At 42.3% G+C, this 140,127-nt stretch overlaps 11 protein-coding genes across 18 annotated transcripts; 5 read left to right on the top strand and 6 right to left on the bottom strand.

The window, feature by feature from the left end:
- Positions 1–2,101: 2,101 nt before the first annotated feature.
- xkr7a (XK related 7a) lies at positions 2,102–6,622 on the bottom strand. The gene is made up of 3 exons (XM_020107636.2): positions 5,986–6,622; positions 3,645–3,844; positions 2,102–3,411 (listed from the first exon to the last, which is right to left on the bottom strand). The coding sequence occupies exons 1-3, from the start codon at positions 6,516–6,518 to the stop codon at positions 2,456–2,458; spliced, it is 1,689 nt and encodes a 562-aa protein (XP_019963195.2). The 5' UTR covers positions 6,519–6,622; the 3' UTR covers positions 2,102–2,455.
- A 1,892-nt stretch (positions 6,623–8,514) lies between these two features.
- rap1aa (RAP1A, member of RAS oncogene family a) lies at positions 8,515–16,874 on the bottom strand. 2 transcript variants are annotated; one of them, XM_020107637.2, is made up of 9 exons: positions 16,767–16,874; positions 15,307–15,468; positions 13,326–13,413; positions 12,857–12,925; positions 12,722–12,778; positions 12,489–12,629; positions 11,133–11,276; positions 10,281–10,399; positions 8,515–9,260 (listed from the first exon to the last, which is right to left on the bottom strand). In XM_020107637.2, exons 3-8 carry the CDS (start codon positions 13,380–13,382, stop codon positions 10,310–10,312), a joined length of 558 nt encoding a protein of 185 aa, XP_019963196.1. In that variant the 5' UTR covers positions 13,383–13,413; positions 15,307–15,468; positions 16,767–16,874; the 3' UTR covers positions 8,515–9,260; positions 10,281–10,309. The 2 variants fall into 2 exon arrangements, with proteins under 2 accessions (XP_019963196.1, XP_019963197.1); XM_020107638.2 differs by having other exon boundaries at positions 16,531–16,798.
- A 3,900-nt stretch (positions 16,875–20,774) lies between these two features.
- On the bottom strand, positions 20,775–36,010 carry kdm5bb (lysine demethylase 5Bb). 2 transcript variants are annotated; one of them, XM_020107634.2, is made up of 28 exons: positions 34,884–35,985; positions 33,631–33,708; positions 33,141–33,263; positions 32,872–33,042; positions 32,318–32,374; positions 31,374–31,529; positions 31,174–31,267; positions 30,370–30,488; positions 29,822–29,980; positions 29,543–29,662; positions 29,304–29,462; positions 28,991–29,172; positions 28,712–28,874; positions 28,459–28,578; positions 27,884–28,078; positions 27,482–27,663; positions 27,181–27,305; positions 26,546–26,696; positions 26,324–26,438; positions 25,659–26,014; positions 24,727–24,865; positions 24,464–24,643; positions 24,154–24,315; positions 23,570–24,055; positions 23,374–23,458; positions 23,050–23,258; positions 22,729–22,962; positions 20,775–21,742 (listed from the first exon to the last, which is right to left on the bottom strand). In XM_020107634.2, exons 1-28 carry the CDS (start codon positions 35,034–35,036, stop codon positions 21,605–21,607), a joined length of 4,611 nt encoding a protein of 1,536 aa, XP_019963193.2. In that variant the 5' UTR covers positions 35,037–35,985; the 3' UTR covers positions 20,775–21,604. The 2 variants fall into 2 exon arrangements, with proteins under 2 accessions (XP_019963193.2, XP_019963194.2); XM_020107635.2 differs by lacking the exon at positions 32,318–32,374 and having other exon boundaries at positions 34,884–36,010.
- A 327-nt stretch (positions 36,011–36,337) lies between these two features.
- On the bottom strand, positions 36,338–40,893 carry tuba5 (tubulin alpha 5). Its single transcript, XM_069526771.1, has 5 exons — positions 40,687–40,893; positions 39,303–39,528; positions 38,568–38,716; positions 37,698–38,378; positions 36,338–37,537 (listed from the first exon to the last, which is right to left on the bottom strand). Exons 1-5 carry the CDS (start codon positions 40,687–40,689, stop codon positions 37,238–37,240), a joined length of 1,359 nt encoding a protein of 452 aa, XP_069382872.1. The 5' UTR covers positions 40,690–40,893; the 3' UTR covers positions 36,338–37,237.
- A 647-nt stretch (positions 40,894–41,540) lies between these two features.
- On the bottom strand, positions 41,541–49,466 carry LOC109640598 (kelch-like family member 12). Of its 2 annotated transcripts, XM_020104684.2 has the most exons (13): positions 49,031–49,466; positions 48,823–48,915; positions 48,147–48,373; positions 47,788–47,941; positions 47,204–47,421; positions 46,278–46,427; positions 46,039–46,153; positions 45,741–45,847; positions 45,454–45,649; positions 45,189–45,347; positions 44,217–44,315; positions 43,958–44,144; positions 41,541–42,789 (listed from the first exon to the last, which is right to left on the bottom strand). In XM_020104684.2, the coding sequence occupies exons 2-13, from the start codon at positions 48,878–48,880 to the stop codon at positions 42,663–42,665; spliced, it is 1,797 nt and encodes a 598-aa protein (XP_019960243.1). In that variant the 5' UTR covers positions 48,881–48,915; positions 49,031–49,466; the 3' UTR covers positions 41,541–42,662. The 2 variants fall into 2 exon arrangements, with proteins under 2 accessions (XP_019960243.1, XP_019960244.1); XM_020104685.2 differs by lacking the exon at positions 48,823–48,915.
- A 1,864-nt stretch (positions 49,467–51,330) lies between these two features.
- Positions 51,331–60,465, top strand: ptpn1 (protein tyrosine phosphatase non-receptor type 1). Its single transcript, XM_020104728.2, has 9 exons — positions 51,331–52,278; positions 53,401–53,491; positions 54,387–54,487; positions 56,382–56,480; positions 56,559–56,696; positions 57,029–57,238; positions 57,426–57,587; positions 57,729–57,889; positions 58,249–60,465. The coding sequence occupies exons 1-9, from the start codon at positions 52,222–52,224 to the stop codon at positions 58,538–58,540; spliced, it is 1,311 nt and encodes a 436-aa protein (XP_019960287.2). The 5' UTR covers positions 51,331–52,221; the 3' UTR covers positions 58,541–60,465.
- Positions 60,466–70,292: 9,827 nt separating this feature from the next.
- cebpb (CCAAT enhancer binding protein beta) lies at positions 70,293–72,566 on the bottom strand. The gene has a single exon (XM_020104710.2). The coding sequence runs from the start codon at positions 71,674–71,676 to the stop codon at positions 70,777–70,779; it is 900 nt and encodes a 299-aa protein (XP_019960269.1). The 5' UTR covers positions 71,677–72,566; the 3' UTR covers positions 70,293–70,776.
- Positions 72,567–76,075: 3,509 nt separating this feature from the next.
- peds1 (plasmanylethanolamine desaturase 1) lies at positions 76,076–83,319 on the top strand. Its single transcript, XM_020104712.2, has 6 exons — positions 76,076–76,404; positions 78,189–78,308; positions 78,470–78,561; positions 78,684–78,828; positions 78,974–79,186; positions 79,292–83,319. Exons 1-6 carry the CDS (start codon positions 76,269–76,271, stop codon positions 79,411–79,413), a joined length of 828 nt encoding a protein of 275 aa, XP_019960271.1. The 5' UTR covers positions 76,076–76,268; the 3' UTR covers positions 79,414–83,319.
- Positions 83,320–83,967: 648 nt separating this feature from the next.
- On the top strand, positions 83,968–86,662 carry LOC109640618 (ubiquitin-conjugating enzyme E2 variant 1-like). 4 transcript variants are annotated; one of them, XM_020104713.2, is made up of 4 exons: positions 83,968–84,126; positions 84,980–85,128; positions 85,648–85,773; positions 86,092–86,662. In XM_020104713.2, exons 1-4 carry the CDS (start codon positions 84,063–84,065, stop codon positions 86,236–86,238), a joined length of 486 nt encoding a protein of 161 aa, XP_019960272.2. In that variant the 5' UTR covers positions 83,968–84,062; the 3' UTR covers positions 86,239–86,662. The 4 variants fall into 4 exon arrangements, with proteins under 4 accessions (XP_019960272.2, XP_019960274.1, XP_019960273.1 ...); XM_020104715.2 differs by having other exon boundaries at positions 84,089–84,325; XM_020104714.2 differs by lacking the exon at positions 83,968–84,126 and adding an exon at positions 84,129–84,842.
- Positions 86,663–89,070: 2,408 nt separating this feature from the next.
- On the top strand, positions 89,071–93,180 carry slc52a3-1 (solute carrier family 52 member 3-1). Of its 2 annotated transcripts, none has more exons than XM_020104694.2 (4): positions 89,071–89,366; positions 90,350–91,427; positions 91,848–91,971; positions 92,207–93,180. In XM_020104694.2, exons 2-4 carry the CDS (start codon positions 90,427–90,429, stop codon positions 92,417–92,419), a joined length of 1,338 nt encoding a protein of 445 aa, XP_019960253.2. In that variant the 5' UTR covers positions 89,071–89,366; positions 90,350–90,426; the 3' UTR covers positions 92,420–93,180. The 2 variants fall into 2 exon arrangements, with proteins under 2 accessions (XP_019960253.2, XP_019960252.2); XM_020104693.2 differs by having other exon boundaries at positions 89,072–89,270.
- Positions 93,181–122,261: 29,081 nt separating this feature from the next.
- On the top strand, positions 122,262–131,225 carry scrt2 (scratch family zinc finger 2). The gene is made up of 2 exons (XM_020104703.2): positions 122,262–122,986; positions 126,430–131,225. The coding sequence occupies exons 1-2, from the start codon at positions 122,827–122,829 to the stop codon at positions 127,227–127,229; spliced, it is 960 nt and encodes a 319-aa protein (XP_019960262.1). The 5' UTR covers positions 122,262–122,826; the 3' UTR covers positions 127,230–131,225.
- Positions 131,226–140,127: the final 8,902 nt, after the last annotated feature.

Consider the following 140,127-nt stretch of genomic DNA (forward strand, 5'->3'; position numbering starts at 1 on the left):
TATCTTTATATCAATGTATATCTTTATATTTATCTAGTGACATTCAGGTAAACACATCGGTCTTTATTGCAGCAACAACAACATAATGAAACTGTCTTATGTATCTATGCATCTATTATCTATACAGTATATCTATGTATGTATCTGTTCATCCATGTAACACAGCACAGTCAGAGTCAGGTAAACACGTTGGTCTTTATTGTAGCAACAACAACATAATGAAATTGTCTTCACCTTCTTGATCACTTTTTTTTCTTGCTCTGAACAGCAACAGTCTGGTACGACCAGTTTAAGGCTTTTTGATTCTAGCTTTATGTTTGTGTTTGAGGTACAGCCTCAGCTCAGCTCCTGCCACAACAAGCTCATCTGTAATGTGGTTGTTACGTGATGGACTCAGAACAGTTAGCACCATCATAGTGAAGCCTCTGTGGCTTTGGTCCTGACACAGGTGTGGTAAAGGTGCTCTGTGGGCCGTTACTTAATTTCTGTGTCATCTGGGGGGAAGAACGAGCCGACAGTGTTTAGAACAAAACTGTCACGTCTCAGCGACACTACTTCAAATGAAATTCAATGAACATGGCAGGACCCCCCCTCCTCCACATACACTCATACACATGCTGGTATGTGAGCTCACACACACATACACACAAACACACACAGGCACACACAAACGCAGTTCAGAAGCTTCCCTCTTGTGACCATTCTATAAAAGAGCAACCCTGATGAAATTAAGAACTTGTTACGGGTCCATAAATTCCTTGTTATTTTCTAAAAAGCTTCCTGGAAAGAACTTTTTAAAGTAGTTGTAATTATAGATGAGTACAGGCAATGTTAAACAGGCAAAATACCACATAGTCAATTCCATTAAGTCCCCAAATGCTCAAATATTCTGTTAATAAAATAAAAAAGCAGCAAAACCTTTTTTAAGAGTCTGACGTCTGCAGGTATTTGGAAGTTTCACTTTTGAATAATAACTGCAGATTATTTTTCCTTCATTTATTTGACTGATTGTTTAATGTCTAATTTCAATTTAATAAGTGACTGCAACTCTTTTTTTCAGCTGAACATGCAAAGAATTGCTAAAATTCCAAAGGGCAATATTCTAATAATCAAGAAAAACTTATCATGGGTTTACATGGAGCAGTTATTTCAAAGAAATATTGTAAATTGGGAATCAACAACTGCTTTTTACAAGGTCAAATGTTTCCTCCATTTTCTCTAAAGCTCACAGCAGATGTCATATTTCTTTCTTGGAAACCTTTGAGGAAATTATGAGAATATGACAAACCTGTAAAAAGAAGTCTTACCAAAAGAATCACATGCCTGTTCTATCAATAATATCAGAGCTATTCTGTTCGGAGTCTGAAGTCTGTAGCTAATTCTAATTTTACTTTTTTTTTCTGACAACAAAGTACAACCACAGACGGTGCTGTCCCTCGGTAATGTCCACATCATTGTACACTTTAATTTACATGGAAATGACCGTGTGCAGTATGAAAATACAACTGTGGTGAGTCCTCTCTGTAGAATACATCCGGCAAATGTAATGGAAATCTTTTTGTAGCTATTGTATCTGGTGCATACACATTCTGGATGAAGGTGGTCAGAATAATAGTGACGGCATGTCCCAAAAACAACAGATCACTTGTAAACACACACAAATCTCCTTTTTTTTGTTCTAGCTTACCTCAAAAACAAGTGATATATCTATTATAATACCACAGGAATGTTGTAAATCCCACTAACAGCATGAAAATGCTTGAAGCCTTGTCACAAATAATCACATTTTTAACTGTTTTTACATTCAACTCAGATGTTGCATTTAAACTGCCCGTCAGAATTGAAGCAGCATTTTCAGAGACCCCTTCAACATGAGTGAATATCTATGGAAAATAATGATTATGACGATCAGGGCCTGTGTTGTTTATTTTAGGTTTGTGTTTAAAACATCTTAAAATGCCTCCGCTCTACATCGTGTTGAGTGATGTTTCGGTTCTAGCTGCCATAAGTAGTCATGCATGTTGAAGGCTTGCCTCTATTGTTGATGCCCGCCTGGAGAGGAGGTGCAGAAACACCTTCACTGATGAGGACGTTCCGCCTCTGATTGATCGTCACACAGCTCCACTTCTCCGCTCGCACGGGCTCCTCTCTTCGTTCACCAGACGGCGAGCTCTGCCGCCAAGCTCTTCCTGTACCACATCCTGACCGGAGAAATGATACAGAAACTAAAATATGCACCATCAGTAAACAACATCATCACAGGATTCTGCCTTTGTAATAAATAAAGACGCCGCACTCCGTCCCTCTCTTTGTCTCCACTTCCTGACAGTACAGAGGGCGATCAAGTAGGCGTGGAGCTGAAACAGACTGCTCAGTGAGAGTCATTCCCCTGCCATTTTTATTTAAGGCAGGATGTCCACATGGCAGCGAGCTGAGTCACAGCATCTTCAGCACATCACACGGTGGTCTCGAACTCCATCACTTCTTTGGGTGTGCCCAGACAGCGGTACTGAATCCTCGGTGTGACTGGGGCAGCGCTTTCCAGCACCAGGATGGTTTTACGCAACCGGCGGTCGATGAAGTGAGCATCCCAGGCAGGGTACTTCTTCCTGGGAAGGTCTATCCGGATGACAGGCCCCTCTGTCCTGGGTGTGAGGTGTTGCGCCGGCACCTGAGCTCCGCGAGGTGGTCGAACCTGAAAGACGTCTCCATCCACCCCAGGCCCCTGCTCTCTGTCTGAGCCTTTAGTTCTCTGAAGGGTCCTGGGGGGGCTGCTCACCAAGTCAGGGGGGAGGCTGGAAACTGGTGAGGCCAGCGACTCCACAGGCACCTCCTTCTCTAAGACATAGCCCCATCCTGAGACCGGGCCGTCAGGGTGCAGCAGACAGTAATAGACAAACATGAAGAAGGTGCCCAGAGCGTAGCTGCTGGCCACCACACACACCATGGTGACGGCGTAGAAGTCTGAGGTACGAGTGCCGCGGTACAGGTACCAGGCAGTGGTGAGAGCCACGTTCTCCGCGAACACAGTCAGACTGTAGATGAGCATCCGGCAGCGAGTGCGCCCCTCCCTCACACTGAACCAGCAGAAAACATACACGATGCCCACCATCATGTTATAGATGATCTCCTCCCACTTGGACATGCAGAAGTCCGTCTCGCCTTGAATGATCCAAAACGTCATGATGCACCAGTGGGCCACGATGAAGATGCCAAAGTAGAGCTGGAACACGGAGGCGAACAGGGCGAAGGCCAGAGTGCGGGCCCCGATGGTGAACAGGTGCCACAGAATCTGAACGATGACGGCTTTGTAGGTCATGGGTAGCTTATCGTCTCGGGAGTCCCTCAGGACTTTCTGATAGGAGGAGATCATCCAGGCGAGGGACATCAGTGAGGCAGAAGCTGAAAGCCCTGAGGAGACAGTGAAGAGGAGACGGGAGGAGAGAGATGTTAGTTAGAGAGGATGGAAACGGCTCTGAGGAAACTTGTTCTATAAAGTACATCAAGAATTTAATTCTGCTCAGCGGGGGCTCGGCAGAGTGACTCATCATGCACAGTGTGGGCTGCAGCCATTGATTGACTTATGGTTTATTTCTGACATGGCGCTGATGACTGTGGTGATTGGTCATCTTGGGGCCACTCACCCTGAAGCGGCAGCACCTGACTGGCCTGGATCATGATGCTGAGCTGCAGCACCAGCTGAGGGGCGCTCTTCAGGAAGGACTCCAGCAGGCGCAGCATGCTGATATCGGCGCTCTCAAACATCATGCGGCAGTAGTAGTGACGACGCTCCGGGTCCCCGTGCCAGCGGCTCTGCACGCCCAAATACAAGGCGTGGACATACCTGTGTATCAGAGACACGGTTCACACACAGAGTTTTAGGTTTTGTTGAGGATTTCATGTTTTAATACTTCAAAAACTTTTGGACATCAAACACAGACTCTCAGAAGTCATAGCTCATTATTTCAAACTCTGGGAGCTGTCAGTAGTTCTTGCCAAAAAAGCTGGTTGCTTGCTCCTCTGGGATTTAGATTAGAGTGAAACTGAACTAAGCAGCTCTGTGGTTTTAATTTTAGTACAGACACTGGGGGTTGGAGGGTGGGAATGGTGCAGAGCTTGTCTGCCATCTCTTCAAATAAAATAAGTTAGGGAGCTGCAGCAAAGGCAAAATATGACGAGGCTGCTGAGAAGAGAAATACAAACATATGCTCTGAATCTAGTTGTCAGGTTGAAGGTGAGGGGGAGAAGATCTTTCTGAAAATCCCTCGTTGAACTCCTGAGCTACGCTGACATGTCGCGCCAACCTTTTCCATAATGACCTTGTGCAACTCACACACGCGCTTGCACTGTGCAAACACATTTCTGCACAAATGTGTTGACATGCGACATCTATTTGTACTCTGCAAATACACAACGTGCAAACGACTGTCGCGATCATCACACATTACTGTTTGAAAAGGACTGCTGGTTGCAGAGGGCTGACGCTATAAATGTCTCAGTAATTGCCTCAGGGACAAGGGTCAGAGGAACCCTGTGTCAACAAGCCCACTGAACCACGAGGGAGTTTGTGTAACCCTTTTTTATTCTGGTTTGTGCTTCACAACGTGTGCCTTGGGGTGTAACACACTGAGAAAATAGAGCACATGTAGAGCACAGTAATGAGGGTCAAAGGCTGGGCCGTACAGGAAGACACACACACACACACACACACACACACACTGTCTGTAACACAACCCCACATCTCATCTTGTGTGTGCTGACATTTAATTCTGGTGGCCGGCCCAAATTGATCCGGGTTCACCTGACTAACTGTGTATCAGTGACAGATCATTCGTGAGTTAACAGCTGAGGGTAAAAAACACAGCGGTAATCCTCTTAATGTGCAGACACACTGGTCTGAGAGCAGCAGCGATAAATGAAGCTCACACAACAGCTTTAATGGCATTACCGGTAATTCTGTGCCGCCACAATTTTTTTAATGTACTCCTGGACACACACACTCTCTCACACACTCACACACACAGAGAGAAGTCCAAGTCTCCAGGAGGAAATAAGAAATCAATATATATTACCCAGGGGCTGTCTAAAGAGGCTGGAAGAAAGACCACAAAGAAAGACAGAGAGAGCTGCAGATAAATCAATTGATATACATCTGATTTCATTATTACACGTAATTTGTCTTTCCTGCAAAATCCCAATATATCTATAAAACATAAATTACCCTTGAACGTGATCAGATTCCGTGTGACACTCCTCCCACCACAGTTCATGTGAATGCCTCCTCCCGGCTGGCAGCAGTCCAAGGCCTGTCAAACCCTATCAGAGCGCTCCAGGTCTGAGCCTCACCATCACCGACTGAGCAGCTGACCTACAGAACTTCTACCTTCCACGTGAAAGTAACTCGCCTGGTGATTAAACACATTTCAGGGGCTCGGCAGAGAGAAACACTGAGAGCAGATTCTGGATCGTGGATATTATAAGAGCATGGGCGGCTCAAGCTCCTGGAAATAAACTAAAACAAGTGAAGGAGAGGTGAGGCCACACATCACCTCGACCTGTCCTGTCATTCATGAGTGTTCATTCTGCAGACTCGCCCAAACCTCGACAGACAAAGGGATTCTTTTTCCCCGTATAAGGCCATTGGTGAGGAGAGTTGGTGATTTTGCTGGAGATGATTGACCTAAAAGCGCGTCAGGGGGCTGGGGGAGTGGGTGGGTGGAGTCTAATGCTGCTTTTCTAAGCCTCACAGAGAAATGTCAAACAATACAAAAAGACATTGTGGCATTTTGGGCACAGACCTCCCCTGGATGATTACGTTTCATAAGCGTTTAGCCACATGCAGGGAGGGATGCTGGGCTTTGGAGGATGCACACACACACACACACACACACACTTGTGCACACAAAGGCAGAGGCTGAATGTGTAGTCCACCTCCTCCTCCACCTCCTCATCCTCCTCCTCTAGGATTTGAGTGTTCAGACTTACCTCCAGACCTGTGCCAGCTGAAAGGTGTGAATAATGGCCTGGAAGATCCACACGAGGACCCTGCAGCAGCCCCGGGCTCCTCCCGTGGATCCCGGCCCCGGCAGCGCCTCCGCCCCGGTGCAGCCAGCGCCCCGCTCTCCGCTGTCCTTGGTGCTGAAGTCCCGCTCCTCCGCTCCCGACGCCGCCACCACGGCCGCCGCAGCCGTGCCGCTCTCGACGGTTTCCGAGAAATCGTAGGCGAACCATCGGAAGCTCAGAATCTGCACCACCACGGACGGGACTATCACAAAGACCAGAGTCAGAGCAAAGCACCAGTAGTCCCTCCTTAGGTAGTAGTCCGCGGCCAGCCACAGGTCTGAGGCCCCGTCCGAGAAGAAGACCAAAAGGGCGCACAGCGTCCAGCAGCAGTCCGGCAGCGAGTAGCGCTGCTCGGCGAGGCGGCGTCGGGGCGGCCGCGGGTCCGACCTGGAGGGACACTCGGGTGGGATTTCGTTGCGCTCGGAGACGGGTGCACCATCAGATTTCGCGGCCATGTTTGTTGTAGGGAAGAGAGTGAGTAAGAGATGGGAAAATGATGGAAGAGGGGGAGGGGGGTCGTGTAGCCTGTCCGTCTGGATGCATAGTGTGGGAGAGAGAGGGAGGGGAGGGGAGGCAGGGAGGAGCGCCGGGGGTAGGTGAGGGAGCCGGGGAGTCAGCGCTCGTCAATCAGCGGTGATGATGTGGAGAAATGAGATGTTAACAGCGGTGATAAGAAACCTGCAGCTCCGCTCCGTCACCTGCAGAGGGAACTTTTTCATTTCCAATCTGCAGCAAAGCGTCTTTAGCTGAGGGCTTACAGCTGCAGGCCTGATGCTCCTGCATGTTCCTCCACACTTATACCTGTTCTATATGAATTTAAATCAGAAATACTCCTGTAGCCTGTGTTGGAAAATGTGCCCGGGCCCTTTAATTACAGGAAAAACAATATACAAGTGTTGAATTCATGATCAGACTTCAGTAAAACTAAATGTACTCATTCATTCTGCAGAAAAATACCCCCTGTGTATTTCTATATGTGACAGTGTTAGATCATGCATCAGCTTTTCATGTGGTTTTTCGTCGAGTGGTTCCCAACCTTGGGGCCGGCGTCTCCTAAACGGTCACAGGATTAAGCAGAGGGGTCGTTAAAGAGGAAAAGTTCTGATGCATGAAATTAAACTCATTTAATTATCTCACATTCTAACCTCAGTGTGACCTGCTGGCTACGTTTAGCTCATTCATGCTCAGCGTTATGGAGCAAACAGAGACGACGTAGTTCACAAAGAAGAAAATTAAACCATGTTGTGACTTTTTGAGGTGATAAGAAACTATGATGTCACCTCGCCTGTTCACAACATGGCCGCTCGTGCCTCTGTCCATTTTCTTTCCTCTGCTCACAAGGACACGAGAAGGAGCCCGAAGTAGATGATGCTTTTTGTTAAGGAGCCACTATTTATTTATCTATCAACTTTTTGTTATTCAGATGTTTCTGCCAGCTCCCTTTTGCAGCCATGACACATTTGTAAGAAGACCCAGTCTGACTCACTTCACATCCACAGAGGTGTTAGAGATGTAGGCTGGATCACCAGCAACGGCTGAGGCCTCAAAAGCCCCAGATATATGTCACAGCATTTCTGTCTGACTGATAAACACAAATTAGCAAGAAACTCGTAGAACAAAAAGTAAAATAAACTGATGGTTCCTCCGTCTTGTGGTTCTAAAGAGGAACCTTCACAGACTGAGAAACTGGGATGGAGATGTTTCTCAGCAGATCTGAAATTTGTGTCTGAACACTCATATTTTCTGTTGACTGACATGAAAGCAGGATGTTATTTCTGCAGTGTAAATGTTATGAATCAGATGTGAAGGAGCTGAGTTAGCATCCTTCGCTCGCCCCAAACTCACAATCTGATCATTTTCTATTCTGCTTTTTTTCCTTCACTTCACTTCCTTTGCAGCTGAGGGTCTGGAGTCTCAATTCCTCTTTCCCTGCCGCACATCAACTGATCCAATTCCTCCTCTGCTAAAACTCTGGTGACTCGGGCTCAGGCTGTCGATTCTGCCGACAGGAAAACACTCCAGTTACGGTTTTAGCTCGTCGAAGCTCTTTAGGAGATATCGATCCTCTCACGTCGTGTCCTCTGCAACAACAGGAAGTTTAGCAGCACATTATCTGCTTCAGCTACTGTTGTGCAGTGGACTGATTAATACAGTTTTAAACATAGCTTTCAGTTCCGCCCAGAGAAATTCAGAAGTTACAGATATGTAAAATTGCACTTTATAATTAACAACAATAAAGATGTCATCAGGACATAACAACACCTACAAAACTTGAACTTTCAGGTTTTGTGGGTGGCGTTAACTCAGTGACCTGAAGTAATATTTCTGTCATGAAACCTAAATATGTAAAGTCATCACTTCATTCCCCGATAAGATCATTTGGAAACAAACTCAATTTGAGCCGTTCGGCAACATTTTCAATGAGTTGAAAAAGAAAAACAAGACAAAAAATAATGAAAATGTACTAAAATTTAATCATTCATAAAAGCTGGAAAATCATCTGTGACAGGGTAACACAAGAAGCAATATTAGAGTTGGTTTAGTACAATATATTTTCCGCCTCAAGACACAAATCAGAACAAACCATTTCCCCCCATCAGTCTATAAAATACTAATTTCCTTAGCTTTATTATGCAAAAATGGAAGTAGAATATATTATGGGAAATATGGAAGGCTTACAGCTCTCAATATAAAACAAAGTCACTTAGGAAAGATGTTATCTCATCAATACACATCCCTGTAAGCAGGAGCGAGTAACTTATGGACAATGATGCATCTTTGTTGACACTGTTAGTGCAGAAATGTATGAGAAGGCCAACATTTCACATGGTTCCTTCTGCAGACGTATTGTCACAATATGCCAAAGACTGTTGTTACTTTTAATAAAACATTTTAGTTCCCATATATGGATTTTAAACCCACGGTCTCTTCTTTTACACTGATATTTCCAAAAGAAAGACACCTTGGAGAAAAAAAAGACAAAAAAAAAAGACAAAAACAGTTGTCATCAGGCTGACAATACAAAAAAAATAAGAGTCAGATTTCTTTGCTGTTAAAAAGCAGAGAAGAATATCTTGACAGTATGTGCCGTCTCCTGCCGTCTTGCGAGTGTATCTCTGTCAGCCTGTTTCAAATGTTCTGGAGAGGACTTGGAATGCTGGCACCATCCACTGGGAAACACTTAATCATTACAGTTTCTGCAAGTATGGAGAAAAAAAAAAAAAAAGGAAAAAAGTCAATACGTATCATCAAAAATTGTGTCGGACACAAACTGTTAGAGCAGGAGACTCAATCTCAAAGTGGTTCTCTCCTGACTGTGTCACTTAGAAACTGTCAAGAGCTTCAGCCATCAGTGCGTTTACGAGACATGAGGTTATGATACGCCCACTGAGCAGCGCTGCTTATTCAGGGAAGGTTGGAAAGTGATAAGATGGGCCAGACAGGCCACGGAGGAGCATTAAAAACAGGCTGTGCTTGGAGTTATAATTCTTAGTGTTCATACTGATCATTAAAAGATCCCTTTCAATAAAAATGAAATTGATCATGCTCCTATCTGATGTCAAAGTTAGATGCTCGTAGTGTCACAGTGCTCGGCAGCTGAACTGAAAACCTGCATTTCATACTCGACCAAGCTTCAAGTCTCCAGAGGCTGATGTTCATGTCAAAGTGAGATTAATGTAAACAGATGACTCACATTTACACAACACAGGACGCTTTGGTAAACACTGACTGCTAATGTTGAAAGTACAGTTCATCACTAAAGTACATTATTTAAAGTAAATGAGCCAGAACGTGCAGCAACACTGGTTCAAGTTACAAATACTGTTACGATGCTCTGAGTGCAGGAGCATTCACGAAAGGCTCCAACATCAAAAATTCATACGAAACACTTGAAACCAACTTTGATTAGATTAAAAGACGAATCTGTAAAATAGATTTTAACACACGCAGGTTAGAAGAATTTGGGGGACACTGGATCAAAGTCCAAAAATGATTCTCCAACCTTTAGTGCACATCTCAAAATGATGGATTGTACCGTAATTGGCGCAAAAAGACTGAAAGCTTCGATTTATTCAATTTGCCCCCTAAATATGATCTTTGAAGCAAAAGACAAACACAAACCAAATTAATGAAATTCCTGTGTAGATGTCTGAATGTGCTGGGAGCAGCAGCAGCTCTGCACATGTCTGGAATAAACGTTGTTTACACCCACTCACCTGGCCTTGAGCGACAGTGGGAGGGCCTTTTAGAGCAGCGTGCAACCCGACTTCTTTTTTGTCTTCTTCTTTTCCATCGGCGTTTTTCTGTTGATCTGTCGCACCAGATCATAGAAAATCTACGACAGAGAAAGGTCAGCGGTCAAAACATTTTACTGAAGAAATCACAGAGCGGACATCCTCCAGTGAATAGTCACTGATGCCATTTTAGTCACTTCCTCCTGAAATGGAGGTGGAGCGCATGAAGAGAGATAAAGAAAGACTTGCAGCTCTCAATGTAAAAACCAATGTTGCTGACACACTTGGCAAAACATTGCACAAATGTTTGTTTATATTCTGAACTCCTGTTTCAATGACGTGGATTACAATGTATTTGAAACATTATATTTTTTTAAGTGCAGCTCAGATGAACAGGAATGTCTGACAGTTCATCTGCTCCCGCTGTTTGTGGAACTGAACACCAAACCAGTGTCTGCAGAGAGTTAGTGTTTGTCACTGCTCCCGGGTGCGAGAGAGAGACAAAGTAAATCTCTCAGTTGCCTGTGGCGCCTTAGTTACCTTCGTTACCAAACACAAACCTAGGAAACTGCAGATCAGTGTCCAGAGTTGTTTGTTAGTCTGTCGCAGATGCAAGCATTAAACTAACAATGTGACGGCCAGAGGCAGATACACACCTGGAGTCACAACAGAGCCCGTGAATGTAGCACCGTGGTTACTATCGACAACAGCTAGTCATCTACTTACTTCATTAAATGTAAACTAGCTTGTTTAAAATTAATTATAATCCCTGTTCATGCCCTTCTCTATATAATTAAACATGTCACACATTCTTCATGTAAAATAGGAACTTACCTCATTAACGTTGATCTTTGATTTAGCTGAAGTCTCTAAAAAGGCACAGTTGTTCCACTGACGGGCCAAGTTCTGACCCTGCTCCTTGCCGACCACACGCTCATCCTCCAGGTCACACTTGTTTCCCACTAGGATCATGGGAACCTGAGTGAATAAGGAAAACATGAAGTTTCAAGCTTGTACTAAGTACAAATCTTAACTAACAGAACAGATACAAAAACAGAAAAATATATTTTCTTACTACAATACAATGTTTTTATGATAGAGTTACAGAAGCCATCTTAAACCTCCCGAAGTAGTTAGAGAGTTAGGCCCTGATCTGGGTCACCCTGATAACGATCAAGCATCTTATGATTAGTGATGGTAAACACTCAGGCTAACATCAGCTAGGACAGATACGACTGACAAATAAAGTCTCACCTGGAGAATCGTTTATCCTTCTGTTTATTATTAACAAGTTGTCGCTCCACGCCGCTCCCCATTTTGTTTACATCTGCTTCCTCAAGAGGTCACATGAGATGTTAGGCGGAGCGTCGTTGCCTCTGGAGCAATAATCTTAATAGTATCACATAGTGTGTGTGAGGTGCTATTATTTTCTGATCCTGTATTACTGGTATTTTTAAGATTCTAGAGAAGCATGTCTGTTTAAACTCCTGGAGTCGGAGCCCATTCACATTCTGGATTATTTGTAGATGGTTCAGAAACATAATAATGAATTAATAATGATAAACGTCAAGGGAATTTCAGTCGTCCAGCCAGTTTCATGATCCTATATATAGCTTACTTTTAAACAAAGTGAGACCTTAATCAAGACACAAAGACCGATCATCAATTTGCTATGAATAAATAAAGCCCACTCAGCATGTTGTATATCCTCATTCTAAATCAAGACATGACGAGACCATGAGTGAAAGTAGCAGAGAGCATCCAACAGCGGCTCTGACATTTCCACCATGTCACAAAGTTCCTGCCACCCCCCCTCGTTCTGCCCTCTCTCCCACAGAGCCGACTCTAATGAGGGAGTGATGAGTCTGAGGTGACACAGGCAGATTATACAGAGAAACACCAAAGGTTATTACTGAGGAGGAAATTCACACACGGAGGAAGAGTCTTCGAGCACTGCAGGGCTGAGTGATGCTGAAAACTGAAGCCTGATTCATACAGCGTCAAATACTACAACATTATTCATGTCCAATAAAAATGTATCTCAAATTTTAATAATAATCTTTATGTGGCACTTTACAAAACAGAAATAGCTTCACAAGACAAAAATAAAACCAGGGGCAAAAAAATAGAAGACAAATAAAACATTGTTGATGATGAAATGAATTATAAAATTATGCTTGGAACACTCACGTCCTCGGTGTCTTTTACTCGCAGGATCTGTTCCCTGAGGTCCTGTAGGTCATTAAACGTTGATTGCGCTGTAATGGAGTAAACCAAAGCAAAGCCTTGGCCATTCTTCATGTACAGGTCCCTCATCGCTGTGAACTGTTCCTACAGAACAATAAAAAGATGGACCGGACCATCAGAAGTCTGTTTGCACTGTAAGATCACTTTGTGTGTAAACTGCGTCTATCTCGACTTACTGTTCCAGCTGTGTCCAAGATTTCAAGCATACACTGCTGCCCGTCCACCTCAACTTGCTGTTGGAGGAAAAAAAAACAAGTCAAGCAAAATGTTGACAAATTCATTTCAAGTGCTGGAAGAGTTTTTGATTTTACCTTTCTGTAGGAGTCTTCTATTGTGGGGTCATACTTCTCGACAAAAATGCCCTGCACAAACTGGACTGTCTGGAGTGGACAAATGAAGCAGAGGAGAATTATCAGCACATCATTACTCATCACACATGTAAATGACCACGTGCTGTAGCTTAGTGTAACAGCAGTGAGACTATTAATACAACATCAGCCCAGTTTAACAGAATTTCAATATAAGCATCATTGTGTTATCCTATAATGAAGTTAATACAGGAACCATCATGTTTATTTTATTACGTTTTAATACCTGTTTTACAGTCGTACCAAACAAAGTATGAAATATAAAAGTGAAAAACAGTGAAGATGGTGAAGGAGTATTTACCAAGAGCACATATTTATTGACATTTTTATCGCTGTAAAAACAATAACTGCTGATAATAATAAGTAAACACAACCTGGACACAAATGCATTGATGCTGCAGCCGTCACTCACCAGTGCTGATTTTCCCACGCCTCCTGATCCCAGCACCACTAGCTTGTACTCACGCATGGTGGGCAACTTCACTGAACAGCACAAGAGTCTGTGAGAGTACAGAAGAAGAACGATGAAGACAGAGCGCAACAGTTCAAACCTTAAACAAGTTGTTCAGCTCAACCTTTTTTTTTAAAGGACCCTGTGCCAAGGAAAATATCTCACCCATAATTCATTATGACAATTCCTCACTTGAATCGATTTGTTCATAGATGTTTTTGTGTAAATTTTCTGTCACGATCAATAACTCATTGGACTGGTCTGTTTGCAATCCAAGACTTTTTCTGCAGCAGGAAATACAATCCGAAACCAGCTTCAATCTGAAAGTCACTGGACATAGTGAACCTATAAAGTAAGCTGTTGACAGTGTGAACGCCCTGTTTTACAGTTTCTACAACAATGAAAACATCCCTACTGACATCAGCAGATTAAAATGTTAGGTTGCTGCCAAAAAACGTGCTCTCTGTCCCACCCACTACCATGGGACTTCAGCTGTCATGATGATAGGGGCGTTGCCTCTTAAAAAAAATTGAACAAAAAAACAACAACAACAAAAACAATCAAGAAAAGCTGAAACTAGGGCCTGACTCCTGAACTCTATGAACTGTGATCAGTTAAGTAAATGAATCCATAATAAACCCAAAAGATTCACTGTGGAGCCATATAAGTGCAGTAGATCCTGAAAATAGGAGTGCAGCTGGCAGGTAAGAGTTCCAGTGCCACAAATAACTTAATCTCATTATAAAATGGAGGAGAAAGGCCGTGGAGAGTGACCCCGTCATCAACTGCATCAGCCTGACACAGTTTAGACAGCGTACATGGCCTAGAAAATACAGGCAGTGAAAAGAACAGTCACAGGAATGAAAATGTAAGACGACTGACATTTTATCTCTCTCTGACATCTATTAGTTTGTGATCACGTTTTTTTTCTTTTTACTTGCAAATGCTCAAATAATGTGCAACAATAATTGCTGGGAAGCAGAGACCACATGAGTTAATCTTCCTAATTTGCTGAGTAGTTTGAGAGATTTGACTGAATTGTGTGAAATTAGAGATTTTTTTATCATTAAAGTACATGCGGGGCAGCCGATGGCCACTAAACAATATCACATGCGGTAAAAAGTTTTAAAGCGCTGCTTTCGATGATCTATGTTTTCAAATGCAAATGTGATCATCATTTGATGTACAAATGTCAAAGAGGGGTGGATGCATAGCAAAATCTCATTTGAGAACCTCTTTGAATCTATTAATTAGACAACATCTGTGGGACCTTTGTCAAACCTTGACACGAACAATACAAAAACCACTCTGTCACACCAGCATTTGCAATTCTAACTACGACATATGAAGCACCACCAGAAACCCACAGTGTGAGACGGGCACACGAGGCACTCTACAAAGAGCCATTGTAATGACACTCCTCAACTCAAGAACACCATACAAACAGAACAGAGATCAGAGGCTGCATGCATGACCACTGCATTGAAATCATTACCAGTGCAAGGGGGTTCACCTTGAGGGTGGGGGGGCAGGGTGACACCAGCGTGCAGTGCGCCTGATGCATTTGTGAAACTTACAACGTTCGCAAAGGGAAATCATACTGTGGGTAAAGTGCAAATTTATGAGGGTGTGAAAAAACATGCCACGTTCGATCAGATAAACCTCTCGCTGATAAGATATGAGGACTCAAACATTTCAAGTATCAAGCCCTCAACCTGAAACCTTCACTAAACCCAGTCATTACTTTCTGCTGGCCGTGCTGGTGAGCCTGCCTGTTCGTCAGCTGGTGACTGCAGCGCAAACAGCGGATAAACACTTTCATGACACATTTATGATGGAGGAGTAAAATATGAATAAATTCCCATCCAGGTTTACAAAAGCAGAAAGCCTCTTACTTAAGTGCACAAAATCTGCACAGCGAAACAAGAGCAGCTTAACCTACTGTGTACACGGCTGCTGCAGATGACAACTCCCTCTACATCTGGGGAGGGGAAGGGGGCCAGCAGATCCTCGGGTACACCGATGTCAGCGGGCCGGTGCAGAGGGTTTGGTCGGGAGCCAAGAGAGCGAGGCTGCACCAAACTGTTCAGACAGGAAACTGGTCCTAGACCAAACGAAGGAGAAACATCAGTTCAGTGCATATTATAGAGACATGAGAGAAACACCCCCTGCTGAAGTTTTACATCTGTGCACAATCACAGGAGGAGTTAATAAAGACTTTATATAGCAGCCGTGCTGTGGGGATCTGCTTTATGGAGTCAGGAGATGAGTTGTCACATGTTACAAAAACAACACGGTTAACTCCACTAAAGACCTGTTGCTGATCAACACACAAAACCATAAAAAAATCACATAGCTGCAGGTTTTTTCTGCAGGTTGTTGTGAACAGACTCTTCAGTTCAAGTCAACAAACAGAAAATCGGTGTATCGAAAAGAAAATGAGAGAATAGATTATAATCCAACAATTGAAGTTAGGCTAAAAGTTCAGTAAAAGTTCAGAGAAAGTCTCCTGTGTGAGTTTGTCTTCAAACATTAGAAGTTGTGCATAGTTCGCGTCTGACACACGACATGAAGATCAACTTATTTTCGTGGCAACTTGAAGCGCAGTTGGTTTCGAAAGGAAGGGTGTGGTTATTAGTTTCCCAATGCGACAGACGGTGACTGTTAACCCGTTAAAAAGGAGCCAAAGTCCCCGGTGTTATCAAACCAAACCCCAATAAACTTTAATCCGCTTTCGATCTGAGGAGACGGACGCAAAAAAAAAAAAAAGTAGCTTGATGAGCCTTGACAACTCTAACGTTAGCAGCTAGCAGCAACATTTGGTACATGCTAGCTAGCGTCCCTGAGTGTTGGGCGCAGAGAAGGAACGAGTTGTTCACAAACAGTTGTCAAAGTTAACAGATATTAAGTCTTTATATAAACAGATGAACTCGCGGATAAACTTTAATTTCCACTAAACTCGGTTTGAAGTTGTTGTATCTGGTTAGCGAACACCGGGGAGCTAATAAGTTAGCTAGCAAGTTAGCACCAGGCGGAACTCAAACTTAAATTTTTTGTTTTTTTTTAATTCTTCAGCTTTAAAGTACTTTTCGCACGTGGATCAACAAACACACGTGCGAGGAGAAGTGACACACAAACAGGAGATTGAATCATTTCAGACACAAACCGAGTTTTCGTTAGTTGCTCATTAGCCTGCGTTAGCTGCCCATGTAGCCTGGATGCTAAGCTATTTCACCCGAGAGGATATCTCGGCGAACACCGGAGCCGGGGGTCGTTCGAGTGACTCGTCGCGGGCGCAGAAGTGTCCCGGAGCTAAAGGCTGAGGTGCCGGAGTCACGGGCTGGATAAACGTACAACACGGAGCGGGGTTTACTGCAGTGTGAAGCCCGAGGAAACACTCACCGTGCTCCGCTGTGTGTGAGCTCGATCCCTCTGAGAATGTACGGAAGAGACCGGACAACAGCCGCCGGTGATTGGACCGGGATCAGCCAATCACAGCCTCACAGGTGAGAGTACGAACTTTACTTTATTCTCTTATTCAGCAACAAATCTACGTGGTTTTATTAAAACCAGTGTTATATATTATATAGAGAGACGGATAGATAGATAGAGAGATAGAGAGATAGAGAGAAAGATAGAGAGAAAGATAGAGAGATATATAGATAGATAGATAGATAGATAGATAGATAGATAGATAGATAGATAGATAGATAGATAGATAGATAGATAGAGAGAGAGAAAGATAGAGAGATATATAGATAGATAGATAGATAGATAGATAGATAGAGAGAGAGAAAGATAGAGAGATAGATAGATAGATAGATAGATAGATAGATAGATAGATAGATAGATAGATAGATAGATAGAAAGATAGATAGATAGATAGATAGATAGATAGATAGATAGATAGATAGATAGAAAGACAGATAGATAGATAGATAGAGAGAGAGATAGATAGATAGATAGATAGATAGATAGATAGATAGATAGAAAGACAGATAGATAAATAGATAGTTAGATAGAGAGATAGATAGATAGACAGAGAGATAGATAGATAGATAGATAGATAGATAGATAGATAGATAGATAGATAGATAGAAAGACAGATAGATAGATAGATAGATAGATAGATAGATAGATAGATAGATAGATAGATAGAAAGACAGATAGATAGATAGATAGATAGATAGATAGATAGATAGATAGATAGATAGATAGATAGATAGATAGAAAGACAGATAGATAGATAGATAGATAGATAGATAGATAGATAGATAGAAAGACAGATAGATAGAGAGAGAGATAGAGAGATAGATAGACAGACAGATAGATAGAGAGATAGAGAGATAGATAGACAGACAGACAGATAGATAGATGGATAGATAGATAGATAGATAGATAGACAGATCATCTCTTTTTTAACTCTGTCTGTTTGGTGCTGTTGTCTTGCTGCAGAATAATATCAGATCCATCAGATGGTGCAGAGTGATGGTGAAGAATCTAAATATCTTCAGTTGCAGTTTGTTCTGACACAAACAAACAAAAACAACCTGGAGATCAGGTGATAACACTGTTTAGATGTCTGACTGTGTCTCTCGGTTATTCACCGGAAAAACAACAAAATCCCACCTCTGTGTGAGATTAAATGCCAAAGTGAACAAACAAAGAACTAGAGCATCTTTTTAACTCACACGGGGAAGATTCATGTTTCTGGACCCGACTTCAAACATCACAGCAAAAAAAAAAAAAAAAATTCACCTGCCAAACAACTGTTCTCACCGCAGCTGTGCTACTTTTCATAACCACACAACCACCGTCTTACTCTGCTGAGGGAGAAAATATCTTCAGAGTTGGTGGTTTGATTTACTTGTTTTTATCTCGACTGCAACTCCTGTGAAGTTTATTGAAAAATCTAACTTTTGGATTCTTTTTCAAAGCCTCCTCACTTTACTTTTAGTGCCTAAAACTTTTAGAACAGTTATTTATATTCAAAGTCCAAGTCAGCTTTATTGTCAATTTATTTATTCACATATACCAGACATACAAAGGAATCGAAATTACGTTCCTAACTATCCACGGTGAAGACAAGATGAGACATTTTCTAACACTAAAGTAGCAGTGAAGTGCACAGGCACAACAAATAAAGACAGACATATCCTAACAAATATTATTTGCAGCATCAAAACATTCAGGCTCTTTTAATACTTATTTTCAATAAAACCTTCACTTGTATAAACACAGTCTGTGCTGCTTCAGTCTCCATCTGACGTTCTAAAGCACTTCTGTGATGTCTGAGTGCTGAGCTGAAAATACCTGCCATGTGAACCATCTCCATGTGAACTAGTAATCTGCTAAAGTGGTTCATGTTTAACTTTTAGATCACATGGTGCTACACACACACACACAGAGGTAACATGAGAGGTCCGGCTGTGCAGCTGTGGTCACTGTGGTGTGTTGTGTGAGGAGGAGGCAGCTCACCTGACTCACTGAGGGAGTGGTTACCTCACCTGTTAACTCACCTTTCTCCTTCCGTTCACGAGGCTCGTGTGTGCACAACTCTGATGATGTCATTTGATGAACTGTGGAGTGTGTGCGTGTCAGTGTTGCACAAACAAAACCTTCCAGCCTTTATTCCAACAAACGAAAGTGTTGTTACCAGTCTCTGTTGTAGAGAGAAGTAATGAATGACGGGTTGAACACTGGCTTACACATCACATGTCATGATAACAACATGTATGTGTAGTGGTTATTAATCAGTACTGAACTTTGTAAAAACACATTTACTCAAATATTCCTTCAACTGTGACCTTTTCAAGAGATCATTTCTGTTTGGATATTCTCTGTGACCTTGGGATAAGGAGAAAATGCATATTTCCTTAGTTAACTTTGTGTTTTTTAACATATGAGGATAATTAAATGAGGTTTTAGTTGTTGCAGAGTTTCTCTTCTACATCTCTGTTCTTCACTGCCACACAGTGACTGAGCTTGAGGCCAAACATGTAAAACAAAAGAGATGTTAACATAACAACATACAATATATATGTTTTATTATATATGGGTGGATGGATGAATGACGGAGGGATGGATTAATGGAGGATGGATGGATGGATGGATGGATGAATAGATGGATTGATGGATAATGCCGTCACACATCACGTGATGATATCTCTCTTTTAATTTAGTTTGTAGTTGATTCACGTTTATTCATGTTATGATGTGATGCTGCTCCCACTGTTCCGTACGTTACATAACGATCTGATCAAAGCTTCATTATTCTGTTTAAACAGAGTCCAACAGCTGATCCCTGTAGTTTCTCTCCCACTCCGTCTGCCAGTCAACTTTACTGAGGAAACACTTAGTTCTAATGTGAAGAATAGAGCATCTTTCTGTCCCACTCTGAACACCTGAATCAGGATCTGCTAGTTCCAGAGTAATGCTGAACGGTAGATCACGAGGATGTACAGGCCATGAAAAACCACAAAACAGAATGAATCAACACTTGTGGCTGCAGGGGGCGCTGTGGACCTTAAGGGGCCAGTGTTGTGTTTTACGGTGCAGCCCTTTATGTTGTTGTTTTTGTTTTACAGGATTTATTATGGACGATGAATAAAACTAATTGTGAGACTTTTTGAAGAATTGCACCTGAGAGCAGATTTAATTGTTCCCGTTATCTAACGAGTTACTGCAGCTTATGTTACAAACATACACACAAATGTATGAATGGAGTTGCACCACATGTATCGATACTTAGATAACGACCCTTTCTGATTATGGTTGGATGAAATTCAGTTTTACTTCAGGGGCAGACTCGGCTCACAGTTATTCATCAACCACTGGCCTGGAGGACGGAGCTGCTCACATGGTGCATTTGTCCCTTTTCACTCCTGTCATTGATGTTTTATAGTCGCATTATAATGGATCTAATCCTGGCACACTCTGCTGATGCATCCTCTGCTGTCTTCAGGCTTATATTATGCAGCGCTTTAAAACCCTGTTGTCTTTATAACAACAGTCTTAAAACCATGTGGAGCTTTAGCTGTTAAACAATGTTTTTATCCTTATTTTAAATTAGCTTGTGAAGTTTTATGACCCACTGTCGCAAACAGAAACCCAGCAAGTCCATAATTCTTGTTAAGTAGTTCTGCGAAATCCACTTCAGTAGCCTACTAATCCATCATGCAGAATTTTTTTACCTTTAAGGTTTTTCTTTTGCTTTGGCCGACAGGAAGAAATATTATCTCGTCCATTTATAGAGACCAGAGCAACACTGTGTCATCGATAAAACTAGAGTTTAAAGTGATTCAGCTAATGTACTCATGGTAAAGAGAGGAATAAATTGATGTTCCCATTTACAAAAACATCTTGAGGTTTCTTTCTACCACGTTAGAGTCAAGGGACGAGACTTCTCCATAAAACAAAAGGGCTTTATTCCACAATATAAACGTGTAACATCTTCAGCTACAACCCCGAGTCCTTCCCATAGTATCATTACCCAGACTACACTGCTGCAGAGTTACGTGTCAACAGAGACTTTTTTTTTCTTCGGCATGCGACATTTGTCCTCCGCAGCAGTGAACCGTCCACCGGCGAAACTTCCTGTACATCACACCATCGCTAAAGAAAACACAACTCAGCGGATATCAAGCCATTTAAGTCAACTCAGACAAAAATTATTGCTCAGATAAATAAAACTATTCTACAAAAGAAACCGGGAATAATTATATTAAGATGCATGTACTAAACACTGGATCTCAAAGAAAAAAAAAGTTATAGTAATTGTTTCAGTCCCCTCGGCTCTGGTTTAACATGCAGGGAGGTTCCAGAGGAGATCAAATGAACCCTTGATTAACCCTCTTTACAGGTGCTTCATGTTGGAAGACTCCTTTGCGCCAACGCAACGGAATCCCATGCAGCACACTTCACATCAAGTGTTTGGTTTTTTTTGTCATTTTTCTTTTTCATTTAGACAACCACAAACAATTCATAAGAAGAAAGAAATATATATAATATATATATATATGTAAAAATACAAAACAAAAAATAACTAAACATTATAGTTCTGGACAACAAGTCAAAGAGGAGATAGCACCGTTGTTACAAAAGGACAGATGGGACAGGGGTGAGGGGGGTGAGGGGGGGTGAGGGGTCAGTGACACATCCAGACTGGTGGCTCCGATATCAGGCTGATGACAGACAGACCTCTCCGGGCAACATCCTTCACCGAAACCTTAGCTGTCTCTTCATTTTCTCATGTGTCCGTCGCTCAGCGTACACCTGACACAAATGTAGTCCTCCTTCTCCGCCATCTCAGCTGTAACGCCGACGCAGACTTGGTGGAACCACTGGTTACAGCTGCCGTCACACTGGACCCAGTTCACCTGCAGACAGACACAGTTTTACAATGAACTGGTTCTTTACTTAAGGGCAGAAGTAAAACAAACCTAAACACAACACAGACATATTATTGTGTTGGAAGTTGATACCGTCAACTTTTCAGCCGCTTGTTTAAACATCCAACATTATTGTTCAGGTTTCTGGCAGCTTCATGAATCCAAGTCCAATATTTTTATCAACATCAACTCCTGAGGGAGAAATCTGCCTCTGCAGTTGCTAAATGCTGAAGGACTGTGTCTGTGTCTGTCTGTTATTTGGTGATGAGCAGGTAGTTCACAGTTCTGATGCTGAAAACAACACTGTGACGTTGTTGAGAGGAACCATGACGATGACATTGCAAGGCCAGAAAACCAAAACAACAACTGCAGCTACAATAAATCCTGTATTTCTTATAAATCTTCCAAGTCTTATTTGTCTCAGCAACATTTCATAAACAACCAATTTCTTTTACATTTACTGTAATAATAAAAGATTGTGTTTTGGCTGTTTATTAGCTTATTAGCTTATTAGCTGTGTCCTCATAAGCACCTCTGTAGGTAACTGTGGTGACAGGAGGTGACAGTGTTTGTTGTGGGTGTGGTGGTGATGAAACCTGCAGAATGAGGAGACAGTCCTACTCTCAGGTTACAGATACATAACCACTCCTGATGACCTGTATATACTATGGTAGTCCTTCTACCTCCTGTGGCTTTAAAGACTTATAAAGATCTGCAGATTTCCGAAAGTAAAAATATGTCTTGAGGAACCCTCCTCTATCTCCGATATCATTTTCCGGATGCTCAGAGAAATTGAACTGAATTGTTCCTTATCTTTTATATTTCTTCAATTTTTAATAAAACGTTTTTCTCTGATGCTAAACTCAGATCATTTGGATACATGATATTTATTATATAACGTATATTCTATATTGATGTGATGTAACGTAGAAGGTGAACTGTCCCCTGCAGAGAAAAGATCAACAGTATTTCACCTCATCTCCCTCTGGCAGCTGACACCTCTCTGCTGGACAAACGGCCATTTCCTCCTCAGATTCGTCAGACTGGGAGAAATCAGAGCGTGGGGAGGATGAGGTTGATGCTGTTCTGCGCTGCAGATTCTTCTTATTTATCTTCTGTCTTTTGTGAGAATGTTTTTTGTCCTCCAAATGTCGCTTCCCTTTCTTTTCTGAGCCAGTCATAATTTCCCTCATGGCGTCGACATCCTCCTGAAAATGAAACGACAACTAAAACTGAGTTTGATGCTGTTTTGTTGTGGGTTTTTTTGAGTTTTCATTGATTCTGCTGGTCTTCACCTGGTTCAGTGGCAGATTTTTTCCCTGAGAGTTAAACTGCGTGTGTACATCAGTGTCTGTGGCCTCCTCCTGTGGCGGCAACGTGCATCTGTTTGTTTGCTGGCTGGTGACTCGGTCCAGTAATGTGTGGTAGAGGCTCTGGACCTCTGGCAGAGACACCTGCAGCAGGAGCCCCTCCACCATCAAATCCTCCAGCTCCCGACTCAAGCCTGTCAGACATTATTATTATTATGATTATGATTATTATTATTCATATGTAATCAACATACAGACAAATGATTCTTCAGTAGTCGCAGTGACAGTTCAGAGGATGCTGACACTAACCCTGCAGTGGTATACATCTCTGCTCGGTGTAAAAGACAGTCTGAGCATGGCTTGTCCTGTTCCACTCTGGAGTCAAGGAGGGCGCCTGCATCAAACACATCAAATCCCAAACGTTATTGAGGACTTATCTACACATACTCTGATTTACGTTTCTGTAAACTGCTACAACAAGTCAAACGAGCTGTTGATGAGGGACCTGAGAGTTGTTGTGAGTTTCATGGCTGCCTGATACCCAGCTGGTGAGAGTGGGAGGAGTTCCTGGTCTTTCTTCCAGCTCCGGTAGGTTACACATCTTTGAAATCCGTTGTGCTCGGTGCTGCCAGTTAATTGTCCTCTCCACCACATGGTGCAGAGCATCGCCCTCAGGCAGGCGCACCCCAATGTGCCGCAGAGATGATTGCAGGGAGAGGACTTTGTTCAAGGGGGGTTTTTCTGATCGCTGGCACTGCGGACAGAGCCACGGCTGTGTTTTGCAGGGGTCTGACGTGTCTCTGACACACACACTGTGGAAGGCGTCCCTGCAGAGTTCACACTGCAGCATTGCACCCATGGGCGCCTTCTGACAGACACACACCTTGAGGTCCATGCAGTCTGCGGTGGGAAGGAGCTTAGACTCATTTGCTGCCCTGAGATTAGAGAAAGCCTCCATCTCCCTCACCTGCAGCTCCTCAAGAGTTGCCATCTGGATATGAAATAAAGTCAGAGTCAGAACAAATCAGTTAAACCTTTAATTATATCAACTAACATAACAATTTATCTCTGAAGGAAAACCATGCTCACTGCAGAGGTAGAATCCTTGTGCTCTGAAAGCACTTTCTCCACATCAGTGAGAGAGTTGAGTCCTGGCGTTTTCTTTTTGTTACTTTTCGGTGACTCTTTGCCTTTTTTGATCTTTCTCTTTGGAGAACCAATATTTCCAAGGTCAAATCTTGGGGACAGAACCTGTGATGAACAAAAAAAATGTGAGGAAACTGAGCTATAATTGTTTTTTTCCTGTATTCACTGGCAGCTGATTAAAATGAAAACTACAGATCAAATTCTTAATTCAAAATCATCAAAAGCAACCTCATGGTCTTAATGGTCATTTTACCTCCAGTAAAGTAAGAGCAGAGTCTGTCTGAAGAAAAGTTGTTGCTGCAGATTCTTTCCATTCTTGCACTTCTACCATTAAAGACTCCAGTTGGTCCAAAGGTTCCAGGTGGACTTGAATGGCTTGTCCTCGTAGCACCATGTCAGAGAGGCTGTCCACCCGCAGTATGCAGCCGCTGGCCTGAAATATACAGATTTGTTTTAGAGCAACAATCACCCACTTAGTAAATAACTCTGATCATGAAGTGTAATAGGTGCCCTGACCTGAAGCTCCTCAGCTTCTTGAAGCCACTCCCGGGCCTTTCTGATGGTGTCTTTCAGCAGCAGACAGTGTGGGAGGTAAGCGGTGATATCAGATGCCTTCTCAGCAGCAGCACTAAGGGTCTCTATGGAGTGTGGTGGTCTGGTGGACAATAAAACACACTTGATATGCTGAAGATGATGAATGTAGACATAATGCCTGCATCGCCACCAAGTTAAAAACTCTGTAATAAGCTCTGTCATGGCATCGTCAGACATTTTCACTGGAAGCTTCACACTTTCAAAATGGTGAACACGTCCTGTTTATGGAGTTTTTATTGAATCATTTCAAGCTACAGTTTTTAAATGTCTTTACATAGAATGTGACTGAGGCAAATCACCACAAATAAAGTTAATCAACAACATTTGAATTGTGTGAAAACCCAAAATCTTTGAGTTATTTTTTTTTTTTTAAATGTGAAAATTTTAAGATCTGATTTAAAATTAGTTTTTCTGATAATGGAAAAAGAAAGATGCACATTGCTGCAGCCATGCCATTAAAAGCCTTTGAAAAGCACTTGTGACAGTTAATACTGAACAGCACTGAGAAACAATGGAATGAGGGCAGAACTAAACGTGATGCTCACTTTTTGTTGATCTTGGTGAATATTCTAGCGGCAGCATTTTGCACTAGCTGTAATTAAAATGAAGCAAAATCAGGAGCACTGACGTCATATTCATTATTCAGTTACAATCAGTCAGTGCAAATACCTGGACAGAAAGTTAAAGCTTTGACCAGTAAAATAAAATAATATTTAAGATAAAGTTTATCTTAAGATTTTAATTTTTACTAACAGAGAATAAAAACCTATCACAACATCTTTTTTTGTTGATGTTTTGGATGTTTTTTTTGACTCTGTGGTTTAAATGCTGACATCAGTCAGTGCTGCCCTCACCTGGCTTTAAGGAGGCTGCTCGCCTTGTCCTCCCAGTGCTCAGACACGGTGAGCAGCTCCTGAAGACGTGCCATGGCTTTCTCCACGGACGGATGAGGTGACAGGCCGACTCCCTGGTCGATGAGCCTCCTCATGGTCTCCAGAGTCAGGGTGGCGGGCTGGGCGCTGGCCTGCTGCACCGCCTCCAGCCAGCGTGCCTGCTCCAGCCTCACTCTAAGGCGAGGAAGCTCGGGCAGGTCCACATCAAAGTCAAAGCTGACGTCCAGCAGGCTTTGGATCTCAGCGACGCTAGGAACTTGGTCTGCCAGGACTTTCTCGCTGTGCTGCTGAAAGTCTTCGATACGGTTCAAGAGTTCCTGAAGGAGGAAAACATACAGGTCGTTAAAATGAATGCTTTTACATATCTGAATAGAGAATTCACAGAATAGAGAAATGAGGGAATCTTCAAAGCAATCGGCAGCTCTGTGTTTTTACTTTATTAATTCTTCTTACTTTCGTTATCTTTTTTGTAAATATTCTTGTGTGTTCACGGGTCATCGATACCGACATATATCTATGCAGCACGCCCAAAGTCTAATCACTTCATCCCCATATGAGGAACCTGTGTTGGAAGCAGGAAGTTCCTACTTCATGTTGTTCCTGAGTTATTGTGTTCGTCAGCCTACCTTCAACTTAGGAGCCTGAGGGAGACAGCAGGAGAGGTTATACAGCTGCCTCACAAACGAACTCAGCTCCTCCACGGTCAGCTGGCTCCGTGATTTCCCACTACCACATCGATACCTAGAGCAGGGTGTCCAGAGAAGGAGTTAACCCCAGAATAAGTTAACGAAATGTGACAGTGTCTAATTTATACAATTGTCTGATGAAGAACAGTGTATTAATGATACCTGGTCTGCCTCTTCCCGTTCAGCAGCTGCTGAGCCACCGAGGAGCACTTCTCTGCATCTTGTGTGACCAGACGCAGCCGACGCAGCAGGTCGTTCTCGGGGAACAGCTTGGACTCTGATTCAGCGAGAAGGGAGCGAAAGACTGGCAGGCCTGAGGAGAGAACAGCTGCTTTAACACACTCACAGTTTGAAGAACCTGTGGAGAAAACACTGACTTGGTGCGTCTACTTGTTTTTCATAAGTTTTGGTCACAATGTTTACAGTTGTTCTGTTACAAGGACAATACCACTGGTTTGAGACACATCAGTCAATCCTGTGTAATAGAACTTACATTATTGACAATCATGTTTTTAATTCATGAAAGTATACTATCATTTTAAATGAGTTTTCCCCCCTTCCAGGAGCCCTTTGTTTTCATTTCATTTTAAGGGATGCTTTTGAAATGATTTGCTAAACATATCTAAAGCATCCAAAAGAAATCCACATTGGGTTTTAGCTACCTAATTTTGGAATTATCAGTGTGAACACTGGAATGTTCCATAAATAAATATAAGCAGACAGTTATTATGTGTGTTAAACATAGCAGATGGTATTTTTAATGCTGCGTGGCTTTCTTATTTATTCTTGCTGCTTACCTCTCTTCTTCTCCAGTTTGGCCTCTAGAGTCTCTGCCACACGGGAGGCCCATTCGTCATACAGCTCAGATCGCTGCTTCACAGCATTCATCATGGGGAACAGCTTGTCCAGTGTGTATCTGAAACTGCAGGTGCAAACACAACAATAAAGTTACTGAGTGCACTGGGATAATATAACACACTAATATACTTCAGAGTTTTTACTTCCTTGAACATATTCATCACATTAAAACATCTTGTTTGCTGATCTCTGCACACAAAGCGTGTTCACTGCCTCTGAGTCAGCTCCAGAGGGACTTACTTCAGTGTGTAGTTGGCGATAGGGCAGGAGCACAGGTCGTTGATGTGGTGCAGACAGACCAGTACTCCAGGGCTACAGGGACAGGTGACGGCAGACAGGTAGCAGGTGGTCCTGCACTTGGCACACTGTCGCTCATCATCCTGGAGGTGATCATATTTTGCCTCCTTGCAATGAATCAGCCCCTGAAGGAGTGAGACAAACAAAAGATGTTGAAACCCAGTCCCGGTGAAGTACAACACAGTGAATGTGTTTAGTGATTTCTCTTGAACTGTGTTAAACGTGTGATTGCTGGAAAGAAAGCCCTGACAGCCATTAGTCTTTACACTGAAAAAAGCCTGTCATATACTCAAAGTGCAAAATAAGTTAAATCTTATATTAACATGATAGTGAGGGCCGTCTTACCATTTTCTTCACTTTCTCTCTAATGTCCTGCTCCTCTCGGAGCATGACGACCATGTCCTTGTGGACAGCGGAGGCCAGGACCACATCAAGTGTTCCTGCTTTCGAGGCCATATTGCACACCATCTCATCATGGGAGAACACGTTGTACCTGTGCAGCATTCGATAGTGGTCGACACACTGCCTGCCAAGAGGCATCTGGAATCAGAGGCAGGAAAAAAATTTGTTGAAAGGAGAGTTAAGGCCAAGTTGAAGCCACAATAATACAGGCAACAGGTTATTTTATGGTTTACGTTCTCTGAAAGTTTCCAAATAAATCTGCTGGTATTCAGATGTTAATTACTTGGCCAAACACAATTTACGTACCAGTATGTGTGTGTTGCTTGGTAACCACTTGGATTAGCTTCTGTTTTTTTGTGTTATGTGGTGTAAAAACAAGTGATTATGAAAGAATACTTTAAAATTATTTATTTCACAAGTTGTTTGTTTTTGCAGCTATGCCTGAGAAAGTATTTTGATTACTTTTCTTAAAAACTTTGCTGTGTTGTTTGGAAACACATAACAGATGTGATGCGTACCCAGTCCACAGTGCAGAAGTTGACTGCCTCAGCAAAGTTGAAGCCCTGATTGAAGCCACTGTGGTAAGCTCTGGGAAACGTGATGACAAACTCACCAGCACACTGATTTGTTCTGTAAATCTAAAGGAGAGGAGACAAAAATAAGATGATTAATGTTCTGTGGGGAAAGAAAAGATGTTTGTTCATAGCTGAATGTTGTTGTGGATAAACACAGAAAGGCATCATTGCATGTGCAAGTCATATAAAAACATACTGGGACTCCATAGGCCATCAGGGTGTTGGGGTTCATGATGGTGACTAGTTGGTGCAGCAGATCAGGCTGAGAGTCGAAAAGCTCAGGGGCCAGTTTCTTCATCACTTCCTCCAGCTGTTCTGCTGCAAAGCCAGGAGCTCCGTACCAGGTTTTGGGTTCCCCCCTTTAAGTAAATAACATTTTGTTTGTGTGTTAGTTCCACGGAGCAAAATCACAAGCACTCAAAGTCCAGACCACACAAGAGAAGCAGCTGGGCTTCAGTTTCAGATGTTTTAGTACCAGTGCAGGTAGTTAATGGAGTAGCTCCAGTGATCTTCAATGTGCCAGCAGAAGGAGGAGAAGCACATGCCAACATAAAGCCATGGCAGTGTCATCCCACAGATGTCAGCAGTCACATGAGTCAGTATAGAGGGGTTCATCATCGCCAGGTTGTTGAGGTTCCAGCCACACTTGAGGTATTTCTGCAAGAGAGGAGAATAACTCAGATCAATCACACACGAATCATAACCCTTCATTTTAATACAGACTCAAAAAAAAACATGACTGGCTCATTTCAATTCCACACCAAGGGCACTAAGGAGTGCGAGTTTACCTCGTCAGCTGGGGAAAGCTTTAATTTTCCATTCGGAATGGGGAATCCACTCCCAAACTCTTTTGAGGCGATATCTGCTCCATATTCCACCGTGACATCCTCTTCAATGGCTCCGACCAAACGCCAGAACTCTTTCTCCACCAGCTCTGTGGGTACCATCTGTAAAACACAAGAGATATAAGTTAAAATGTTCACCCACAAGAGACTCACCAGTTTATTTTGAAACCTTTTCTACTTACATGAACTGGCATGTTGAAGTAATCTGATTTGAATGCATCAGCCATTTGCCCAAAAGCACGCAGGGAATAGTCTCTGTACGCTTGCTCAAAGCCAAATGCCTCATGTGGTTTGTTGCATTCCTGAATAAGAGAAAAAAATCTTTGAACAAATAGGTTTGGAGCAATTTTATTATTTATAAATATCTCTATATTTATTTGTGATATCTGTCTTGTAGTTAGACACGCTTGTTTTTCCTGATACTTCTCACTGCTCGTTAGTTACGCTCAGTTCCTCCTCACCTGAGCCAGACACTTGGGGCACCTCCAGTCTCCTTTGGGGACGTCGTGCAGAGGAGGGATCAGGCAGAAAGTGTGATAGCTGCCGTCACAGCCGTCACACAGCAACAGACGGTCTTCATCTCCCCCACTGCCACACACCAGACACACAACCAGATCCACCTGGAAAACAAGAGGAGGAGTTTGTAATGTACGTGTTACAGAGTCTTCTACACAGAGCTGTTCTCAACTCACAAATGTATAACACAAATGAATGTGAAAGTGAAACATACACTGGGCTGGCAGTTTATAAGATGAAGCTTGCTTAAAATAACACAGTCCTACAATAAATATATTACTGTATGTAATTACATAATTAATATACCTGGTAATGTCAAGGTTACTTGTATTATATAGTTTTTGCTAATGAAGACTTTAAAATACATTTAGAGAAGTTAGATGGATCCTATAAAAAATAAACTGCAAACAAACAATGGAGGTTAATGTGAATAAAGATTAATCCATTACTCTTTGATCAAGAAATTTGATATGACAAAGTCTTTTCTACTTACTGGACTTGGAGGAACTGGGGGGAGGAATTTCTTGTACCGTGACTTCGATTTGTCTGCTTCAGTTATTGGTTCTTTGATTTCAACTGGTTCCACTTTCACTGGAATGGGAATTTCTTTTTCTGCAAGAAGAAACCACACAATTAACTGGTTTGGTCACTACTGTCATAACAATAACAGTGAGCACTGTTTACCTTTACTTTAACACCCCATTAAGCATTAATGAGCCACGTAAATGACTGGCACATTTGAATAATACTTCACTCCAATTGTAACTGTATTACAGTTGTTTCGAACAGAGATTAAATCCTAATATGTTGGTGATAAAGTTTAATAGCGTGGTTTAAACACAAACTATGTATGTTTCAGCCACTAGGGGTCTCTCAATCAAAACAATAACAAAAGATGTTGGATGATGTCATGAAGTTGTGTGTTTAATGGGGATTGTTGTCTTCACCACCACGGTCATCATAGCAGGTAGATTTTTTTTAAGGTCTCCTTTCAAAATAAATCAGATCCGATGATTAAATACAATAAAAACCAAAATTTGAGAAGTTGTGGGTTCAAAATTTGTGTTTCTCGTTCTAATTCTCCGTTATCATGTTAAAATATAAAGTTAAAAAAGGCAATTATCTAAAAGGTGCGTCACATGATGAAAATTCACTTTCGATTGACACTTGAAAAGGAGACGATGAGTCAAATGAAATGACTGATTTATCCTTAAATTGCAAGAAACCTTTGGGATAACGTGAGTACACAACTCAGCTAAATGTATATGTACACTTCCACTGGGACGTGGAGTCTGACCTGGTTCTGGCTTGGCAACAAAAGAACCCATCCTCCGCCTCAGGTTCGGCCTGCTCTCGCCAGGTTCTCCTGGTTCAGTCTTCACACACACGGCCTGATTAAGAATGAGTGAGACGTTAAACTGAAACTGAAAACTACTAAAGCCACGATAAGAGTGGAACGTCTGTCCTGCTGGATACGGGACAGTTCTAATCACCCACCTCACACTTCATGCGCTTGGCTCTGCGAGCGCTGGGGCACATGTTGGGCGTCTGGGCAGTTGGCCTCTGAGCCTGGTCCTGCAGCTTGAGCTCCTTGGTGTCCAGACTCTCCCGGCTTCCTGTGCTCTCCACTGACGGGACGGGCTTCTGAACACACTGAGGGGAAATGATACAACAGTTAAAACCACTGTCAAATAAAAACCTTTTGTGTGCCTAACTGAAAATACCTGTACGCTGAAAGGCAGCGATAAGTAAGATATGAAAAGAATGTGACATAGAGCCTCAAACATAAATACACCAACACATCCAGAACAGAAGTAACTGTTTAGAACTGTCAGTGAGAGTGTACTACAGCCAACATTTTAAAATGGGTGTAAGTATATATGACATGATTATTACCTCGGTCTGTCAGTGATAATAAAATAAACTGAACAACCCTATGTGACAGTTATGAGGAAGTATCAGCAACTACCAAATGTTCAAAGAATGGAGACAACAGTCGGTATCAATATAGTTTGAGCAGTAAAAGGGGCCATAAGAAGGATGTGGTTAGTTACAGTTTGTAACATGCTGAACTAGAAGAAGGAAGATGTGCAGGTAGTGAATATCACACGTTCAGAAGTTACCTCTGAGTTTGTAGTGTAATTATTTAGAGAAGCAACTGACAAGGGTCAGAGAAAACTTAATATCTCCTACAATATTTTAACTAATACATAACTAATACATAATGCTGCACTGTGTTTTTAACGTTACTCCCAGGTTACATGTTAAATGTTGACTGACTTGTGGAGGGAAACTTCACATGTTTGCTCTGAACTTTAAGTTGTGAGAAGAGCTGTAAATGTAAATATAACACCACTATGCTGAGAAGAACCCAGCCACAGATAAACATGCATTTTTTGTTAGCCGAGTGGCTTCTTAACCATGACACAAACATACTGTACCTCGTCAAGTTCAGGATCAGCCTCCAAACGCATCAGTTTGGAAGCTGCCTCTGGTGCCTGAGGCAAGAGAGAGCTTGAGTAATTAAACAATTTAGAGTGACCTGTGTAAGAGGTCACACAGCTCCAATTCACAGACCTTGGATAAACTCTCTTGCAAGATATCATGAAATATGAGGATGTGGAAGCTACTTAGTGACACAACTAGACTCCAAATGACAAATTCACACTCAGTATATTAGTCAGAAAATAGCCTCGACTTGAAAACATACAGAAAGATCCAAATCTCCAGATAAAACATAGATATAAGCTGTAGTTTAACACAAAACATGCGTTTCCTAATAATGCATTTTTCTACATTTGTCTTCAAATCTTTAATTGTACTATTGGCTTCCAGTTCAAATGGAAACACAAATATCAAACATACTACATTTGGAATTAAACTTAAAATCCATTATTAGGTTTGTTTGTTTACAGGTGAGCACCTATGACAGAATCTTTTTGTGTGCGCTATGAGGAACAGGATATGCTCTTATATTGACTTGTGTCCAACTCACCAGCAGGTTTGCTCCGCTCTGAAAGAGATTGTAGGGATAGAGGATTTTCTCATAATGCCCTCGCAGGTGTGAGCCGACAGCTTTGCCAGGGGCGAAGCCCATTTGTACTGCAATCTTGGTCCATTGCCTGTCCTGACAGACGATGTCAAAACCACCCTCATCTGCCACCAGCTGAAATGACAGCAAGTTACGTTAATGTTATGAGTTGTTTGATTGCATTTAAAAATATATATATATGAAAATAATGGGCAGCGATGTCAATTATCAACCTTGTTTAGCTTATACAGATCCAAAATCTTCCTCTCCACGTGAGGAATCTTCAGGGCACATCCCTGCAAATCCCAGAATTTGGCAATCTGGTCCAAGAAGTTGAGCTTAACTCTGGTTTGAGCCTAGAACAATATAAAAAACATTCACACCAGTCAGGTACAAATTAAGTCAATTAGAGGCAATTTAAGGTATTCAAGGAAAACCTAGATAAATATAACATGAAAAGACAAATATTTATCTAAGAACAAAGGGTTATGTGACCTATTGTTCAAAATAAATGCAGATTAAATTTAATATTCTCAAAAGTCTGAATTAAGTAATTTATCTTTTGTTATATAAAAAAATCTTAAGGCATTAATAACATTACTGGTCTTTGTTCTACAACTGCTATGATCAGTGTGGCCTTCAGAGAAAGACAAATTAAATCTACAAACACACAAACGAAGACAGTCAAATAATTACTGGTAAAACCTGACCAACGTAACTAACCTCAAGTTCATTAAGCCTCTGGATGCGAGGAACAAAGTGAAGTCTGTCCACATCACAGGCAAATGGAGGCTGCCAACCCTAAACAGAAATACACACAATGGCACATGAAGGTCATCACAACATTAAGAAGAGATAGTGCGACTATTGTTTTTATTCTTCACTGCATGTTTCTCAAAGCATGGATTCAAAATGTCATTCATTTTCAGCCTGTGGCTCTTAATCATCAATCAATATTTGTGTCAATACCACACGTGATCTAGCGTGAACAACAACAAAACCCAATTATTCAAGCAGCAGACCCCCAAATTCTTGGTTTAAGTCGGGAGCCCACATCCCCCACTGACACACAAAATGGCCAGATGGAAGACTCACTCACCAGCCCTGCTTACCACAAAGCCAACATGGAGGACAACACCCTGCAACACAGGCTCACACATGAACACACACACACTCATCTTCCGTGATCATGACCTGCAACCTCACTGTGCTGTTGTGTAATAAAGCGAGTTAACGCACAACTTTCAGGGAGTCTCGACTTGTTATTTAGCAGCAGCGGGATCTTGGTGAATGGATAACTGTGTGTTACTGTCATTTATTTGTGACGAGGGTCATTTATTTCCACATTAAAAGGGGGAGGATGGAGATAAAGACACGCTGCTGCAGCTGTGCGTGAGAAAATGCACGTTTCAAGTGATGGATCACACACACACACACACACACACACACACACACTGTGACCCAACTGCACCATGATGCTCCTCCACTAATAATCCATAATTAACCTCCCGGGGACATTTAGGGGCAAAAACATGGAGGAAAGCAGATTAAACATGAACATTAAAAAGCTCGTGTTGTTATCAGTTCATCTTCTACGCAGCTCGATGGCTTCCGCATCGCCTCCCGTGTCAAAGCCGTGTGGCTGAACTGTGACAGGTTGAGCCGCTAGCTGTGAGTTAGCGTCGCGGCTAAAAGTGGCTCGACCACCGGGAGCACCGGGGCTTTGTTGACACGCGGTCGAACGGTCCGGTTCCGACGCGCCGCTGCGTCGCTGCGCCGCTGCCCGCCGAGATTTCGAGCGCACCGGGGGCGGCCCGGCGCGACGTGTATTCATCGCGGAGCAGAGCTAGCTTAGCCGTGGCAGCACAAAGAATGAGCATCCGCCATGTTGGAGAGTCCCTTTAAATCCCCGGGTCCATCTACGGCTAATCCAGCATCCGCGTCGCCGTTTCTCGGCTCTTTTCTCTCGCACTCACCGGAGGCGGCCGGACTTTGCAGATGCCCGTTTTCTCCGCGATGGGACGGATCTTGTTGATGAAGGCGAAGGGGTCAGCGAATTCCTCCCAGCTGGGCTCGAAGACCGGGCACTCCGGAGGAGGCTGGAACTCGTCCGGCCGAGGCTGGCTCATCGTCTCGGGCTGACCCGCCGGAGGAGGCTCGGACGGGACGGATCGCCGCGTCCAGCACCGCGACAAAAACAACAGCAACACGGGGGGGGGAGAGGCGTCGAGGTGTAGCGGGTCACCCGGAGCGTCTCTGGCGGGGCTGGAGCCTCGTTGTTTCGGCGTCAGACTCGGTTGCGGTCGGTCGACATCAACACACACACACACACACTCACTCACACACACATCCACGCACAGTGAGGAGAATGTTCCAAGGCAGTGAGCACGTCCGCCCAAAAAACTAGACACCGCTCAGTCCTGTGTGATTGATCGGTTTGCTGCACGTTCAGCGTCGAATCCTCTTATTGATGAGTAATTACACAGTCACACGTCGGTTCTGCTGGTGAACAAGCTGTGCTGTGTATTTTCCACGACATCACATTATGACATTTAAACATGTATGGCTGTAAATGTAAGACTCAGGCTCGGGGGCCCCTAGAAAGACAACTGCATATCTGTCCCTTATTTATTTCCATCTGTAGCTCATTGGTTTTTATTTGTGTGTGTTTCTGTTTATTTCCTTCTTTGTCTCTGGGTGAGTTCTTGATTCACATACGTCTCTTGCACAAGTTTGCTTTGGTTTCTTGTATTTCTGAGTTTTTTTTTTTTTCTTATATGTAAGAAAGTTTTGAATGTTTAACAATCATGTATATCAATATTTAATTGTATTCTGGGATACTCATTTGTTGCAAATATATATGTATATGTGTGATAATACAGTAATATAACAAACGTCATTCTCAAATGGTTTATTCTGGATGGTGAATGTTTTCATTTAAGTAGCCTGCATTTTGATGATGGTACTTTGGTAGTTTTTCTTTTGTTAAAACAAAACTGTGACAGAAAATGTCTTCATTATGTTTTCAGTAAGTTCCTGTTCTTCTTCTGCATCAGTTTAAATCTTTATATGAGACGATTCATGCAACCGGACACTTCATCCCTCGTCTAAACTAAAGTGCATCTTAAAGTAAATACCATCACAGGTCATGTTATTCATATTTAATAAACTGTGAACTAGTTCTTCTCTTTGTACACAGTCTTGTGTTGTTGCTTGCGGCGGATGGATATGTTCAGGTGACACCTTCACGGCCGCCGGGACTTGTTGTCTAAGTAGTGAGTGTGTGTGCAGGTTTGAAAACAGAAGCTGCAGCTCCGAGACAATGAGGACGAGACACAGGAGGAGACTTCACCTGAGGATGAAAACCAGGAGAGGGCCTGGAGTCATGAGCTCTCTCTATCTCTCATCAACACCATCAGAAGCAGGGAGGTGTCTGATCAGATTCAGATTTATTTAGCTGCAGGGCATTGGACCATGTACACAGAGGGGGGAGCATCACATGGAGAGACTGAAGCAACTGAGGTTGAATAAACCAAAGTCCTCCAAGATGCTCGGAACGATCCACCTTCCAAATGTGTTGCCTGGAAAATGTGTTTGCTGCAGTCTGCATGAGGTGAAGACTGTGGTTCAGGGGGTGGAGCGAGTCGTCCATGGATGAGAGGATGGATGGAAGGTTGGGTGGATGGATAGATGAATGGATGGAAGGTTGGGTGTATGGATAGATGAATGGATGGAAGGTTGGGTGTATGGATGATGGATGGATGAGTGGATAGATGGGTGGATGAAGAGATGTGTTTTAAAGTAAGCTCTATAAGTAATAAGCTCTATAAGCTCTTTATATGCTATACACAACACAACACAACACACCACAACAACCAAATCTGAAATCTGTCCACATAGAGCTCTATTGATCCTAAACATATATATGTCACTTTGTAGATAACCTCAAACATTGAGGATCAAATATTAACAAAACACAAGGTTCCAGTTTGAGTTTTTGAAGATTTTACCTCATTATTTTATCAAAAGTCTAAATTAGCTGGTTTGTGTTTCCGTTCATCTGAAGGTAATTGAACATGTTTGTCTTTATCATACAGCAGAGAGGCAGACAGGAAACGTGAAGAGAGCGAGAGTGCGAGAGAGAGAACACAGCTCTACATTTAATGTAGACATTGTGGTTATGTGGTATCATCGTAGGCCACTAGACCGTCGAGTCTCTAACACGTTTCACATGTTTGTAAAGAGTCTTCCTCTAAAGCTGACATTTTAAAAACAGGGCAGAAGATTCACGATATAAAATATTGACAGTGCAGGATAAAATCAACACGGCTCAGTATTCTTGGTCCATGTCGTCGTTTTCAGAATCAAGGTCCGCTTCACCCAGCTCCTTGTAATCCTTCTCCAGACAGGCCAGGTCCTCTCTGGCCTCTAAAAACTCCCCCTCCTCCATGCCCTCACCCACATACCAGTGGACGAATGCACGCTTGGCGAACATGAGATCGAACTTGTGGTCAAGTCGAGACCAGGCCTCCGCGATGGCAGTGGTGTTGCTCAGCATGCACACGGCTCTCTGGACTTTGGCCAGGTCTCCACCAGGAACTGCAGTCGGAGGTTGGTAGTTAATGCCGACCTGTTGAAATAAAGAGAGTGATCAGAAGGATAAAGAAGCTGTGATTAAAACATTCACTTTCTGTGGCGAAGCATATTGCAGCATTGCTTCCCCATCAAGTTCAACTTTGACTCGCAATACTGGCTTTGCATTCGTGTTGATCTTTCACAGTGATACTCACCTTGAAACCAGTGGGGCACCAATTGACAAACTGAACGGATCTTCTGGTTTTTACACTTGCGATGGCCGTGTTAACATCCTTGGGGACGACATCGCCTCGGTACAGCAGGCAGCAGGCCATGTACTTTCCACGACGAGGATCACACTTGACCATCTGATTGGTCGGCTCGAAGCAGGCGTTCGTGATCTCGGACACGCTCAGCTGCTCGTGGTTCGCCTTCTCAGCAGAGATTATGGGCGAGTAGGTAACCAGGGGGAAGTGGATTCGTGGAAATGGCACCAGGTTGGTCTGGAACTCCATGAGATCGACATTAAGGGCGCCATCGAAACGAAGAGAGGCGGTGATGGAGGAAACAATCTGACCAATCAATCTGTTGAGGTTGATGTAGCCAGGACTGTCGATCTCCATGTTGCGGCGACATATGTCGTAGATGGCCTCGTTGTCCACCATGAAGGCGCAGTCGGAGTGCTCTAAGGTGGTGTGGGTGGTCAGGATGGCATTGTAGGGCTCCACCACAGCTGTAGAAATCTGGGGAGCTGGGTAGACGGCAAACTCCAACTTTGATTTCTTGCCGTAGTCGACAGACAGACGCTCCATCAGCAGCGAGGTGAAGCCGGAGCCGGTGCCGCCTCCGAAGCTGTGGAAGACGAGGAACCCCTGCAGGCCGGAGCACTGGTCCGTCTGATGAGAAGAAACACAGAAAGTCTCCATTGACTTCAAGTGGTTAGAAATGATCCTTTTATGAAAGATGTATTAACCTAATGAGAATTATCATCTTATAATCAAGATCACCCAAAGAGAACCCTTTTAAATTCGGCACAAAAGTTAACTTGGACTCAGTATCAAACTGAACTTGTTATCATCACAAACCATTTTACGAATGCGCTGCATGACGTCATCGATGATTTCTTTCCCGACAGTGTAATGACCACGAGCGTAGTTGTTGGCTGCGTCTTCCTTTCCAGAGATCAGCTGCTCAGGGTGGAACAGATTTCTGTACTTTCCTACTCGCACTTCATCTGAAATCAAAGATGGTGTTCACAAACGTCAGTGAGATGAACGGCCGCTTGGTTTAACTTGACTTCATTTTACAAAAGTAAACATCCAATGATTTTAAAGGTTAAGCCATAAAAATCTATATTTTTGAACACTTAATATTAACGACCTAATTCACAGTATGATGTACTTGATAATCCTGTACTATGTTTTGTCAGGCTCCATACACGGAGGGCTTCACTGAAACAATATTTATAATACAGTCATATTTAACCATATTTATTTTTCGTTGTACAAATCGAAGGTACATATTGTAAAATGGCTTTCACCGAGCCACAATCAATGAATCACTCATTCAGGTATTAACTTGCTATTTATTCAACACACCTCTGTAATTGTTTGCCACATTGAAATAAAATGGAAATGAGCCACCAATGCACTTGTTGCCTGGAAACCAGTGGCTTGGATCACATGAGCAGTTACTGAGCCTGCATGAGCCGTGAGGACGGAGACGCTTTAACAATAGATTCACACAACCACACACGCAGGAGGAAGGGATGGTGATAAAAGGCAGAGATAAGCAGAATAAAAACAAACACGAGCGCTCACCAACCACTGTGGGCTCCAGGTCGACAAAGACGGCTCGTGGAACATGACGCCCGAAACTGCCAGGGTTGAAGAAAGTGTTGAATTGTTCTTCTCCGGAGTTCGGTTCTGCAGGACCCTCCAGGGGGACGCCATCAGGACTGATGCCGTGCTCCAGGCAGAAGAGCTCCCAGCAGGCGTTTCCTGTCTGAACACCTGCCTGGCCCACGTGGATGGAGATGCACTCTCTCTGTGCACAAGTGATGGAGGCAGAAGTTAAGATGAAGGTCACAACAGTCTTAAAGGCACAAAGTACGTCAGTAAAACCAACATAATGGGGTTTTTCATTGTGGACACACAAAAAATAATGATTTATTTGCAAGGACAGACAACAAGGAGGCTTTCTACAATATATTTCTGCATTTGTGATATCACGTGTATGGAAATCCTGTCTTTTCCCACATGGAAGATTTAAACGTTTGGTTTATTTAATTGGTTCATAGGTTGGAAATGTAGGCGTGTGAAACATGAAGTTCAAGATGCTCGAATTGAAAAAGTCACATTTTGTTGGAAAACTTCAAAAATGTAAAAAAATTACACTAAAATTTAAATAGAAACATTTTAAGCAGAATGGAATCAGCCAGAAATTAAGTTTTTGAAGACATGTAGGAAATTAAATGAATAAATTCAGACAGATGGTTTTCAAAGTACAATATTTGATTTCATTATTATAGTGATGTTGTAATTATTGTATATTTGTCAAACATTCTAATTATTATGCTCTTTGTGGGGGGGCTTCCATAAATCTGCTCAATATGCAATGCAAATACAAAGTCTGATGATAAACTGCACTGTGATTGATTTTTCTAATCGCTAAGTGTCAACATAAGTCAATAACAGGACGGGCTCGTTTCATCACTTTACTGTAGCGTTTTCCAAGTTCTCTCAACAATCGTGTTTCAACAAGTTGAGAATTTCAGCTTTTGTTCTCGCTGGAGGGAGAACGTCCCCCAAGATGATTTTTTGCTGTTGAGTGACATTTGTATAATATGGGTGGATTAAAGTTTGGAACATGACAGCTTCCAAAAACTCTGGAAACTCTTGAGAGCCTTTTTAAATGCAGAGCAGTTTAAGATTTAATATGAGGCTAATGATAAAGCTTTGAGCTCCACTTGTTGGTGGTCTGAAATAAACAGCCTGTCAGTGATTGTAAACTCATAAAACTGGAACAGACTAATAGCCTGTAGGGACATTATTTAACTTTAAGATTCAAGATTTGCATGTTTACACAATCAGCAGCTCCTTTAACATCAGATACATCCCGTCGAGTCTTGAGAAAGTTTTGTAGATGGATAAAATCCAAAATTTCAGAAAATGCTAAATGCATAATTTAATAATAACATCTTACCATGATGCTCCAGATGATGAAAGCTGTTTTAGATATGTGAAGTTTAGCGTGTGTCAGCCAGGCTCCGGACAGACATGTAATTCCTGTGCAGTGTCCCGGGACGAGTGAAGTGTGTCTCAGTCAACACAGAGCTGCTCTGTTCCTCCTGCTGCCAGGCGCCCTTTATACCTGCAGACAGTGACGAGGCTGTTTCAAGCTTCAGACGACTGAAGAGGGTGAAGGCAGATGGAGGGAGGGAGGGAGGGAGGGAGGGAAGATGGATTTTCTCTCACATGAAGCAAGTTACATTTAAAATGTTGGTTGACTCCGTTGTTTGCCTGCTGATTGATGCCAGATCTTTTAACACCAAACTTTATTTTCAAGTTTTCAACTTTCAATGTGTGATAATGTTGTTTTTATCTTAAGTTTGTATTTTAGTCAATATTTAAAATCTTTGAGTTTCAGTGAAAAGTGCTATTCAAATAAAAAACACAGGTGTAATCAAATCTGATTCCATTCAGCAGGAAAAGATTTTGTACTTTCAGCTGTTTTTTGTCTCCACCGACGTCTGAGGGAAACATCCGAGTCTTTAGCTGCTAATCGCTTCACAAACGTCATCAGCTAGTTTCCAACTGTGTCGTTCTGTTGTCAGAGACACGTTGAACTGAAAGTCAGTTAAACTGCAGATTCAGATTACAACAATCTGTTAATCACAAGTGTTTGTTTCACATTCTTGTTGATGAATATTGAACAGCCAGTTACGTAAAGTACAGCTGATTGTAAGTGTTGGGACAAATTAAAAGTTGGATGACGGAGCCAGATGAAGAGTTAAGTTCAGCGCTAGAGAGACAGTAATGAAAGAGCCGATACAGATATTTCGCAAAATGATTAACTTTATTTAAAAAAGACTTCATTGGAGAATGAAAGCAGTAATTTGCTGACATGTGGACATTCAGTTTTTACTGATGTTAAAATGAACATATTAAGTTATATAGTGATTAAAAATGCATCCAGCCCGAACATGGCTGGAAGGTTCCTCATGTTTGCTCTGTGGATTTGGAAGCAAAGGAGGATTTTTCTTACCAGTGACACCACTGACTCTGCAGAAGACGTGTGAAGCCAGTTTACAGCGATTTGTCCTGCTGCGTCAGATGAGTTTAGATGTACCACAGATAAAACGCATTTGTTTCTCAGTGTTTATTCACTTCCCAGGTAACAGTGATGTCAAGACTACATGGACCTGTCCGAGTTCATAAGCTGAGTAAAAAAAGAAAACACAAATCACATGCACTTCATACTGTGATTTTTCAGTTGTGCCAAACAGAGGGACAAAATAATCAACTGGTACAATTCAGTCATTTTCTAAAACAATATTCATCTCTAAATATATATTCTGAGAGCGACAATAAGTAATAAACCTTTAGTAATAAAGTGATTTGAATCTAAAAGCACTGTTTACAGGTAGAATTACAAAAAGAGTTGAATTATCGACCCATTCATGACCTTGAGCACGCGTGAGGATGAGCCAATGCACTGTCGCGGAAGTCTAATGTGAGGCAACATGAATGTTCACGGTTTGATGGAGGCCAAAGTCGTAAGGCAAATAGCAGCAGCTGGAGTCTAACTGTGCTCCAACGTCTTATGTGTTTCTTGTGATGAGTAGAAATATATTGCACTTTGAAGACAGACTGAAAAAATAATCTCACAGGTTAAGACGAGAACCACCGATGAGTGTCATGCAAGTGGCGATGGGCTCCTCTGAGGCCTCTTTTCAGGTGAAGTCGACCACGGCGAAGGTGAAGCTCTGTTGCACAATCCAACTAGTGAAGGGATAACTGTTCAGTGGAGGCGGAGTCCCAAACTGTTGCTCTTCTTTATTTGTTTACTGGCGAACAAGCGTCTCCCTTTGTGGCTCTGTTTTAGTGGCATTTTAGCAAAGTCTAGCTGCCCGTCCTCCCGCCTGCTTTTCCTCTTGTGGCTCTTGTCCTAAGCAAAGATCACTTTTCTCGTAGAACACAGACGCCGGCGTCGCACCGCTGCGTCGCCATTGAGGTGACGACTTCCCAGGAGTCGATGACCGGGTCGTAACATTCGATGCTGCTGAGAAGTGAGTTCCCATCGTATCTAGAGAAAGATAAAAGAGAAACTGAGAGTTTAAACCACAACAATCAACACTGTTCCACAAAGTGATTATTAAACTGTGACTAGCCTGCATCAGCCTGAACACAAGCTCCATCAAAACTTAATCTAATATTATGTGTATCATGGAATCTGCATCAATACATTTATTCATTTAGCAGCTTTTTTCAGAAGCCACTTACAAGTGTACCCTACAGACCTTTAGTACCAACATCGGACAGAAACTCTTTAAACACTGAACGTTACTCAGATAAACTATAAAACTTGTCTGATAACAGAAATGTACTCTGAGGGCGCACACCTCCGCCAGAGCTAATCCCATATGTCGCTATGTCAAAGCAGTGTGTAGCGCTATTTGTTTGCGTTCTTGTGCTATTGTCTAGAAAGAACTTGTCTTTCACATATATATTATATTTGTTGTACGGTAGAGAACTTTACTGACACTATGGAAAGTTTGAAGTAGTTTATACTAAAGACACAAACCAAACTGACTGATGGGTACAGGAAGATGAAAAAAAAATATTGGAAAAGGTTTCAAAGAAATATCAAGTTGACAGTTAACTGGTTTGTAAAACAAAAATCAAATCATATCACTTTATATATTCAATATACTTAACCATCAGCTTGATACCTGATTACTCAAGCATCACAGTCAAACCTGCTTCATTTGATCCTTTAGGGCCGGGAGCAACTTTACTGATTGATCAACTTGATGCTACATGTTAACGACTATTTGTGCAGACTAAAAAAACCCCGGACTAAGAAAAAACAAAAAGGGGTGAGAAGCTGCGCTGGAGAGGGCGTGTTGCTTCAGGTCCTGGTGAAACTTTGAAATATAATGAAGTCCAGTTTCAACAACAGATCCATGAGTTTTAAAGATCAAAAGGAAAAACATGTCACAATGAAACAGGATCTGGAAACAATTCTGGAAATGTATGTTATTTACTTCTTAATATCTGTATGGGCATTAACTCAGATTAACAGAATTGAATTGTGCACAGAGCTCGATAATAAAGCAATTTTTATGTTATTGTGAGAAGTGTTTAGAATTTACAAATCGTTATGAAACTGTGGCAGGACAAATTAGACTGTAGCGGGACATCACAGTCTCTGTAAACCCAAAGAGAAAAGAACAAAAGACGCTTTTTCTTACCCAGCAATGGCATAGAGACGTCCTCGCAGAACAGTAGCTCCTACGTAACATCGAGGAGTAGTCATGCTGGCTACAGTGGTCCAGTAGTCTGTTCTGATGTTGTAGACCTCAACGGAGTCGAGGTGTGAAACGCCATCGAAGCCTCCCACCACGTAGATGTGGTCATTGAGTAACGCCACACCCGCCCCTGGAAACAGGACACAAGTCTCAGATGATCAGCGGTGATATTTCACCTTTCGGTTTCTGTTGTCTCACCTACCTGACCTCTTGGTGGCCATGGGTGTAACACTTGTCCAGTGGCCAGTGTGTGGGTCATACCGCTCCACTGAGTTCAGGATGTTCAGTCCATCGTATCCGCCTGTGAGGAGATGTTAGGGCAACGACTGATTTGTCCATTAAGAGAAAAACGATTAGCAATTATCTGTTTTAAATTGCTCCTTTAATGGAATATGTATAATATTGCTGGTTGACGTTTGTGTGTGACTCTTAATATAACATAGTGTTGAGAGACTGTGGCAGCATGTCAAAGCCTAATTTGTCCCACCACAGGTTCAACACTTGAAGAAGAATGTGTTTTCACACTCATAATAATAAATGATCTCTAAATTAGTGTTTTGCGTTTCTTTGTATTAGTGTGTGCAGAGCTCTTTGCCTCACTTTACCCTAGTTCACTCTTCCACTCCTCTCCAGTGTATTTGCCCTGACAGTGTCTGAACCTGCCATTTGTGGTTTTTGGGTGCCTCAGTATGTGAGGGAAACTTTCCCAACAGGACAGGTGTGGTCTCATAATCAAGAAACTCTTATATTTTTAGATTTGACTTAAAAGTACAGTGAGTAGAATTTTGTGATATCTAGTGTTGAAGTTACATGTTGCAGCTGAACACCCCTCACCTCACCCTCTCCTTCCAAACATGAAAAAGAAACTGTGGTAAACTTCAGTTGTTGTAAAAACTCAAAAGTTGTTTAGTTCGTTCAGTCTGGACTAATGTAAAAAAACATGGCGGCCTCTGTAGAGAGGGGCCCCTCGATGTAAATATAAAGTATTTAAATATAAAGGACCTTTTCTGGGGTAAAGAAAACTACAATTCATACAATTTAGATGAAACGAACATTATTCTACATTAAATATCTGCCAATAGTTCCCTTTCACCTAAATCTTACACACTGGACCTTTAATCTACTATTATCATTTGTTGCTTCTCTTTCCTACTACAGGATTGTTCCTCCATACCTAGACAGTATATAAGTCCACTGGCCACCACCAGACCAGCTCCTTCTCTCGCTGTCTGCATATCTCCCAGCATGCTCCACTGGTCAATGTTTGGGTCATACCGCTCCATGCTGGTATGACGCCGGCTTCCATCGAAACCTCCAGCAACATAGATCATGTCTGTCAAAAGGTCGAAAAGAGAGAATCTGTAATGTTCTGGTTGACTGCGAGAGAAGAAAACGTTCAGACAGGATTTCACAGGTCATTCAGCACGAAGCTCCCTCACCTCCAAGTGTTGTGGCCCCTGCGAGGCCACGACGCACGTTCATGGTGGCGACGGTGTACCAAACACCATCCTCGTCCGCTGTGTAGTCCAGGCACTCCACGGAACTGAGCCTCGACCGTCCGTCGTAGCCTCCGATCACATAAACCCGATCGTGGAGAGACACTGTGGCAACGTAACGCCTTTTCCGTGCAATGTTCTGTTTAAGACACGTCAGTTAGTTACAGATAAATCCACTCAGACAATAACAAAAACCAAATATCTCACTCTCTCTCTTTTTCAATACTTACAGGAAGGAAGCTCCATTCTTGTGTTTTTGGATCATATTTCTCAACTACGTCTATCGGTGACTGTTGGCTGCCAAACCCTCCAATAACCAACAGGACTTCTTTGGCACCTGAAAATAATAATAATAATAATAATATATTATTTTTGTAGCACTTTTAACAATGCTCAGAGACATTATACAGGATTACAAAAAACATCTACAAAAAAAGAAGGAAAAAGATTATAACCATAAATCCCTTTTCCCATTAACAAAAGAGAGCATTTAACAAAATATGCATAAAGCTAAATAACAGTTCTCACCTAATCTGGCTTGTGTGCGTGGGCCCTGCATTTCACTCCTCAGCTCCGGCCGCAAGTGGAATTTCTTGGCCTCATCCACAAGGTCTCGACACGGCAGACTACATCGAATGAGGGGCTGAGCCGTGTCAAAACACGCTTAATTATGAATGTAAGTGCAATAAATACATCAACAGATACTCTTTTACTGGAAGCTTGGTGTATGATTGCACAAAAGCCCTGCAGTGTGTCGGCCGGCTCACCTCGGCATCAATGACATCCGTGATGTAACGCGGGGTCAGCAGCGGCAATCGTACAAACTCAAGCATGTCTGACAGATACGGCTCTCGCTCTTTTCGGTTGTGTTTGACCCAGTTTAACACGGCTTCAAATACCGGCTCCTCCGAGTCCACCTGCAGACACACAACATACACAATGAGAAGAATTACAGCTGCTCTAAAGACATAAATCCTCATGACGATTTGACAAAACTCCAGTTAAAGATGTAGCGCCTAATTGATTAGTAATGCAACGACTGCACCAACGCTGTTAACATGTAAATGTTCATATTAATGCGTAACAGTGAGACAGTGCAGTCTGCCGAGGGTAGAGGAAGCCACAGTTTCAGTCCATGGCTGTGATTTACATGTAGGGTCTGGTTTTATTGTTAAAACAACAAAAATGACAGGAAGAGCGATGAGAAAGAATTGATGATCTTTAATCATTGTGTGTTAATAACTGTGTTTTCACAAAGCAAGGCATGCGGTTTGGGAATAGGAATTTCCTGAGCATCACGGTGAACTTAAGTCAGGTTTTCTTCTCTGCAATTTCATTGTCAGTCCAATGCGCGAACGTGAGTGGAATTGAAGGGCGACACACCGGCTGAGATTACAGCAGGTTGGTACTTGCCGTTCTCTTTTTGCAGGTGTTTGAAAGACAATATGAAAGCTGTGAACGTAAACTCACACCATATAAGTGGAGACATTATCCAGGAATTATACACCAGTTTTAAACATTACAGTTGCACACAGATGTATTGGTGAGCGGATGTGACATTGCTACAGACTGGATTCAGGTAATTCAAATAACCAAATGAAGTTATTCACAATATTCAGTGACAACAACAACCTCCACTATACACTTGAGACCAAAATGTGGAAAAGCTGATCAACACATCAACTTTTCTTACCTGAATTTCGTCACATTTTATGAGCTTTTCCACTTCAGTCTGGCTGAGCAGCATGAACTCCTCATGCTGCACCACCTCGGAGAAATGCTTTTGGGAAAAAAGCTCCGCGGCCTGCATCAGGTCGAGGCAATTGTGAGTTTCGGCAAAGTCACGAATGCCCAGACAGTTGGAAGGATCAAGCTGACTCTCCAAAAAATCACAACATGCTCTTTTCACCCCTGAGGAAAACAAATGCACATTTTTACATAGACACGTGTATCATTTAAATACAGATGATGAATTAATTTAAAGTTTTTGCTCAAAATAAAAAATTTGCAAATAATAATTATAACAGTTTTTGCTAGAGGTCTGGTAAACACAACAAAGAAAGACCAGTAGCCTTCAATCGGATAACATTCTATAACAAAACATTTCTTTAAAGGCAACGGGACTTGCTCATTTGAGACTTAATGTAAGGCCTATAAACCCTTCTAAGGCCTTTTTGAGGAGCTGAATTTATTGGTAAATAACACTTTTCTATGACCTGCAAATTACCCTGTCGCTGTACTTTATTAGCTGGCTTAAGCTGGTTCGCCAAAACCCACCTTTAAGCTGCAGCAGACACGCTGCTGGGAGCAGTTCTTGTACGTTCTCCACTGTGACCAGCACCGTCTCCGTGTAGACAAAGTCCAAGAGGATCTCCATAGTCGAAGCAGTGAGCCCTTGGATGTCGACGAAAGATTTCCCCTTCTCTGCCAACTGCAGAGCCACAACAACACAGATCCTCAGGTGCAATAACAAGAAACGTGCCATTAAGGATTGTCTTATGAACAGAGGATTAGAAAGTATTTTTTCCTGAGAGTTTCAAGACATATGTAATATGTTTAGTACAGAAGATGCAAATAATTTGATATATGTATTTGATAGCATTGAGTCCTCAACAACTTAAGAGTTTTAGTTTTACCTCACTGGTGAACATGGCACAAAAGTAGTCACTGCAGGCAGCCAAGACAATACGGTGAGCTGGAAAATCTGTGTTCTCCACTCTCAGAGTGATATCGCAGAGTGTGTTGCTCTTGCGAAGTGAGTTCATTGCGTTGAGGATGGACTTGGCGTGGGAATTGGTCATGATGTCTTTGGGAGCCATGCTGCCTCGAAGGTCTCTCGAGGAGCTCGAACTGCTGAAGGAATCTAAAAATAAACAGAAACGCCTGTTGACAACAACAAACCCTCACATCTTCAGCATTTGTACACACTTAATGTAGGTATGAGAGGACCCGCTCCTGATGTAAATATAAAGTATTTAGATATAAAAAGCCCATTTTAGCGTAAAGAAAACAAAAATTCGTACAATTTAGATGAAACACACCAGAGATAACATCACTTTGATTATATATAGATATAAATAGATCCCTTTAATCTGACACACTGAACCTTTAATAAAGATAATTCACTGTAGGTTACCCCCAGATCATATCAATATCTCCCACAATGTTAAAAATACCATTGGGACGTAAGTCAATGACTGAAATAGTCCTTTCTCCAGTGCTGACACTTCAGTATTACCTCAGTAACATTTGTAAAGTATTCACATTAACTGTGTTTATCGTGGTAACGTCACTAGTACCAATGCAACTTACCGTTAAAAGATCTGAACACTTTTTCCACCACTGGGAGGCAATAGCTATAGCTACACATTAGCTAGCAGCAGCCACCGACAGCTAACGCCAACGCTACACAACAACAACAACAACAACAACAGTGAAGACACAGCCGGTGGTCAGAGGAGACAACACGAGAAGCGACACACAGACACACACCGGGACTCATCGGGAGTTTTCATAATACCTGTCACTGCTGCACCGCTGGCTCAAAAACGCCTAAGTGGCTAAGTTGCTTTAGCTGCTAGCTAACGTCAGTAGCACCAAAGTGTCCCCTGTCCCCGGTTCCTGTTGTCGGGTCAGAAGCCTGCTGGGCTCCGTCTAATCCATGGTGACCTCCGCTGGGTCGCTGTGAGCGCGGCCTCCTCCACGACACACGTGTCCGCAGACTCACGCCAGCGCTCCCATGTTCTCACCGGGACGAGTTTGACTCCGCTGTTCGGTGAAGACCCTCCGCAGGTCGCATCAGCTGCTCACCGACCGCACATAAACACACCACGGTGCGTGGCTGTGCGTGGCTGTGCGTGCGTGCGCGCTCCCCGGGGCCTGACGCCAGGGATGCGCGCACCTCCATCATTTCCTTTCTGCTCCAACACTATAATCAAATTATTATTATTATTATTGTTATTTATTCATGGTGCACATAAGGAATAAAATTCAAAGTGGTACACAAACTGAAAACAATGGTTGAATATAAAAGTAAATAAGTAGTAATCGTGATAATCATAGTATCGATAAAAAGGACTCAATAACCTGGAACTACGGTGGCCGGGAGAGCTCCACACACTGCAAATGAAGAAAACGACCTCATCAACACATGCAAATACAGACACGTGCTGCAAACAGTGAAAACTACACAGGAAATGTTTCCAGGGGACCAAAAAAAGTGATGAACCTGTCTGTAGTTCAAGGCTTTGTTGAAGTTCCATCACCACTGACGAGAAGCAGACTTCAATAACCTCTCAAAGCTTTGAGCATTTTCCTTGTCTCCCTCTTTATCTCGTTAACATCTCACCAAGACTTGACTTCTTCCCCAGAGTCCTCGAGCTGTGCAGAACCAGGATCTGCTGCTGCGGCCGCATCGTGGATCGGGATGGTGGATCATAGATTGTGATCGTGGACCATAGATCATGACACTGTGATAGCCGCTGATCTTGGATCATGATCGTGGTGGCAGCCGATCTTGGATGATGATTAAAACAAGATTGCTTGATACGCCTACATGATACACAATGTGCCTCCATGATACACAATGTGCCTACATGATACACAATGTGCCTCCATGATACACAATGTGCCTACACACATTTTCTACCTTTACTGGAACCAACTCAATTCATTTGTCATTGCTGCTCTCTTCATCTTTATCGGACATTTTCTTATGTATAAATACTTCAGACATTGAGACACTTTCACAAACTGTTTCTTCTAATCCATGTTGTAAATACTGCAAGTTTGTTGATGTGATCAGTGACACGTTGTACCTGGATGACACTTGCCTCTGGACTCGGTGAGTGACGTCTGTCTCGCTTCAAGAGGTTTGTGGTGTTGCCCCAGAACATCTCAGTCCTCCCACACGCACACACACACACACAGCACTGTTGCTGTTCTGAGAATTGAAAAAGAGCATCTGTGGTCGGCCATCGTCAGTGTCAACTCTCTGCTCAGTAGCTCAGTGGCTTATACATTTATAGAACTATTGTCACATGTGACAGGTGGAAGGAGAAGTAGTTCCTTTATCAACTGGATATCATTTAGACTAGATCCTGGTGATGGGGTAGTTTCTTCCTACTGTGTAATATTTGGGATTGGAAGTATCCACACAGCCCTACAATGCTTGAAGATAAAAAATTAGTAAAATATTTAAAACAATGGCTTATGTCTCAAAACCAAAATGTTATGGTTATATTCTTACGTTTAATTTTAAACTCTCTGGATCTGGATTTGTCTGTATCAGTTAAAGGAAACCGATTATTCCTCTAATTAATTTAAAAGCTTCACCAAATGTCATACTTCTCTCTGTGAAGCTGCGTGGGGATCTATTAGGAAATTACAGATGTGAAAAAGAAAGTGATACTGTTTATCTAAAAGTGTATTTTTCCTGTTCCTTATCTGCTGCACAAACACTTCCGGTTGGACCTGTAATGTTATTCTGAGTCACACCTTGTCCCATTCAAATTTCATTCATTTGCTGAACTGTTTCCTAAATGGGTAAAGTAGTTTTTCTTCTAGAATAACAACTGAGCCAGAAGCTGTTGTTTCTACAGTGAGAGAGAACAAGTTATAAACAAAGAGACGTTTTACTTTATTTATTTCATACTTTTGGTATTTTGAGAGGATTTAGAAGTGAAAGATAGAAGCAAGAATCATCATCACGTTTTCATCTACTTCTTCTTTGAGGTTTAGCAGTAGCTGACATCCTCAGTGTTGTATTATACTGCCACTCTATGGAGCTTCTTATGTTTCAGTTTGTTCTTTAATAACTGTACAAACAAAGATGTCATGATCCACAGTCTGCATTGGATCACAGGCATCATAGTTTAGTCTAAATAGCATTGCTTTACTCCATTTGATTTACAAGTTGTTCCCTTTTAAAAAATTGTTCCAGTCCAACTACTCCTTTATTCCAATGAATGCACATGAGCAGATTAAAATTCTGTTTTACGCCCAGACAAGAATATGATGTATCTGTAAAAGAAAAGACGAATGAAAAGAAAAGAATAGAAAAGACAAAAGGATAAAAAAGAAGGGGAAAGAAAAGTAAAAATATATAAATATATATATAAATAAAATAATATAAAAGATTGGAATAAAATAAAAAATAAATGCATAAAGTAAAAATAAAATAAAAAATAAATAAAAAAAGTAAAAATAAAACAAAAAAATAAATAAATAAATAAAAAATAAAACTAAGAATAAAAAAGAACATAAAATAATAATTAAGAAATAAAAAATAAAACAAGGAATAGAAAAGAACATAAAATAATTAAAAAATCTAAAATAAAACAAAGAATCAAAAAGAACATACAAGACTAAAAAAGAATAAGAATAAAAAGGAATAAAAAATAAAACAAAGAACTTAAAAGAATAAAAAAACTCATTTATCAGTTGTTTTTTTTTTACTGTGACGACAGCAGCAGCTCGGGTGTGTGGGCGGAGCCTGCGGCGTGTTTCCGCTCTGAGGCCGAACAGACGAAGCTGATCTACGCAGGAAAATCTACCGACGAGCGGCGGAACGTTTATTTAACCCGGAGACTGAGCTCCAGACTTCACGTGTCGAATCTACCGGGAGCTCGGTATCTGCACCGAGGTTAGAGGAGGAGGAGGAGGCCGAAGAGGAAGAAGCAGCCGGAGCAGGAGGCAGCTGGACTGTCCGCTATGGAAGCCGAGTTTCGGGAAATCGATGACAACGGGAGCTGGAGCTGCGTCTACCAGGTAAGAGCTCCCGGTAAATCCCGGTGGAACCGGACCGTCCGCGGTCCCGGTCACTTCTAGGCCTTTCTACCGCAGCGTGTTTCCGCTCGGTCCGGCGGCTGAGCTCCGAGTCCGGGTTCCGCCTGCTCGACCAGTCCGATGATTGATGAGTGTGTCTGGGTCTCTACCCGAGAACCACGTCCCATCACCGGCCCGCTTCATGCTGCGGTCCCCGGTACAACGAGGCGGTTCGGGGGGTTGATTCACTGAAATACTCCGCAGTTATGGAGGAAGTAACCACAGCTTTAGTTAATGCTCCATTACTAGTAACTGACCAGCTTTACAAATGCAAAGATCAAATAACCTGTAAGAATTCTAAGTCATCATGATTATTTCCACACAAATATATAAACTATATCTTGTATCATTCATTGATAAGTTCATTGTCTATTAAAATTCAGAAAATGGTGGAAAGTGTCCACCTCTGTAATTCTTTTCAGAGTTAAGTTTGACCAACATTTCAATTTCAAACCCCAAAGATGGTTAATTATAGTTACTGAGAAACGTATTATCTTGTAAAGCTGTTCCACGATCCAGCTCATGTAGTTCATCTTCAAAAAAAAGCCCCTAAAATATTTCAGTGAAAAGGTGGAACCAGAGAATTTTATCCATCTCACTTAAAAACATAAATCCACATAATAAATGGATAAAAATGGCTGATTAATTATCTGTCAGGTGACTAATGTTTGCGGCTCCATTACTCAGGAGAATCTACTTAAAGGTAAAAGGATTCAATGCAGAGAGATGACTTATGTGACTGTTATATCATTATATATTTATCAATTACTGTCACTTGTATGAATGTTCAAGCAGCATTTTGATGCAGCTGTGGCTGAGGGGGTAGAGCGGTGGTCCTCTAAACAGCAGGTCGGCAGTGTGAATCATCTGGTGTTATTATATGTGTTACACATGTTACCCTCCCCTATTTTTCTCATGGGAAGGATCCTTTAAACTGAAAACCTCCTTATTATCTCACACATGGTTTGATGCTGTTTTAGAGCACAGAGAACAATTCATACTGCTTTAGACCTCAAATGTCACATACATGTAATGTTATGTAATTATTGTTTCATTCTGTCACAGGAGATCCGTCACCAGTCTTGTGAACTGCCATGCAAATTTGCCAAACTACCCGAAAATAAGAATCGGAATCGCTACAGAGACGTGAGCCCATGTGAGTCTTCCCTCCCCTCGATGCCTCGATGCACTTCAACAGACAGTCTTAAACATTTCATTTATTCTTTTTCAAATTACTCACTGCTCCTGGCACAGCTCTCTGCCCAGTGGTGAGTGATTCTTTGAAGGCTCTGAGTCGTAAGAGTCTCCCACAGCAGAGGGTTACACAGAGATGATGATCTCAGGCTCAAGTATCGTAATGATGACGTACGGTTAGCATTACACAATGGAGACAACTTTGCATCACTGCGAGGGACAGACTGACGCTAAACAGGATGTGACTTTCAATTTATGACTTTGGTTATTACTGCGTATTTATAAAGGTTGTGGCTGTGGTGGTGGCAGCACACGCGTGTAGAGAGGAGTGAGGTCAGCAGGAGATTAGACTGGAAATATAAGGTTTTCTTCAGACTTCAGGAAAATCAGATTTAATCCTCAGGTCAGCCGTCACCTCCTGCATGTTGTAATGATGAGTGATGGCAACTATCAGTAACTAAGTAGTGACATTGACTTTGGTTTGGATTGAGTTGTTTTTGTTGAACAGACTTTCTAAAACCAAATTTGAATAAAATTAATATTTAAGGGTTCTGTGCTCTGCTGAGTCTCTTTGTAGTTCTTGTATAAAATGCTTTCCTGTAAAGCAATGCAACACTTGAACCATGTTGTTTCCTCTTTTCACACTTAATGAACAATGCTGACTGGTTGTGCTTGAGTGGATATGAAGAAAAGATGGTGCCTCAGTTTTTAAAGTTGAAAGCTACAGACAGACGATTTCTCAGCAGCTTTGTTGTTCTGAGAGTTGCCTGTAGATTCCCTGGAGGTTGTGACATATACAAAACATTCAAATATCGTATTGACATGATTCCTCATGATTCTTTTTTTCTTCTCCTCAGTCGACCACAGCAGAATATGTCTGCAGCTGGGAGCCAACAACTACATCAATGCCAGCCTCATCACAGTAGAGGAGGCAAAGAGGAACTATATCCTCACTCAGGTAAGTGAAGAGGTGAAGGTTCAGTTCTGCTGTAGTTGAACAGTGATAATCCTCATTTATACTTTATATTAATCCAGCAAATAACTTATAATAATGAAATTGGTTGTGCTTTTCATGATAATAGAAAAAAAAAAGAACATCTGTTATCTTTGTTGGTTATAATAGAAGACTGTTTGCCAACTATAACTCTTGAGGCCGAAGTATAAATAGATAATATTGTAAAAATCATAAAGTCCTAAGCACATGAAATGTCCCCATAGCTGCATCTGATAAACCATTTATTAAATGTAGTGCACACTGCTTATAGAGGTAAAAAAGTGGGACTTGAAGTAAAATAATAATTTCCATTCAATGTTAAAACATGGATTCAATTAATTTGTTTAATCCCAGAAACATTATCAACAGCAGAAAGTACGTTTTGAAGCCTGTTAGCTTCCTGTCAGATTGGCCGTGACGTAGCCTGAGAGACGAAATGTGTGATGTTGTGATTTCACGGTAATCGTTCATTCACAGCTTCCATCACCTCATCTGGATTTGGCAGCTGGACAGTACGAGGTCTAGGTTTGTAAATCAAAGGAAAATAGGATTTTGAAAAACGAGGGAGTCAAATATACACTCCACATCCCCGGCAAAAATTTAGCTGGAGTTTAGAAAGTGATGGGACTGGAATATTCAGGCCGCACACTGAAGATTCTGTGTACTTTAAAGAATATTATGATCAATCAATTACGTAGTCCGTAAGATCAGTGCTATGACCGTACCTACTAGGTAACTTGATCCTCTGTGTCAAAACCTTTTCCACTCACTACTGGGGTCCCTCAAGGTTCCATCCTGGGTCCCCTCCTTTTGTCTCTTTACACCAACTCTCTCGGCTCTGTTATTCACTCACATGGCTTTTCCTACCACAGCTACGCAGATGACAGCCAAATAATTCTCTCTTGTCCCCAGTCTGAATCACAGGTAGCAGCACGTATCTCTGCCTGTCTGACTGACATCTCTCAGTGTATGTCCACACACCACTTAAAAATCAACCTTGACAAGACCGAGCTACTTTTCACCCAGGGAAGGGCTCTCCCACCCATGACCCTACTATCACCACTGACAACTCTGTGGAAGCCCCCGCCCAGACCACAGGGAACCCGGGTGTGACACCCTACAGTCAACTCTCTCTTACTGCCAACATTGCTGAAACAACTCGATCGTGTAGATACATGCTGCACAACATCTGGAGAACATGTCCCCTTCTCACTCAGGTTCTGGTCCAGGCTCTTGTCATATCCCTCCCCTCCTCCACTCCCATCACTTGTTACCAGTGGCTGCTCGTGTCAGCTTCAACACACTAGTATTTGCGTACCGTGCTGCGAAAGGACCGGGCCCAGTCTACATCAAGGAGGTGGTTAAACCTTTACACCCCAGCCCGTCCACTTTGCTCTGCATCTGCCGATCGGCTGCTCCCTCACTGCCAGGGAAACTTAGCCACTCAACAAAATCACGACCGTTTGCTGTCCTGGCTCCCAAATGGTGGACTGAGCTCAGGACAGCAGAGAGTCTACCCATCTTCTGTCGCAGGCTAAAGACCCATCTCTTCCAAATTCACCTTGGTTAAGAAGATGATGGTCTAATAACCATCGTCAACTCTGATGTTGAAAAAAATTAAAAGATAAATAAAGTTAGTTGCATTTATATACTGCACTTTCATGTAGCTCTCTGTAGTTTGGCTTTTTTAAAACTAATGTACTTGATTCTTGCTGCTCTGGGTTTGTACCCTCATGGTTGAATGCACTTATTGTATTGGATAAAAGCTAAATGATATGTAATGTAATTGTACAGAATAAAATCCTATATATATATACGCTACTGCTATATATACTTTTTTTTTTTTTTTCCTTTTTAGGGACCTCTTCCAAACACATGTGGCCACTTCTGGGAGATGGTGTGGGAGCAGAGGAGCCGCGGTGTGGTGATGTTGAACCGAGTCATAGAGAAAGGATCTGTAAGAAGTTTCTCCTCATATTCTAACGTAGTTTTCTGTCTGTCAAACTGTTTGTAACTTCCCTTTGTTTGCCTTCAGATCAAGTGTGCCCAGTATTGGCCATTCAGAGAAGAGAAAGATGCTATTTTTGAAGATACCAACTTCAAGCTCACCCTCATCTCAGAAGACATCAAATCTTACTACACAGTCCGTGTGCTGGAGCTGGAAAATCTGTCTGTAAGTTTTCAGTGCGTGTACAAGTTGACCTGGTTCCAAATGAGCGCAACACTTCTTTTAGCATAGGTTCACAAGTTTTCTAATCTTGAAACAACAAACAGGTGCTGATATAAACCTTGAAACAGGTTTCACTTGCTGGTGTTGTTCCTCCTGTTTGTGCTGGTCATTAAAATATCCCTTCCAAAGTTTACTGTAGTTCAGGTTATGCAGTTACAAATTCCAAAATGTGTTACATTTGAAGTAAAAGGGGGGCTGCAGGATTAGGAATTAGTCAAATCGAGTCTATCTAGTACATTTATTGAATTGGTCTTCCCTCTGATCTTTCTCTGCAGACTCAGGAGACCCGTGAGATTTTACACTTTCACTACACCACCTGGCCTGACTTCGGGGTACCAGAGTCTCCGGCCTCCTTCCTTAACTTCCTGTTCAAGGTGCGAGAGTCTGGGTGTCTGAATTCAGATGAGGGACCAGTGGTGGTTCACTGCAGCGCTGGCATCGGTCGCTCTGGGACCTTTTGTCTTGTGGACACCTGCCTCTTGTTGGTTTGTATCTTTTTTACCTTCTATATTTACATTGAGACTGAAATTACGTCACACTTTTAGAGAAGTATTACAGTAAAATTACTCTAAAACGTGGTCATCACTATTAAGTAAACAATGGAGGCAAACTCACTCTAGAACCTGTCATTTCTCAGGTATCATATTTATATCTGTTCACTGTTAAATCTAGATGTCCAAACGTAAGGAACCGTCTTCAGTTCGTATTCGCGATGTGCTGCTGGAGATGCGGCGCTATCGAATGGGCCTGATTCAGACAGCAGATCAACTTCGCTTCTCCTACCTCGCTGTCAATGAAGGTGCTAAGTACATCAAGGGAGATACATCCCTGCAGGCAAGTCTTCTTTCTACAGGGTGTATGGTAATTTGCCACGAGAAATAAAAAAACATATCATCTACTAATCTTCAGTTAATTTCAAGTATTTATGCAAATAATGAAATGGATTGTGTTTTTTTTTTTTTTTTTTTTTTGAAGGAGTCATGGAAAGAGCTGTCCAACGAGGAAGACGATCCTCCAGAGTTCACCCCTCCTCCTCCTCTTCCTCCTCCCAGAGACCCTCACAATGGCAAAATTGAGCCGTCTTTTTTCCCGGAAAATGATGAAATTGTCCGACACAAGCAGACCTGGACTTTGGGGTATTCATCCGTTTAATCTGTTTATTACTGTCAGTTTGTTTGTGTTTGAACCAGCTGTTTAGAAACCCGGAGAACAGATTTGTGCCATGCTTGATGTAGGAAAACGTGGTTAAATGAAATGCTGCACGTTGAGGACAAATCTGATCTAATGAAACAAAAAACAAATCTCTGTAAAGCTCTTTACAGGAACGTTGGAACTGTTTGTACCAGGTGTTAACATCTGTCCTGAGTGTGCAGTGCTAAGTTCAGGTCTGAAGGCACCTAAATGCCTCCTGAGATCTGATCACTCACACTGGAAAGTTCTGCTCTCTTCTACAACTGTGCTCTTCTCTGCTCTCTTACGTTCTTTTGTCATCCAGGTCCTCACCAGAGTCAGAGCTGCGAAAGAGGAACATTGCTGATGCACCGCCTCCCCCTGATCAGGCTGACCAGCTAGATGGTTACACGGTAATCCAAGAGCCGACCTCCGAGGCTCCAACCAAATCCCAGCAGCAGCGCGAGCCCGAGAATCAGGAGTCGGCCAAGGCAGCGGAGCAGCCAAAGGAAAGCCCTCCTGTGCCGGGGGCTTGGTCCCCTCTACTAGCCAACATGTGCCTGTGCACGGCGCTGGCTCTCAGTGCTTATGTCTGTTATCGGGCGTATTTCCACTGATGTCTGTCCCTCCTCCTTTCTGTTTCTCCTCCCCGTCTCTCCACTGAGAAAAGTGGACTGCGCTGGCCAATCAGCCTGCTTTGACTCTGGGTCCTCATCACCCAACCAAACCTTCTGTCAGTGTGTCATCATGGATGCTCAGGGCCTCAGTTTTTCAGGTGTGTTGAATATGTGTAAACACAGACTCAACAATACAATGACACGTTTTGCAATCAGTAGTTTGTTTTAGCTCCCTGCTCCGTGTACCAGGATGAATGGCCCATTTTACACTTTATTTACCAAATGAGTTCTTCCATTTCAATCTTTATCAATGTGTCCGTTGTGATTTCTCATTTTCCCTTAGTTCTCTTACTCAAATCATCAATCCAGATCTTTGACCAGCCTGCCTGAAAATATTCTAGTAAGGTAGACGATTTAAAAACATTCTTGAGTTCTGGGTCAATTTTAAATGGTGTGTATTTGTATACACACAGAGCATCTCCTTGCAGTACTTTCTCGATCATACATCGCTCATACACTGCCGGCACAGCAGTCGGGCCCTTCTGATTCGTGGGCAACCCCCTTCTACCTCCTAAGCCCCAGCCGCCCATTAAACCTGTAAAATAAGGTGAAGTGTGTAAAAGTAAGACGGAGCGAATCCTGTTTCCACTAGATAAGAGATGCATGCTGGGATGGGCACTGAATTGTTATCTGCCCTCAGTTGTGGGCTGCAGGAGACTGGTCCGCTCAGTGAGAAGTATTAATACATTTACAGGACATTAAATGTGAGATATGTATCCGAGGTGTTCTTCTCTCCCTGGTAGCTCAACAGTGACACAGACTGGTAAACAGTCTGTGTTAATAAAGCAGCTTTCTAGTCTTGATGACCACTCAAAGAGCTTCACCTTTTCACACACTCATTCATACAGTGCATCTATGTGCAGCCCTTTCTCTCTCACACACCACTCACACTGTCGCCACAGCCATCTTTCAACATTTAGGGTTCAGTACCTTGCCCAAGGACACTTGTGGAATAGGGAAAACTGGGATCGAACTGCCAACCTTCTGCTTAGAGGACAATACGCTCTTCCCCCTTGAACAGAACGACTCTGAAAACAAAATGGTGCAGGAAGAGGGTGATATGTGACTATTTCCATTTGCCTGGCATTCTTTAATTGACACTGGAATGATATAGACATCTTAAGATGTTTGGGTTTTTTTTAGTTTTTTTTTTAAAGGTCGACACCTTTTCCTCCTTTTTCAGTCAGTGGATAAAAATGTGTGGAGGATTTTCACAGCAAGAGAATGTGTAACATAACCTGAAAGCAGCTGATGCATGTAATCGAATGTCAGACACAAAGTAGCTCACGCCTGTTTCGCCAGCAATACAAACCCTTAATAACGTGTCACCCTTTATGTTAACGAAGTCAGTGTCACAGGTAACCGAGGATTTTGAACAAACCAAAAATCAAACACCAGCACAGGGATGAAAACAATACACTGTAGTAATAATCTGTTGCATCGTGGCGCAGCCCCGAGCTGCCAATGTTTTGTATGATTATGTTCTTTTAAAGCATGCTGCATTTGTGAATCAACAGGTTTGTCCTAAGAAGAGATTAGTTGAGCTGCTAGCATTGAGTTTAATTTGTGACTCGCCAGAGTTCAGTGCTTGAGTCTGACAGCTGTACCTTCCTTTAGAATGTATGAATGTCCCGTCCGAGGACAAACCCTTATTATTAGATTATATATTTTTTTCAAATCAGGTTTCAGTGTGCTGAGTTGTTTTTTTGTTTTTTTTTCTGCTTTAGCAAGGGATGAAATCTCAGCACCTGTGCAGCCATTGCACCAGGTTTTCCTGTTTTTCTACACTTACGCTGAGCTTAAAAACATGTATTTTTTTATTTACATTTGTTGTTTTACTTTTTAAATAAAAATTAAAAAATCTACAGATTTACTTTGTTGTTTTTTGGGATCAAAGTTGCGGCTCTAACCTCGTCCTCAGTCTAACTTCTGGGACCATGACTCCGGTAATAAAAGATTACTCAACACTGGTTTGATTTCATTGGTAGGTCAGTAGCACGAACAGTGATGTTAACAACAGCGAAATTATTTTAGGGTCAGGCAACTACACCACAAACCACTTCTTAAAACTATGATATATATATTAATATTTATAAGTTTGTTTATTTATAGGTAGAGTAGCTTTTTCCAACCTGGTCTCAGAAGTGTTTCCAGTTCTCTTAATTTTGTGACCTACCTTTTTTCAAGATAACGTGTCTAATCTTATTTCATGAAACTGATACGTGGTCACAATGAGTCAAAGCAAGAAGAATATTTTGTCTCATTTAAGTCTGATGTGTTGAAATCATGGTAAGTGTATTTCTTTCATACAGTCAGTAAGAGAAATATATTAAAACAAAATAAAAATAACCCAAATCAAATTTAAAAAAGGACATCTGAGAAGTAAAGCAGGCTGCTTGTGTAAAGATTTGACAACAGGAATCATTTTCTCAATTCCCCTGGTCCGAGCTTTGTGTTCATTTAGTTAATCCATCAATGATAAATGATGTTGTTGATAGATTGATAATAATTATGTCAGAAACTCCGGACGTCCTTTTTCAGGTCACAAATAACTATTGGTAGTTTTCACAGCCCTAAAGTTCAAGCAGCTCTTATTGAAGGTTTATAACTGATCTGTAAAAAGTTAGAAAATGATTTATTACCATTAATACAAACATCTTTACATTTCTTGTATTACATTGCAGAGATTATATTTAACATTATGAGCAGGGCTATTTCCCTTCATTCATACAGGGGGAGTGTTTTGAATATACCACCAGGGGGCGCTGTGGGATTAAACAGACTCAGACTCTTCTCTCAGTGAAAATGGAGGCATGGCTTCTTGTTGCAACTCACTCTTTCCTGTTGTCTGTTCCGGGGTTTACTCAGCAGTTGTGTTATAATAACAGTGAGGTGGACTCAGGAGCAGACCTGCAGTTCACAGAGGGACAGTGATGCTTCCAATGTTGGTCTCATTTGATCCCAATTCTAAATACTTCCATTTATACAGGAACTATTTACCTTTCTTAAATTCTAATATATATATTCTAACTGCTCTTGTCTCAACCATAACTGGTGTCAAATGATTTCAAAACAGTTTGTTTTTGATACACGGACACACAAACTTCTGAGGTTGATGTACATGCGCCTCCGAAATAAACTAAAGACCCAAGAATGAGTTTCACCGTTGTGTACACACACCAGCACAATGGTTCCGTTTCAATCTAATAACATTTACACTGGGGAAGAACACGTCTGGAGACACTTGAATTGCTCGAGCAAACTCTTGGCTCAGGCCCGGGTGAACAAGCACAGATGATTTAGCAAGAATCTTGGCTAGAACTTCCCGTTCCTGGGAAATACGAGGCAGGCACTGTTACACGCCGTACAGGAATGCAACTGTAACAGTGAGTAATGGCACTCCCACCACTGCTCTGCTGAAGCAGGCCAGAACAAGTTGTTGTAGGAAAACTACAATCAAGGTATGACCTGGGACCGGAAGTCATTTAAAGACACAGTGTTGAAATGTCATTACATATATTCTGTTTGCTGTGATTGTCATTTTATTTCTCATTACAAATAAGTGAAATGACATTTTGAATATATGTCATCAATTCTTATGTCATCTCAGAGGCCTCTGTTTTTCTTTACATGTGATTTTAATGAGAAACTCAAGTTCATTTTTCAGGCATATGTGAAAATAAAATGAGATCTCCTGCAGTGGCCGATTACTCAGCCCAACTGTGCAAAATGCTGACTCCACAGTCACAATCGACCAGAAAGGATATCTGCCCTGCCCTGCTGACTCTGTCCCCAGTTTAGTTATTAACCTGGAACTTCCCAATGACCGGCCAGCAGTGAGGGAGGCAGGGAGGGACGATCTTTGACTGAGTCTCTTTTGTAGACATGCAGATCATTTTCACAAGGAGCGAAGCAGGGATCAGGAAATTCCTGAATGTGAGGGGAGTCAGGTCTTTCCAAGCATGACGCAGCAGAGTCTGAGTCACTGCACACGCAAGCAGTGTACAATGGAGGCATGTTACCGAGAAGTGTGAGGTGCACCATGTCTCTTCATGCCCTTATCATTTCAAAAGGAGTCAATGAGGCCTTGACAGCTTTCAGTATCGACCAGTGCCAGAACTCACTACATTTACTCAGTACTTTGACTAAGTGCATATTTGAAGCACTTCTCCTGGAATATTTAACATTTCGTTTGTTTTTACGTTTGTGCTACACTACATTTCATCGCTCATTGAAAACTTAATACATAGTCTGTACAGCAATAATGAAGCAAGCAGTTTTGTGCTATAGACTAAAGTTACGGACATCTTGCAGTAACTTGATACAGAGCATGTGAGTAGCTTAGATCAAACTTTCTGCAACAAAGCAAACAAGCAAAATATGTATTATTATGTTAAGACTTGCAGCAGAACTTTGTTTTTTTAAATTTCTCTCCAACGACCTCAATCATCTCACACCTCAGATTTATCTCACGGCCAAACTGGAGAAAAACTTAGTTAAAACCTGATCAATTAGTTAAAACGATGTCAAATTCAAGCCGGATACAACAGTAAAATGTTAAGTAAGATATCAGTCAGCCCTTTTTATGCAAAACAAGTACTTTCCCCTTTTACATTTCTAAGTAGCCATACTTTTAGCATTTATTTGTCGACCTGCATTCTTTACTTAAACATGGCATTGTATGTAGAGCATTGAACTTTTTCCTAACAAGGAACTTGATTGCTCAAATGGAAAAGCACTGTGTTGCTGCTCTCATTAAACTGCAGCCTCTCTGTCAGCGGATGATCTCTTTGGTTACTGTTGAGACATTCACCCGTGAGCAGTTCCTGTTCCTGTTCCTGTCTCCCTGCTGCTACTGTTGAGGGTCAACCGTCAGACTCACACACACACCGATGTCACAGACAGTACCTCCACTGTCATAGCTAGTGCTTGTATGTAGGTCATAGCGTAAACACTACGAGATTGGAGCTGGTGTTTCCTCCTTGGTGTACGCTTCAAAGCCTGATGACGTCGACATGTGGTCCATGTATGTTATTTGGATTAATGTTGATGTTTTCATCAGAACATCTATAGAACAGCCACTTACATCAGATGTGTGATAGTGAGTTCGCCCATGATTCCGTCTGAAAGCACTTTTGGAAATGAGGTGAAAGGTAGAATGTGATGAACGTGAGGATGGTCACATAGTTTAGTTAGTGTAGGTGGCAAATTCTATGATGCACTGTCGTCAACACACCTTACTTCCTGTTGCGTAATCTGTGCATGTCAAAACCCACACAGCCATCACACAGTTAAAAGAAGCTGGAACCTGAGATTTCATCAGAGTCGAGCTGTATGTTTTGTTATTACAGCAGCTCTTCATCTAAACAGTGTTTGGATCTGTAGAGCAATTAAAATTCAAAGAGGTCTAGTTAGAGAGAATTTAAAATAATAATAATAAAAAAGGTTTGCATTTAAAAATAAACAACAAAATAAAGTGCTTGATTTGAGAAAAAATAAATCAAAGTGTAGTTTTAGTTTCCAACTTTTTCTCAACTGCATTTTACATTTGAACAATCTTAACAAACATTAACAACTAAACAGCTTCAACACTCCTTTTCTCTTTGTTCAGTGAAAAGTAAACTCTTCCGTGTGCTGCCAGGATTTACTACCGTAAAGACTGCGCAGGTTCAAATGAGACTACCGTAAATGCAAGAAAGTTGCGCAGGTTCAAATAGAAATGTCACAATCTAATACCAGGCCTGGGTCCACACACACACACACACACACACACACACACACACACACACACACACACACACACACACACACACACACACACACACACACACACACACAAAGAAGAAGAAGAAGAAAAAAATTAATTTCTTCTAAAATGTTTTCTGTTCCTTGTTTCCACTGTGACGAAAACTTACCGAACCATGACCTCAAAACTGAGGCACGGACCGGACAGGGACTTCTGTGTTCCACTGCAGCCCTAAATCATAAAAATGTATATATTGTAGTAATATACGCACCCAGTACTGTTAGAGACCTGGTTTTCATTTCGTTTATAATTAACCAATCATTAATCATCATATAGTAGAAATGGCGTCATTATGACAATCAATTTGAAATTAAATCATTATTAGAATATAAAGCAGTAACCATGCATCAACCCTTCCGATTCTTTCAATTTAAACTGAAATAACAGACTTGAATATGATCTTTTCTCCCACGTGATTCTTCAATCATTCGTCTTTCTTAAAAAAACGTACAGTTTACAATAATTGGTGGAATGTTTGCACAGTTTAATGCAATATTTTTTAGACGTGTTCAGTACAGCAGATGACAGATTCTCACTTCCATAATATTGGTCATTTCTACTGCTGGGTTGTCAAAATAAAACAGGATGTCAACCCTTAATTGACGAGTGTGTCAGTGTGTCTGGTAATCTAGGAAAGTTTTAGATCTGAGCTTTGAGGAACAATGCCATGGCCTCAACTTTCTGTATTGGTGGAGAATTCAGCACCTTGAAGGATGAGTCAGATGTCTTCTGTGTTTCAAAGTCCTGCCATAGTGAAGTGTGTGTCTGTGCGTGTAGGAGCCAGTATGATAAGAGTGTATCAGGATTAGGTCATTGTTGGGTCATATCTGATGAGAAACTATTTGTTGAGTATTTGTTTCTGTGCTGTTTTTTGCAAATTATTTTCTTTTCTTTTCTGACCCCACTGACACGTGTAAAGCCTCTTTGGGTCTCTTAAAGGCGCTATATAAATTCAAGTTATTATTAATTATTGCTTTGTATACAATATAATCAACCTTTTAAATGATATATTGATAGAAATTATAAACTATTTGACGGTTAATATATTTATTGCTCTCAACTTCAACAAAATGTCACTGTAAAATGATGTGTGCCTAGTAATCCATCAATAATACATTGTATTAAATATTACACTATACTTTAGTACATCCTGCTTAGTTTTCTTAGAAGTACATGGTTGAAGGTAGGATTGATTTTATTGTAGTGGCATGTATATGCATTGTGGTCCTGCTACTTTTAAGTTAAATATGAATAATATCCTCTACACCTGCTTTCTTCTATAAATACATTTTAGAATATCATGTCAGGAAATAGTAAAAATGCTCATAAAAACTTGTCGGACACCAGCTCAAATACCACAAGTAGACTGATTTAAATAGATCGAGAGTGCTAAATAAATCAAATACATTTTGATCGATCACCCTGAGAAGCGTTCTTTGCACTTTTACAGCAATACTTTCTGTGGTGCTGATGAAATCTTTATACACTGTTATTTATTTTGACCTGACAGGCAAGTAAACCACCATAATCCCAATAAAATGTCGGGTGGCAAAAAATGAAACATGTTTTACATCTACAATGAACAATTTTCAAGTCAGATTCCTAAATGTAGTACAAAATCCAGTGGGAAGTGAAGTTTTAACACTTGAGTGTACTCAAACTCTTCTCACAGATGTTGCCCTAATTATTAAACCAACATTCATTTTGCAAGGGTGGCCTGTTGTTACACAAGATCTGGGCAGGGATACTTGCTCTGTAGTGACCGCAAGTTACTTCTGCTCGTCAGTTTTGCGTTCACATAGTCATCTACAGAAAAATAGCAGAAGTGTACAAAGATGTCGAAATCTTGGTTCACTTCAAGACAGATCATCTTCTGGTCGGTTTACCGTAGCTCGAGCGGCGTGGCTTCCCGTTACACCCCATGGTCCGGATATCCGATGTTCCCTTTCACAGAGGGGGAAGTGTAATCAAACAAGCAAAATCACAATGTTACTTTTTCAACCTAGATTTGTTAATATTGGTTTCAATTGTAGCTTAAAAGTCCACACAGGTCTGCCTGTTTGCGATGTCAGATATTTGAGATGTCGAGGCCCAGACATCTTGACCATTTTTTGTCTTGACTAGAGAATCATAAGAGAGATGACGACAATCAAAAATGTTTTCTTTAAATTTCAAAGCAAATATTTTTACAAAACTATTACTATCAGCAAGTTGATGTCTTCATTTGTGCTTATACGATCATTCCTTTCAGCTCTGGTTGTAAGTCAGGCTGTGGGTTACAATGAGCAAAATTCTGACCCGAATCAGATTTGAATCCTTTCTGATATCAGTTGCTAGACACATTTGAGAAACAGTAATTAGAGCGTCAGTGAGTTAACAACACCAGTTTTATCTGCAGCTAAGAGTGTGACTTCCTTTCAGTCAGCAAAACAATTCTAACTCAAAATATGCAAAAGGGATATATTAATAGAAAACAGAACAGGACCAGGACCCAGAATAGAGCTTTGAGGTACTCCACATCTTACATGTGGTGAATACGGTGTCATGAGACCACACTGGTGGTGTCTGTCAGTAATACATTATCAGATAAATTAGATGATATATTGATATTCTACATTTTACTCTCAGACTAAAAACAACAATGAAGTGATTCCACTACAAAGTATGTCTTTGTATATAATGGCTCCATTGTTTTTCAAAAACTATTCAAAACACACCTTCTTTCCAAACCGTTGCACAACAGGTTATTTTCACACGCACGCCCGCACACAGACAATATCTGATACTCACTAGAACATTAAATCTGTATCTGTGACTGAAAATAGTCCCCCTGCACATTTTAGTCCTGTTTGAGTGAAAAAACATGAAAGTATGTATTTGTGACCTCTTTTTAAAGATGTACATATTTGATAGGAACCAATGAGCTTCGGGTACACAGAGGTAGGGAAGTAGAAAATAACTAAAACACATCGATGGTTTTGGTCTTTTAATAGAAATTGTTGTCTGTAATAGAAATATTAAATGCAGTCTTATTTGATGGATTGATCAACTGTGTTAAAGGTTGTGGCTAAAAACTTCTTTTAAGTGCATTAAATAAAGATAATGTCTTTGTTACAGTTATAATGTGCTGTTTTCTGCTTTTCAAAAGAAGTTGTTCATCGTTAACTATTAAGATTTTATTTCATTAATGAATTCATCGTTTGACCAGGGCTAAATCTTCAAATGTCTTGTTTTGTTTGACCCACAGTCCTGAATTCAAACATATTCACTTTACTTTGTGGTGACAAACAAAAGCATCAGCAATATCACTGCAGGGACCATGGATACCCTGCACAATACCTTTAAAAATGTATATTTGAACATGCACAATGTGATTTTTTGACTTCTGACTTCACCTATCATATGACATCATATGATGGGGAATTATGTTTTGATGTATATGAGCTTTAGATTGTCTCAAGCACTGTCATGTATGGAGGTATCTAAGGAAATTTTCTTTTATTGACCTTTGACTAATCAGCTCCAAAACCTAATTATCTGCAGAGACACCCCCCCCCCCAAGTAATATTCATACCAGGTTCGGTGAAAATCTTTCCATGGTTATTTTTGTCTTCATTTTGCACACACCATTCATGTTACTGAATTACAACCTAAATTACCTTTTGTGTAGAGATGCCACAAAAACCTCTCTGGTCCACGTTAAGTGTTGTAGGTTGTTGACGTAAAACAGCAGCAAATGTGTCGTGTCAGCTGTGACACTGCTGAACTCAACATGTCAGAGAAACTGTACCAACGTCAGATCAAATTATTAAGTGTTCAATAAAACCACGCTGCGGCTTCAGCATCCAACTTCATCAATTAATTTGGGAAACACAATCCACTACGAAGCATAATATAATGTATAAAAATAGAAAAAAACATTTTAACATGACTCGAGGGCAATACAAAAACTCTACCATTGCACAACAGCTGGCAGTGGACATCAGCATGACAGGTGTGCTTGTGTGTGTGTGTGTGTGTGTGTGTGTGTGTGTGTGTGTATTGCTTTATCAGAGGAGTTTTTAGGAGGCCAGTTGGCCTCTGGAGGGGCTGTGATGCAATTAGGAGTTTACGGACAGACACTGCCCATTGACGGTAATATGTTGAAAAGGGGGCCGGGCTAAACGTTCAAGAAAAGAGGTCATCCTGTGTGGGAATTTCCCTGTGTCCTGTCAGCGTACGAGCCAGGAGCAGGAAAAGATTGCATGGGGCTCAAAACGGAAACGTGGGCTCATCGAAGAAAGAATGTGTAGAATGTTTGAATGGATGTGAGCCAACACGAGGGGCCACATGTGTTCTGAAACAGTCACAACAATGAAGCTATCAGAATCAGAATACCTTTATTGTCCCACAAACGGGGACATTTCTTGGATGTAAGAGTATTCACACACTGCTAAAAACATTATATATAAAAATTATATATTTTGGCCTAAAACCAGACCACAGCTACTAAGAGCTAGTGTCATGTACATGGAGGATAACAATGTCTTATTCAGAAAAGGGTGTAACATTCTTCAAGTGGTGATGTGTTGGAAAAGGAGGATATTGCACAACAGAAAAAAACTAAACTGTTCATCACTGCGTGTGTTGAAATATCCAAATGTCATCTCTCACTGCACATCAAAACAACACCACGGTTTTTAATGCTTCTTTTAGAGAGTTGAACTTTTCGGTGCCAAACACAGTGTCGTCTCTGAACAGAACCAGCAGAGTGGGTTTTTCTCTTCTTCTCGGCTCTTTGAAGTGAGAGCTGGAAAACATCCCCCACCCTGAATCGTCATGGATCACCTACAAATCCTACTGTGCTCCTTTTCTATATCTCCTCTGTCTGGGGTTTGCTGGCTCGTGCCAGATAGGTTTCATATTGTGCACACGGTAAACATGCGGTGTCGAAAGCTCTGTCAATTCTACTGCAAACCAACTGTCAACTTATTCATTATGTCTGGTGCAACCTTCTGTGTCACTCCCATCTTTAACTTCTACAATTTCTGCTGAGTGTTTACTCTCTTGGGGGTAAAGGAGGTTTGCTCAGGATTATCTGTAGCCTGCACTGACTCGCAGCCGTACGGCTCTCGGCTGTTGAAGCGTGACCTGAAGTGGTGTGAGGAGGTTAGTTGCTGATTAATTTCCATGCAACCTTGAACCCATCACTGGGCCAGTGGACCCAGCAGACTATTGACAGAGCCATGTGCTAAAGATAAAACCAACATTTCTGTGCTGCGTGCAGGGTGACAGTGTTTTTTTCCTCTTTTGTTTGCTGCCCTCAGCAGTATCGTTTCAGCTTAAATTGGTTGAATGTATTTCAGGATCTGAGGACTTCAGTGTCCAACCATTAAGTGAACAGAGGAACCAAAATGGCGGTGGCAGAGTTATCCAGTAACAGTCTGGAGTGTCTTGAAACTGAGAAATCATCTTACATTTCAGTCGCACATAAAAACAAAGGAAAAACGCCAATTCAGCCAAATATAAATCCTCAATCAGAATAAGTGAGGATGTCTGGATGTCGCTGTCTAGATGTGCTGATAGAAGCCACTGCATTTTAAATGGGGATGCATGATTACAAATAATAATATTGGTGTATTCTCTGTATTCGGCCAACTGGTGGTGACTGGATCCATAAGATTCTCTCTCATGTCTAAATTCCGACAGTGTGACGGTTTAGCTTTCAAATTTGGTACATTCGGTCGCAAATGTGCGTCATTGCCATCTGCAATATGTTGGAATCGACATGCATGGTATAATACGCGGTCGTGTGAATAGTCAAGGCGAGCTTTACATCCATGTCTGTCTGAGTCTACACACCGACTTCAAAAAAGGACAGAAAGGAAGAAATTACAAGAGAAATTGTTAAGACAAAGTATAAATCTGTTTAATTCCATAAAATATCAAGTACAATTAAAGCATTTCACCTTTTAATATTAAATAATTAGACTTATTTCATTCATTGCCAATACTATTACAAAGAGTTGCATCATTTCACTGCAGCACAACTCTTCCCTTGACAACCACTGCTGTGAATACACAAAAAGTACCAATTCACTCGCATGTATGTAAAACCTGCACAGAAATACTGCATACACCGAAATAAAAACAACAACATGGGAGAATAAAGCTAAGGTGACATGTGAAGAATCGTGAATGATTGCGCAATCCATGCACCCACTTCCTCAGTCCCATTCAAAGAGTCCTTGTAAACTGGTCGGCCGCCGTCTTCACCCGCGCAGCGAACCGTCTTCAACACTCACTCAGCGGATCAGCTGCGGCTCTAAAGTCCATCAGTGATTAGACAAGAAGCCCGGGGCTCCGTGTGCAGTCTGCGGGGGGGAGGATTCTAACACTGTCCGGTGGCAGAGAGCAGGTTGCGCAGGGTGGCCAGCTCTCTGGACAGCTGCTCCACGCGCTTCTGTAAACGATCGTTCTCTGCGGTCAGTTCCAGGACTTTGTGCTGCGTCTCCAAGTTGCGCATTTTGGCTTTGTCCCTGCTCTTCCTCACGGCCAGGTTGTTCCTCTCCCTCCTCAGCCGGTACTCCTCACTGTCCTTGTCCAGGCGCTTCTTCGCTTTGCCGCTGGACATTTTGCCGCCGTGCGACGGGGACTTGCTCCTACCTGCCGGGGCAGGTGTGCCGGGCGGGCTGGAGCAAGTCGAGGACGCGGTGGAGATGTTCCCCAGACTCCCGCTGGTGGACTGGTAGTGAAGGTAGGACCTCATGTCAAAACCAGACGAGCCGTTCTCCATCTTCGCGTCTTCTTGAGCGTCGTCTCTCTCCGCAGCAGCAGCAGCGGCGGCGGCGGCGGCGGCTCTGTAGCGACCCAGCTCCGGGCTCAGCACGCTGTCCACACGGGTCTCCTGCAGCTCCGTGTACCCCAGCGAGTAGGGCTCCCTGGGGTCCCGCAGGCTGTCGCACTGACTCGCCTCCAGGTCGCTGAGCAGCGAGTAGCTCTTGTAGTTCTGCGCTGCAACTCTCTTGATCTTGTTCTCCGCTAGGAAATCTGAGAAAACGTCCCCCTGCTGCTGCTGCGTGTGCGTCTGCGTGTGCGCCACCAGCTGCGGGCAGTGCAAAGCTGAGTCCAGGTAGGCGCTGAAGTCTATCGCTCTCTCCCGCTCCTCGATGCCCAGCTCCGACATGGAGTCGCCGAGCCTCCAGTACGAGCCGCCGCTCACGGGTCCGATAGCTCCGTCTCTACTGTGGATAGCAAAGCCGCCCGCCTCGTAGAAGCCGGCCACTTCCATGGATCTTAACACCCGCCGGATTGCAGGAGCATGGAGGGCTGAGGTGAGGTCAGCTCCAGATGTGCGACAGCGGTGAAGTGGTTCAGGTGTCGGGCCGTGGCGGGTTTAAATCCCCCCCTGGAATGACAACACTCGGTGGGGCAGATGTGAAGGGCTCGTGCTCGTGGGTCTGGAGGAATTGACAGGTCTCCGAGTCTCGTGGGGTTTTATTACGAGCGAGGGGCGGGGCTTAGCTGGGCAGGTGTGTGACGCGCAGCGAAGAGAGCCAACCGAGCACTTCCTACATCCAAGTATTTACATGTCCACATCCGAACTGTTCAGACCAACTAACTCCAACTTCTGGTTTGTCTTACAGGTGGTCGTGGGTCTCAGCAGCTGGATGTGGGACATGCCCACCCGAGGTAAAACTATTAAAAACCGAGCCAGAAGAAATTCTGAGTTGCTTATAAAGATGAAATGAGAATTACTAGACGGTGCAGTGCATCTGTCCAAAGAGATCTCATGTATAAATACAAAGAGATCTCATGTATAAATACAATTTCGTGTGTATGTTGCCAATGCAGATAAGAGAAGTTAATACTTATCGTAACGGCTTCTTGACAATCAAATGTGTTCACATTACACTACTGACCTGGTATTTTTTAACTTGCTGTGCTTTGTCTCATATGTTGTGTTGCTACTTATTGTTATCTGTAAATATTAGTGTAGTTCTAGTGTGATTTTATTTGAATGTTTATCAATTAACACATAAATGAAATAAAATGAATGTATTTTAATCTAAGCTGTGTTGTCTGAGTCTGAATATTAAAGGTTATCATCGACATCTTTGCAAGGATGCTGGGGGGGTGGGGGGTTGTTGCAGCACCTCTCAAAGAAACCAAACAAATCAATAAAAAGAGCTTTCATTTATTTTATTCTTTATAAAATTTGATTTAATTTCCGAACATTCAGTGTATCTGTGTAGATAATGTTAGGGATGGACTGAAAGGATTGTGGTTCTGTGGTGTGTTGTGATATAAACTGTTGTTAAACTGTTATAAAATGTTTTTGGCCAATCGAATTAATACATAAATCACAAGGTTGCTGCAGTGTCTTTTTTTTTTAAATTTGATGTCGTTTTACAAACTTTCTTTCAGTACCCCCAAATCACACTGCACGACTTCCAGCCTCTTCCAGAGTCTTAGTGTCTTTCACCACTATATCATGAAGGAAACTTGCACGACTCAAATGAAAACTAAAATTGAAAACACAAACCAACAACAGCCACTTCACCCAGACAACGTATGACAATTTTAACCACCACTACTTGACAACGCGTCCAGTCACGCCCCCTGCAGTCCAAACTTATCAACAAATGACAATAATGGAAAAATACAACTCAGTCAGAGTCAACCTGTTTACCATGTTCTGAGTTCATGCGTAATAACCCTCACAACAGAGATGCTCATGGAAGTACCCCTGGACATATCTCCACACAGCTGTTTCCCCACAACATTCACTGACTAGTTTCAACCAGTCTCTCTGTGGAGTGTTGTGTTTTGTTGTGGTTGAGGTTGTATAAGATGATGCATTCACTCCAAAACTGCACAAGGGGTCGGGGTGGGTGTTTAGTCAACCAATGTAGCCTGGATTACGTCTCAAGTGATTCAGTGTTTTCAAAAACACATTTTCAATACGTATAATGATGAACTTTGCTCTTAGAACAATAGAATAAAAAAATCAGAACAGACCCAGTGAATCATCTCAGATGTAAAAAACAGTCTTGGTGTCATATAAAGATGTTCAGGGCGTCTAATGAGTATTCTTAGGGGTTGTGATTGATCATTAAATAACATATATAGGTATTCAATATTAATATATAATTATCACAATAAATGTGAAATTAGTTTGTTTAAAGACTGATTATTGCTCCTGAGTAAAGGTTCTGGTTTTAAACTTATATTGACATATGTTGGACTTTTGTTATATTGCTATTGATGGCTACTATGATCACACAAACTCTAAATTCCATTGCTCTACAATGTAATGATTTAGTTTATAATCAAATTCTGCAAATACACATTTTCTGCACAAGAGGGTAAACCTGATTTAATTCATTTATAAATTCATTAAAATCAAAACAGGGATTAAAAGGAAGAATGCAGATGTAATTCCTAAGAGTATAAGCTTGCATGTATAAGTATTTTGCTTTTGCTTGAGCCTGTTCAGTCACAGCTTAATACAAAGACTGTTTGGACTTTGTTGACACAGTTTGTGTTGTTATATTTTACTGTGCTTGATGATGAGTGAATAAATCAGAAGTCAAGTCTGTTCTGGTCATTTACAGCTTCGTACACTTTGTGATCAGAGCTGAGTGATCTGGATTTTATGTAAGGTCTGAACTCCAAGTATCTACCTCATCAACATTACAACAACAGTGTCAATGTAAATGTTTAGGACGTGTGTAACTCTGCATAAACTGTTTCACTGGTACATAGCCAAAGCCACTTTTCTGTTCCGCTACATCTGCAAAACATCTGTTGCCATTCCTGGAAACATTCAGTGTATTCCACTTTATTTTGTGACGTTTGGGGCTTTACTGGTAATTTTAGCTGTTGTTTTTTTTCCATTTTTGGTTTGGATTAATTGCTAACTGCTGTTGACATATTAGGTTCACTCCATAGACAGGATGCACACAAGGCTGGGTTCATATCATATACAAGGCAAAAACTAAAAAAATATTTAATGATATCTTATATTATCTAAATAATAAAGGTCTCAAATGGGAGTAGATTCTCACAATAAGTCCTTAATCAAAACCAGGTCACAAGAAAATGAATAAGCACATTTAAGCCTGGGACTTTTGAGCCCCCTGGAGGTCAGTTGCCTGGTTGGTAATCTAGCCTTAGGCACATCTCCTGTGCTTTGGAAATAATATTACATTGTAAAATCCACTCCTTAAGTAAATTTACTTATAAGCTTTGCTCAAAATGTTGCTGATAATATTTGTACACTTGAACAGAGGCAATTATGAGTAAAAGGTGAATGTTCAAACGTAGAGTGACAATAACAGAGGGAGAGGACAGTCATAAAGTCAACATTGACTCAGTGACATTGTAAGTTGCTTTGGATAAAATCCTCAGATAAATGATATGTAATGTAATGTTATCGATTACAGGAGCAATGTTAAAAGTTATCCAACAACTATAACCAGACCCGGTGAGGCTGCAGGAGCAAAACCACTGAACATAGTGCATTAAACAACAGAGTAGATGGAGTAATAAATGAGCCAATACTGGGCACAGACCCAGAGGCTTGCGGTCAGGCCTGTACCAAGAGTCACTTTATGAAATGACCTGTTTAGTTCTCGTCTGAAATTCACGGAGTTCAGTTAAAAAAACAAAAAGAAAACAAAGAAAGTCTTTCTTAATATAAACCCCAGAACAATCAAACAAAGATACACTCAGAGTTACAACATGTCCGCACAGATACACAAGATGAACACAGAGACACAAAATAGCAAATAAAGATACAAAGAGGTACAACATGGCCACAAAGAGAAACAAAATGGCTATAATAAGAGGTACAATAACCATAAAGACACACAAAGGGTCAAAATACAACCACAAAAACAGATGAGGGGCTACAGCATGGCTACAAAGAGACACAAAAATAACCACAAAGAGACACAAAATGGCTACAAACATACAAGAAATATATATATACTGTAAAGACTCTGAATAGCCACAAACCAAACACAACCTCGTGGTTTTAAATGTGTTACATGAATAAAGTTGACAATTACCAAGAAACTCACAATGGCTACGGATAAATACCAAAACTACCACGAGGCAGAAACAACTCTGCCCTGTGTCTCTTTCAGTCTCAGCTCATGTGTAGGACGAAGGTGTTTTGCTGTTCGATGACTTTAAAAAAAAAATATATATATATATATATATATAACCCATCCATTAGCAAAGTGATGTTTTGCTTATGAACTGAGGTTTGTAACTTGAAATGTTACACACTGTGATTGGGCCACTTAACTCTTCATTTGCTTTCTTACACCAGAATCGTGATTTATAGCCAGGCAGGTCAACACATGAATTTGCTGTGTGGCGTATTTGAGCGAGTATAAATTAGATTAGAAAACAAAAACGAAATATGAAAGACATTAGAAGCTCTGGGCAGCTCACCTGTTTCTGTGTTGACGTGTTGTGTTGACGTGTTGTGTTGACATGTTGTGTTGACATGTTGTGGGGCCTGTTGCACAATCACGCAGGAAACAGAAGCCGCTCAAACACCTGCTCAGGTGGTTTTGATTGTAGTTTCAAGCCACGTGCTCGGCGACAGCTCCATCTAGCGGCAGAGAGCAGAGCTCACAGGGGCCGGGTGGGGCCCGGGAAATGCGCTTTTCACTCTCCCTTCGCTCCCATTGGCCACTCGGCTGCGTATGTAACATCGTTCCGTGCGGTGATTGGCTGCGGTGCTCACCGGCTTGCTCCCGATTGGCCGAAACCCCAGCGGTGACCGTGGGCTGAGAAAGTCGATGCTTCCGTTGGTTCCTGGCTGCGAGTGGAGACACTGAAGGGGCTGGACCCGCCGGGGAAGAAATGGCGAGGACGGTGAACGAGAACGGGTGTGGAGGGGAAACACAGAGCCCGGAGCCGCAGGGACCGGGCCGAGGAGCGGCCAGATGGGGCCCGCAGCACGCCGGGGCCCGGGAACTGGCCACCCTGTACTCGCCAGGTGAGTGGATCCGCTCACGGACACGCTCCCCCGGTTCAAGTGTCTGAGAGTGGCGTGATGTAACGACTGGCTGTGTGTAGAGTTACCAAGTCGGACTGACACTAACCCACCGGACCAACACTCACTGACACACCGGGTGATCGTTCACTGACACACCGGGTGATCGTTCACCGCTTCGACCTGACGACACCGAGCCACCGGAGACAGTTGTGGGTTAGTTCCAGTCACTGTCTTCTTGTTGTTTCTTACACAAGCGGAATCGCGTTGAATTGGTCGAATCAGTGTCGGAGTGTCGTTGTATCTTTGACATCTGGAGCTCGGAGAAGATTCTCCGGAGGATCCACCGATCAGCTCCGGGCTCAGCAGCCGCCTTGAGCTTTCGTAACAGCGGCGTTACTGAGTGTCAGCCCGCAGACTGGAAGTCACTGAGCAGCCATCACAACCGACTGAGTAACTAACAAACTACTGAGTAACTAACAAACTACTGAGTAACTAACAAACTACTGAGTAACTAACAAACTACTGAGTAACTAACAAACTAACTGAGTAACTAACAAACTAACTGAGTAACTAACAAACTACTGAGTAACTTACAAACTACTGAGTAACTAACAAACTACTGAGTAACTAACAAACTACTGAGTAACTAACAAACTAACTGAGTAACTTACAAACTACTGAGTAACTAACAAACTACTGAGTAACTTACAAACTACTGAGTAACTAACAAACTAACTGAGTAACTAACAAACTACTGAGTAACTAACAAACTACTGAGTCACTAACTGAGTAACTAACGAACTACTGAGTAACAAAGTAACTAACTGAGTAACTAACAAACTAACTGAGTACCCAACCTGCCTGCTAACTACTAATTGAGTATCAGCCTGCAGACTGAAACTCCCTGAGCAGCCATCACAACTAACAAATCATTTAGTAACTAGTTAACTAGCAAACTGAGGAACCAACAAACTAACAGAGTAACTAACAGAGTAACTAACAGAGTAGCTAACAAACTAACTGCGTACCCGACCTACCTGCTAACTAACTACCTGAGTAACCAACAAACAAACTATATTTAATATAAAGAATATTCTAAGCCCTGACTAGCTCACCTGTTTCTGTGTTGACATGCTTAGCCAGCTGAGCGAGTCCTCTCACCATTGAACTTGATAACACTAAAGTGAGTGGCCTTCCCGCCCGTTGTTCAAACACCGGACACCTTGTGAGCAGCTGAGGTCCTTACTAGCATGGGCGTATTTTAAGAAAGCGGGGTCCTGGGCTAAGACACGTGTCTCTCTGTGGTCACTTTGTGTCTTTTAATTGAGTTCTATGACTTGCAAGTATAATTGCACACAGAGGCCTGGGCAGGAATCTGTCTATGCTCAGGATCAGAATCTGAATCTGAGCGCTCTAACTTTGGAGAATTAAATGTGAATGGGGGGGGGTTGTGGGGCCTTTCTGTGAGGGGTGTACATTTCCCAGCTGCTCAACAGCGTCACGTCACAACCTTAGTGCAGAAGAATGTCTCCTGACCTCTTTATATACAGTCTATGCTCCTGACTGAGTGTCACTGTTGTAAAGAAGTATCTGATAAATAATCCTGCTGACTGGATCACTAACCTTTGGACATATTAGTGTCATTGATATGATGTCACATCAAGTTAAGTGGCTGTGACCTGGAGAAATCACATAATTGATAATCTTATCAGGAAACTGAGTGTTAAGATCGAGCAGCAGGTTGTAAAGTTGTACTAATATGTTTGCTCTTGTTTTTCTTTAAGGCAAAAGATGTCAAGAGTTGATCAGTGTCGTCCTCTGCTTCTCTCTCATGGCCTTCAATTTCTTTCACCTCCTTGCCAATTTCCATCTGGGGCATTTGTGGTACATTGTGTTGGGCATTGGTAAGTGCTGATTGAAGAATTATGTAATATCCTGTTGTTGTATTGTCAGTGCTTCATTAGTTCTTTTGTTTTTTCCAGATTTGCATCAAAACAATTGTTGTTTGTTCTCCTTTTATTTACGAGGCTTTCTTTTATACTCTCGTCCTCAAACTAATTTTTAGTGGCAGGAATACTCACCGCAGACTTTGCATCAGGACTTGTTCACTGGGGGGCCGACACATGGGGATCGGTAGACCTACCCATCTTTGGAAAGGTATTCAATCTTTTTTCAAATCAAGAATCAGTTGTTTATACTTTAAAGAATCTGTTTTTGAACCGAAAATTCATTTTTCCTGCATTTACAAAGTGTATTTCTGTGTCTGATCTGACCTGCAGGCCTTCATACGACCATTTAGAGAGCACCACATTGACCCCACAGCCATCACCCGTCACGACTTCATTGAGACCAATGGTGACAACTGCATGCTGACAATTGTCCCTCTTGCTCACATGGCCTTCAACTTCCTCACCTTCTCCCCTGGTGTGTTTTTTATCAACAAACCCAGTCTGACATCTTCTACCTCTTAAAAAATGCTGTAATCTGATCTCAACTGCTTTTTCAATGAAGCTGGAAGAAGGCAAACAAGTTTCTCTCTCAACTTATTTCCGTCTTCTTTCAATTGCAGCGGACATTTACCATTCCTACCCCTGGTATTGCTACTTATTTGCACTAGCTATCTTTGTGACCCTCACCAACCAGATCCACAAGTGGTCGCACACGTACTTCGGCCTTCCTCGTTGGGTCGTGTTGCTACAGGACTGCCACATCATCCTCCCCCGCAAGCACCACCGCATCCATCACGTCTCTCCTCATGAGACGTACTTCTGCATCACCACAGGTCCGTCTTTTTACCTCCTGATGGGGTGGGGTGTGGGGGGGACAGAAATAGCCTTGATGTTTTGAGGTAATTGGTCAGATTTGTCACTGAGGTTTGTCTCTGCAGGTTGGCTGAACTACCCACTGGAGAAGGTTGGTTTCTGGAGGAACCTGGAGGATCTCATCCAGGGTGTGACTGGCGAGAAGCCCAGGTCTGACGACCTGAAATGGGCTCAAAAAGTCAAGTAACGCTGCAGGCTTACTGCACCCTACCTCAGAAGATGCTGGCTCCGTCCAGGCTTCTCATCCCCTTTTTTGCCTCACTTAAACTGTAATTCATAGGAAGGAAAACTAACAAACAGTTTCTGATGCCATAGCTTTAAGTCTTGCACATTTTGTCTGTTTTTCAAGAGGAGGGCTTTGTCGATTGAATCTTTCATTACTTACTCATGGAGATCATTGTTTAAAATTGCAATATATCTTTAACTTACTGTATGTTTAACACCACTCATCACTTTTTTGCAGAGACTTACACAGGTTTTTGCTAAGAGGGTTTGGTTAGACGTATAATTTAAAATCTCTGTCCAAGGAGATTAAAGCATTTTCCTCAAGTCAGAAGATTCAGATGATCCCATGAAAGAATACTTGAACGCTTGAACACTTGCCTTTTTCTCCTCTTTCTCCTCCAGAGCCACAACTGTTCATTTAGAGAGTTGATGAATCTTTTATTTAGCACTTCTTTATTTTCTCTGGATCAGTCATTTTCCTCTCCACCTTATTAAGGGTCTATTTGATTTGAAGTATTAAAAATGGATTTAGGCCATAGTAAGCAGTAGGGCTGGGTGTTACAGGATGCTTTACCAATGTTGATAGCTAAAGAACAAATCAGTTGATTACTGTTACATTTCTTGACTGTTTTAAAAAGTGAGGTGATGACAACATTAGTGTTTTCTTCAGTATTAACAGTTCCCTTTGTTGATTCTAGTGACTCGCTAAAAGTCGCAATGCAGCCAGTTCAATAGTTAAGTAGACCTGAGACAATGACTACAGTTACCGTGTCAGTGCCACTTAACAGCCAAACTAGACACCAGCATGATAGACGACACGACTGACAACTGAGAAGACACATTTTACAAAATAAATAAATTGCTCATATTGCTGTCAGATACTAAACAGACATTTTCCCTTTGAATCTGTTGTTTTTTTTAGATATCATTGGTCACAAACACAGAAGATGAGATATTTTTAGGCTTCGTGGGGACGTACAGTAGTTTATTGTGAGCAAGTCTTATGGAAATCACGTAACTGTAGTCAATGTGGCTGCTAGACAATTAGAAAATATACATATATATATATATATATTTAATGCTGTTGATGTGCTGAGTCATTCTGTCCCTATACTAAATAGTCTTTCCAGATGATCACTATGTCCAGGAGAAAAGCATTGTTTGGTAAAGAGACAGTTCTATGGGAAAGAGGCATGTGCAGTCTTGTCTAGTTGCCTTATCGCTCTGTAAATGCAGCTCTTGTGTCTTTCCTTGTTGCTCTGTTTCTGTTTTAATAGCAGAACTTCTTCTGCATCTGTCTGGGGTTTGTGTCTCAGTCGGACACAGATCCTGCAAACTCTTGTGCAAACTGCATGTGACATTTACTCCATTTACACGTGGCATTAGAACACGTTTTGCTTGATCGGGTGGTGCCTCACCACTTTAAAAATACAGACACCCAAGAAGCATTGAGGACGGATTGTGATCTGATTCCCTGAACCCTCTCTGGAGGTTGCCAAGGACGCATTGTGACCATATTGAACACAAGTCTTCATGTCATTGTGTTGTTAGTCCACATTCAATGACTTCAGGGGTGGAAATAATAATCTCACATGACTGTTCTGAACCAGCAAGGTAGCAGCAGCTCAGCAGTTAGCAGCCATGAGCCAGTAAACACAACCCAGAGCAGACCTCTCCACCTTATTATTCACGACACCTGTGGATTGAGTGAAGACGGGACTTATTGAAAAGCAAGCTTTTTGTGCTGTTTGTTGATTTCGTGGAACTTTGCAAACGAGAGGAAGATGTGACGTGAGCTGGACACAGCGATCACATCTCAATGTTAATGCCTGGTGTAAACGGAGTAACTGTTTCTGTTCCTCACAAGTGAGAAGTAACTGTCCGTTTCAGAGTGAAACATTCCCAGTGAGTGATGTCGCTACAGCGACTAACGTTGCCATCTTGGTAACTGTGGCGAGTGGTGGTGGTGACGTTACAAGGGCTTCAGTGCAGGTTGACGGGGCAGGACTTTCTTCACTCCTACAGATGAGATTATGTAATTAAATTAATTGGTTGAAAGTTTTTAAAAAAAAATGCTTTAGTTACTAATCTGTAAATGTATTGTACAGCAAATAACTATGCAGTGTAATAAGAGGCCCTTAACTATACGTCTTAACTCATATGATTAGATTCAAATGCCTTTCTATTTTTAATAGTTTACACATATTTACTTAGTTGGAGAACTGGAGTTCTAAAATGTATCTACTTAAGGAACTGCATGACAAAATTAGTTTGACTAATAAAGATGTCACTTACACACGTAAGAATGCATGTGTAGAGCATGTCGGCTTGTGCAAGCAATACACTGCGTCACCAGCTTTCCTTTTGAGTTTGTTTAAAACTGACCAAGAAGGATCATGCTCACTCCAAATGAAATTAATTTTTAACTCAAAACATGACCCCAAACTTTGACCAAATTGTCCTGAGTTTGAAGAACCAAAATTTTACCTTCATTTCAAGGAAAGCATTATTAAGCTTCTGGTGTTAAACTTTAAATAGGTCATTCAATTATAGTTACTTAACTTTGAAACCAAAATTCTGTTTTGTATCATGTGATATTCCAGTTTTTGAATCCTTTATACTTGATTAGATAAAATTATTCAGCATAAATCAGCAGCAGAAGTACATGACAGATTGCATTGTACTTGTAGAGTATTGTGAGAAGCAGTTCTGTGTGCGCAAGTAGAATATTTGCTGGTAAATGAATGGCGTTATGTGTTTCTGCATCATAGTTTAAGGCCTACGTACAAAATCTAGACCTGCTTATTCTTTTTTGTTAGACAATATCATTAAGGGCAGCGGTTACTGCTGTCAGACACTTTGCAAATTCATTTTCTAAAGAGCAAGGTTCAGTTAATTGCCTTTTTATGGTGATATTTAAAAGTAATGATAAGTTTTTGTGATACTGCAAAATAAGACAGCTAAGATTTTAGACCTGAATGACCATGATTCGTTTGGACATGGACAAAATAGACTTTAAAAAACACGTTGATACTAGAATAATCTTTGCTTGGACACAGACTTGCTCTTATTGCTATTTAAGGCTGTAACATGTATTGACTTATTCTTCATTCTTACTCTCCAGATGATCTCAGGATTGTGGTTAAGATGATTAAAGTAGTTTAATATGAATTTGTAAAAAAACAAGACAAAACACCCCAATGAGTCAAAGTTAAGGCTGTTATTTATTAGATAAAAGTTGTTTCAATCACTTATTTCTTTCAGATTCTTATGGCAATATAGCCAAACGATTTTAAATACAGAATAGGTTCTGTTGTAGCCATCTATCAGTGCAGTTAACTTGGCCTCTTGTTATTGAGGTAGAGCTCATGATTCAACTGTGTGTGGTTTTTCTGCTTAGAGACAATGGGCTTTCATTAGTGGACTTGAAGGATATTTTGTGACAATGTGTGGTTAATTTAATGTTGTTCCCACTCAAAACTACTTTGTGGAAACAAAAGAAGTTGTCAGTAAGTGGGGTGGGCAGTTATTGTTGGTATGTTTGACATGCTGTGTTTGGTTTTGTAATGATCCTTGGACTTTTTATTGAATGGCCTTATTCTCTCCCTGATTGAATTAATGTAAATCTTGCCGACGACGTGGGAAAAACAATTCACTGGCTGACTTTAAATTGCCCTTCTTTTGCCTCTCAATTCTTCTGAGGCAAGACCCTTATGGATGTTGTAGTTGGTTATATTTGCTGGTGGTGATGGAGTTTTAGATATCAGAATAATGCCTCGATGCCTTTTTGTTCTCTTCCATGTGGGAGACTTACAATGTATATATTAAACTGTATTTATAAATAAACTAAAATAAACAGTTGATTATTGCTGCTTCTCGTTTTGTCTCATGCCGTTCTTTCTGTACTTGTTTTAGTTTAAAGATTCTTTACATCATTTCCCTCTTTTTTGCCTCCATAAACTCCATTAATGCATGATATAGGTGTTTTACAAGATGATATTTTGACAAGTCACAGTAACAAAAACAAAGTGCTAAAATACATTCACAGATTTCTTTTTATTTTTTAGAAATATATAATAATACAGTCTTAAAAAGGCCTATTTCTATTGCCTAGATGTAGTTGAACCTGTTGGGAAGTGAACCTCTGTCGAGCCTATTTAAAGGATAATACACAAGGTAATTTCTTATTTTAATTTGTGTGCCTAGTTAATGACCTTCTGACAGCTTTACACGTAGTAAATATTAAAACAAAAGTAAACAGTGTTCACGAGTAGAGTCGTTTACATTTGTCCTAGAGCGTGTTTCCAGCAGCAGGGTGCTGTAGGTGGTAATAAGGTGATCAAATAAACCAGTAATAGAGTAATAAAAACTACACTGATTGTTAAAGTACTGACGGCACATTTCACATGAGGCCTAATAAACCAAAATAAGCAAAATGCAAAAGGACAAATTTAAGCATCGTCGTTAAAAAACCAATGAATTAAAACCATTAAACGAGTTCTTCTCACTGTTTAGTTCTAATGGTGAACAACAATAAAACGTGACGTCAGCACAGCGACAGAGGAACGCGTGCTTTGCGTTTCTTCCACGCGCACGCCCCGTGTGCCCACAATGGTAATAACAACGTGCGCGCTCCCGCTGAGCAGCGACAAGATGGCGGTCGCCGCCGGATCAGGTAAATCATCCCGAGAAAACAAATCACAATGAGACGGTGTCGTCGATGAACCAGGCGGCGTGAGTTTTCACACGCGAGGCGACAGAGCTTCGTGACCGGGCTCCACTGCGCACCGACGCACCGGCTCCGTGCTAAGCTACATGCTAGCGCGGAGCCGCCTGAGAGAATGAATAGGAAGCGCCGCGGTAGCTAAGCTAACGTGAGTGGAGTCGGATGCGAGGATGTGACAGAACGACCGTCGAGAAATTGGATTTCAGGTGGTTTCAAGCGACGTGGGCATCAAACAGCAGTTACGCACACGCGTGTGACAGCGTTACCGGCCGGCTTTTCATCTATTGACGTGTAACGGTGGAGACGCAGCCACAGCTTCTCTAACGGCCGGGTGATGTTAGCTTATTTGCGGTATCGAGCAGGAAACCGATGGCGGATGTGTGTGTGTGTGTGTGTTAAAAACCGAATAACAAACCGTGGAGCCTGCGAGTGCTTCATGCGGGGAACGCAGACTCACTGGCCCGGCTCGTGGAGACACTGAGTTTCAGTGGAGCTCCGGAGCCTGATGGCTGCACACCAGCTGACGGTGCCACTGTTTTTGCATGACGGCCCGGTGCAGCTGCACCATCACACCTCACTGCAGAGGCCAGTGATGCAGCACCGTCACTGCCAGATGTTTCACCCGGAGCAAATAAATCATTGCTCCCTCTGAAGGCTGATGAAAGGTGGTCAAATCAAGATGTCTGTGATTCACTGTGTCTGTGGCAGGACGAAGGGGAGCTGACTCCACCTGTCGTGGAGGGGAAGGTGCAGCCGCGTTTGGGTGTAACAGCTGTGTGTTGGTGTGTTTGTCCTCACGCAGGCGTTCAAGTTCCTCGCAATTTCCGGCTCTTGGAAGAGCTGGAGGAAGGTCAGAAAGGTGTGGGAGACGGGACGGTGAGCTGGGGTCTGGAGGATGACGAGGACATGACCTTAACACGGTGGAGAGGAGTGATCCTCGGCCCTCCGAGGGTGAGTGGTGCAGCTGTTTTAAAAAAAATAAAAGCTCCCTGCACAGTCCTCGTTCCAGCAGGAGACAAACTGTCATGTAGGCAGAAGGTCTCAGTGTCTGCTGTGCACTGCTGTGAGTGAATATCTCTGCTTGGATTTTAAACTGGTGCAAAGGGACAGAGTGTGATGAATGATGCTGCATTAATTAGCAAAGTGAATTTGATTTGAGGCGATGGAGCAATAAAATAATTAAGTGAAGAGGAAATATCACCACACATTATCACAAAATGACTGGAAGCAACAGGTTTCTGTCATTATTATAAATTCCATTTTGCAATCAACATTTAATTGTTGATTATTTTGAATGCTGCAGCTTAATATGCATCTGTAATGAATATTAACAGACCTCAGCAGATTAGGACATTTTTTAAGAGGATGGTGGATATTAACTTATGACAGACTAGAGTTTACAAGTCTGAAAATGACTCTGATGTGTACTGTGCTGTCCTCTCCCCTCTCCCCTCTTGTTTCTGTCCACAGACAAGCTATGAAAACAGGATGTACAATCTGAAGGTTGAATGTGGGCCAGGGTACCCAGAGTCCCCACCGTTTGTCAAATTCGTGACAAAAATAAACTTGAATGGCGTGCACACCTCCAGCGGGGTGGTATGTAAATCTTCTGAAGCGTGTGTTATTCTGTGTTATGAAGTCCGTAGGCTTTTAGAAAGAGATGATAATTGATGCTCCTGTCAGTTGTTCAATTGCAGAAACACAACATCCACCAATTTATATCGTAGTGAATATTTTTTTAATCATGCATTTATCTTGTGGGGAGAACGGATTGGAACATGAAGGAAGTCATGAGACTTAAATTGGCAAGCCTCACAACGTTTCCTGACTGTGAACTGCATCGCAAAAATGCTAAACATCATGGGAGAGCTAAAGGCGTGGCACCATATTAATCCTCCCTCGTCTGTCCTCCAGGTTGACATGCATGCGGTGACTGCACTGGCCAAGTGGCAGAACTCCTACAGCATCCGGATGGTGCTGCTGGAGCTGCGACGGCTCATGACGTGCAAGGAGAACATGAAGCTTCCTCAGCCACCTGAGGGCCAGATCTACACCAACTGAGCCCCTTCGACGTTTGGCTCCACCTTTTTCTCCTCTTCTTCTCCTCCCCGCTCCCTTCCAACTCTTATAATTTGCTTTCATCCCTTTACCCCCCCCCCCATCATCCGCCATGTGGCATTCCACCTCCTGCCCATACTTAGGCTGAGCATGTACACACACACGCACACACACACACACACACATATATATAAAACACACACACATATAATAGAGCATTCATGAAAAATTCATTCCAGGCCCCGACCCCCTCCCTCTCCCATCACTGGAGTGCTGGGCGGACTTGATGTGACGAGGCAGGCGGAGTCCTCAGTCCACACCAGATGTGATCATTCGAATACTGTACATCTTACTAATCTTCTTTTTATTATTATTTGTTAAAAATAATGCAGATTGTACAATAACATAAATAATCTTATTGAGTGTACCTCTTTGTCTGTTGCCTTTTTGTAACATTAAAATCGGCCACTTAACACAGTTGCACATGGTTCACTAGACGGTGTGTTGCTGTTCATCATGAGATAATCTTCTTCACATACAAACCCCAATATGCAAAACCAAGTTTAACCTGGTGATGTTAAGAATGTCTTGTCATGTGGTCAGATGTCTGATGAAATATTTACTTCACTGTGTGTTGACATGGGCTTGCACACTTTGTTTTCAAGTAAATGCACGACTGCAGCTCAGCAAGGTGCCAAGAAGTGGTCACCTGGATCTCACGTTTTCTTTTCTTCTATGTAAGAACTGTCCAAAGTAAACATTTTTATCCACACCACTATATCTGAACTTAATATCTATATGGGCATAGTCTGCATATCTGCTGTAGCTCTGCATAAGTCCCAATGAAACCATGCTTGAAAGTAGAAGTGAAATCAGCTACCTCTTTTGGTCCTGTGTAACGTCAGATGAGTTATCCGACCTGTGAAACTGTCTTTGCTTCTTCATGTGACAATTTGTTTTTCTTTCTCCACATCATTCATAAATCTTACTTTATGCTGTTCATGCATTTGTGTCTTTGTAGATCACTATGAGTTCGGTGGCGTGACAGTTTAAATGCAGAACGGCAGAACGACTGTTTATGTAACGTATGTGCTTGAATGACCCAAGCGGAATCTTTGGAAATGTGATGCAAGACCACTTAAAGTCACAAAGAGTTTCACTTGTGGTTTTGAGTGTAATACTTGATACTGATTTGACTTTGAAGTATTGGGTGGATTGTCATGAAATTAAGACACGTTGCTTCCTTCAAGATAAACTTCAAGACCTTGGATGAGCCCTTAATCTTCTTTTTTAAAATGTAAAATCAGGTCCAAATGTTAATTTGTCCAGCACTTCAACCTCAGATTTACTACACTGCTTAGTGAAGATGATCAAATGTTAACATACTCAGGAGCTATACTATTGTGGTGAACAGACTCTACCAGTAAAACATAGTGTTAGTATTGTTATTGTGAGTTTGCTTTTAGTTTCACAACCTCTGAGTAGAGAGCCATAGAGCTGATAGTAGGACTGTGAGTGCCTATGCTGAGTACTTTGTCACTTTTCTATTGTGAACACAAACTCAAAGCCTACTTCTCATAATTTAGAAGTGAGATCTAAACCTTGAACTTTTCCTAAACTTGAGTAGTTCTGTTGCTTTAACTTCAACAAACATTCTGACAAACAGTTGACTGGAAACTGAAGAAAGCCCTGAAGGCAGTTTTTTCTCCCAACAACACCCACGAGCTGCAGAGCTGCCAGCACTGGACAAAGTACAATTGTTCAGCTATTTGTCCCAACGCACTCTGAAACATCAGAGTTATTTCTGCCTAGCTAGCCGAGTCTCAGCATGTTGTTGCTGTCTTTACAAGCTGGACGGGAGAAATTGCATTTACCTTTTCTGTAACTAGAAAATCCTGCTGTGAGATCTGAATATGCTGCTGAGTTTTTAAAACCCTCTCCAGGAAGATTATTGAGGTTATCAAGTTATAAAAAGCAAACAAAAGCATTTTCCTAAACTGAGGAGACGTGGAGAGATGTTTGCATCTGCATCCTACTGCTGTGTTCAAAATGGACTCCTGTGAAAACTTTATTCCACTCAAGACAGACCAGTTAAAATCCGGACTATGATGATATGGTGGACATCATCATCATCATCATTACCATCTGACTTCAGACGCACCACCGAAGAGAAGTAGATCCAGCCATCGATTTTACTAAGTACTTTACAAATGAAGTTATATTATTATTTTATTGGAAAAAGGAAAATAATGCTAATTTAAACACAACTAGTCCTGTGAGTGAGTCAAACTGTTGAAAACAGTGAGGACAGTGGTGTCTGCTGAGGAGAAGTGTTTACTTCCCTGAACAAATTTTCCAACCATTTGTTGCACAAGACTCGAAAAACCTTCCCAGTCATTGTCTGATGTCAAGTGAACCTCTCGAGGTCTGTGACACAGTTCACATCGTGCATTCTAGGTTGCATAGCAGCCGTGAATTATGAGTCAATTATTACCACATTACTTTGACACTGAAGAAAATCTAAAAATCAAATTATTTTCAAGCAAGTTTGGAGGTGTTTGTTTTCCATGATTTCTAAAGGAACCAATAGACATTTAATCACAATAGGCATTGGAGAAAATGAAAGTTCACTTGAAACCAATTCAAAAGACCCTAAAACAATCTCTCCCTCTGCATGCCCCTGGGAGGTTGTGGGCTTTGTCCCTCAGAATTCAATATCTTTTATAAAAAAACATACCCTGTAATTTTCTGAATTCAACACCCCAAGATCACATGTAACATTTAATTCTCACTTCCTCATGTTATCTTAATCTTCCTACTACTCCAGCGCATTTCGTTTTTTTATGCTAGAACACAAACACATGCATAAATGTCAAGTGCACCTCGAAGTGCTTCACTGACGTGATCTAATTAAGAGGTGGGTGCAGTGGAAAAAGCTCGGTGGATTGAGACACTGCCCCCTTGTTATCCAGTGTGGCTGATCAGCGGTTGCAGTGGACTCTGACCTACCCAGAAGCCATGTGATTTCCATCAGTGTGAGTATGTAAGAGCGACCGAGGCAGATCTGTCACTAACTTCTATATAAGATGACAGCAAGACGTACTCAACGCCCCCAGGGACAGAAGACGCTTGTGAGTACACGTCCACGTCTAAGACGCAGCCTGTTTTCTTGCAGTATAGTGAGTCATGAACTGACAACATGAGAATCTGTTCCTATTTTCTTTCCATGACCTCAAGTGATAACTCTGTTAAAAACACATCAGGTTTTCCTGTTGCATTTTTGGTAACTGGAGTTTGTTGAACACGCATGAATTAATCACATGGTCACTTGCACATGACATTTTCTGACTTGGTTAGTCACCATCATGAGATCCACGTGGAAAGCCACAACAGGCCAAGAAACAAAGCGTGACAACACATATGGTTTGTTGGATTCCTCAACAACGTGTGAAAGGGATGTGAAAATTGGATCAGCTGCTTGTCACACACCAGTGGCGTCTTCTGGGTGTGAACTGAAACGATGCTGGTTTTAGAGAAGCATTATTTTCCACCTGAGTGATCTCTGACAGAAACACACTTGTCCTTGACTTGACTCGTTACATCAACGAGTGCAGCGCCTGTTGTAAACCTGCCTGTTTGGAACGAGCTGTTTGTTTGACCTGTGGTGATGCTGGTGGCAGCTGCAGCTGGTAAAGTGCCCTGCGGTTATTGAGCCACAGCAAATAAAGACCTGCTGCAGAACTCAGTCCACAGAACCCCAAAGCTGCACCCCCCACTGCTGCACAAAGCAGCACCTGTTTACGCCTGATGTGTTGTTCTGATCTACAGTGTCGTTTACATTAATAAGTCCCAGTTGCCGCTGCTACAGCTGGTCGCCTATTTAATTAAAGTTTCTTAATGCCGAACGTATCGTTTGTTCAAATCGCATCAAATTCAAATCTGCACTTCCTTACACTTTCAACAATACACAAACCAAGTGTGAAGCAGATAAGATGAACACTTCTCCAGATATGTGAGCCACATACAGACAGATTTCTGGAATCAGAAGAGCGATGCGTCTAGAATAATGCTCAGGTTTGTTACTGTAATGTCTCTGGCCTCTCTTGTCCTGCAGGTATGACCAGCAGAGGTGGAAGGATTTGGACGGAGTGTTTTGTCTTCAGAGGTTCATCAGACTGATCCAGCTGCAGCATGGCTCTGCTCGTCCACGTGCTGGCCTGTGCCTTCGGCCTGGGCTCTTGGGTGGCAGTGAACGGCCTGTGGGTGGAACTGCCGCTCATCGTCAACTCTCTCCCTGAGGGCTGGGATCTCCCCTCGTACCTGACGGTCATCATCCAGCTGGCAAACCTGGGACCTCTGCTGGTTACTCTCATGCACAAACTGTGCCCGGGTCGTCTCAAAGAGCATGTGGTCATTTACTCCATCCTCTCCCTTGGTGTTGTGTCCTGCATCCTGCTGGCTTTCTTCTGGGACACGACAACGGTTGTGGCCGGGGAATCGTACAGCACAGCCTTCTTCATCATCACCTTCTTCCTCTCTCTGGTGGACTGCACCTCCTCAGTTACCTTCCTTCCATTCATGATGCAGCTTCCAGCAAAGTATATCACAACGTATTTTATAGGAGAAGGACTGAGTGGTTTCATTCCCGGCGTAGTCGCTCTGGCACAAGGTGTGGGCATCGCCAAGTGTGTCATCTCCAATCAGACTGAGGGAAACCTCACAGACGTGTCGTCCTCACACACTGAGTATCTTCCTCCAAACTTTTCCACCGAGGTGTTTTTCTTCTTCCTAGCAGCCATGATGTCCGTAAGCCTAGCAGCTTTTGTCGCTCTGAACAGACTTCCTCGAACATACGAGCTGTCCACTGAAAACCTCGTGCCAGACACTGAGGCATCTGTCAGCTCCGGCCTGGACAACACCAGAGCAGAGACTGATGGAGTGGGTGTGAAAGGCCAGGATGAGGGTGAAGTCAAGGGCAGGACTCTGCTGGCTGGTCCCAAACACTCCATGTACCAGCTCACCTTCATCTACTCTCTGGTGGTGTTGGTTAATGCTGCCACCAACGGCGTGCTGCCCTCCGTGCAGACGTACTCCTGTATGCCCTACGGAAACCTTGCCTATCACCTGTCGGCTGCTCTGGCATCAGTGGCCAACCCAGTGGCATGCACCATCGCAATGTTCTTCCCAAACAGGTAGAATTTGATGTTGTCTTTTATAGAGTTTTTTAAATTCACAATGAAAAAGGTCATCAAGAGGTCTAAAGGTAATAAATGCATCTTATAAAGTTATCGTCTATCAAGAAAATTCCCTTGTTGTGTTTCTAGTCACTGCAGTTAAGGAAGCGAGCAAAGTCCAGGAAAACAGTAAAAGGGAATTGCATTTTTTACTGGAGAATTCAGATGAGTGAAGTCTCATATTAACTTTGGAACTGGATTTTGGATTATAATGTAGCACAGAACAAGGACCATAGATTTTGTTCTCTTATTGCTTACATAGGAAGGTCATTAAATAATTATCTCATAATGGCCATAAGCAGGAGACAGATATGCTCAAATTGTCTCTAATCATGTTCAGAGAGAAACCGCTGCTGATAACAAACTTCGTGTCCTCAGGTCACTGGTGTTTCTCGGTGTGCTGATGACACTTGGGGCAGGATTTGGCAGCTACAACATGGCCATGGCAGCTATGAGTCCATGTCCGTTGCTGCAGGGTTCTGTGGTGGGAGAGGTGATCATTGTAAGTGAAAGAGGTTGTGTAAGAGCTGTGCAGCTTTATAGGGGAAACACTTGTGGCAAAGTTCAACTGCTTAATAGAAAACCTGATAGTTGAGCAACTCTGCTCTCTACCATAAAAGATGATGAGACTGAGATATCAACACTGTCTAATTTGTTTTTCGGACTCAAATGTTTTTTTCCAGGGCAATCTCTACAGGAACTGCCTAAAATCCACTTTGCTCTTGTGCTCTGACCAGGTGCTGTCGTGGCTCTTCTTCACTGGAACGCTGTCTTACGTCAAAGTAATGGTGGGCGTCATCCTGAGGGACCACAGCCACAGCGCCCTGGTTTGGTGCGGAGCTGCAGCACAGACGGGCTCGCTGGTCGGCTCGGTCACCATGTTTCCGCTGGTGAACGTCTACCGACTGTTTAAGTCGGGAGATTTCTGCAACACCCAATGTCCTTTGTGACTTTAAATCTGGGAATCACGGAGGTGGAGACATACGAGCCACAGTGTATGACGATTTGCAATAAAAAAAAAAGTTTGTATCTGCTTGTATGGTGCCTGTGGAGGAAGTAGCACGGCTCTCAAAAGTCCTCCTGTCACCTCCTCTACGGCTTTCATGTGAATTTTGTCTGTTGCACAAACCACAAACTATTTCTTGACAACCACTCACCAGCCATGTAAGAACCACCAGGCTAGCTGTTACCCTCCATTTCCAGTCTTTATGCTAAGCTAAGCTAACTGACTTAGGAGAGTGATATTGATGTAGAACTGTCTTTGACGTTCCTCTGCATCCGTTTTGTTATGTTGCCTTTTTAAATTTTTATTTAGAGAGGACAGTAAACCTTAATTTACCTCCACCAAGAAAGTTTTGTCTTCACCCGTGTGTGTTGGTTTGTTTGTTGGTTTATTTGTCGGCTGGAGAGAAACTTCCACCAGACTCTGTGGAGGCATGAGGCCCCGAGAACAACCCATTACATTTCGTTGTGGATGCAGATTAAGTTGTAGATCTGGGATTTGTTTCCCCATGTTCTATAACATTGCAACTGAGGCACATTTTCCAATATTTTCATCCATTTGTCAGGGACTAATGCACAGATCACTGATCCTTGCAGGTGATTTTTTTAAGCCATATTTGCAAATATCAGTTATATGTCTCAATGTGATTCAATTAACTATGATGGAAAAACTATAAACGTATTTAAATATAAAACATGCAAAGTTCAACTCTGAAGTCCAGCTCCTTTATTCATTCTCATGCTAAAAGTGCATTGCACCAGCTATGAGGTTCTTTGTCCACTAGATGGCGCAAGCACACCAGTTACTCCACATTCTGCAGGAACTCAAATCTTTACATATAAAATACATGTATTCTGTCAACATGAGAAAATGAAGCGAGCGATTTAATGCTGACAGTTAAACATCTATAACATATTTACCTTCAAACCAAATCATCAGATCATCATGTCAGAATAAAATGAGAAACAGTTTGAGAACACGTTGATGTTTTTTATCGATGTGAATAAAACAGAGTCAGAATTTGGACAGCTACATATGGTGTTATAATACCAACTCCAGCTAAGGAATACAAAAATGGATCAATGTAAAGTAAATGTGCTTTTGTTAAATACAGATGTTTGAATGTGAACGACACAGCACAGTGTAAGATAAGTCCTGCAGTAAATATTAACTTTGTCAAGCTTAAGTGATTCTCATCATGTTTAATTTTTATAATTGTGCTATAATTAATTGTTTTTTAAGTGCTGGAAAGTAACTAGTTTTTCTAGAGGGTCGTACGTTTTCATGGGTAAATATTTTACTTTTCACTTGACATTTATAGTAATCTACAGATTCATGTAACACAAAATATAATATAATAAATTATAATAAATTATGATGTTTAATCATTAAGTGTCCCTGCCGTCCATAAAGTTAGCCTCATCTACAAATTTAGTGACACATGAAGTCAATGATTAAAATCCAATATTAAAATATACATCATTCTGAAATGGGCCACATAAAGTACTTTTGGCACGTTTTAAGTATATTTTAATGCAAATACTTCTTCCACCACTGTAATATTTTGTCATCACACCTGAAAACTGATCTTTATTCACTCCAGATTTTTACTTTTAATTAAAGTGGTAATTGCAACCTTCATAAAGGCAGCATTTATTGCAGGTCCTGCTAAAATGATTGTCCACCCACTGTGATTTATTACTCATGTGTTAGTCCTGCAACAACACCTTTGAAATACAGACTGAACTGTACATTTACGTCATGGGAAAGAATGATAACAATCAAAAAGAAAGAGATAATCGCCATCAGCCACCATCACACGTCCTCTGAGGAGGACGCAGAGACGCTGGTCAACCATGGGAGCTGGAGAGTGTTTTCCCATCAGCAGCTGTTCCTCCTCTCTGCCCCCGTGCCCTTCAGAAGGAGAGCGAGAGGTTCCCTGGCCTGGGTCTGTAGGGAAGCGCAGGGAGGAGGAGGCAGAGTAGGGCTCTAATTACTGATGCTCAACGGGGGCCGATGGCTGTTGCTCCTGCCGCTGGTCATTTGGGAGCTTCCCTGACCCCGACACTGAGTAAAAACAAAAAGATAAGGAAGAGAAAATGGGGCCACAATTAGCCCTACGTAGCCTCCAGGGCCTGGGATCAGTGGAGGACAAGAACAGATGGGACTTTCTCACTTGGATTTGTTGACTCCACATTGCAGTGTGTGTAACAAAAATCACTGCAGTCACTTGCTGATGCAGATTTGAAATATGGGCTCACGTGAAATTATAATCACATTTATTCTTGTCATGAAATCAAAGATCCCAGCGTGAGAGCGTTCATCTGCAGATTGCATGTAAATTCTGTTCTCTTGCCGCCGACATGACCTTGAGTGTTTATGTGTAATCAGAGCGATTTTCTCTAAGCGTCATTAGCTCAACTCCTTGATTGACTCGGGGCTTTTGTGCTGAGACAAAACAAAGCAGCAAAGAAAAGTGTATCATTTTCTTGTGAGTGTCAGATGGTCCCATCGCTGCTCCAGCTGGACAGGAGGGGCTGTGGCCACCTGGATACTGTGTCCCGGTCCTGTGAGATCCTGCAGTCTCCTCTGCCATGTGAAGACTCCACTTACTACGCCACTGAGAGGTCCATCTGCTCAGGACGACACCTCCCAAAGAGCACACGGACCCCCCCGACTCCCCCCCATACACCACCTCACCCCCCCTCCCTCCCTCCCTCCAGCCATTCTCCGTGCCTCTCAGCTAAATGAGCAGTGTGTCAAATGGAAGGAGGATTTACCCTTCCTGTAACTGGATAAGAGAATGAATTCATTGCGCCATGATGCAATGAATGAATGGATCCACCTGCACTCCTGCAGCTCGGCTGCTGAATCGACAGATGTGTCACCTGCGTCTGACTTTGCAAGATCTTCTCCTTGTGGGGCCAGAACGCAGGCTCCTCCGACTGGCATGTTAACATCTGAGAGAGCCAAGTAGAAGCTCGGCCACAGGAAGGAAGGAAGGAAGGAAAACAACTTTTTTTAGGTCAACGATAACAAAACAACACGGAAAGTGTGGAAATTCGCTTGGGTGAACCTGCACACCGACAGATTTTGGCAGCTGATGTGCGAGTGAACAGCTTGTGGGTAAACCAATTGCTGATGCATGCAGACAATCCACAGCTCAGCCGGCACCTCACAGCCCTTCTCCCATCAATTTCCACACACACCTCATTTAATAAATGCTGTCTGTTGATTCAAAATTGGATGTGACAGCCCGATGTCATTTCACTACAGTGTCTTGGAGCAGACAGTGATGCACACAGGCCCACTCCTCGGTTTCCATCAGCAGGTATTGATGTTGCTTTAATGAAGTGCCTAGCACTCCACCCTAGGAAGAGACAAGTCTGTCAGCATATGTAAATGCTTCCTGCCTGTCATTGTTGTGGAGGGTTCAGCATGGGTCAGCATAGATTCCCCCTCTGGGAACCCTTTGTTCTGGGGCCCGACTGTGCCACATGAGGGGACCAATTACAGAGCTGCGCAGCAGGACGGGGGTGCAAACTTGTTACCCTGCTGTAGTGAGCTAATTATTACCTCCATTAATAGCCAGTGCATCATGGAAGGGAAACAAAAGCTGTAGCTTCTTTGAATGCTTATAGCCTCGAAATAAATGGTTTGCATTTCCTGTATACGATAATGATTTCTCTTCTGTGAATTAGTTTATATTAAAAGCACTATTATCACCGTATGAGAAAAGGTCATCTTAATTTTCCGACCATAAATAGCTACTGAACTGCTTAAATCCCAATGGAGCTGCTTTGCATTGTCAATGCAAAGGCAATTTACAGGCTACAGACTGCCAACCACATAACCTTGATGTGGTGTCAAGAAATGATTTATGAAAATGCATCCTGCGCTCCCTGTCCCGAGTGAGACCTGGCTGGACCTGCAGTGTTGACACAAAGCCCATATGGCCCAGCAAACAGACACTCGCTGAATTATCAGTCCTATCACATCCACATCTTCACAGCTTCTGTTTCCACATCCTGACGAGACATTGGCAGACTGTCTCCCAACTAAATGTTTCACACGTGTGAAAGGAGGCCGTACATCGTATAAGTCAGGGATGTGGTGAAAAGTGATGATGAGCAGGTCGCCCGTCAACACACATGAGCGAGTGCATTGTTAGAAGTGTTTCTGAGGGCGAAGTAAAGGCCGTATTTTAGGATAAAATACTAAACACACCTCTTGATGAATATAGACGCCCTTCCCTTCTTGCTATTAGCCCCCGTCCCTTCCATCCAACCCATTCATCTCCTCCTCCCCACCCCCAGTGACCAGCCCAGCTGCTAGGGGCTACCAGTCCCCCTCGTGTGTGGGGCCAGTCAAGTGGAAAATGGCTGCTACCGAGAGAGCCCACTTTAGAGAGCCATCATCCTTTGAAGGGGCATGATGGCCTTTGACAGCCACAGTGTTAGCATGGAGCCCACACGAACACATCACTGCTATTATCGTGTTTACTAAAGCAAGAGCAGCGGAGAGGGGATCAAGGGGAGACCCTGTTGGTTGATGTTTGAGTCCAGGGGTGGCAGGGTTGCTCGTCTGAGCCACGCCGCAGTGGCATTGTGGGGAAACATGACATGGGATCACTCACAGCCAGGTGGAGATTGTATTTCAACACGCCAGTCAAGCTTCTAGTGAACGAGTCATTCTACGGCGATGTGTTGTCGTTGTTTTCCTCATGTCTTCTTATCTGGGGACACTTTCTACCTGCCTCAGTCTGATACCACAGCTTACATCGCTCCTGCTCTTTTCTTTCTGAGTCTGAAAATCAACGAGCGATTTGTTTTCTCACAACCTCTCATGCACGTTTTGATGCTTTCATACAGACGTTGAACAAATATCTTTAAATGAGCCAAACAATTTTTGCCACAAAAAGATTTGTTGTGTTCCGTAAAGACGAAATTTAAACAGAAATTGAATTTGTGTTTAACTCAAGTACCGAGTGGCTGCAATTCTGAATAGAAAATCACACAATTTTAGTGACTATCACGGACACAGTTGGGGACATATAATGTGTGGAAAGTTTTTGCGAATCGCTGCTTATTTACACATCCACCGGCTGTGGAGCAACTTCGTGAAGTGCAGGTTTGTCCACCTAAAGAAGCTCAGATGGACATTCACTGTGTTTTAGCTCAGTTTTTGGTCTCCACCAGAAAGAGTTTGTGGATCTTTAGCTGCTCATTGTGTTCATCAACATGTCGCAAAAAGCATCTGTTTGCTATTTGGTGCTAAGTCTGTAGCGGACATTGGGTTTTTCCATGGTGCCACCTGCATCCTTTACAAATTAACATAGTGACATCATCCCTCTGTGGAAAAACTACCAAAAGAAAACATGGAAAACTCTTCAGGTGTTAATTCTTTAGTAAATTAATAATAACGTACGTTTAAGAAATAATAAATTGACCTGCTGTTTTGGTGGAAGTGCTGAATTTCCAACTTATAGAACTTGTCTTGAGTATTTTGAGAACGGAAAACGTAACAAAGCAAATGAGAAAAACAGCAACGTTAGCTGATGCTCTTATACGATGTGTTCAGGGATGCAGGTTGAACCAGCAGCAGATAAAAGTCCTTCTCTCGAGTGCTGATCTGCGGCTGTAACCGGACCAAGCTGCTCCCCCTGCTCCGGCACATGTTGCTGGAGGACACACGCGGAGCTACGAACGAGCAACAGTGATTTTAACTGCAACAAATGGTCAAGGTATGTCATTACCCAGATTTCTGTTGAAGGGATCATTACCTGCCACAGATGCCACAGTTGTTTTGTGTCTCCATTTGTCCTGAGGCCAGTATAACCGTGATACTTGAAAAGAGCAGGAGGTGCCTTTGTGTAGACGAACACCTGATCTTAGCAATCAATTGGCAGCTCTCCGCTCACACTGGAGTCTCTCAGGCTCTGCCTCAAGGCCGTCCATCTGTTGCTGCGAGGATGTGTGGCTGTGTGTGAATGTGCCAGTGTACAGGTTGGCATCTATCCGTGTGTGTTTGTGTGTGTGTATGTTGGGAGTGGGAGGCTGCAGAAAATATGTGATTTGTGGTTTTGCGCCTGTTGACATCCCTGCTCCCAGAGGTGCTGCTCTCTCGCTCTGCGTCGTCATGAAACTGATATTTAAAGCTGAAAGAGGCGACAAACAAACGTGCGGTGTGTAATTAGTACAAACGGAGCTGGGTTTAAAGCGCTGAGAGAAAACTCTTGGATCTATACATTCTGATGAAACAAGCACGTTACAAACTTTATCTCATCTGGTTTTCAGATGGAAAGGTTTGCATGAAGTGAAGAAACAAAAAGCACAGATTGACGCGTTCTCTCCGATTTACAGTAACAACACATTTTATTTCCTGCTGACTCTGCACTATTCTGCAGCTTCATGAGCAACTAATCTGCACTGAGAACGTTAGAGAAGCCTTCTGATGGTGGTGTTGAACGCCTCCCTTCATCCCTACAGGCACAATGTAAATGACTGAAATCCCCCCCCCCCCCCCATCATCAAACATGAAACGTGGTTACAATAAGAAGAGACAAGAATTTCAGAAAAGCATCCAAAGAATAATATTGAGACAACTTGTCTTGTTTAAGATTCATCAGGTTTTAGGGACAGCTGTTATAAACCGGTGACATGTCCAGGGTGACCCTCATAGGATGAGCGGTAAAGATGATGGATGGATGGCATTGATGTTTCTCCACAGAGTAGCATATATATATATAAATACTGTTTTATGTTACTGTCCATGTAATTATTATGCTATGGTCAGTTATCTTTTGCAGCTTCAATGTCAGGGTACTCAGGTAGAGAACTAAATATACATTTACCCTTCAAGTACTTTAATGCTTTAGATCCTGCAGGATATCTGTTTCCCCCAAACTTCCCTTTTGTCTCCTAGTGTGTTCCACAGGTTCCCAGTAATTACAAAGCAAATGTATTTATTGTTTCCGTTAAAATGCACAGATTTACTTGTTTAACATGATTTTATTTTCTTCCACTGTGTCTCCATTTAAATACTAATAGGAAGTATCTTAATTACCTGTAAAACACTGTTTATAACACTGTTATATGAGCTTGAATATGTGGGGGAGGGTGTTGGAGTTCACAGTCACAGACAGGGTCCAAATAAAATATTAATAAGACCCAGAGAAGCTCTGTCCTTGGCTCAAAAGTAATTTAAAAACACCTAAGAACAAATAACAAACACGCTAAAGACAAAAGGTAGAAAACAAATGGACAAAAAAACGTTGCTAATCTACAAAAAAAAGTACACACTGTGATACATTTTTATTCTGAGCATTTGAAGCCCGGTCTTTGCTCCACTGTGAAGAATAACTGCATCCAAAGAGCTCCTGGGAGCCACTGACCTTGTAAATATTGAACCTTTTAGATGTACGATACGTAACCTGATTCAGGGTTGTTCTGTGTTGAGTCTGGTCATATTTGATGCACATAATATATAAGAAACTGATTAATAATTAATGGATAATGGAAAAGAAGCATGTGTTGCACAGTTGCTTTGTGGCCACGCTCTGTATTGTTTACTTAATCCTCTCTTTTGTGATTTAAATAAAGCTCAGTTTTCAGTGTATTTTCATTAAATGTGCGTGACAGTTTGTTTTCGTAATTCCTTTTAATTGACATCTCAGGTTTTGCCGGAGACCAAACAACAGGCTTCAGGTTTTTGAGCATGGATGTTTAATTTCATGATCTTATTGTATTGATCCCTCTCATGGCTGCACCTACTGCGTCGTACGTAGAGTAGTTGGAGATGAGAAACAGTGATGTGCCGTGTTCATACCGGTGCCCTCTGTCCCCGTGCGCTCTCACTTTAACATGATTTAGTTCATTATGGGGATTCGGTGCTGCAGAGAATGTCATATGCTAAGTTAACCTCTGCACGCCTCGCTGGCCCTGTGCCAGTTATGAAAGGACACAAACATAGACACACTCTCTTTGATGACGACAACTGGCAAAGTCCCCAACCTTTAAAACAACTCGAGCCGCTGCTGGATGCATCTGACGGTGTGAGTGCACTCAATAAATCTGCGAGGGTCCGATTCAGACTCCCACACACCGCTGTCCAGTGTCCTTGAACGCAGCGAATGCCGTATCAGTTCAGGAAACACAAGATCCCTCCACACTGCCACAAGTCAATGAGCCACTGAGAGCACTTTTAATTGCGTGGATAGCGGGTGAAGTCCATTTCATAAATGTATTGCGTAAAATACTCGCAGATCATCTAAAACCCAACCCTCTGGGCTTGTCTCTTCATTGGACAGCCCACTGTGAGGACAGCCAACAATCCCATTGAGAAATTAGCAGGGTCCCCTGTGCTTTCCTCTGCTTTAATGAATAATTCAGCTGTCAGGGCGAAAGCAGGGCGAGGAGACCTTGTCACTGGCGACTGACTCAGCACTCTGTGGCCTAAGGGTGACACTCTAAACCCGAGCATTGCATCCTGTTCCTTCCACAGCAGGTAGTGGCGCTTCAGCATATATCCCAGTGTTGGAGGCCATATGATCGTGTGAGTACAGAGGAAATGGAGAAGAGGAAAGTGTGGATCTAGACCTGCTGAGTCCTGCAGATCAGTTTGTAGGTTGTTGAAACATATTTTAGCCACTTTAGAAATGTGTAGCTACTGACACGGCTACATCAGTGTGTGAGTCTTGGTCAAGATTAAAAACGTTCGGATGAATCGCTTTGACATTTTGGAAAGACATCCGTGGTCCCCGAAGGCTGTAACCTAACGACTAAAGTGAACATCCGTCTTTTTCTCATAGCGCAACTGCAAAAATCACATTAGAGGCTTAAATCAAATATCTCAAAAACTACTGGATGGATTGGAAAGAAATTGGTTCGAATATGTTCCCGCTCAGGATTAATAGTAAAAATGCTGCTGATCCCTTCACTCTCCACTGTTATCATCAAATGTCAAGTGTTTAATTTTCCCAATGCAAAACCATCCGCCAAAAAAATAAAAAAAGACACAATATGTTAACCTCGAATGTCTGAGGTAAAGGAGGAAGTGGTGGGGTGCACTGATGCGTCAACAAAACATTTTCTACCAAGAGTCAGCATTAGTTTGTTCCCTGATCTGGACGAAGAGGTTACGTAGCCTCAGGAACTTTCCCAGGGAACCTTTGTAGGAACTCTTGTGTTTCCACTGCAGGGAATGAAACATCTTGTTGTCGCTGCTGGTTGTTGATGCTCCCCTGGTCTTGGTGGCCATGTTGGAAACACTGGCAAACAACAAAGGTTCCAGGTACTTTTGATTGAAACATGGCAGATGATGACAAAGGTTTCCTTAGACTTAACCAACACTTAGAAAAAACCTTAACCACACTTTTGATCATTATGTTGATTGTGGTGTCAGATCCTGAAATGCTTCCATGTGGACATTTCCCATCTTAGCTGTAATTAGCAGAGGTTAACATACTAAACTACCACACTAAACATGGTAAACACCGTACCTGCTAAAATGTTAGCATCATCATTGTGAACATGCTGGTGGCTTTTAGCACAAACCACTGTAATGCCTAAGTAGTGTTCACAATCAAATGTTGGCATTGGCCTCGGCAGGGTATGTTCGACTGGGCCATGTGAGCCAACACGTCAATCCTGATCTGATCCCTGAGCTAAACTCCCTAGAAACGGATGTTTATGTGGTAGTTGAGTCTCAGTTCAAACATGCACCAGAAACACCTGTTTCTTTTGTCATTCAGTCTCATTTATGAAGCAAATTCACAAATGTTTGAGTCTGAAGGAAATTAGATTGTAATTGCCCCCTCTCGCGTCCTTCCATTGACTTTGCATGTAATTATGCCACGAGTAGAATTTATCTCCCCTCTCTCTGAACTCATCTTAATCTTGTTTTGTAATTACAATCATTCACACAGGCAGATATTGGTCCGTGTATTATTTTCCTCTCACCTCTGCAAATGTCAAACTGATTCCTCCTCTCTCCTACAACAGCAATCTCTATTCCAGAGTATATTTTGTCCTTTCTTTCCTCTCTATTGGGTGCATCATGCCTGTGGCTGTCTCCTGCATTCATAGCCAGTGGAGGAAGAAGGCATTTCAGCACAGTTACAAAAGATGATTCCTCATCCAGGGCACACAAGCCCCCTGGGCCCTGTGTGTTTGCCTCCTCTGGTCCACAGAGCTCCGAGCAAACATCTGCTCTGGAAACAACCTCTGATCTCACAACCAAGAGTCGCTGTCAAATTAATGAAGAAAGGGATCATTACAAACAGAAAATGAAAGGATGAGGTCTGTGTCCCTGTTATTGATCAGGTATGCAAGTGTGAGTTAAAGGATGATTCATTTCTTCAACCTCTGCTCATGTGCTTATCTAACCGGATCGATGCATTCAGGTTAGTGGAGACACATTCAGGGCGTCATAGAGAAACACGGTGTTATATTCCTGCTGTGAATAAGTGTTTTTATAAATCCATCCATCCATCTGATTGTGCGTTCATCCATCCATTCATCCATCTATCTATCCATATAACTGTCTGTTCATCCATCCATGCATCTATCCATCCATCCATCCATCCATCCATCCATCATGTTTACCTGCTCACCATATGCAGATTTGTGGAAAGCTGCTGGACGTTGAGTGAACGCTGAACAAAGCCCCATCTATCACAGTTAGTATTATAATGTAATGATACATGTTGATATTAAAAGTGCATTTACATTTTCTAAATTAAACTCAACTGTGTACATCTAATAACACCAGAAGGAGTAGCTCTGCTGATCAGAGCGTTTTAACCTGTTTAGGGAATTTCCCTTTTGCCCAGTGCATGCTGGGAAATTCTTCAAGCATTCAGTGTATCATGAAGATGAGATAAAGGACCACACATCGGTGATACTGGCACCTAATCAGCAGGTCTCCACTTCCACTCAGAATGAGATCGTATCTGTGGTGTCAGTGTGTGAAGGGGAAATGGATTCCTTGACTTTAACAATCAATGTGAGCCCATCAATGAAAACGCGACCGTTACGATTAATCTCAAGCATAATAGTGATTATTAATAATGGAGAGAGAAATATTAAGTGACAGCAGATTTCTCCCTGACATGAAAAAGCCTTTTATTGAGAATTCAAACAGGTGTCATACTGGTTTCTGAGAGGCGAAACAAATGACGGGCTACTGAGCCGTAAATAGCACAGCAGACGATGAGAGATTGGCCATATGTCCACAGTGTGTGTGAGCGCCAGCTACACTGGCTTGGTTTGAGACTGGAATCTTTTGGGAACGTCCCAGTAAAAGCTCCTCTGGGATGAAGAGGGATTTGACTGCAGCAGCCCTTCACTCAGCCCTGGTCAGCAGAAATGCTTTAATAGTGTCTTCTGTGAGGTTTGGATGTGTTCAAGTGACAGTTTTGAGTTTCATCATCGCGAGTGTCCCACACAGTGTAGAAAGCATGAATGTAATAACGCGATATCAGTTTGCAATTCATATTTGTTAACCTCATTAACCCTCTTCACGTCCCTTCTACATTCACTAGAGAGCACAGGGTCTGTGAGTGTGTACGGGTGTACGGCAAGGATGGAGCTTTCTCCGAGGAGCGCACAGCTCCATCTGGGCCAAAGTAATTGGTCTGCTATTCATATTCAGCAGTGTAATAGCTTCTAGCTATTCAACAGTCACACATGAACTAGTTACACTGAGAACAATCAAAAGATGGGTTGACCCGCGTGTCAGTTCTCCAGGAGGGGTTACCGAGACAACACGCTGAGAAAATCTAACCTGGTTTGATGGGATGCATAAGAAAATAAATCCCTTTCTGATTGAATCTGTCAAACATTATCCGCAGGATTCAGTTCTGCAGCATTTAGCAGGAGATGTGTATGTTGCATTATGATGATCAGCCATTAAAAAAAGAAGACTGCTTCACTTTGAATAAAAAATATATCTGCCCTCTGTTCCCTGAGAAAGGCCCGCAGCGGTCACACACCCAGAAATGTATGCAGTGAATCATCAGCTGCTGCGCTGCATTATTGTGAGTTATTATCATGTTGAATTAAATAATCACGTTAAAGTAGCAAACTGTTGTGAGTCCGGTGACAACAATGAGCACAATAACACCGTGCGAGTGCGTGAACTTTTCCTCTGCGGTCGCTGAACTTAACAACAATAAACCAGATCGCTTTCACTGTTCAAGTCCTCGGTCGCCAGCTTCAGAGCAGTGGCAGCGCTGTAAAGCCTCCTGTTGTAAAGGTAAGCTGTCGCTGATGTGTTTCCTCCATAAAAACACCTATAATTACCTGCGTAATGGAAGAAAGCACCCTTCATCATCTGATCATTCCTCAACAAGATAAATATGGTGGTCAAGGCATTTAGAGACAAATGCTCTCCTCTTGGTGGCGAGGGTTTGGAGTGCTGTATTTATCATGGTTTGAAGTGGTGTCTGAATCTAACCAAAGCACTGATTATTCAGACTGAAGAAGAGCTGCCAGCCCATTACCTCCCGGAAAATAACAATGTGAACACCCGCCTCCCCGGCCTTCCCCAATGTAGCCTGTCAGAGCTCGTCAGCTGCAGCACCATTCATTCAATCTCAACAAGCAGCACGCTCCAGGATTCATTCCTCGTCCTGCGCTATCTCTCCCTCCTTTTAGTTTCACTCTCCCTCGCATTACCTCCCAGTGTCTTGCAGGTTGCTGCCTCCCCCCTCAGCCCCACCCGCTCACTTCCTCCCATTCTGCAAGCCTCCGCTGCTCCACCCCTCCACCCTACTTGGTCCCGATGAGCCATTGTGAGATTCAAGCAGATGGATGGGGAACAAAGGGGTGAGAGGGGGGCCCCCTCTGCCTGTCCCCCTTGTATCACTGCCAACCAGGCTCTGGGTAATCTTCTCAAGCTTTCACGGCAGAGCAATGAATAACCTCAGCCTTCTCTCTGAGACCCAGGCTCCGCCGCAGCCACCCCCCTCTTATCTCACCCTCTGCAGACTCGCCAGGGCCGGCTGCTCCCCGGATAGCATCTCTCACCCTCGCTTTCTACTCACTGTCTCTGCCCTCCACACCCAATCAGGGTTTTTTTTTGTTTCTCGGGGCGTGTTACAAGGCCCGGAGATTAATTGGGGCTGTGGCTGGATGACATCTGGTCCTAGCCTCATAAAAGTCTGGGTCCTCGAGGTCTGCCGGGTTTATAATGAAGTGTATATAAGTTAATTTTCTCATCAACAGAGCGTTAATCAGAGCTTCTTCAATGGGCCATTTCAACACTCATGCTGGGACACATACGAGAGATGTCTGGTAAATTTGATTACCAGAACTTACTGTCAGAAACTGTGCTTCTAATAAAAACCTTTTAACCTGTTCACCAGTTTTTCTTCAACTCTGAATTATTTATCTGCTGATATTTTACTTATTGTGGAGAAATTCCATTAAAAAAATCTAAAACTAACAATAAAAGAAGCCACTGTTTGACATGTTCCTTCAATATGATGAACGTTATTTTGAGAATCTCTCACACATCCTGCTCTTGATGGTCCCCGAATACATACTTTTTCATTATTTGTCCCCTTTCTGTCTCTTTATATCTTAAGAGCATCTTCGATGTGACGCTGTGAGTTTGGAGTCAATTCTTCTGATTATCTTAAATGAAGAAAAGCCAACAATGTGCACAGTATATGCATATACACAATCAGATACACAGTACTGGCTGTATACACATATTAAGACTGTCTAATACAACATAAATACAATAACTCCTCCCTTCACAGAGGTTATAAGTTGATCTGTGATTCAGAAGTTCATGGTCAAGTTGGAAGCACAAAGTCCAAAGTATAGATCATTGAGGATTGGCTGAATAAAAAACTCCTCTCTGTACAGTGTGAATAAATAAACTGCACATGATGAACTAAAACATCTCAGATGTCAAAATCTGAGCAGTGGAAGGTTAATGAAGATATGATTCATCACAGTATAAGATTTAATAGGTGTAATAAACTGGAAATGAATACTTCAGTAAAAAAAAACACTGAAGAAAAGGAGCGATATTCAAATCAAACAAATGCATACAAAAATCCTGTGAACAACTGTGATCAGTGACTTTGTAAACATAGAGCTGCAGTCAGTGGAGCTCATTCCTCCACAATGAAGCCACATTTAAATTCACCAGCTCCACGGTGGACACGTCTCAGTGAGAACCTCCAGGTGATTGGCACAGCTGAGACTAGTTGGTCAATCAACTGCCCCTGGGTTCAAAAGGCAGCAGCAGAGCTCCACACTGGAGACAGACTCCATGAGACACACAGACTCCATGAGACATTCATGAGACACAGTGCTGATTCACTTTGAGTTAGGAGATTTGTGACTTTGTTGTAGTTTGATAAAGAATGCTGAGAAGCAACTGGTTTGTCTCTGATGTGGTGTGAATCCACATTTTTATTTGGATCAACACTCTTAAATATCAGTTCCTGTCTCTTTTCATCGGGATCCAAGAATTCTTCTCTCAAAATCAATGAAAACCTCTCACGATGTTAGAGAGTAAAAAAATGAATAAATACTGAATTTGATCCAAATTGAATTCGCTCTTCTTTGTGCCCGTGCCCCACCCCCTTCAGAAAAGTAGTTCAACTAAGAAACTAGATAAAAACACAAGATCCTTGAAAATCAGGAAACTGTAAAAACACCGACAGCCTTATTCTTTAAAATGTCTTGATTTAAAAACTAACAGATTCTAATTCTGCGACTAACAATCGTCTCCTTGTCTTATTGAATCACGGGACTTGATGCAGGGTCAATTATCAGACCTGACTGAGCTCTGCGCTCACTGATGGGAGCTTAATGCCTGTGGCTCTGCACCAAAAACAATCCACCTGTTCTACTTTACAGGAGCAGCTCAACCACTCTGCAGCTTCCTCGCACGGCCCTGTTAAAATATTGAGCAAGAGCTTAAGTGCTATTTGGCCAAGTGTCATTTAGCATGAAGGGCTCTCCATCCACAAAGGATGTCTTGAAGTGACTGGATCAGAGCTGAACCACGGAGGAATACACAGGTGTTGAATTATTTACTCCCGATGAAATATTTATACTTTTGTCCCACAAACTACAAACTACAACTATGAAGTGAGGCGGCAGACGGGCTGAGAGCCGGGGCCGCATTAGTGAATCACGCTAACTTTAAGCTACATGTGTTTTACTAACACAAGATGAAGCATTGGGATCAGAACACGTGAATTTACCGGAGCTCACAATGGAGACGACCCAAGTCTTGAGTTTGTGTTTGGGTGAAGCGATCGCTCTTTATGCTTCACTGACATTTATCAATAATGAAACATTTATGTAACATGACTTCAATTCAGATTTCATTATAAAAGCCTCCTGGACCTCGGACCACATGTGAAAGCGAATCCCCGTCCTGTCCTCGTTCTGTATGTAGCTCACCACACGGTTCAACCAGGTTCCGTTATCCTGCAATGTGAAGTGACTGATTCGAGCCTGAGTTCTGGGAAGGCGACGTCTTTTATTCAAAACTGATTTATTTCACGAACATAAAACTTGTGAACCGACAGCGCGTCTTCACACTCAGCCAATAATTTGTGCACACAGGTGATCAGTTGAAAGCACATTGTACAGGACCTTGTCTGTAAGCTCTTCATTTTGCTCCATAAAATGTGATGACATTCGCTGATTAAATTAGAGCTGTATTGACTTTTAGGAACCACTTGCCTAAATCTACAAGATTAGCCTGTGATTAATGATGGACACTTAATCCTTTGTTCAAATTGGACTGTTCAGAGAAGATTGTATCGAGCCAGACGAGACATTTCTCCTCTCTTTCCTCTAACACCTGCCACCTGCTGTCGTGTAACAGGCCGACCGCTCTGAAAAACAACCTGTAAAACTAAACAACCACATCACGCACGTTTGTATTCTTTGTACTTACAAAAATGCCACACATAGCACGGAGGGATCATTTTCATACAGATAAAATGTTGACAGCATACAAATCTGTCAGGGACCTTTACGTGACATGAAAGGCAAAGAGCTCCTGAGCGAAGCCGCCGGTGTTGAACTTCAGAGGGAGGAAAAATAAGATTGAGTGCCAGGAAATTTATGGATGGAGTCATTTCAAAATCTGAAAGTAAAGGTCTTTAAACATCCTCTCGGTTCTGAGGAAGCAAAACCCTGAATCAGACCAGGTACAAAAAATTCTGGATTGGGTCTCGTTTAACTAAGTTCTCAGGTGACATGAGTGTTTTCACTGTCAGCTCTGAAATCAGGAAGTTCAAATGTTATTTCTTGAAGGACGTGATTTATTTTGAGGTTGAGCGACAAATATTAAAGTGAAATCTTCTGTCTACAGCGTTTTAGTGACTGAAAATCTGAGAAGAATGTAAACAAGTTATTTTTGGAATTAGTTTCTGTAACTTTAAACTTTTTCTGAAGACTAACATATTTCTAATCATGTAGATTTTTAATTTAGCTGCTTGTTCAGTGACAGTGTATCATGCTGCTGGTGTTCTCCCTCTGTTATGTATCAAACCTTTTTATATAAACCCCCTTTAACAAATCAGTTTCAGTTTTCACTTCTTTACAAGCGATTGACAACATGTTAAAAAATGATCAATGAGTTCAGAAACCGATGCGCTAAGATACCACCAAATATAGAATGTGTTAAAAATAAAAATAATGCTAACAACCAGCATAAAAATGACAAAATACAAATTGTAAATCTCGACACGAGAGCCTGAAAAGATGGATTTTTAGTTTACATTGCTCTGCAAGGCTCAGAGCATCACGGCTGAAAGCAGCATCGCCAAATGTTTTGGTTCTGCTTTGGGGAACAGCTCAAAGAGAAGAACCTGAGGCTCTGATCATAAACCAAAAGCATCTCTGACAGGTAGTCAGGTGCAAGGCCGTGTAGAGCTTTATATTTTCAAATTTACTGCACTTGGGATCCTGGAGTTCCCTCCCACCATCCTGGTGTTTCTGCCTCTGTGCTGATGATAAACAACTATTTGTCCCAAATCGTCTGAGAGCCTGAAATAACGAAAAACAGGATTTTTATGGCTCTTCAGTTTAATTTCAGATAAAATTAAAGTTCCCCTGATGATGCGTGTTAACTCCTCACTTGATATTTGTACCAGTGCCTCTAAGACATCTGTAACAAAAACATGAATAAACGTGTGTTTGTATTTGTTAAATTTCTACCATTAATTTTGAATTGCGTATTGGAAATCTTGGTCACATCCTCGAAAGCTTTTTTGCCAGCTTCATTTCTGAGCTTCAGAGGCTCTGGATCCATCGTGCGTCCTCTCATTTCCTCACATTTCCATTACTCATCGGTTTGCAAACAGGCAACAAAGCCCAGAATCCAAACTGTGCAGAAACTACACTGGAGATGAGATTATATCTTTACTCCGGCTACCAGTTCATCACATTATCAGTTTTAACATCTAACTCATTATAACAATTAATGGCCCCAGAATCTCTCTCTCTCTCTCTGTCGCTGCTTCATTATTATTTATCATTATTTAGTTGTGGAGCGAGACTTTGATTTACTGCAGAACAAAACAAGACAACACCTCAGTTCACTGTACGCTGCATTAACTCATCTGCTTTCTTCTTTTATCATCGTGTCAGGAAATAGTTTGACATGGTGCTTTTATTTGCAAATGTGCTATTTCTGTCCCAGCCTGAATTACCTGTCACACGGGTGTATATTCATGTGTCACAGCGAGAGAACTACCATCAGAGGTGTGTGGACGTGTATGAAAGACAATGAGGAACACAGACGCGGAGCCTTATTTAGACAAAAAGGGTTTTGCTGGGATATCAGACATCATCGCGTGACACAGACTGAGCAGCTGTTTATACATAATTCCTTTGTAGTTTCAGGAGCTCGTTCTCGGTTGATCATATTCTCTTCTATCTGTGTTCAGAAGCTGACCTGTTGTGCAGAGATGTGCATATTTATTCTATTCATAGGCTCCACACAGCACACATGCTACAGGCACATATTCATTACTAAGTAGCCTGTGGCGACTGTCATGTGCAGACAATGGTGGAAACAGACAAAAACAGTGTCTCCACCACACAGGGAATCGTCCACACTTGTAGCCACACTGTGGAGGTAGCACTCACAAATAGCATGTGTTTTTCTCGTTTTGTTATCATATTCACATAATCTGGTGAGAGTCGTATGTGGACTCGTAGATAAGCCTCCTTATGCTGCTCTGATATTACTGCAAATGAGCACGTCTGAGAAATGTAACACCTTGCACAGACTCTTGCATTTTAATTTGTGTGGCATCTGTGACCGGTCCGTCATGTCCCTAACCCCCTCGGGGGACCCCCAGCCTATCTGCTGCAGACCCCCAAAACCCAGGAGGAGCGGAGGAGGGGGGGAGAACAGGGACACATTTGATTGATGATGGTGTGAATTAAACAGAAAGAGATGGAGAGAATCCTTTTATCAGGCCAGAAACACGAGTGGATTAAAATGTAGTTGTACAACCCCTCTGTATAATGCAGCAACCTGGCCGCGTATCACGAGGCAGCAGGAGCCAAGTCGGGAGCCGCTCGCTATTGTGGCCCCCACCACTTGAAACTTTGCTGAAGCAGGAAAAACAGGGAAGAAGCATGTGAAAATGGAGCCGAGAGAAAAATGCTGATGTGATTAGTCGATCGCTGACAGAAAATGAATCCTGAAAGTAATCAGACGATCAGTAAATCACTGTAGTCGAGTCTGAATGCAAAAACAAATGACAGGTTTCAGCCTCGGTTATGTGAAGAATTACAAAATCATTATAATTATAACTGTAATAAACTGATTGTCTTTGGGTTTTAACTGTTGATGAGACGAAACTGGACATTTGAAACGGTCTCTTGATAAATAAGTCTTTCATGGACACATTTTCTATTTTGGGAGATTTTACAGAAAAAAACACAATGAAATGATGAGTGGAGATAAAGAATAATCATGAATTGTTTGTTATTGAATAGATCATTATTTCCCGATGTGAAAAAACCTTTTGTACTTTCCTATATTTGGACAAATCTAAGCCCGTCGCCCTTTTTGCAGATTTTGGAACATCACATAAAGGAACCATTGTTTCATCACAAAGGAAACGTTTTATTAGAATCTGATCATAGTTTCAATAAAAGTAAGAAATTATTATCACGCAAAAACAGTTTCTTCTTCTTCTTGTGTCATGTGATCGTGCAGGTAGAAGCCCTTCGTTGTCCTTTAACATAATCATGGAGTCCTTCAGGACCATGTCCGAGGCTTTAATGGAGCGGCAGCGTGTCTCTGTCTGGCAGCAGCCTCTGTGCCCGGCTACACTGCTGCTCTGCTGATGTTTTGTGCCACTGCATAATTTATTGCCCTCTTTACAGGCCTCTCCTTGCACATCCCGTCCTCCTGGTGCAGGTGAGAGTTCAGCTGTTTGGTTTAACACATCACTGAGAAGGGCCTCAGACCAGGAGACCCCACGTGTGACAAATGCAATTAGAGGAAATATGCAATTACTGCAATCCCCACTCTCTCATGCGGCCAGACAAGGACAATTTGTCACAGAGGCCCCAGCGGTATCTCCTGAGTCTGGATAGGGACCTGCAGGTATCATTGTCCCTGCCTCCTTCTCAGGAGCTGGCCTGTGGCGCTGGATGGCCTGAAGCCCCTGGGAGGCCTGGCAGAGGAAGATGTATGGCCAGAGAGATGTTACAGGGTTCAATAATCAAAAACAAACCCCTTTGTCTTTGACCGTTTCAGCTGCATGGTTTTGTTTTCTGCTGAAAGAACCTCAGAGAGTCTTTATTTAATAAAAACGTCATTCAAGGTTTTTATTTCTGCCATTTTAAATAGTAATAATATATATAAAAAACACTCATCTAATACTGAAATGTACTCATCTTGTGTGGTTTTATTCATTGGATCTCTAACTCTAACCGTTAAGACAACCAAAGTTAAGCTTATTGATGAAACGGAAACACACAACTTTATTTTAAATATAATTTTAAGTGTTAAAAAAGCACCACCACATGATTGAGCGGGTTCCCTCACATACAGAGGCTTGAGTCCTCCTGCACCAGTCGCAGGTTCAGTTCCAACCCGGCCCTTTCGTCGTCCCCACTCTTGTGTCCCGTTTCACATTTTACTGTCTGACTATCAACAAAGATGAAACGGCCCAAAAATATCTTTACAGAAGTGTTTCTCGGAAAAGTTAGACACACATCTTGATGAAAGGCACATTAAGGGGACTGATATTCGTGATATAGTTGGTTTCACTTCCTGTCTTCATCTGCTTCTCACTACACCATAATGGCTTTAACCTGTGGTAACAGCTGGGACAACAACAACATGTCTTTTAGATTGAGCTGTTGACCTTGAAAGAACACAGTTGCGTCCACACACTCAGTTCTAGAACAACACATAGTCTCTCAGTCGTCGTCATATTTCTGTTCACCTGATGAATACACACAATATTCAGTCTGCTGTTTTCGGTCTCTACCGACTCCTGAGGGAAATATCTGGCTCTTAAGTTGCAAAATGCTCCGCCACGTTCGCCAGGTAGTTGTTAACCGTGCCCGTGCACCGTTTGATGCTGCGGTACAGTGGGTTTTTACAGTTTTTATTTTCTCCACTGAAAAACGTGGCCAAAAACGACGTCGTGAGAGCAGCACGAGTGAACCGAAACGGTAAATTTACGAAGCGGACAGAGAAAGTGATGAGCTGACACTGGCTCCATAAAGCCGAGCAGAGCCACGGATTCAGCTGATGGTTCTCTGCGGGTTCATCACTGTGAGCGACCCCCCCCCCCCCCCTTTCACACCTTCACGTTTTCCGTCACCAGATGTATTGATGGTGTCAAATATCTGTTACAGCTGCTTTAAGTTCCCCTGGATTCAAACCGCACAGCGACCTGATTAATCACTTTGCTTTTGTGTCTCTCTTTCATCCGGATAATGATGAAGGGAGCAGCTCCATGTCTGCGTGAGGCCACAGGCTGAGACACTTGTCTGAAGTGCTCGACGCTGGGCCCGACACGTGAAGTGCACGACCTGCTGCATGCCTTTGTCCCTCCCTTTGAATGGACATGATAGATAGAACTGGAGCAGTGGCGGCGAAGACCATGACAATTTGAGCGCTGACCTGGTTTTCACTGTAGTCATCATAAAACACAGAGCCGGCGTCCTGGGGACATGTAATAACATCAGGCCTTTGGTGTAATTCACTATCTCAGTGTGTGGCAATATAGCAAAAGCCATTACATTTGCCTTGTAATTTGCTGTCACCCCGGCGAGGGATTCAGGTGACTGCGACCCCCCGTTAATGGAGTTCCAGTGATAAGGACAGGTCTGTTTATTAGCCTCATGCGGTCAAGCGTGGCAGGAACAGCTGAGCGCAGGCAGGTGTCGGGCCCTGCGAGGGCTCAGGCACCGCTGGCAGGCCTCGGCGCTCATTTCACGCACATTATCGTCACACTAGCTAGGTTTAAAAAGGAGGTCGCCGGGTGCACGACAATATAACTGCTGAGTGATGAGGAGCCACTCTGGTGTACACCACTCCTGGCAATTTGGTTTGTTTGTGGAAATCAATGAGTCATCTGCTGTTTTGTTTTTAGTCACGCTGGAGTCGGAGCTCTGCAATGAAACATCAGGATTTATTCTGTTGTGGTTTTTCTTTTGAAGCCACCGGAATATCCGGGATTTACACTCGTCCACAAAGACAAAATACAGCAAATGATAAGTGAACATTTCATTAGGACACAAAAATAAAAAAAGATCACATCCTGTAAAGAAAGGTTATCTCTTGCAGCACGCGCACTCGCAGACATTTACAGAGCCGTGAGGAGAAAATGAACTTCAAATTAAAATGTCTATTTGATGCATTATCCTAATAGGGACGGAGAAGGAAAAGAGGAGTGTGTGGTGCTCTCATCCTTCAGCCCGAGGGGACAGACTTGGGGAGTTGTCATTACCAACTTAGCCCATCAAGATGAGCCTGTTGGGAGGTGGATTCACCGAGATTGTCGGCTGTTTTGACAGGTGTCTGTGCTGGTTAATTTATCAGGCAATTACAGAATAAATTGAGCTATCTTTACATGGGAACATGATTGATCCCATTAAAAAAATGTCTGGGAGTTGGATTTTGAACATTTGGTTGAGGAAGTAACAGAGAAGAGTAACTTCACTTGATTGCTGATGTTGAGTATTGAGAAATACGTTTTGTTCATTTCTGCTTTCATCATATATTTTTATTACATTTAGTGTAACGTTGTTGTTTTTAATTTGAAAGTTGATGTTTGATTTCTTTTTAGATTTCAGGGTGGCACCGACCCCAGCTGAAATCTGATGGGCCCCTCAAAGTGACCTGTCAGTCATCTTAAAACAAGTCACTTACTAAAAACATTAACAATAAACGACAAACTTTTATCTTCTAAGCGTTTTGAAATTCTGCATGGATGTTGGACGTGTTGCTCGTCCAAGGACCTGATAGAAAATATTTTTGGGGACTCCCTCGTGTAAGAATCATTTGACATGTTTTTACACGTAGTTATGTGAAAGAACAACACAAGTGAAATGTCAGAGAAAGATATTAGTACTTATAGTAAAAATATTTCCACCACGTCAACACAGAATACCCGTACATCAAAATAATATCAGTGGGTTAATGCTGAAGATGGAAGAAGGGATGTTTATCTATAAAGAATAACTTAAAAAGTGAGATTCATTCACTGTTGATTGATTAATCACTTAATAGACAAATCGTTTCTCTCGACTGACAGATTCAAGTCGCCTGTACGCCTCACAGACGTTATCGACGGGCGAGACGGCAGACGGACAGGCTGCCTTTATGTAGCCCATATAGAGTGTGACCCAGGAGCCAGGGCTTTCTGTAAGTGTGCCAACGTGGACGCGCTTCCAGCAATAGTCATGCTTCTGCCAGCTGCATCATCTGTGCCTGCACAAAAGCATGCCCTTTGAAAAGCGCTTGACGCACACAGAGGCAGTGATGCGTGGTGCACATGCATCAGTGTGCAAACGTGCATGCTCACATTAGCCTTTACGCAACTTATGATCCCCAATCAAACTGATGAAACGGCTCAAGTTCACAGTTTGGAAATTAAATGCAGTTTCTTTTCTTTCTTTGTGTTTTTATTTTTCTCCCCTGGTTGAATCTCGCAAAAATATTCAAAATAAAGCAAAAACACTGAGGCTGGTTCAAAGAGATTTGAGGTGAAATCTAAATATGTGGTGGCAGATTGAAGTGGAAGCAACAGAGCTCATCTGTCCTCTAGCAAAAGACTCACTATGAGTCATACCAAGTGCACGCATCACTGTAGAGACACTCAATTATGATTCAAATCTCCATAACGGGGCAATAAAGCCATTTGTCATGTGACCATCTGCAGTGCATCCGATTCTGCCTGAATATAGTTAGCCCCTGTGCACTGTGCGAGTGCAAAGAGTGGAACGTGTGGATTTATTAGTGCCAGGCTGAAACTGTAATCACCACAGGATCAGTGCCGTGCCGATAGATTAATTTCATTTTCTGTGAATTATGTTGTAGCCTCCTGAAAAAGGAAAATCTCCCAGAGCTCGGAAGCCGAGACGTGGCCCCCGGCCGTCTTTGTTTTACTTTTTCTCTTCAGATTTAAAACAATGTGCGAAGGGAGAGAGCAACACCAGTTTAGCTCCAGCACCGTAATTATCGCCTGCTTTCGTCTCCCAGGGATGTTCATGGACAAGGGCCTCATAACAGGTGACAGAATGCCTGCCAGCCGCCCCCGGTTCCCCGCCCCCACCCCAGAATGGTGACTATTATAAACCAAAAACGTATGCTCTCAATATATATGCAAATGATGCTTGGTCCCAAGGTGAAGTTCGCGGAGCAGCAACGCCGCTTGCCTCTGTTTTGCTCATTTGCAAAAATGTTGAGAGTAACAAAGACCACAGGAAATTGAAAAATTGTTACTAAGTATTAGAAAAAGCAATCATTTTCCCCTGGCAGCCTAATCCTGTGGAAATTGATCTCACCTCTCTTCCCGACATGCACGGCGAGGAAAAACACATAAGAGGAAAATGCTCGTCTCGGTGTTACCTGGTGGAAAATTTGTTTGGTTGTAGATTTCTTTTATTTATTTATTTTCTTCATAAGACCACAGTGTCCTGTGTTATGAGGACCTGCTCTTTGTTTGTCTCAGTGGCTGCAAACAGGTGAAGTGAATCCTCAGAAAAGAAATTAGTAGCTGGTGTGTAATTGTTTTCTAGACCTGCTGCTGCTGCTGCTGCTGCACAACCCTGAGTCCTCTTTCTGCTGAGCTGCTGCATCCATGCGACTTGCATGCAAATCTATCCATTTGTTGTCTAATTTTAAACAGGCTGATACCATCTCACTAATGCAGATACTCTTCCTTTGCGTGGAAGTACAAATTGGAAACGACAGTCTATTACCCACTGCTCTGACCTTCGTGATGGAACATAATGTGAAAAGACCTACAATGCCTTTATTTGAAGGGAGGGAGGGCGAGGACAGCGGCGTGATTAATTAACCCAATTAATTTAGACTAAGATTATCTGAACAATTATTTCTCGATAAATCAGAGCAAGGTGTGATGATGACTATTATAGTTAAGGTTTAATTACAGCATTCAAAGATGAAATTACTTTGCTCGGAACACACTGGAACCTTCTGTACAAAGTCTTTGAAGGAAATTGTTACAGCTTCTGTTTGAAATAGACAATAGAGCCAAGGAGAAGAAATCTTCCTCTGTGAAAAACTCATTCTGAGTTAAAGAAACACTTTGCACTCAGGCTTTCTCACACTCTCTGTGAAGCTACAGGCTTCAGCCGACTAACTGAGCTAAAGGCTGCTGCACACCGGAGGATAATCAGGACGGTTTTAGACCCGATTTGTCCTTTGAGACAATCAGGAGGACGTTTCCCGACTGGAGGTCACTTTCTACTGATCATCTGTCCAAATAATCCTGAGGTAGTTATCAAACATGTTTGATATTACTACTTAACGCTCAACGGCAAAAAGTAAACAGTAATATTTCATTGATTAGCTGTTTCAAACTGTCCATGGTTTCCCACCTCTCGCCCAATTAGCTGAACTCCAGTCCACCTACGACCCTCAAAATATAAACTGTATAGCTAATGAATCAATGAAAAGTAAAAAGTTGTATTACTCTTTAAATTTCTGTCAATATATACATGTTTTTTGTATTTTTTGCAGTACATCTAAAGGTATTTACCAAAAATGGACAAAACACAACATGATGTCTCGTTGGTGCTCTGGGGTTCACACACAGTCCAACGCTGACACATCTGTGCACTACTGTCAATAATGTAAAGTCATTACTGTATTTCAAATATCAATACTTGCTTGAAAGTACCTGTATTACTGAAGAAACCATCGTTGCCTAACAACTCGTTTACACCAAAACCAGCAGGCAGAAGCATTTTTTACGGTGACGTTTGACCTGAGGTGGTCTCTCAAAGCCGATTGAAGCCAGATGTTTATGAGTATTAGTAGATTTTTTGACTGGTGATAAAGAAGCTTACGACTATTAGCAGCTGCTGGTGTGGCTTTATATTTACAGTCATGAGAATAGTATCGACCTTCTCTTTCAATTCTCTGCAGCAAACCTCCCCCGAAAGCATTTCCCCGATACCCAGTGTTTGAAAGTGTAGCCCACATTCTGGTCAGGCGTTCCAGTTGCAGTGCACAAAAGAAATTATGTCAGCCTTGGAAGCTGACACATTTGTTCTCAGTGGCTGACATGAGAGCTCCTCACTGTGCATGAAAGTGGGTAGCTGGTAGAGATTTCATATGGTTTATTGCTCCCACTTTCACCGAGGTTATTTATTGAACTGCCATCGTGGCCCCTGCTCCTCACAGCCACCCAGTGCCTCCGTGCCCCTCAGAATGATCGAGGAATTTATGTCACATGAACAGCATGCAGAGACCGAGTTTAAGTTTTATTCAGAAGCATCACTCATGCATAGGATACTATTTACAGTAATGCATTCACACATGCTGCGACTTCCTATGATGGCCCTTGAAGGAAAAATGATGATAGATTGTGTGGAGGGTGTGAGGCTGTAAGAGAGAGAGAGAGCGAGCAGCAGGGGGAGATGGTGGTGAAAAGTAGGTTTCGAGTATTCCACAGGCTAAATGAAGAACAAACAAGCGCCATACAAGACAGTGAAGGAGAAAAGATTATCATCTGCAGATGAAAGCTGGAGAGAGGGAGGGAGAGAGACTCATTCTCTGCCACACAGCTGTCTTATTTGCAAGGTGTTGAGAAACCAGTTTTTTTTTCTTTCTCCAAGAGGATGAAAAGATTCTTCTGAAGCCAAAAGGGTCTGCTATCATTTTTGGGCAGCTTGAGCGGTAGAGATGTTATTAGCATAAATTATCTCCCCCACCAAAGAGATGGGAACATGCTAGCTCGTTTCTGCTTTTCACACTTAATTGCCCTATTTACTGAACAGTTGCCCGTGGACAACAAATGCACACACGCTCCGAGATGCATACAGGACAACAGGCAGACACAAGCCAAATAGGGCATGAGTGATACACTGAACTATCTGCCAAACAGCATTAGATACAGTGCGGCTGGGGAGGCTGTTAACGTCCATTCAGACTTCATGTTGGACCAGAAATCCACAGTAAAATGTTAAGTATTGCCTTCATGGTCTCATTCATTGAGCCATGTCTGATCAGTGTCTGCGTAAAAAATATATTTTATATTTAGGATTCGGCCGCGAAACGTCTTCAAATCGCGAATTAAATCAAACTTTTCTGATTAAATAAATACCTGTTGTGATTTTTAAACAGATTCATGTTGTGTTCTAAACTTTTTATCCATCGTCAGCTCCGGCTTTTCTAAAGAGCACATCAGTCTGCTCCTGCAGCAGCTGAAAAAAGCCTCGGTGAAGTGACCCAGTAAGCAAGAGCGAGGTGAATTATACATGGCTGTGCCTAATGGACTCTTAGCCTCACTTTACCTCGCCCAACAGGCTCCGAGTGTCTTTATATAAGCACGGCCTCTTCATGAGATGTGTAATCATATTTTCTGTTTGGTTGATCTTCTTCTTTTCTCTGTGAGGTGTGTGAATCGGCTGGAAATTAAATGATTGAACGGACTCAACACGTCTGTAAAGAGAGATAATAAACTTCTGTATGTGGGACAAATCAACGAGATTGACTTCTTTCATTCAGCCGGCGAGGTCGTCTCCGCCGCCCTGGAGGGTCGTACAGGATGTTAATGAGGCTGATTGTATCCCCCCACCCCCTCGTTCCATCTGACCAGAGTGAAGCCCCCGCTCCGGTAAAAAAAAACAACCTTCCTCCAGCCTGAGGGGGTCCGTCGCTATGGTAACATCCCGAGGCAGTGACCACATGTCAGAGTCTGGGGGCCATAAGTGGACCCGAGCTCCTGCAGGAGGAGGAGGAGGAGGAGGAGGAGGAGGAAACAATCGTCAGTGAGTCTCCTGCTGCTGGAAAAGGTTTCAGTCACAGCATGTTTCCTTTTGTCCGTCACTTCTAACCTGTGGCCAACTTGTTGCACTTGTTCTCTAAAGTATCTTTAAAGCTCAAACGTGATGGAATGGAGAAATAATCCATGTGTTAATTGTGTCAACGTAAAGTTAAAAAAAACCATAAAACAGCCTGAGTGCAATAACCGAAGACGAACATCTTGCATTGATCGAAGTTGTCTTGTCTCCACTGTCTTGAAAAATACTTTGTCCAGATCCTATTTATCTGTGTTGATGTGAAGCTGCAGTGTCTCTACTTTATTCTGCGCTGCACAGAATAATGAGAACGTGTGTCAGAGGTGAGGTGAAGTTCAGGATGATACAGACGACAGGTCTGAGCGAATACTGAAAGAGTTTGATATCAGTCACTCAAGGTTTGTTAATTTAACCTCTCTGCTCCGTTGAGTCAATTCTGAGGAACAATCTCGTTGGAACAAGTGAAACATTTCAACACGGGACGGTGCAGTTTGTTGTATCCTGAACAAAAGAGGTGAAATTTGATCACTAAAGAAATACAATTCACGACCTTCTGTGAAATGTCTCTTCACGAGATGACTCCTACGTTTGGAGAGAAAAAGAACAGAAACCGTCGCTCGGTCTCATTATTTCCGACAGTGATTCCTCCCCTGACCTCTGGCGTCCTTGCCTCTATCAGCTTGGCTTAGTGACATCAATGTGAACTTGTCCTTTAATGTACAATCACACACGTATGATAAATCCTGACGGCGCTGATTTAAAGCCGTCCCCTTCTTGAAACCTGTCGTGTCCGAGCTGCAGGGTCACCGTCACTGGCCCGATATGATATAGAGCGACCGGCGGGGGAGGGGATGGGGTTAATATATAGCACCTTTAACACCATTCAAGCGCAACGTCAGGAGCACGATCAAATCTGAAAAAGCAAAACATACGAAATCAGTGTTTCAGCTTCGAGTGAAAAAAACCCTGTAAGTTTTCCAGTTGATGCTACAAGTGGTTAACCACATTTTCAAGGTTTTTCATTGTAAATATGTCGTTTTAAAGTTGGACGGGATTTTTCACAATGTAACAGACTAAAAACATTCAATTAACAAATATAAATCAAATATTCAAGATGTAATCAATCACTAATAAGTAACAGAACATGTTCACTATAATCAGAGATACACCGAGCATCCACAACAACATAACATGTCACTGGTTTTAATTTAGTGTATGTCGACTGAACCAAGTATTAAAGACGTAGAAAGTAATTTGAATTAAATAGTTTACGATGGCATAAATCTCACATTTCTGATTGTTCATAAATAATGGATTTTCGTTGTTTATCCCGGCACGATGAATTCACCATGTTATGAAATCCACAGAAACAGAAAAAGCCACAAAACAGAGAAGAATAGAACATGTTCTTTATTTAGATTAGACTTATAATGTGTGAAACATCAGAAAAAGAAGCGATAGTCGTTCATTTTATTAGTTTGATGCTGTAGGAAATGATTTAATCAAACAGGTGACGTGACACAAGTGTTTCCTGTTGTTGAATCAAACAGGTGCTGGAATTCTGTTTCAGAAGCTGCCACACCATAACTTTTCTTTGCCTGTGTAAATATTTAACTTACATTCATTCTTACAAGGGAACAACAAGTGTGCAGCACTAATGAAAAATACATTACACTCTATTGTATAATGTAGCATAAAATTCACAGAGTGAGCTAATGAATCCACGCAAACACAAACCAACCCGCAGAAATCTGGCCAATTTAGCGAGCACGAATCTAATTCTAGATTTCACCCTAATCAAAAAAGATGTAATTAATTAATCAGATAATTCACTGCCACGCATGGCAGCACACACATCTGTGCAATGGTAATGGGAATAGAGAGAGAGAGAGAGAGAGAGAGAGACAAGCTGAGCAGTGCAGCACTACAGAGCTTCCCCCCCCGACAGCGTCTACAGTGCTGGTGTCCTGTGCAGCTTTGAAACTCGGGTCCGGCTCTCTCCTCCACCGTGCATGTGGCCACAGTGCAGCGTGTCAAAGGGACGCAGAGATCTGAGGCTGTTTGAGGTGACAGAGATGACATGAGGGAGGCAGCGGCTGTACAAGGCAAACATAAACTGTGCCACTCCATCTGAAAACAATGGGGGACAGGACACTGAGTGCGCTCTCATCCACATCTCCATTGTCTGCCCTCCTCTTTTACTCCTCCTCCGAGCATGGAGCATAAGCGGGGTGAAAGAGGGGAGGGGAGGGGAGGGGAGAGGAGGGGAGCAGCAGTGGGGGCAGTGGGGGTCTGGCTGTGTTCTTTCTCCTCTGTCTGTGTGCGAATGCACAGACGGTTCAGTAGTAATTTGATGTGTGTCCCCGGGGACATTTGATGGATTAAAGCTAAGCAGCTCCATTTCGCAGCACCACCTGATCTTCCACTGCCTGTGCCCCATATAAAGGCTGGCGTGATTGCTGATCTCAGCTAGTCTGACAGTCTCTCTCTCTCCCTCCTCTCCCTGTCTGTCTCCATCTCTTCTCTTCCTCACTGGTCCCTTAAGCCTGCTGCATCACAGGAGCTATCCAGTGCTGAACAGGATCGCTTTTATTTTTTATTTTTTTATTTTTCCTGGGGAAGCTGGGGGAGCCAGAGAGTATCACACAGCATCGCCGTCAGCCTTGTTCTCCACTGGTTTCCATTTTCTTTCTTATCTTATGTTTTTGGCCGCCGTCTTCACATTAATCGCAAGGATTACCTTCCAGCCAGCCCTGCTCGCGTGCTTCCTCCGAGGGTTTTCATATTTTCTCTCATGCATTTTTTTTCTAAGCTCTGTGTTTTTATCCATTGAAACATGCCCCGCTCATTTTTGGTGAAGAAAATCAAGCTTGATGATTTCTCTTCGTCCAATGTGGCCACCTCCAACCATCATCACCACCTGGACGACTCGTTCACTTTTGCACGCTCCATCACAGACTCGGTGACCAGCCTTGGTGTTCGTCTCAGCGAGAATGGTGAGTTAACATGCCTCCACTTGTCTGCCCCGCTCCAGATAAAGATGAGCCTGCACACAGCTCCACTGCTGATTTCAGCATCTCTCACATTTCCACACTTAGCACAGATGGCATCCTCGATTGTTTTTGTGTTGCCTGAGCGTTTCTCCTGCTCGTAGAATGTATATTAATGTGAGATGTTACATGCAGCCAGCTGATTTTTGCATCAGTATCCCGATTAATCCTCTCCGGAGGCACCCCACCCCCATCTCTGTGCTCCCAGACTTTTGTTTTTTGACTCCAGTGAAGGACAGACACAATTCAGGTCACAGCCACGGATTAGCTTATGTAAATAGGGAACAAAACGTGTGTCTAATCAGGAGAAGCTCCAGTTGTGTATGTGTGTGATTGCACCAACCCTGTGGTAGCGGAACACGCACACAGTGACTATATCTGGTCATCATGTGCACTAAAAAATTCATGAAAATGAGAGATGAGTATCAGATGATACATTTGTCCTTAGCTGTTATTGTCCTTGGGTTCCCATCACGGTCCGATCCTCCCTTGCCCCCCTCTTCCCATCCAAGTGGAGCATGCACAGTCTCCCCACCCCCATCGCTCCACTACATCTTTCTCTTCCTTCCGGGCATTTGAAAACTAGCAGGGGTTAGAGTTTCAGCCGTGCAGGCCTATCGCCGCCACTAGAGACATCAACACACTGTACAGTACGGCCGGAAGGGAGGTGGGGAGCTGGGCTGAGGGGATAGCGAAGGGAAGGAGAAAAAGGAGACAAAAATGCTTGGGGCAGCATTGAGGCCGGTCACGTGACGGAGGTTGTACAGTAAACATGAAGAAAGGCACATAGCTGCACTGTGGTCAACACACGGGCCGGCCATGCTAAGCCCCGGTCGGTGCAGAGAGGCGACCTTCACTTTCACGCTCTGCTTTAAGCTCGCCGCTTCCATTTTGTGGCCACGTTGCGAGGGCCATATGTGTCTTTGTTGTGATTTGTCAGGATATTTTCACAGAGGCTTCACAGTCCACAGATACATGTTGTGACGATGCCCACCTGTTATTCAGCCGCGTCAATAACAAGCTCCACTGAAATTTACATGACCGGGATTATGGGATTTAAGAAACATTTAACTTGTGATTATATAAACAAAAGATTGAAACAATTAAATTCCAAAACAACCTGCTGGTTAAAGAGTAAAAACAAGAATGTGATAAAGACATTTTACACATTCACCCTGCATGTTGTGTAGTCTGTGATGATGAATGTTCTTTGAGTTTCCTGCTGAACAATATAACATTATTATTACAGAATCCATTTGTATAGTTATTGTCACTCTCTATTGTTCCAGAGTCTATTGTTCAACACCATGGATAATAAGCGTTATATTAAAAATGAGAAAAGCGCGATAAGGCACAACACTGATGTTGACAAAAGGCGTTTTAATTTGAACAAAAGAATCTTTTTTTGTGCTGATTCCAAGAAAGAAAAGAGGAGGCAAAAATGAAAGAATTCCCTGCGAGGCTGAAATGCCTCACATCAGCACTTCTGCCGTGCCAGGAGATTTTCTTTCCCCCCATTGTGGAGACATTTGACTTGAGTGTCTGTTGAACAACAAAGAGGGGTGGCTGAGAGGGTCCATTAATTACATGCTTGCTTTGCATTAGAGAAATGAGTCCATGAGCTGGAAAGGCTGATAGAGCGAGAGTCCCGAATGATGAGCTCCATGTCTGACCTTGGGTAATTGAAACACAGTAAACAACTCTGCTTAGTGGAGATTAAAAACAAAAAGAATCTCGGAAAAAATAAAGGTTGAGGTGCTGTTTTCACGAGTGACTGTGAAACAGGTGCTTACAAATAATAATAATTTGATTTTAATCGCAAATGAAATTGTAAATAAGTGATATTTTTTATTTTTTAAAGAAAGCATCGCTCCGTCTCTCTCGGACACACACACACACACACACACACACACACACCATCTGTGTAGTTGAAAACAGTGCACCCATGCAGTGCAGCATAACAATGTGTGCACAGGCCTGGTGTTCCCCGGTCCTCGGGTGTCACGGTCATGTCTTTGACAGAGTGGGTGTGTGAACAGAGACCCTTGGGAGCGGAGACGCTGGAGTAAGAGAGCACTTCAGCTGATTTCTTAATGGCCTGTTTCTTAAGGCTCTTCAGCGCGTCTGCCGCGGTGGGCAGGTGACCCTCTTCACAAACAATGTGTACGATGCCATGTCGGCACATTATCGGCCCTCGAGCGCACCAGGCTCAATAAACTATTATTGTGTGTCGCAGATACTTGATCTTCTCCTGCGCTCGACTGTTCCTACAGCTGCACTATTTTACAGATGATGGCCTATTGATCAGTTCAAAACTTTGAATTTCATTAAAAACCAGTCAATACCCAATTTCCACCGCTTGCTGCACACAATGCTTAGGAATGGGCTTTTTTTTCTGCTGTTATGCACTATTACTCTCAGAAAGGGAATGTGACCACATTTTATACTCAGTCAAATATGTTCCACCTCACAATATCAAACCTGGAGGTAAATGCATTTAGTATTTATTCAGCTCCGGAGATTCGCAGGATCAGAGTATTCAGTATATTGAGTTGTGCTTGGATGCATTTAGCTGCCAGCGAGCCTTTTAGCTCCTCTGGCACTGAGCTGCTTCAGAAAGGAAGGAAATACTTGAGTGATGCCAATGAAAATATATCTCTCTGAAATCATGCTCTGTACAGTTGGGGACATTTAAATCTCTTGTGGTGCCTTTTGCATTGCAGCATTTTTTAAAAGAAGTAGCACAGAATCTGACAGGATTTAAGCAGCTGTAACAAGTTGATCCGGTGCAAAACCAAACCATTCACTTGTTGTTTGCAGGAAAAATCAAATAACTGCTACAGAAAGCTCTGAAATCGACCTGTGACTGAGGTGTTTGGATTTAGAGCACAAATTTAAATTTAATTAAAATCCTTTTCACGATAAAACATCTGAGGAAATAATGTCTTGTTTAGGTTTTGCAGTTGAGACTTGATGTAATTGTTGAGCCAGTGTTCAATAAGTAGACATAGAGCGAGGCCCTGGCCACAGAGGACTGACACATCACAGGAGAGGACGTCTGATCAATGAGACGACTTTATTTAATATGCATCCTCTCACAGTCTTCTTTGATGAGCTATTATCTCCCGCTCGTCCTCACTGTAAAATTGCAACCTTCCTAATCGCAGCTGAGCACATCATGTTTCCCTGCATCGCTGCACTATTGTGTGTACAACCTGTGAGCTCTGGGAAAAAAAATGCAATTATCTCTGTGCTACCACTCGCTCTTTCACCATTTTACGAAGGGCAATCATCCAACACGATGATCATGTAATCACCAGTGTGTCACTGTGTCCTTATCCATCACAACCCCTGGCCAACTGTGTTTGCGTGTGTGTCTTTTTTCCCAGGCTATATCCAGGATTACATCACGCCATCTGTATACCAGGGGGAGAAGAAGATGGAGCACAAGTTGGCTTCGCCGGTGTCAGACCCCCTGTACACACCGGTGAGCAGCGGAGGGGAGTACTGTGACCCCGACCTGAAGCAACCCGACAGCCCCCAGTCTGGCATGACAGCCAGCGGCTTCTACAGTGGTGAATCGGAGGCCCTGGCCGAGGGTTACACCATGGATGCCTTTTTCATCTCTGACGGGCGCTCGAGGCGAAAGGGTGACAGCGAGAGTCGTGGAGGGGGCTCCAGAAGCAGCAGCGCCAACGCTGGGACTCCGGAGGGGGTACCGGGCACGGCTCGCCATTCCTGCAACGAGTGCGGCAAGACGTACGCCACCTCCTCCAACCTCAGCAGACACAAGCAGACACACCGCAGCCTGGATAGCAAGATGGCCCGCAAGTGTCCCACCTGTAATAAAGTGTACGTGTCCATGCCGGCATTGGCCATGCACATCCTCACCCATGACCTCAAGCACAAATGCGACGTGTGCAGCAAAGCTTTCAGCCGGCCGTGGCTCCTTCAAGGTCACATGCGCTCACACACGGGGGAGAAGCCCTTTGCCTGCGCCCACTGTGGCAAAGCCTTTGCTGACCGTTCAAACCTCCGCGCCCACATGCAAACACACTCTGCCTTCAAGCACTACAGATGCAAGCGCTGCAATAAGACCTTCGCTCTCAAGTCCTACCTGAACAAGCACTATGAGTCAGCTTGCTTCAAGGGCTCCGCAGACGAAGACGACTCTGGATCAGAAAACTAACCCCCGAGGAAGAAGCTAAATTTTGAACCCCCGTTGTAGGTTCACCACCAATAACCCTGTTCACTCTGCCCTCCATGCCTTTTTTCTTCCCTTTTTTTAGAAAGCAATATTTTCACTGAGATTACGTGAAGAAACTCTAATGATTATGGCAAAGACAATTTCAAAAGATGCTGGATTTTTTCCCTGCACAGTAGCTAATCGTCCACAGAAACATACAATCAACAACCTTCCCCCAAATAGAGACTGTAGATGATAGTTGTACACAATGACTCAACATGTACTCGCATGGATGCGTACTCATGTAAACACACACATACACACACTCACGCAGACATGTATGAATACACACTCACACATACTTGTACTTCAGTCTTTATGAGGACACTTACTTACATAATGCTATAACCCACTATGCTAATCTTAATTATCACAGCTAAATGCCTAATTCCAACCTTTAGCCTAATCCTAATTCTAACCTGAAACCAGAGACCAGTAAACCCTGAAATGTCCCTTTGCATTCGTGGGAACCGGAATGTCCCGACTTTCCTAAATGTCCCCACCTGTGGGGTGTATGTCGCTGGTCCCCACAAGGAGAGAAGTACAAGTACACAGACAAACACACACACTTACACACAATTATATATGAGGCCTGGCATGTGAATTTTTATCAATGACTATAATGATATTGATATCAATAGTAATAATATTTAGATTCCTGATATTTTATAGCAAATAGTAATGAGAAAACGACAAAAAAACAACATAAAAAAGGACTAACAGTGTTCTTTTGTTTTTTAGAGACAAAATGACCTCTTGTATTTTTATGCTGCTTTTTATTTGCTAAGAATTGAATTCTTTTGCAACTGCCAACATGAACTTTTTATGAAAATGTGAACTATGACAGTATTTGCAAAAAAAGGGAGATCATTTTAAAAGGTTAAACGACAAACCCTTTTTTCCACACCAATGTTTTAATTCAACGGATGTTATTTTTGTATTTGATTTTTCTAAATTTATTTTTTTGTGCTTATTATCCCTTGTTGATCAAAAGCATCTTTGTAACTGTGGGTATTTAAAATGGGAAAAAAAAAAAAAAAAGCTAATTTAAATAAGCTGGACAAGATGATGATAACAGGCCGTAGGTCGTTCAGTCGAATCCGCCAATAGCAGTGATGTTAAAACATTTAACAGGCCTGTTGAACAGGCGATCACACCACATCCAATCAGATTCATAGTCTCACCCTGACGAGAAAACTCTGAGAGCCAGACCAAATGACGTGTTGTTTTTAAGTGCCATGTGCGGTTGATTTGTCTATAGCAATGAAAACTTTCGTTGTTCTTCCTCCACCATGGTGGCTTGCATGAACTCTGCTGCCTTTATGGTGCATCATCAGTCTTAACAAAGCAATGTGCAGCCAGTGTTTGAGGTGCTCCGCCACCGCCAGTGTTACCTCAGAGTGAAGGTATGGACACACACACCCTCAGTTACAAAGTGACAGTCGAATCGTTCTGTTTGTCCCTTTTTATATGTCGCTCAAAGCTCCGCCCACGGTTTTAAATGCATCCCATCTATTTATCATGTAAATACTTTATTTATCTACCTATTTATCTATTTATTTTGTATTATTTATTTATCTTATTTTTGTGTATTTATTGAAGACAGAATTATTCGTTGATTATCATGTATTTATTTACTGTTTATAATTTTAAAATATGAACATCCATTGACCTTGTAAGATGCTGCTGATCTTCAAAGAAAATGTTTATATGCATGAAAACTGTAGAGAGTCCGAGGGACTTAGTTTTTTAAAGAGGAACAATGTACGGTACCAGTGCTAGAAGAACTTCCAACTAATGAATGCAGAGTTACTTTTGTTTTCATGGCAATAATTTACACTGACACGGCAATTTGACATGTATAACAATCACAGTCACTGTCCTGTTTTCAGTCGATTTAGGGCAATAAAAAGAAACGATGAAAATGAAAAACTAAAATATTCTCCATGTTGCTGTTTCCCGGCCTCCTGAAGACTGGAGGTTCTCTTTAAATCCGAGGCAATAAATAATTCCCAGAAATGGACGCTGATATGTTCATAAACACGTGAAACTATCCGACAGAGAGTTGAATAATGTGGGTGTAATTCATCCAGATTTAAATGTGCTGAAGCAATAAAGATAGTGATGTAGTAACAATGGACAACACTCCATCCTTTACACAGCGAGCGGAAATATGCTACAAGTGTTAATTTGACTGGAAGAAGCTGATGTTCCTTGTTTATTTCGTATTATTTGAACTGTCTCTTTTGTTTCTAAGATTAACCAGGTATAAAATCTCTTCTGGCAGCTGAGGGCAGACTTGATTCGACTGAAGTGTTTGAAAGTTACATATTACGCAGCAGGAAACATTAATTTCCACTTAGGTCACTGACATAATGAAAACGTTCAAAAATATATAGTTAAATAAAAAAATCACCGCTGCTCCCAAATGTTTCGGCGCCATTTAAACCAGCTGAGGTGTTAAAGGAGAGAGACCTGCTGAGATCCCATTATGATGACTGTGTACATTTCTAACCAGCACTAACCGGAAATGGTAAAGAAGGTTTGCTGTAATGCATCTCTAAATCCCCCCTCCTCCATTATTTCCTCCCCCTGCCTGGCGTCCCTCCCCTCCCCCCTCCCCCACCATCCGTCCTCATCTCGTCCCCCTACTGCCTCCAAACAGACGCACCGAGGATGAGATGTGTTGAAGTGGGATTGGCGGTGGGTGGCGGAGTGTGGGAGGATAACAGGTGTTTGCAGACAGACTGCAGATAGGGAGCGTAATTGAGTCGGCGAGCGACCTCCAAGGGGAAGGTCAAGCACCAGCAGGCAAATGCACTGTCAGCTATTTGCATATTCCAAATCAATGACACGATCCCGGTGATGCTGAGCTCGTCCTGCAAAACAAAACAAAGCAAAAAAAAAAAAGAAAAAGCTAATCAGAGGAGAAAAGACAGAAAAGAAAAGTTTCCACTCTGTCCGTCCGTCCCATCGTCTCGTCAATGGTCGTCTAAGTGCTGCAGCTGAATCACTGCATGAGAGCCTCCGAACCACCTGTCTCCTGATTCGCTTAGCTTTGCTGTTTCAGCGAACTATCGCAGAGATCATCACTTCCAGTAGATTATTTTGTATGTTTTATATTTTACTGTGGAACACAAATATGACGTACCTCTGAAACCTGGGGACCGAGGTAGACAAAAGTACGGAGATCATTAAAATCAACTGGATTCGGGAAACGAACCACAGGCGTCGTCCTCCCCAGGGGAAAACACTGATCACAGAAAAAGAGGCACAATTTGATTCTAAACGTGTGAATTTAGATTTAGGGAAACATTGTTCCTCTTTGATAATTTTGTAAATATATTTGTAAATATATCACAGCAATAATATGACAATGCATGTAGACATTTAATTGCTCTTTTTATAATCATGTTGTCTTTTCTTTTTTTCTTTTTTTTTATTAAGAGAAAAATAGACAAATACAGGTATTAATTGCAGTCCGGGTGGCCACGTGAATCAGGGAGTGTCTTGATTAAAAAGCTATCTGTTGTAAGTTACAAACAAAAACTTCAAACTCTGTGTACTCTCAAAGATTTGATCGTGTTCTGTATGATTTCTCTGTTCTTCCTTTCTTTTATTTATGTGCCCGGCTTGGCTGCGCAATGAAAAAGTGCCAAAAAGTATGATTTCCATGACAAAAGCCTTCAACATATGGTCGGCTGCTTGAAACCTTCCATATGGTCCTCAAAGAAAAAAAAAAAACTGATTAAGATTTTCCACTTTCTCTCTCTCTCTCTCTTTCTCTCTCTCTCTCCTTCTCTGTCTCTCTGTTCCAGCTGAGTATGAAGAAACTTAAGCCATGATTGCTGAGGGGTGTTTTGATTTATCTTGTTCTGCTAATTAATAATGATGACAACAATAGCAATGATAACGTTAATAAAAACAATAGCACAAGGACCCTGCAAGCCTATTATTTTATTTCTATTGCAATTGACACATTGATTTTTATGAAATGAAGAAATTTGGTATTTTGTGTTATTTATTCCTGTATTTTTTTTCTACACACACGTTCACGCAACACACACAGTCGTGTCTCCTTGACTCCAGAGGACATGCTATTGACTTACATTCATTTTTTGGAGACTTTCTCTAACCTTATCCATAACTACTAACCCAAACCCAAACCTTAAATCATGTCTTCACCTTACAATTAAATGAATTGCATTATGGGGACTTCCTTCTGTCCCCATAAGAAAACAAGTCCCCATAATGTAAACACATTCAGGTCCCCACAACATGAGTAATACCTGGACCACACACGCTCACTTTACATTGACTTCCTGACAGAAAAACTTTAACCATGACCAATAAATGCCTCAACCTGAACCAAACCACATTTCACAGCTGAGCCCTGATCTTAACCAGCAGCTCCATCACCTTCTTTTCATAATTTACGCCTGTACAATGATGAAATGCTGAGATATCTGGTGAGTGTGTTTGGAAAATCGCCTTCAGTCAACATTAACTCTACGAGTAATTATGCTTGTGACTACAATGTGCCATCAGCTGCAGCCTCCTCGGTCAATGTTTGATGGATTTTATGAGTTTCTTTGTCAATTTACCAACTTTTAATTCTTCCGCTCGGAGGCACATAAACACTGATGCTCTTTGTTTGTCTCAGCGGCAACAGAACAGGAGACCTGACAACACCAGTGTGGCTTTGAATGAGAGTTCCTGAGATGTGGACGTTATCAAACGCACAGACATCTGTACCGCCACTATTAAGCCCCTTCCTGGTCATTAAATTTTAATGGAACATTGATTTCATGTTGGAACTACTCTTTCTGAGTGACTCAAAAGCCAGGGAAAAATATGGAACAAAATAAAAATGAATCATGACAGCGGGCAGGGATTATTATTCTGGGGGCTTTTCTTGATTGGTTTCCAGGGAATATACAACACTTGAATTCAATCGCTTGTGTCCTTCAGTGTCCTCCAGCAGCGCAGCAGCAGCATAATGAGACAGCAGAGCAGAGCAGAGCAGAGCTCGGACTCAGAAACCCGACACTTTGCTGCACACTCCTTCCTTTAATGTGCAGAGGCAGTGGTTTCCACTGCTGCTGCTTGTTTGTGAGTCGTGTTGCTAAAGGTAAACAAATAACTGAATAAATTGGGTGATCTGTTTTCATCACACTGACCCCCCACCCCCACCACAAAACCCCCCCACCCCCTTGAAGGGGAAAATTACAAGCTGAAAAAAAAACCAGGTGTTGATTCCTGTGCAGGATGCAACAGCTCACATCGGTTGCCGCAGATCACAACGTGCTGCATCAACATTCATGTGCATCACTCGCTCAAACTTTACCCCGGCAGATGTTGTCCCTTATCAGATTTTATGATGAAAGTAAATAACTGATTTCATTACATGGCAATGGACTGTAAAATGGGAACCCATGGAATCCAATTACATGACCCGTGGGTGTGCTGTGTGTGTGTGTGTGTGTGTGTGTGTGTGTGTGTGTGTGTGTGTGTAACAATAGCGGTTGTGAGTGATCAGCACTGGGGGGCAGGTATGGGAGGTTGTGGCCCTGCATACATATCCCTGCAACACTCTACAGCACGACACACACACACACACACACACACACACTCAGAGCATATCAGGTCGTCATGATCTGAGTGACGATGTGAGAAAAAGATATAACCGGCTTCTGATGTGGTGAGAGATCATCACACAGTAAATACAGATGCATCTGCAGCAGCAGCAGAAAACACACGATAGGAATTATAATTATTCATTTTTCTGCACAGACAGATGATCTTGGTGAGATGAGAGGTTCAAGAGCGGAAAGATTTTCAGTGCAACTGGTTTCAGTTTCTCAAAGATGCTAAAAAAAAAAACAACCATTTTTGGTTACAGTCACTAAGCTGTGAATATTGACTGTTGTTCTCATTTGAAGGTAAACTGAAGATATTTGGGCTGTGGACAGATGGTCGGGAAAGACAAACTGTGCCTCATGATAGTTTTCCGTTGTAGCTTCATCGTTCACATTCACATCTGATCGGCTGCACAGACGATTGATGGCAAATGAACACGTAGGAAAATTATATAATCACTCTTTTCTTACATTTATAGACCAAACAATCCATCAAAACTATAATCGACATATTAATTAATTAGATGTTGTGGCTGAAGCTTTAAAAAATGGGAGACTGGTGAACAAATATGTTCATTATCGCAGATTCCGTCTATTTCAGACTCACAAAGTGTTTTAGCTGCAACTGGTGTCTCTCAGTCGCTCACAGTCGACACAAATAACAACATGTCATCTTTGTAATTACACAAACTATCATTACTTGATTCAAAACTCCTCCACTGGAGCCGGCCCCCCCGGCTCTGACCCTTCGCTTACATCTGGCGCCATCTGTTGGCTGATCGCCGCCCGTCAGCTGAATTCAACAACAGTAATAAACACAGTGATGTTCGTTAAAGACGGATCCGTTCGTCCGCAGGAGACTTTTTTTTATTTCCCAAACAAAAACACGAAAGTGTGCGTCCTGCTGAAAGTCACCGATCAAGAGGTGGGAGGAACCATTTCAACCAGTCATGGGCCCAGCGACGGTAACTGGCCCTTTAAGAGCGAACAGTTTGTCTTTCACATTCTGCATCACAGGAGAGATGCTCATTAAAAGCGCCTCCATTCCTCACTGTTTCATCAAGAGAGACTGCCAAGCTCTTTAACTCAGTGTTCTTGATGTTTGTGCTGTTTGTGTAAAACCCATCTGTTTCCTCGTCTCTCTGTTGGCAGAGGGTCCACCTCATCCGTATGCTTCTCTTTTTGAAGTCGTGTCAAAATCACATTTTTATGCATCTAAGATATCCAACTTGTCATCAGCACTCGGGGAGAAGTCAAGGAGGGCACTCCTTAAATAGCTTCCTTTTCCTCTTCATATACAATACATGCAGGAACACGGGAAGCAGAGGAAGCACAGAGACGAGGTCTTAATCATTTGTCTCAGAGACAGAGACAATCATTTCAACAGCGCTTTTGTGTGGAAATGTTATTGCGCTGCTGTTTTTTGAGGGTAAAGTTAATGAACTGAGAAAGACTGAACCACTTCATCCACATCTAAATGACCCCACTCCAAAGCTTGTTTCCTCTCAGGGTGAGAGAGCAAAATTTTGTTCAAGCCGAGAAGATCATTAAACAGGAATCCCGCCCTGCGGGGAGACGCACCGGGAGGAGATGGGGCAGAAAAAATGATTTCATAGGTTTAAGCAACGTGAGCCACCAGCGAACAATCGGCATCAGTCACACACACACAAACATCCACCTCTGCTAAACTGTGTCATGATTTCAGACACACTCATCCATCACAAAGTTTGAGTTTGAAGACTGAAAATCGCTGTCGGAATAATTATCACTTTAAAAGGATGTCAACGTGTAAAGACGAGAAGGTATAAATAAATATAGCTCACTTCCCCGTCGGAGGCCTGGCAGGTAATTTTCTCCAGCTGCTCTAAGTGTGACAATCCCATGGGGACTGAAATCTAATATTAACAGCAAATCATTATGTGGGAACTGTTCTTCCGTGACCCGCCGCTGTACCTGTGTGACTAACTCAATCTAAGTAATCGAGGTACGCCAGCGACGAGAGCGCGGTCCTGCTGTGACAGCAGAGGGTCACGCAGAGTGTAGTGGGACTCAAACACACCTCGGCACCGCACATGATTTACATGTCTATACGCTGTGAGTGACAGGCTCTCCTCCCTGCGTGTGATGCTGCTCTCTTTTGGCGCGTAATGAAGTGGCTGTTTGATTGACAGCAAAGCAGCAACTCCAGTTTGACAACGTATAAAGCGACGAACGCCCGGGGGGGAAATATGTCACCATACATATTTACTATACTGTATTTATTCATACAGAAACTCCGAGTCACGCAGCCGGCTGTGTCAGCGCGTTACGTCTAATTGGAGCTTTTCTCTTGTTTTTACATCTCACTGGTGTCGACTAATTTGCTCTTTAGGAGAAAGAAACAGCAGGAAATGTAAAGTGCAGCTTTTAAAGCTCAGATGTTTAAAGAGGAAACCGTGAAATTGTTGCTGCTTCTGCAAAACTTGACACAGTGGCAAAAAGAAGTTGATTATGTTCACTGCAGCATCTCAATTACACACGGGGTGTTTTTTTTTTAACTTGTATTCTACAAGGAAAATGTACTGATCCCACTATAAATGATTACATCCTATATATAGAGCTCCTTCATGTTGTAACTGATCCCTGTGTGACCAATTAATGAACATAAAAGTCGTCGCCATTGTAGTTCAAAGTATTTGTAATAATTCAATGCAGTGGTCTGCCTCTGCTGTCCAGGAAATCATTTTTAATTGTCTCATTAGAAGACGCTTTAGCGGAGGGTTGGAGAAAACAACAATAGTTCTGTTTCCGCTCCACTGCAGCACATCTTTGAAGATTTCCACTTACCTGCGCAAAGCTGCGAGTCCAGACGTCCTTTTTTTTTTTTTTTTTTCTTTTGTTACCACAGCAACCTGGCTGGCTCTTTGAAATCCCTGCAAAAATAGAATATGATCAAGTAGTGCACTTTGAAGGAGGAGGCCGGCATCATGCAACAGTCGAGGATACAACACACCGACTTTATTAAAAACCATTGTCACCAAAGGATTCTGAGTTTGTAGCGGCTCCTTTCAACTGCAAGACTAATTGCTGCAGTGAATTTTAATGAGAAACTGTTTTTTTGGTCATGAAATAAATACATAACGTGACAAAATGGATAAAGTTTGTGTTTACCAGTATCGGGCATGAAATACTCAGCATGCTACCACCAGTCCAGTCCATTAGAAGGGTTACATTAAAAACTACTGGGCAGATTTTCATGAAATTGGGAGATTTGAGATTTCACTACTTAAATTGTATAAATTATTTCTATAAATTTAACTGTGTTGTGGAAAGATGGAGGTTAATGTTTTGGAGTCTGTCCAGTAGATTTTATTCTTCTGACAACCATGACGCTGCCATCACATTACACTGCAATGTTAAAATATCACGAAATGTTATGGAGCAACTGCAACAGACCATGAAATGTCCACTAAAAGGTTTTTTTTTTTTTTTACATCAATAAAAGGTGCAAATAGTTTTTCTAGGTTTTCAGTATGTGGTGTGTGGGGTTCACACTTACAGCCTCTGTACTTGTAAAATATTATACATCAACTGCCAATGTGTGTATTTTATTTTTATTTAAATAAATTATCAATGATTTAAAGTCTCGCTCCTCCACTTCTTTTACCTACAACATTAATTAGTTAATGAGCCGCTGAGGCAGCTTGAATAGTTTAATATTTATTTCTTTTCTGACATGGCTGTGACTCCTCTGTTGTAGCCGGTGACTGCAAAGTAAATAATTTACCAGCAGGGGGAAACATAACTCCTCAGTTAGACACGTCACATTGAAGTGACATTGTGTGTGTGTGTGTGTGTGTGTGTGTGTGTGTGTGTGTGTGTGTGTGTGTGTGTGTGTGTGTTTGTCATTTAGCAGCTCTAACCTTCCTCGAACCATTTGAACGTGTTAAAACACGATGAGGGTTTCCATTGTTGTCTTCTTTGTACAGACACGATAAATGAAAACAATAGAATAGAAAGAGAAGCTGGAAACTTTGTGTCAGAAGTTATGAAGACATGAGACAAGAAGACAAAGAAGAGGACGCTGGTGAAATGGCGTGAATGTGTCCCCTGCCCTCAAAGTCAGGACAAAGGAATACAAGTGTGTATCGTTTGTGACACAATGATCCCAGAGTGCGAAGCATCGAGTGAACGAGGAAACGTGACTTCAGGGCCCTGATCTGATGCAGGGAAAAATTATTCAACTCATTATTTACTTTACTGACTTTAGAGTCTCCACGCCAACATCATCCAGTGGACAGATGTTTTCTGGGTGTGTCATCCTTGTGAACACGATATCTCAAGAACTCCTCGATGAAAAAGTCACCGATGATGTTATTACATTTGGGCAGACAGAGGTCAAAGGTCAAGGTCACGGTGCCTCACAAACCGTATTTTTGGACTCTTGAACATGAAATCTCACTTGGACTCACGTAGACCACGAGTAAATATATTATTATTTTAAAAAAGTCGCTTTGGTCAGCCTCTCGTCATGAAGCACTTCTGGTGGTAAATTCTACTTTACGTGTAAACACAGAGGCTGTGGAGGAAGTGATGGAGCTTTAGAAAACTCTAACGTTACTAATTAATCGGGACAATATTAAAATATTTTCGATCCAAAATTTGTGAAATGTCTGCAGGTGTCACACGGTTTCCAATTTTCCAGCGACGTGTTCCACTTTGTTCACGCTCAGTCACGTCTGATTGTGATGTTTCAGACAGCACGAGGAGACGAGGTCATGGTTGGGAGCCTGCGGACCAGATGGTTCGCAGGAGGAGTCAGGTGCTACGAGAACATCGGGCTGACGGCGTCTTATGTCAAGATGTTGCAGAGTCTCGCTGAGCCGTCTCCTTCTTCACATCATCAGCCTTTTCTCGCTCGTTGTGTCGATGAAGAATCCTTCCTGTAACCTCCTAGATTCAGTTTTGTTTTCAAAGAAATAATTCATGTCTGCGTTGCGAAGGTCAGTTCAATGGAAAACACAGAAGTCGAGACCCTTTCACTTCCTTTAGGCACCTCCTTCTAATTCTGTTCAGAAGTCTCACGTCTCACAGTTCATCTGATCGACTTCACAAACTCATCGTAAATTACCAAGAGAAGAGAAGTTCCGAGTTTGGTTCGGTTTTATTTGTTCAATATTAATAGAAATAAAAAATAAATAAACAGGTGACAAGTGCTTTGTGGCACATCAACGTCAAACCTGCTGGATTTCTCAGTGCTGCTTACTCTCCACTTACAGGGAAACCAGATAAAAAGCAGCCTCTATGAAAAACATGACATTAATGGTTTGCTTTCTTGTTGATGATTTAAGTCAATGCCTGATTACAGTATATTACATGAGGCCTTGTTTGTTGCTGGTGCTGAACTTGACTCTGCCTCTACTTCCTAAATCAATCCAGACAGCACTTCCCTCGCCTCTGTTTTGGAGGAAGGAACTGTTGCAGTATAATGTACGTAAACTATACATCCCAGGTCACTGTGCACAGACAAGGCCGTTCCAACGTCAGCGCCTGGACGTCGTGACCTCAGAGCCGCTTGATGGTCTCCCTCTGTGGCCATCGAGGAAATGAAGTGAGACCTGGGGCTGCCTTCACCGACCGGCCCTGAAGGCCTCTAAATTTCTCCCCAGAATCGTCGCGTGTGAGGAGATTTCCTGTAGCTCGCTCACTGTCTGGAAGTAACCATATCCTCAAAGGGGGTTTGACACGCAACACCCGAATGAAAAAATACATTGCACCTGTTGTTTCCATGGGTGGTTCTGTACGCTTCATCTTTGAGGATTTGAACAGATCAGGGGGATTTAAGAAGAGGAAGTGTTTGCGGTTATTTTTCACAAATGGATTGGGGCCGCGTCAGTTCTCATTTGACATGTGCTGTTGTATTGTTCCTAGATGACTTACACTAAGTGATGGAATGGACGGAGGACTCGATTATTAGATCTTATTGTTGGATCCTGTTTGATTCTGCTCTGCAAAGTTTGTCTCCTGCAGCATCAGGACAAAAAAAGAATTAGGAATCAAACAAGACTATTTTTGCAATCGCTCTAACAAACATTACAATGATTGAAGTTTATTAAAATAAGCTGACTGATATTGAGATGTCTTATTTTTTTTATGTGCACAAAGTTAAACTGGTTCAGTTCTTGCAAAGTTTATTTAATTTGAATTCTATTCTGAGGCCCCAGGAGGACGTGGGGCTGTGAGCAGAGTTTGATGCAGGATGTTTAAAAACTATAAGTAGATTTTTACAATAAGAAAACTTTTAAACATGTAGGAGAGATGGACTTCCCAAATATCTCCCATAGATCCATCAGATATTTTATTATCATTTGATTATCTGGCATCAGAATGACACACTACTGGTTTTGAGTCATTTGTCAGTTTTGTTTTGATGTCCTCTCTATTTTTTATATATCAACAGTTTGCATGTTAGTCTGTCCTCTGGTGCGTATTACCTGCCCTGTCTTGGTTTTACATCACCTTTGTCCTGCTACCTACCAATTATACTTGTTAACTGCTTTGTGTCGTTTTTATTTATGAACTATTTGATTCTGGAGCAACAGAAGAGACTTACTAACGTTTAGAGCAAATAGATGCTTATAGAATTTAACTTTAAAGACCTGATTAATGATGAGGGATGATAAATGAACGTGGGTCATCAGATTTGTTAATTCTAGTTTTATCAGCTCTGTCTCCTGAAGTGATATCACACTTATCTCAACATCTGTGTTCACAGATTACCCTGGTTTTAATCTGCTGCCCCCCTGAAACACACGTTGAACTCATGTTTCCTACTTGGTCCTGTGACGTGTCTGCGCTGTACTGTAGGAAGATCAGACCATTAGACTCAGCAGCTCTTTGAAACAGACAAATCTGCCAGTAGTTAAAAATTTTACAAGCCAAGATCATAACGAGATAAACACTGACAGCAAAGAGCTTTTTATCTCTGTCTTCTTCTAACTGCTGAGGCTATAAAGTGATCTGGAGGCAGAATAGAGCTGCAGAGACATAAGCTGATTCTCCTGCAGTATCTGTCTACATTTAAAATAAGACTGAAAAACGATCTCTGGTTAGGCAGCTCAGCCATTTGTTCCACTTTGGGAGACGCATTACAACCAAATCCGCTTGAAGGAGTTTAGTTTTAGGTGTGCGAGTCGACGAGCACTTCTCACAGCTTCCTATCC

This window comes from Paralichthys olivaceus, chromosome 6 (genome assembly GCF_024713975.1).
Source record: "Paralichthys olivaceus isolate ysfri-2021 chromosome 6, ASM2471397v2, whole genome shotgun sequence".
Classification (NCBI taxonomy): Eukaryota; Metazoa; Chordata; class Actinopteri; order Pleuronectiformes; family Paralichthyidae; genus Paralichthys; species Paralichthys olivaceus.

Bases quoted from the DNA above. Each gene is read 5' to 3' on its own strand.
- xkr7a (XM_020107636.2), bottom strand. From the start codon at position 6,518: ATGGCCGCGAAATCTGATGGTGCACCCGTCTCCGAGCGCAACGAAATC. The intron at 3,845-5,985 runs GTAAGTCTGAAC...TCTGATACACAG, and splicing joins CAGCTGGCACAGGTCTGGAG to GTATGTCCACGCCTTGTATT. The intron at 3,412-3,644 runs GTGAGTGGCCCC...CTGTCTCCTCAG, and splicing joins TCAGGTGCTGCCGCTTCAGG to GGCTTTCAGCTTCTGCCTCA.
- rap1aa (XM_020107637.2), bottom strand. From the start codon at position 13,382: ATGCGTGAGTACAAGCTAGTGGTGCTGGGATCAGGAGGCGTGGGAAAA. The intron at 12,926-13,325 runs GTGAGTGACGGC...TGTCCACTCCAG, and splicing joins GCGTGGGAAAATCAGCACTG to ACAGTCCAGTTTGTGCAGGG. The intron at 12,630-12,721 runs GTAAGTCGAGAT...ATTGTTCTGTAG, and splicing joins TCTTGGACACAGCTGGAACA to GAACAGTTCACAGCGATGAG.
- kdm5bb (XM_020107634.2), bottom strand. From the start codon at position 35,036: ATGAGCCAGCCTCGGCCGGACGAGTTCCAGCCTCCTCCGGAGTGCCCG. The intron at 33,043-33,140 runs GTTGATAATTGA...CTGTCATTTCAG, and splicing joins ATCTGTATAAGCTAAACAAG to CTGGTGGCAGATGAGGGTGG. The intron at 21,743-22,728 runs GTGAAATACTGT...GTCTGTCTGCAG, and splicing joins AGCTGCCAGAGGGAGATGAG to GTGAACTGGGTCCAGTGTGA.
- tuba5 (XM_069526771.1), bottom strand. The intron at 38,717-39,302 runs GTGAGCGCTCGT...CTTTGATTTCAG, and splicing joins CCTGGAGCCCACAGTGGTTG to ATGAAGTGCGAGTAGGAAAG. The intron at 38,379-38,567 runs GTTTGTGATGAT...TCTTCTCATCAG, and splicing joins TGCAGCGCATTCGTAAAATG to ACGGACCAGTGCTCCGGCCT.
- LOC109640598 (XM_020104684.2), bottom strand. From the start codon at position 48,880: ATGTGTAGCTATAGCTATTGCCTCCCAGTGGTGGAAAAAGTGTTCAGA. The intron at 45,348-45,453 runs GTGAGGGAGCTT...ACCTTTTGACAG, and splicing joins AGGGGCCACAACACTTGGAG to ACATGATCTATGTTGCTGGA. The intron at 42,790-43,957 runs GTAAGAAAAAGC...ATCTTTCTCTAG, and splicing joins CGTCTCTATGCCATTGCTGG to ATACGATGGGAACTCACTTC.
- ptpn1 (XM_020104728.2), top strand. From the start codon at position 52,222: ATGGAAGCCGAGTTTCGGGAAATCGATGACAACGGGAGCTGGAGCTGC. The intron at 56,481-56,558 runs GTAAGAAGTTTC...GTTTGCCTTCAG, and splicing joins GAGTCATAGAGAAAGGATCT to ATCAAGTGTGCCCAGTATTG. The intron at 57,239-57,425 runs GTTTGTATCTTT...TGTTAAATCTAG, and splicing joins TGGACACCTGCCTCTTGTTG to ATGTCCAAACGTAAGGAACC.
- cebpb (XM_020104710.2), bottom strand. From the start codon at position 71,676: ATGGAAGTGGCCGGCTTCTACGAGGCGGGCGGCTTTGCTATCCACAGT.
- peds1 (XM_020104712.2), top strand. From the start codon at position 76,269: ATGGCGAGGACGGTGAACGAGAACGGGTGTGGAGGGGAAACACAGAGC. The intron at 76,405-78,188 runs GTGAGTGGATCC...TTTTTCTTTAAG, and splicing joins GGCCACCCTGTACTCGCCAG to GCAAAAGATGTCAAGAGTTG. The intron at 79,187-79,291 runs GTCCGTCTTTTT...TTGTCTCTGCAG, and splicing joins GTACTTCTGCATCACCACAG to GTTGGCTGAACTACCCACTG.
- LOC109640618 (XM_020104713.2), top strand. From the start codon at position 84,063: ATGGTAATAACAACGTGCGCGCTCCCGCTGAGCAGCGACAAGATGGCG. The intron at 84,127-84,979 runs GTAAATCATCCC...GTCCTCACGCAG, and splicing joins GGCGGTCGCCGCCGGATCAG to GCGTTCAAGTTCCTCGCAAT. The intron at 85,129-85,647 runs GTGAGTGGTGCA...TTCTGTCCACAG, and splicing joins TGATCCTCGGCCCTCCGAGG to ACAAGCTATGAAAACAGGAT.
- slc52a3-1 (XM_020104694.2), top strand. From the start codon at position 90,427: ATGGCTCTGCTCGTCCACGTGCTGGCCTGTGCCTTCGGCCTGGGCTCT. The intron at 91,428-91,847 runs GTAGAATTTGAT...TCGTGTCCTCAG, and splicing joins GCAATGTTCTTCCCAAACAG to GTCACTGGTGTTTCTCGGTG. The intron at 91,972-92,206 runs GTAAGTGAAAGA...TGCTCTGACCAG, and splicing joins TGGTGGGAGAGGTGATCATT to GTGCTGTCGTGGCTCTTCTT.
- scrt2 (XM_020104703.2), top strand. From the start codon at position 122,827: ATGCCCCGCTCATTTTTGGTGAAGAAAATCAAGCTTGATGATTTCTCT. The intron at 122,987-126,429 runs GTGAGTTAACAT...CTTTTTTCCCAG, and splicing joins TGTTCGTCTCAGCGAGAATG to GCTATATCCAGGATTACATC.